The sequence below is a fragment of the Rattus norvegicus genome, chromosome 15, assembly GCF_036323735.1.
Source record: "Rattus norvegicus strain BN/NHsdMcwi chromosome 15, GRCr8, whole genome shotgun sequence".
Classification (NCBI taxonomy): Eukaryota; Metazoa; Chordata; class Mammalia; order Rodentia; family Muridae; genus Rattus; species Rattus norvegicus.
In genome coordinates, this window is record NC_086033.1 from 87,626,248 (window position 1) to 87,762,876 (window position 136,629).

The 136,629-nt window shown below is 42.8% G+C and overlaps 2 protein-coding genes and 1 pseudogene across 3 annotated transcripts; all 3 read right to left on the reverse strand.

Annotated features, from left to right (window-relative positions):
* Window positions 1-42,080: 42,080 nt before the first annotated feature.
* Window positions 42,081-48,396, reverse strand: Pou4f1 (POU class 4 homeobox 1). Its single transcript, NM_001419538.1, has 2 exons — window positions 47,973-48,396; window positions 42,081-47,290 (listed from the first exon to the last, which is right to left on the reverse strand). The coding sequence occupies exons 1-2, from the start codon at window positions 48,093-48,095 to the stop codon at window positions 46,148-46,150; spliced, it is 1,266 nt and encodes a 421-aa protein (NP_001406467.1). The 5' UTR covers window positions 48,096-48,396; the 3' UTR covers window positions 42,081-46,147.
* A 9,378-nt stretch (window positions 48,397-57,774) lies between these two features.
* Window positions 57,775-97,095, reverse strand: Obi1 (ORC ubiquitin ligase 1). Of its 2 annotated transcripts, none has more exons than XM_039093537.2 (6): window positions 96,712-96,904; window positions 84,859-84,994; window positions 82,553-82,644; window positions 80,549-80,797; window positions 77,188-77,276; window positions 57,775-60,527 (listed from the first exon to the last, which is right to left on the reverse strand). In XM_039093537.2, exons 3-6 carry the CDS (start codon window positions 82,619-82,621, stop codon window positions 58,991-58,993), a joined length of 1,944 nt encoding a protein of 647 aa, XP_038949465.1. In that variant the 5' UTR covers window positions 82,622-82,644; window positions 84,859-84,994; window positions 96,712-96,904; the 3' UTR covers window positions 57,775-58,990. The 2 variants fall into 2 exon arrangements, with proteins under 2 accessions (XP_038949465.1, NP_001101859.1); NM_001108389.1 differs by lacking the exon at window positions 96,712-96,904 and adding an exon at window positions 96,956-97,095 and having other exon boundaries at window positions 57,778-60,527.
* Window positions 97,096-118,759: 21,664 nt separating this feature from the next.
* Window positions 118,760-119,233, reverse strand: Rps18-ps8 (ribosomal protein S18, pseudogene 8; annotated as a pseudogene).
* Between the last annotated feature and the right edge of the window lie 17,396 nt (window positions 119,234-136,629).

Genomic DNA, 136,629 nt, shown 5'->3' on the forward strand with positions numbered 1-136,629 from the left:
ACATTCTGAACAGTTCTACTGCAGAGCTGCCCAAGATCCCACTGGCAGATGTCTATTTCACACACTTGTTCTTAGGTTCTCGATGGACGTGTTGGCATGCGTGAAACACGACTTCTTCCAACAAGCGGATGAGGAGAACATTTGTGCAACCTGCAGTTCAGTTTGTTACTCGCCCAAAATGCTCAATCTTAAAATAGTTACTTAATAGTTCAACATGGGCAATTCTTCGATTCCCACTGACTTTCTGTTCAAAACGCAAAGCTGCCCTTGGATTTCTAAGAACACTGAGTTATCTTATAAGAGCAAACAGCTACTGTGACAAGTCATTGTTCCTTCTCGTCACCCTGCAGTGAAAGTTGCCTTACAGTTCTTTTTTTTTTTCTTTTGAGAAGTAGTTTCGATCTAAAGAATTTAATCTGCTGATCACCAAAAAAACTTTGCTACACTCCTCTGCCCTGGGTCAGTCCTTATAAGCCTTGCCTGACCTTCTTCAGTGAGGGTGAGCTTCAGCAGGGTGGCCTCTTCTCAATTAAGTGTCACACTCAGTGAAATGTGCAAGCATTAGGAGAACAGAGACCAGAGAACTGGAGACCAAAGGAATCTCTCTCTCTCTCTCTCTCTCTCTCTCTCTCTCTCTCTCTCTCTCTATCTCTATCTCTATCTCTATCTCTATCTCTATCTCTCTCTTTCTCTCCACTTCTCATTTGCCTTGCACGGTGACTTAACCTCTGAAAGTTTTGTTCCAATTCCATAGCACTTTGCTGTCTTGTATCAGAGGCATATGGGATGAATTTATCCCACAAATGGTCTTTTTAATGTTTGTTACACTATCAGCAATAGAGAAGGCACTTATGTTGTAACATTTAAAAGAAACAAAATATGGAATTGCTGAAATTTTGGAACTTGCATCCTAGTAGAGACAAATAATTTAAAAATAAGATAAACGTCACGTGATAGCTAAAAATAAATTTAAAGAATAAGTTTAAAGCCAAGCAGAGTGGCACACAATTATAATTCTAGTTGGGAGAGGAAATGAGATTTGAGGAATCCAGGAGTTCAAGGCAAGTTTGAGGTAAGCCTGTGCTACCTGAGGTTAGCCTGTCTTAAAAGCAAAACAAAAAGTTAAGTAAGTAAATAATTAAATGGTGTTAAGATAGACTTTATTGGGAAGAAAGGGGGGTAATTTTAAGTATGATCAAAATGGGCTTTGCTGAGAATTGACATCTGAGTTAAGATCTGAGGGACGTCAGACAGGTAATCCTGAGAACAGTTAAAGAAGGGGGTCTCTACAGGAGAGAGATCAGCACTGTATAAAGTCCCGAGGAGAAAGCAGGCTGCAACATTCCAAGAACACCAGGGAGGAGAACGCAGGTGAAATCGGATGGCTCATGGGAAGAGTAGCAAAAGATAATTGATAACTTGTTGAGAAAGCAGACCACTGGAGTCTTGTGTGCTGGGTTTTATTCTGGGCAGACCAAAGCCATTGTTAACGGAGCAGTAACTTAATCTCTTCATACTTTAGCTATAGGTAGAAAATAGATGTGGCATAGAAGCAGAAAATGGAAGCCAGAAATTTCTGTACTGTAAGGAAGCAACTACAGTGACTTGGGGCCAGAGTCCTAGCAGAAAAGGTACTGGAAAATGACTGGCCTCTAAACATGTTTTAATGACATTGTTACTAGAATCTTCTGAGGTATTCAGTGTGAGACATGAGAAAAATAGGAGCATCTTTTCCCAATGTTTTTCTCTTCCCAATTAGAAAGCTGAAGTTCTTTTTGCTCTACATAAGGCATCCAGATGGAGAAATAATTTAGAAGTTTCATGCTTAATATATCTATTTAAAATATTCAAATGAACGTTAATAATGCATAGCTTGACTTTTGAGCCAACCACTTGGTGTAACCATTTGGGGAGAAATGACAACCGAAGTTCAAAACTGTGCAAGTGATTAGGTATAAGTCGTGCCGAAAACAATGCGAGTTGTAGAGACCAAGGAAGAGAGAAGAGTAGGAAAAGAGATAAGGTTTCCAAGAACTTCCCTCCGGGGTTCCCCTTTGAAAAGGTCAAGGGATTTATGAATAGCACTGAGAACTGGCACGGATTGAGAAGAAAACAGGAGGAAGAGTAGGGGAACCTGGAAAGCCGCGCGTTTTCGGGGAGAGAATCTTCAACCAGACGACATGCAATTGGCAGGCCAAGTAAGATGGGGTCTCACGTGTGAACTATTGGTCTGCTGATGAGGAGACCGTTATAAGCCTGTTTGCAGGCAAGCGTGTCACCGAGTTCAAGAATAAACAAGAGATCTTCTTTCTTAATTGCTGTGCTATAGCTACAGGAAATATTAACACTAGAAGAAACTAATTACAAGTTTTCTGAAAGTCTGACTGGACTAAAACATTAGAAAGCCTGCGTGAGCAGAGGGTAACTGAAGACGATAGTGTAGGCAGAGTGGAGTTTTCTTGGAAAGGTAGAGAAGACATGAGCTACGATAGCACTAGGAAACCGAGTCAGGAAAGTTTCCATTTGTTTGTTCTGGTTCTCTCGTTTATTTAAAGCTTGGAGAAACAACACCCCTTCTGTTGACCAGTGGGACTCAGCCAGGAGAAAGATAAAGGTCAGGGAGCAGACAGCTGGAGCAGGGTCCTCACTGGGGAGAGAACTACAACCGATGCCCCCTGTGGATGCATGGCTGCAAACAGGAAGGGCAGGCACATCTGTGCCCTCGATCGCTCTTTATTTCCCACCAAACCAGAAGCAGTTTCACAAACCAGAGCAAGTGTGCCTGAATGTCACGGGTGTTGGGATTTTAATGAGAGAGGATAGACTGAAATTGTGTCTTCCAGCGCGCGGGAGAGAATCAGCGAGAGTATGTGAGATGCTCAAAGGTAAACAGTAGGCGGGCAAAATACAAAAAGCAAGACCGGAAGCTGGGACAGAAAGAACTGGCTGATGTCCTCTTTTTGCCTTCGATCTCTATTAGTAACATTAACTTGAGTTGAGATAGGGTGCCGAGGAGAGCCCTGGAATCAAAAACAAAGAAACCATCTGACATAAGATGACAAAAATCTTCACGTGCACTGCTTAATCTTTTCAACGTCTATGAAACAAAAGTCAGATTATCTGGAATGCTCTCCTGTTAGGGAGGAGATTTTAGCTCAGTTAAGCATCTAACTCTATGCATTGATGTGTGTGTGTGTGTGTGTGTGTGTGTGTGTGTGTGTGTGTGTCGCGCCCACAGTGTCTTTTATCAGAAAGAAAAAATACAAGAAGAGTCTATAGCAAAGGAAGGGAGCTGGGTTTGACAGAGCAAGTGGTGTCCTGTGATGTTTAACTGTCCTGCTAATTTCAGAGGAAGGAAACGCTTCCCCACCTCCCAGGGCTCACTTCAGAAGTTGGGCTGGAAAACAGAAGAGTCCCAAGAGAACTGTCCCTCTACTGAGCAGTCCAGGGGGAGGCTCTTAAGTGACATTTCAACCAAGAGCAAAGGAGACTGTTACCACCTACCTAGTAAATGAAGATCCTTGTGCTTCAAGCTGATTCCTGACCCTCGAAGGGGGGAGGGGTGTTGGTCCTTGTGAGCTCTTTGGCCTACCAACCAAATTTGTCTCCTGCAGAAGAAAACGGACGAATAACTAAGACTAAAATGAACAGTAAGAGGTAGAGAAGCTAAATAATTATTTTTCATAACTTGGAATAGAGATATCAATTAATGAAGGTAAAGGGAGGTAGGTAGAGTTCAGTGGCACTCCCGAAAGAGGTCAGATCTCTAGATGTTGGAAACTGACCTCTTCACTGCCACGACAGCATGTTTCTATCCAGAAATTTCCCATGAGTCTCCCACCCTGGCACCCAACAGTGCGAAGGAGCCCAGAAGCTCTCTCTGCCCATAATGCAGAGCAAGTGAATCTCACAGATATGGTCACAGGCAGGCCAATTCCTTCTTAGGTGCTGAATTTCTGATTCCTGTCAAATTCTATCAGGCCTAATGGCAGGTTCTACTTGTTGGCATTTTGGGTTAGACCTGAGGATATTCCTAGGGTTTTAGTCCTCCAGCGTGACATGTTGCAGTTAAGTTTAAAAGACTGTGGGACTGTGATAAAGAAATTACTGAGCCGGAGTCTCAAGTACAATGCCAGGAGTTATAAAGAACAAACTGGCCAAGGAAGCCTTAATGCCTCTATTAATATAGCCATTAATTTTGAAGAGCTGTGACAGCTATAACATCTTTTTTCTTTAAAGAAAAAAAAACACTACTTTTCCTTTATCTACAAAATGCTCCCTTCTTTATACATAGCAGCTGCCTCAAGCCCCCTTCCACTGACTGTTTTAATTTGTCTTTAATATCAGATGTGCCTTATCGATTTCTTTCTGTGTATATTTTCATTCTGAATAATTCAGAGGCATGAATTTTTTCCCCATTATGGTCAATAGCAGGAGCGAATTTGGAGAGTAATCAATTGAGCCCTGACTGACAATTCCTGCTGTTGAGATCCCCAGAAGTGAGGGCGGGGGAGCAGCAGGGGATAATACGACCCAACAGTCAATCACAGCTATCAGCAAACGAGCCAGCACGGATGTGTGTGAGGAACGGAGATCCATACGGCGGGCCCGAAAGGCCAGCTAATAGTTGACTCTTTCTACTCTCCATCATACAGGGCCCCAGCTGTGCAGGGCCGACTTACGGCCTGTGCCCCATACATCTCCCTCTTTACTAATGTAGTTTTAAAATCACGACTTAAAGGTATCATCCTTCACAGGAATCTGGGCATTACCGAGGCGTCGGTCCTTAATGGTTCGTTCGTATTTTAGCTGCGCTTTTTACAAAATAGGAGACGGAAACTGGACGGCTTCCAGAAAGCCAGTTTGGGGAATAAATAATTGTCACATTTTAATTCAGATAATATGTTTGAAATTAATTATCCTGGAGCTGACAGAAACAATACGGGTTGGTCTAGTCTCCTCTCACCTGCAGGATGAGCGCATTTTTCTGCATCTCTCTTGGTGCTGGCATTCATCCAAGACTTTGACACACTCAATTTAGTACAAAATTGGCAGCCCTCTGTCTCATAAAGGAATCCAAGTGTAACGATAAATATTGGGCCCAATGCACAACGCGATTAGTACAATCAGAGGAGAAGTGACAAAAATCAGACATTGGGCTTCCACAGTTAGAGATTTTAGGATGTCCATCTCTTTCCTAAGACATTTTTACAAAATCCTGAGTTAGCAGGGTGCGTAAAGAGGCAGTGGGCATCGTCATCCTCCCAGAACTGTTGAGATGGGAACCGACAGAGCAAAAGGGAGTTGGGTTAACACAGCAATTCAATTTCAATGATGTAGAATAAATGATCTTTTTCAGGTCTGATGGTTTTGGAAAGCTATTTGAAGGTCTGGTGTCATACACACATGGTTCGTGCTGATCTGTAAAAATAATGGCCGTCACATTAATAAGATAAAAAAAAATAAACGAACAGAGTATAATTATGATGTCTGACAGTCACAGACAGATATTTCTAACGTAATGTCTAAGAAACAACCACGGTCCCTAACGAGTTGTTGATTGTAAAGAAAGGTCTTAGAATTCATAGTTTCCATAGTGGATATCGGCCTTTGGATAGCCTCAGCAGAGAGCCATAAAATTTAGAAAACATCTGTACTTAATTGTAAAGTAGCTTATAGTTAAATAATAACTCGATGTATGCAAAGAAAATGGGGAATTTAGAAGTCCTGCTTTCGTTTACTATAGATAACTTATTTATAAATCCTTGTAATTTATTATTAATGTCCTTATACAATAATCGCTCATGCATATAAACACAGTTAACCTTAAAATTTCATACCGATTCCCGTTTCTCTACAAAAGAGGTGTTTTTGCTTTAGAATTCATTAGCCTTAAAGGTTCTGGAGGACATTAAAGACATATGTTACCTTATATTTTATAGGGAAAAAGATAGTGATTCTTTGTCCACAATCTCCTCTTATTCATCAATAAACTTCACAGAACAGATTGCTCCCATTAAAAACTTTGTTTCCTTGGAATTAATTTTACTGTTATAGTTTACATGTCAAGAATAAAGGATTAACTATCTGAAAGGTAGAATTGAATTTCGAACACTGACAGAGTTTTCCTCTGGTACATGATATCCATGCTCATGTATTCCAATACTCCCTTCAGTAAAGCTTCTCTGATTTCTTCATGTTCTCTAGGGAAAAATAAGATTTTGGCATAACACATTCTTTAAGAACTATGCAGTATATCAATGTGATATGCTACAGGTAGAATAAATTGCACTGATGTGCTAATGTTAATACCAAAATACAGATCTCTTCTTGAAATAAACAAGGATTAGGTTAGTTGAGACAGAAGACCCGGGTACAATTACTCAGTTATTTGTATAATCTTAGCTAGATTAGTAAATACTACTACTACTAGCTACGATTTATAAGAGATTTTCTTTCAATCAGAAATTGTTTCTATCAAATCACACAAAGTTGTTCTGACACAAGCACCATTTTTATTTGCGTTTTGCAGATGTTGAGTTTAAGGACTATAGAGGTAATAATTGCTTGAAGTTACAATATTGTAAGTGACAGTGTGTCAAGAAGTCTAACCTCAGATCTGGTAGTCTCTTAACCGCCTAAATGTGTGTTGTCTGTACAAATACCAGGAATCGAAACAAATAATTGCCTTCAACTTCTGAAGACTGTTGCTCAAATTTATATGCACTCCCACAATCCCCCCTTTCTTCCTCCTGAATTGTTTCCTTATTTAAATGTATTGGTTTGTTTTGAATACCAAGTCTTTGGTTCTAAATGCTTCCACTAATGAGGCTCATAAGAAAGTGAAGGACCTCATGGTTGACTCACTGCCCTCTCTTCAAGATCCTCGGCAGATCGAGAAACAAGGTAAGGACAGTGGCTGGTGAAAATGATGCTGTCGCAGATACAGCATCCCCCCCCAGCATACAGGACCTCACTGGGTAGCTGAAGGACTGACAGGGGGCTGCAGAATCTCATAAATGTGTAGCCCCAGGGTGGGCTTCCTTTCTGCCAATGTTTTCAGTACCAGCTCTCTAGCTCAGTGACCATGCCATGGTGAAAAAAAAAATTCATTAGTGCCCTGCATAAAATGTCCCCTGTTCAAAGAAGTACCACAGTTTCAAAGGGTCAATGGAGAGAGATCAAGATATCTTAACTAATCTTGGATATAATTGGACTAGCAGTGTAAGTTCAGCTCAAACCCTTTCTGCCATGGTATATGTGGTCGTGAATGACTTACTCAACTTCTTTGAGCTCTGGTTTCTTCAGCTGGAAAGAAAAGTATAATGGGTTGATGTAGGTAGGTTTGTGTGCGGGATGGTTGTGGAGAATTAGCAATGCCATGAGCATTCAGCATCTGCCACAACGAAAAAGTTCAGATAGTGTCAGTCCCCATTCTTTAGAACAAAGAGATGTCTGTCTAAACATTACCTAGAAATTTACCACAACGTTGGACAATCCTTACGAGGAAGAAGCTAGTACCTAAGATTCTGAATAAAGATGTGCTCAAAAAAAAAAAAAAGGGAAGAAAAAATGAAACAAAACAAAACAAGGTCAATACTCCTTTCAGAAAACGAATTTCCTATCTGCTTGGTCAAGACAGTTCTGAAGCCTCAAACTCATTCCAAACTTCATCTCAGAAGCACATGGTGCCACGGTCATGTGCCTGCTCAAGTACCTTCAGGAGGGCTCTGCAGGATCCCCACATACCCAGCGGAACATGTGAGTGTCTACATATTTCACCTTAAATTTATTTAGTAGCAGGGAAATGCGTGGAAGCATTGTGGATAAGGTTTCAGCGAAGTAAATGATGGATTTGTTTATGTGTATTCAAGAAAGAAAAACATGTCTCCTTTTGCAGGCCATAATTGTGGAAGTATGCTAATGGAAATCACTCTAACGCTTTATTCATAAGGGTCATTTATAAATGATGTATGAATGTCCATAAATGTCTCTCTTATTTGCTATTAATAGTTAGGAATGCTATTATTCTTACATAAGCCAGCGTTATGCCTTTTGAATGGAAACAACAATAGGTATAATGTGTTGGAATGAGTCTACAGATAAAATAAGCATATTTTTGCTTGGTTATTAACTACAATAAAGTATTTCCACTTGGCTTATTTAAGGTTGTATTTAGATTTCATCTTTAATTTGAAAAAACCTCAGGGTGCTGTTTTCAATGAAATGTATCAATCATACACTTGGAGCCCAATTATTACACTTCAGCTAAATTACTTACTGTGATCTTACCACTTAAAGCGAGTTGTCACTTACCACAAGTGAGTTGTCATGAAAATATTTTCTTTTCTCAGAGTTAAAAAAAATTATACTAGTAATATTTTTTCAGTAGGGTTTGTTTCCATGAAAGGCTCCATCACACGCTGGCCTTGTTAGGCACAGTGAGAGGAGTGGGAAACCCAGCCATTTAGTCCTTTAGCTTGCCTTTGCTGACAGAAGGAAGGGTCCAATTACCGTCTCGCTCTTCTTCCCAACACAGGAAGCATGCTTCAAAAGTAGAGACAGAAGTTCAGAATGCTCTCTTGGGATTTGACAGATCTTATTAAATGTTCATTTCATGGGGTAGTTTGTTCCAGATGTAGAAAAAAAAGGTAAATGCTCCCCGGGGTCATTTACCTAAAGATTACTCCATCAGTGTTTTGTATGGAAGAACCATCCAGCAAGAGGCCGGGCAGTATTTAGTTTTATTTCCCTCATTCAGTATTACTTCCATCCACAAGGGTAGATGTGAGCTTTGGAAGGACACAGGCTTTGGAAGCCAGAGACTGCAGCTACCATGCCTAGAAGATGGTGGATATGTTCCTAAGGGAGGGAACGGTCACCTAAATCCTAACACAACTGTAATGTGCTACATGATACAGAATTGAGGAGAAGAATGGTAAGAAAGTGCCCCCTGCCCTACCAACATTCCCCGCCTCTTTTTCTCTAACTCTTTAGCCTTTCCATTTCATGCTAGGGTCTCAAATAAATCCAGATTAGAGGCAATACCAATATTGTAGGCCTTTTCCAGAATAGGGAAGGAGTGAAGAAAAAAATCAATGGTTGCTATGAGTTAACAGGGAGAGCAAATTTAGTAGGAAAAACACAGATTTTTAAAGCAATAAAACTGCCCTCTATGGTTAGGTAGGCTGTTATACATTTATCCAAGCCCACAGAAGTACAGCACGAAGACCGCATGTAAACTACATGCCTCAGTGTTTATTTACTACATGCCAGGATCATCAGCTGAAGTGAGCATGTTACTTTGGTGGGGAGCATTGATACTGAGGAGACCATGAACATGGAGGAAAAGTTTACCGGAGATCTCTGTTATTTTCTTTTAAGTGGTGTGGTCCTAAAGTCACTCTGAAAAGTATTGCTCTCAGTAAGAGCATGCTGCTGAGAAGGAAGGCACTGTTGGTCTCTTCTGGGTACCCCAAAGGATACTAAACAGCATGTTGTGAGAGCTGGGGAGGGGCAGAAAGTAAGAGGAAGAACTCCAGGCTCCCAGGCCAGTAGGTCGAAGACAATCTTAGTCATATTCACAGTTTTTGCCCTAGGCTAGATGTGCCTAAAAGCTTCAGGCCTTTGCACAGTGCCCCTCTCATGGGGCATCAATTCCCTCAAAAGTTGTGTACTTCCTTGCCCAGTTTTAATCCCAGGGAAAACGTCAGATCTGATGATGCTGCCATTCAATTTTACCTCTATTCTTCGACTAATTGAGAAGAGGTAGAGAACCTGTAATAATTCAAGTAAGTTTTGATTTTTATGAAACCTGCCCAAGGTTGGTATAATGGAACACATAGATGAAGATTATAGATAAAAATTTGTTTCTGATTTAGGGCTCCCCCAAAATTCATTTTTTAATAAATTCATGGAATTTAAGCATGCTAATGGAAAAGCAAGTCCAGGGGTGGTGAGTGGGAGTGGGAGGCAGTACTGTGAAACCTATTGTGATGCGCTTCAGGATGTCTTACATAATTTCTGACACATAAGAAGGCTCACAGAAATTCTGATCAAATAAATAGAAGATTTATTAGACCAGGTGAATAGATGAATAGATGGGTGGGTGCTGCCCCAGATTCACTTCCTCCTCCAGGCACCGGAGGGTTGCACGACAAGCTGGACTGGAGGGAAGGAAGCTTAGTAGGGGCAGGTGAGCACAGTTCAGGATCTCAGTAGGTGATCAGTGCACGGGCAATGAATACACTGGGGAATAGCTTCAGAGAACTGGTAAGGTTTATTTGGGGAGGGGAAGGAGAATGTATGCCTTTGGGAAGGTGGCCAGGGTCTCTGGGGCAAAGTTTGTGTGGCTGAGTACCATTGGCCAGGGCAGGGCTGTTAGAAGATGGTTTATCTGCATACTCAGGGGCTGTGGGGACCTTATAAGGTCAAACAAGGAGTGAAGTCTGATAACTGTTGGATGATGGGTGGGTGGGAGACTGGATAGATGGACAGACAGATGCCTAAACTAAATGTCTCAACATTGGTTCTGCTCTTACAGTCCTATGAAGCATGAGTTATTAGTGTACCTTTACTTTTCTTTTCCCCAAAATTGTCATTGATGAGCAGTGAAGAATGGATTTTCTTTTTAGGATAAGGAAATGGAAGAGAATGCACAGGAGTTAATTCACCTACCCCAGTGTCTCCTGCTCCAGTACCTGTCTTTTGATCACAAGGCTTTCTCCCCTGCCGTTTCCCACATATATGATTAGGCTATAATCTCAGAAAACAGGAAGAGGTAGAGACACATTATGATCCTTGTAGAGTTACCGATGTGAGGGTAGAAAGATATATTTAAAAAACGTTTTTCTCCTCTGATGAAGACAGGGCCTCACTATACCCAGCAATAGAGGGACCTGAGTACCATGGTCAGCTCCCTCCATCATCAAAGCATTGATAAATGCTGCACCACTAGACCGGATCAGGGAAGCACAATACCCGTCTGTGTTTACATCGTCCATATCTTAGTTTCCTCTCTAACTGTATATTTAAGATTCTAGTGTCTTTACCTGGAGAAGAGGTTTGCAGTGACAGGGGACAGCACAAATGAGAAATTAGAAATAGGATAGTTGAGAAATTGGATGATTTAATCTGAAGTTACTCTACGGATCCCATAAATCTGAGAAAGAAAATGTAAGCATTCTCTTTAGTTCTGGGCCAGCCACAACATGAGCATGAGAGTAGCCCATGGTGCAGAGAAGGGGTGAAACACATGTTTAACCCTTAGCAAGCCGGAAGTCAAGTTCCTGTTCTGCTAGGATGACGCACAAGTCAACATTTCTCTTAATGGCATCCCTTGACTATGGGAATGTGGGACACAATGGAAAGCACTCGGTAATTCCCCAAGTCTGACCCATAGAGAAGCATGGGCCCTAATCATAGAGGGCTACCATCAGATCTCAGTCATAGCCACCAGTTATGTAGCAGAGAATGGCCTTGTTGGGCATCAATGGAAGAATAGGCCCTTGGTCCTGTGAAGGCTTGCTCAATAATACCCCAGTGTAGGGGAATGTCAGTGCAGGGAGGTGGGAAGGAGTGGGTGGGTAGGTGAGGGAACGCCCTCATAGAAGAGGGGGTGGGGTGGGGAGTGTGGGGGATATCCGGTTTCTGGAGGGGAAATGGGATTAAATTTTAAAATGTAAATAAAAATGCAATTAACAAAAATACTTAGTTGAAAAGAATTTAATCTATAAGAAATACTCAAGTTAATAATAAAAAAAAGAAAAGAATTTAATCATTAAAATGGCAGTTACCATGGAGCCCCACTTAGCAGTAAGTCGGAGAATGTTCAACATCATTTGAATAAATACAAAAGAGAATTTCGTTAAAAAGAAGACTCGGAGGGCTAAAGAGATGACTCAGCTATTAAAGGCTAGGCTCACACCAAAGATAAAAAGACTCAGAGAGGTTAATGAACCTAAACTTATGCTGTATTAGGTGAGACCGTAATTGAAAAGAGACAATCGTGGAGCCTAGGGCGCATTACTGGATTAGCACAGGCAGCAGCACCTTGGACTCCATCACACCCAAAACATTAGCCACAAAAGAGGCTGTTGTGATTCCAGTTTCTAATCCTGATTTTTTTTTTTGAAGCTCATACTTACGGCTAAGTAACTAATGAGTCCATCAACATGGCTTTCCCCAGTCTTTGCTTACATTGTAAAGAGCAAACTAAATAATCAGATAACCAGGGTTTAACTTCTAAATCAAATGGCAGCAGATTTTGTGTGTGTCCTCAGAACAGGACAGAGGCCGCTTCACCTCCTCACTCATTTCGTTGGTGAATTACTCTGTGGGAATTTAAGGATTCATGTTTTGACTGAACGAACACCCTGAATGGACACATCTACTACACTTCCTATATTACATGCAACATTCATGTGCCTCATTGACCTACTATAACTATTATATTAGCCACAAATGGGAAAATTCTGCGAAATGTTAAATACAGTTATGTGAGCACATATCTTCTTCAAAGGTAAAAGTGTCTACATTTTCTACAGCTCAAATCAGTTAACCACTCCCTGAACATTATAGCTTATTGAGGCTGTACTGTATCGTTTCATGTATCCTTAGATGATTTGCTAGAAACAACCAGCTAATTACCAAGGAAACCAGTTATCTCTAAGGCCCTAATCATTAAAATCCAGTGAGACACAAATCAATACCAAAATGAAGAGGAAGAGAAGGTAGAGAGGAACATCCAAGGTGCCCCGAGATGACAGCTTCTCTCAGAATGATGGACAACTTCTTTCTCCTTACTTTCTAGCTAATTGAGAGTAGGGAGATGGTCAGGAGATAGAACTGGCTGGAGCCAGTCACACGACTTCCCAAAAGGGTTCAACCATCAGGCTGAGATAACCAAACCCTTCTTCAGGCCCACAGATAATTCCTGGAAATAGCAAAGCATATCTGATTTCACATTATCCAACAGCATAAGATGATATATTAACATTCACCCTGAATTCAAAACGCTTATTGATTCTTTTTAAACCTTAGATAATTTAACTAGGTTACATTTGCATTATGTAGTATAAAATAAACATTTTAAATTATTTCTGCTCACATCTCAGATTGAGTATTGAGTTCAAAACAGCTCCTCTTTGCCTGAATTGATGGAACAAGTGAACCAAAGGTGATCATCAAATATTTATGGATATTAAGTATTACATTTATTCATAATCAGAATTTAAAATAATTTTAATAGGGGGATGTATCCAATAGTGATATCAAATTGAAATTCATTAAGGATTGTGTGGTATCTAGCAGCTAAATATCAAGTCCAACATTACATAAAACAAAAACTGTACCACTTTAGGAAAAGAAAAAACTACAATTCATTTTGCTCATTTCAACTCCACTTCTATCAGTTTTTTGAAAGAATGAAAGGTTTGACCATTTATGAAAAACAAAATGACTTAAGTTATTCTTTTACGAAGGAACATTTAATATTGTGTCCATGATAGAGCAGAAGTACTCCAGATCTTAGAGACCCAACGTATCAAGGTCTTATACTACCTGGTGCCCACCATAATGTTGTAAATGCAGAGACAAAAGTGTATCTACTATGCTCAGTAGGGAGTGTAAGCAGGATGCCTTCTCTTCATGGGGATAAAACTTGCCCTGGCTCTTTCTATATCAAGTTAACACAAACCAAAGTCATCTGAGAAGAGGGAACCTCACTTGAGAAAATGTTTCCACAAATCAGGCTATAGGCAGTGGTATTTTCTCAATCAGTGATTGGTAGGAGTATGCAGAAACCCCTGGGCTAGTGGTCCTGGGTTCTTTAAAAAAAAAACAGGCTGAGCAAACCATGAGAAGCAAGGCAGTATGTATCACCCCTCCATGGACTCTCTCAGCTCCTGCCTTCACGTTGCCCCATCGCCTTGCTGTAAGAAAGAAAAAAGTTTGTGGTACTTTGTTTTAAACAACTAAGAATCTAAAGAGGAGATTGATTCTTGTTATCTGTCTACGCATGAGTGTATATGCACATGTATGTATGGGTATGTTCATGTGTGTAGTCAAAAAACCAGCACGAGATGTCCCCTGTCACCCTCCACTTTACTTTTCTGAGACAGGGCATCATTGAACCTTGAGCTCACCAGTTGGCTAGAAGGTCTGGCCAGCAAACCACAGGTGTCCTCCTGTCTCTGCCTCTCCAGCTCTGACCTCTCCAGTACCCAATTTTTCCACATGGGTTTGACCTCTAACCTTCTATACCCACACTTAAGGGTGGCAGGCACTTTTCTGACTTTGGGGTCTTTTCTCTACAGACCCCAAAATGCAAACTATAATAATGATGATCTGATCTCAAAGATTAAGCCTTGTGGGGGGGACTTCCTTGGAGATCTAGTCAAGAGTGACCTCAAAGACCTTGGAAAATAATCTTTATGAGTAGAATTTGGAAGCTCATCAAAGGCTGTAGGAGGGCTGTCCAAAATTCTCCCAACCAATAGTGATCTGCTTACCTAACATTTTCAAGAAATAGGGATATTTGAGCTTATATCATTCAAAGATGTCAAGCCTATATCAATACATGTATAGAAAACTCCAGGCAAGTAACTAACTCCCAGAACTCTGAGACCAGCTGGAGAGAGAAGACCACATCAAGAGTTCAGTCAAAGCTCCCTCCTTGGTGAGCCTGATGAATAATCATAAGTCACTTCCACTGCCTGGCCAGTTTCCTCATTTCTACACTGGGAACAAGATGCTGGCCTTCCCTCATGGCCCATGAAAGGGGAAACTCAGTAGAAACGGTGAGTACTCCTAACTGTAAGCTAAGGTTTCATTCTCACTGACAGTGACCCAGTGCCTTTCACTCTGTCACACCCAGGCAGGAGGGAACAGAGGCACTGCTGGTCTATGCACTCTGAGCTACAATCTCATTCCTTTCACAACATGTGTTGGGCCACACCAGGAACGCTGCCCCACTGTCTGCAGCAGTTGCCTTCTAACCGCAAACCAGAGAACACGAACCCAGAGCAGAACAATCAAGTCCGTGCTTCACAGAACCTAGGGAATCGCAATAAGGAAAATTAGCAGGCTCTTCCACAGTCATCCAAGAGCCATGCTTTCTCACATTGTGAGCGCTTTTGAGAAGAAACTGTGTATTCAGTGATTTTTGTAGCAAATATTTGCTGTTCGTCTAAAATGTTCATATGAGAATAAAATTCTTTATAACTCAGAATCCGATAGGATAACACCATGACAGAGACCTGGGAATTCTTGTTAGATGATGAGCCAGGAGCTCAGAGCCAGGCCAGCCATGTCACGGACAGCCAGTTCTGAATGGGGACCAGGTTACAGCACAACTGGGAGCCCACAAACTTAAAGTCATCTTTTTAGCAAGCTCTGTCTGCCCTTATATACTTCAGAGCAGTACAACTAAATATATTTTCACAGAAAGCAACTCTTCAATGCAGATTAAACCATCAATCAGAGCTTGGGTTGGATTTTAGTTAATCAGTAGGTATAACTTAGAATATTAAATATCCCTGTTCTTCTAGTGTTAGAATGCTTTGAGCTGGATCAAGAAGTGACTCATTATTATTGGAGAGAGTTAGGCCACAAGCCTAACTAGGAATGTGTGTCAGGAAAAGTCCCCAGTGGAATTTGCATTTTACTGTTCAATATTGCCACATAAGGTAAGACATGGGCACTTATGAGATCTCTAGGTTTTTTTCTTTTACCCTTAATTTGAGTTGTTTCAGTTTATCAAAGGGCATCTAAATGTGCGTAGTAAGTGGGACTAGTAAATACAACCAAAGTATTGTACACACATATGCAAAAATGTCATTGTAGAACCTACAGGGTTGTTCAATTGATATGCACTAATCAATAAAAGTTATTCCAATATTTACACATTTTACGTCAGCACAGCTGACGTACAAAGCACAGGTTTCATTATGGCATATTTGAATATACCTAGTTTTTGTTGTCTTCTCCCTGCTGTCCTTCCCCGATATGGCCCTGCCCTCCACCCACACCTTCCTCCCATAGTTTCCTGAGCTTCTACATTAAGGGCAAGTGTGGTCTTCTATCCATCTCTTCCTCTCCACTTAAGACTTTGTTTGTTCCTTTCTTAGCTCCTTTTCTAGTTTTATGACCCACAAACACATACATGCGCATAAAATTAAAATATAGAATTCATATGCACTGGAAGGTTTTGTTTTTTCAACTTGACACAAGCTGGAGTTATCTGGAAAGAGGAACAAAAACTGAGACAACATCTCTGTAGTATTGCCTATAGGCAAGTCTGTAGGGCATCTTCTTGATTAATGATTAATGTGGGAGGGCCCAGCCCACTAGGAGCAGTACCACCCTGGGGCAGGTTATCTTGAGTGGTAGAGGAAAGAGGGCTAGGGAAGTCACAGGAAGTAAGTGACCCAGCAAAGAGTGTTCTTCCATGGCCTCTCCTTCAGTTTCTGACTCAGGTTTCTGCCCCAACTTCCCTTCATGATGAACAGTAATAAAAACACAGGAGATAAATAAACCCCTTTCCTCTCTAAGCTGATTTTGGTCATGGTGCTTTATAACAGAAACTAATCCAGGGAAATCCATGTGCGAGAACATGTGACATATGTCTTTCTGATTCTAGCAACTTTGTTCAACATAATAATATCCAGTTCCACGCAATTACCTGCAAATACCATGATTTAGTTTTTCTTTTATAAAGAAGTTTTTAAATGTATGCATGCGCCTGCATGAGATTGTATACACCATACGCTTACCGGTGCCCACGGGTATGACAGGGCACTGGATCCCTTGATATGGGAGTTACAGGTAGTTGTGAACCATCGGACGTGGGTACTGGAAACTGAACTCAGGTCGTCTGCAAAAGCGCGAATCAGTAAGTGCTTTTAACTGCCGAGCCATCGCCCCAACCCTTTCTTTCATTTTTTTTCTCTATAGTGGAATAAAACTCCACAGTGTGTCTGTACCCTACTTACTTTGCCTTCTGTTCATTGATAGATACTTAGGCTGGTTCCAGGTCTCAGCAAAGGTAGATCGTATGGCAGTAGTCACGAATGTTGCAGTATCAAACAGTACATCTGCTCATCTGAATCATTCAGCATTGCACCACCCATTATTAGTAAAAAGGAGAAACACAGCACACTTATACCCATCTGTGATTTACAAAATAAAGCAGTGTGTGCGTGGAAACTGGGCAATGAGTCAGTAGATCCATCCAGGACTCAAGCAAACCACTTTCTGGGCCTGGATTTTCAGAGCCACTTGATTTAAACTGTTTGGATCTCTTCCTCTATAAGTGAAAATGCTAGATTTCATCCTCACTTTAAGCTTTAAGGATCATTATAAAATAAAAAGAAGAAGAAGAAGAAGAAGAAGAAGAAGAAGAAGAAGAAGAAGAAGAAGAAGAAGAAGAAGAAGAAGAAGAAGAAGAAGAAGAAGAGAAGAAGGAGGAGGAGGAGGAGGAGAAGGAGGAGGAGGAGGAGGAGGAGGAGGAGGAGGAGGAGGAGGAGGAGAAGAAGAAGAAGAAGAAGAAGAAGAAGAAGAAGAAGAAGAAGAAGAAGAAGAAGAAGAAGAAGAAGAAGAAGAAGAAGAAGAAGAAGAAGAAGAAAGAATGGATGGCACTTAGGAAAGCTTCTTGTAAAGTAAGCTGCACTTTGCAAGCTTAAGGGATGATGGTGATGATGGTGATGAGGTAATGGTAATGATGGTGGTGGCGGTGATGGTGATGATGGTCGTAGTAGTGATGTTGGTGGTGGTAGTGGTGCTGGTGGTGGTGGTGGTGGTAGTTGTGGTGGTGATGGTGGTGATGGTTATAGTGGTGATGATGGTTGTAGTGATTGTGTTGTGATGGTGGTGGTGGTTCCCAAATAAACTATCTTGGGAAAAGTGAATCTGGAGTCATCCCATTGAATAAATGCAGACATTAATGCTGTGCTGTGGGGAGAAGTAAATATACATGAGTTATCATAAGAGGGAAGATATGAAAAATAATTTCTTTGGATTGTGTATTTCATTAAAAAGACGTATCTGGCTCTAGTATGCTTTTCATAGCTGTCACACTTATGATCTTTGCAATTTCTCAAGCACTAAAATTTAAATAGAACTCTATAAAAATAATGAATCAGAAAATTACTATGTATGGCAAGACTAAAGGAAAGCAAAACATTTTCCTTCATCCCAAGAATTTTTCAGAAGGTTGAGAATCATAGATATTAAATGTTATGTGCTCTCAGACATAATACTCACAATTAATAAAATAATCATGTAGGAAGTCTTTCTGGGTATATAAATCACACATAAAGGGAGCACCCAGGCCCAACAGTAGATGGCTAGCACAGAAACAAACTCAATAGTATTTTTGTAGATTTTTTTTGTCTCATATTGTTTCGCTTGGGCATTCTTATCTTACTAGTTTTTGCTTGTATACTATGATTTTTAGGTGTTTTGTGGGTTTGTGCTTGTGTATGCATGCTTCTTATGGTTTTCTTTTCTTTTAAAACTACTAGTTTATTTGTTATTTTTATTTGTCTGGTTATTTTCTAAAGAGGGAGAGAAGGAAGACATCGAGTTAATTGGATGGAGAAATGGGAAAGATCCAGAAGGAGCCATGAAGGGAAAGAAACCATAATCAGAATACACTGTACAAAAAAAAATATTCAATAAGAATGTGGGGTGAAGAGGTATTCATTTTAAAGATAACATGTTGGAATTTAAAAATAAATACTAGAGCTGGAAAGATGGCTCGATGGTTAAAAGCACTTTCCGTTCCTCCAGATGGCCTGGCTTTAATTCACAGCACCCCCATGGTGGTTCACAGCCATTCATTATCTAAACCATCTTCTGGCCTCATTGGGCATTCCATATACATAGTGTGGACATACAAGGAGACAAAATACCCAAATGTATTAATTAAATAATAAATAAATGAAGCTTATCTAGGTGTCTGTCCAGTTAACAATTCACTAAGTGTAACTTCACAAACCTGCTTCTATATAATTCATTCTAATTTTGAAATCTCTTTGTCCTTTGATTTAACTATAACCATGAAAGACCTTGTGTCTTGCCACTCTAGGTGTGGACCTTAGCGTATCCTGATTTACATTCTTTTGTCTTGTCCTTAAGCATCTGACTAAGTCATCAAACAGTTGTTCTGCACTTGTGCTCCACACAAGACTGGGCTTTGCCACAAATACTGACCCCCACCTTCAAAGTCCTGTGTTAGATGAGCTTTTGCTCCTTGTGATTTAAGTACTTTAGATACTCTGTGTTCGTCTCTACTCTGGCTCCGTCTTCCTTAGTTGACCACATCCTACAAGGTTGTATTTCATTCATTTTTTTCTTTTGTTGGTTCTTTTTTTCGGAGCTGGGGTCCGAACCCAGGGCCTTGCGCTTCCTAGGCAAGCGCTCTACCACTGAGCTAAATCCCCAACCCTGTATTTCATTCATAAAGGACCTTGATCTTCACAGCTCCAATAGTTCGCACTAGAAATACCAACATCTAACTGGGAAGTGGGAGCTCACACCTTTAATCCCAGCACTCGGGAGGCAGAGGAAGGTGGAGCTCTGTGAGTTTGAGGCCATTCCGATCTACAGAGTTCCAGGATGGTCAGGGTTACACAGAAAAACCCTGTCTAGAAAAGTTTAAAATAATAATAATAATAATAATAATAATAATAATAATAATATTGCAAAATAAAGAAATTCCAGAGTCTCCACAGTTTGTTTCCTCTTTCTAAATTCAGATAAAGGGATGTGACTTAGACAAAGTTGACTGTCACCCACACAGTTAGGGATTCCTCATCAGAACTTGTTCTTAATCTAAATCTATTAAAGAAGGGCAATGATATGGTACGCTAAACATCCTTTTCACATAAAGGCGAATTCAGTTTTGTCTCTCACATTCAGCATGTCACGGTGAAGATTATTATAGACGGTTAAAGAGATAGTCTGTTCACGTTGCTTTGGGTTCAGAATTTCCGTGGAATGTAGAAAGTGCCATTCGGGGCGCATTGATGTGTTGGTCACCGCAGTTCTCCGCCTGTGGCGCTGTACGATTACGATTGAATCATAGGAATAAGGGGGCCCAGTGAACAGTAGGACACTCAGGGATCCGGAGCTCTAAAGAACTCAAAGAAGGAAACAGAAGATCTTTCTTTAAAAATCATAAAGCAGACAGCAAGCTAATTCACGATTCCACTGGATCCAGCAGTACCGCCACAGAGTCATTGTAAATGTGTGGGATGGGAGCAGCCGTAAGAGGCTAAGTCGCTGTCGCTGGCAATTAAAGCAACCTCGCACCCTAGGGAAAGCAAATGCGCTCATGGCTTCTACTGTGGTTAGTAACATACAATAAAGAGCAAAACTAGGCCTCCGGAGGGATTCTGCACAAGGTTGTAGACAGATGTTCTGAATCTTAGAGTCCAACTGGAGTGAATTTAGGTCAAGGAAGGGGCTGAACAAGGGAAAAAAAGGCAGAACATAAATGTGTTATGTTGTCTCTAGTAGAAGTTTCGATAGCAATTTTCCTGATTTGTTCTTTCGAAAGAGAAGTGGAATTCACACAGACCTATGGCTATTTTAAATTAGAAATTTGGATCTAATTGGGACTAAATAGAAATATAATATCAAAAAATTGGCTTTAAATAAAAGGAATCAAGTCATGGATGAGTCATGTGCTTTTTAGGTGAAAATTACTTTATGTTCTTAGCTCAGTTCATTTAAATTTCCTTAGACTAGTGATTTTATTTTACTTTTCAAGAGGGAGAGATTGTGTGTGTGTGTGTGTGTGTGTGTGTGTGTGTGTGTGTGTGTGTGTGTGTGTGTGTGAAATACAATGGTTCGCACTGGGTCTCTTCCTCAATGCCTTGTGTTTTGAGGCAGTGGCTCTCCCAGAAGCTGGAGCTTGCCAACTGCCTAGACTGGCAGGTGAGTGAGGTTCTGATATCCTCCATTCTCTGCCTCCCCAGGACTGGGTTTATATACCTCACCAGCATTATGTGGGTGCTGAGGAACTGAACTCAGGTCTTCATGCTAGAACAGCAAGCAATTCACTGGTCGAGCTCTCTCCCGTGGACTAAAAGTAATTTTAATTTTTCTACATAGTCTTCCTCTCAGCAACATCAGTTTGAGTTTTCAACAAAAACAAAAGTCCACACTGCCTTGTTTTTCCAAATATGTGATTCTTTAGTCACAATAGAAATGTAAGTGTAGACTGTACATCAGCTCATTTTATATCATGAATATAATGGTGACATTTATATAGAAGGAAACCATGTGACATTGTAATGTGCTCAGATAACAATACTTAAGCGGTTATGCTAGCAGCTATCTTAACAAGTTCCACCTCCCCCTTACAGAACCTTATCACCCCATTTTCACAATTACTTGCTCTGCCAACCACAGCTTACATACATCCACACTGTTCATTCCAGTCTGAATTACTGTCTTAGGCCACATGCAAACATATAATAATCCTTCAAGAACTGCGAGATTCTCTAGAGTCTACATGGCCTCTACTCTCCAAACCTCTCTACTCTTGCCACAAAGAAAATGAGAAAGTGTCACCAGTTGTACCCACGTAAGAATACATACATAAGAATTCATAAAGCTTCTTGGCAATATAAAAAAAGGAACAAGTGAATACATTCATCCATTTTTCCCTTCACTGTACTGGTAATGGCCTGGGTAGTTTCTCCCTAATGGACAACCAGAGGCTACAGTTATGGTCGAGGCAGTCCGAGCTTAGAGCATGGTTAACACGATTTGGTATATCATAAGACGTGGACAGGACAATATGAATGGTAACCAGCAGATCTGCTCGCACTCTATTGGCTGGAGATTCCAATTTGGTTTCCCTGTTTAAATTTTTTTAAATCAGTGAACACAAAAATACAACGTACACCCACCCTAAAGGTTTAAAGTATGACATTTGGTCTTATCACCACAACACTAAAGACCACACAGTCCTAAAATGTTTAAACAAAAAACTGAAAAGATAATCATCATTAAAATTGAGAAAGTTTTTTTCTATTTTTCTTTAATCCTCCCCTCTAGATGGCCCACCTAGTTTACTTTGTTTCTTTCTTTCTTTTACAAGAGCAAGAACTAAGCCAAAAAAACCTCGAGAACTGCATACCGTACCACGCCTCTGGTGCATGTCGTACAGACTGTACACAAAGGCTCTCCATCCCTTAAGTGAAGACTTGTGCAACTGTTCATTGTCTTTAATTTATGTCTGTGACAGGGAGGCTTCTAAAACTAGGGCTCACTTAAAGAGGTCCGTGCTCTTATTTTTCTATTGGCTGGTGAGGGTCTCTAGCCACTTAAAATATTATAAGAGATATTTTAATTGACACCATTAATCCATGAGCCAATGCTCAAATGTCTTCTCACAGAGAGTCGTCTCTTAACACTGTTGGAGATAAAGATAATAAGCCCCTCCCCCATTTCCAATGCTTAGCAGATTACAGGGAAAGCTACAAAACCATCAATTACGACAAACCCATGGCACTTATTCTGGTTGGGTATTATGGCCCGGCACTGTGTTAAATGGTTTGATATTAATCTATTCAATCCTTCATTTACCCAATGATATAGAATGTATTCTTACCTCTAGCTCACTGGAGAATTTGTGTAATTGGACACCAGTTACGCAGCTAATAAAAGTAGAATCGGGATGGAAACACAGGCATTCCGATTCCCTAACTTGTAGCAATGTTTAATAATAGTGTTCAAAAAAAGAATAGAGTTATTTGAATTTACAGTTCTCAGGGCAAGGGAATTTGTAATAGAATTCATAGAGAAACTCAAAGGAAATTGAAACAGAGCAAGTGAAATTTCACACCTGTCTCCAGGCTGAGGTCACCAAATTTGGGGAGGTTTCTTCCTATTTTTTTCAATCCTTTACAAGTTTTTTTTTCTTTTGCTGTACTAGCAAGAACCAAGGCAAAGGAGAAAATCTAGAGAAAGTGGGTACTGTACCAACCTTCTGGTACTTGTATTTTCTGTAGACAAAGGCTCTCCATCTCTGAGGGAAGCACTTGGCACAACTGCTCGCTTTCCCATTCATTTGTTTTCGACAGAGAGGCTTGCAACTCACGTGAAGGGTGAATCCCTCCAGAAGGAGCTGACCGGCAGGCAAGTCAGTAAACTCCCGACGCTTGGGAGGAGATTCTGAGGAAAGGGAACAAGAGGTCTAGACCTGCTTATTCTTCACAATGAGGCTTGTCTCAGAAAAGGAAAGACAGAACTGGGTTGAAGGAAATGGCTCAGGGAGGGGAGTACTTGGTTTGCAAACAGGACTTGAGTTTGAATGCCCAGCATCCGTGTAAAAAGCCTAGCATGGGTGTGAGTAGGGCCAGAGACAGACAGAGCCTGAGAACTCACTAGCCATAGCCAAAACACATGGCTTCTGGTTCAGTGTGAGCCCCCATCTTAAAGCAAAAAGGCAGGAAGTGACAGGAGAGGGGATCCCAAAATACTGTCCTGATGCCGGTGTACCTATACACTGAAGGCATGTTCCACACACATGCAACATAGGTCATACACACTAACATGGAGGAAGAGGAAAGGCTTGAAAGTGACAGAGAAGTGACATTTCATACGTCGTGATGTGCTCAGCAGAGTGAACAAGAGGGGGATATGTAGAAACTGAGTAGTCGGAAAATGAGAAACGCTGTGGTGAAAACTGAATTCCTAAGAGTTCTAGAGAATCTATAACTAGGTTGATAGCCAGTCTTAAAACTGTGTTCTGATACATGCCAAACAAAACAAAGCTTCTCTGGAGTTGTAGGGAATCTTTAAATGCCATTTCTCTGTCAGCAAAACATAACAAGAGAGAATCTGCAAAGATCAATAATCATTTACATTTAGGGAATCCCGGAGAATGGTATCCAGCAATCAAACTTTCAGTACCAAAGTCACTCCATTTTGATGTGCCCTCTGTCTTTGTGAATTTTGCCCATTAGAGCAAACATGCACATCCCCTGAAAGGTGGTTAGAGCCATATGGGCCACCTGAGGAAAAACAGGCTGAGACATTTCCCATCTTCTCTCTAAAGCTCATTACCAAAGGACGGCTATGAGACATAAGACGTTTGTTTTAGCTACAAAACAAAACAAAAGCAAAAACTCAAGAAAGGAAAACGAGGTGGGAGATATAAAAATAGATGTAACTCTATTTTTAAAAAGGTTGTGACAAGTATGGCCCGTCCAGAAATAAGCATCCAGTGCTTCCTAGGAAAGTTTAGGGAGGGAATGAAAGAGGGACGCCCAAGAGTATCACCAGGACGGCCAAGAAGGAGCCCTCTCAGAGCTTCTCCGTGGTTCCAGTTCCTCACCGTGTTCCAGAAGTGCTCTGGGATGAATGGTTCATTGAGTAATTATCTCTTCCCACCCTCAGTTCTCTGGAATTGGACGCCACAGAAGCCTGTGAATTGTATTTTCATAGTCTTCCAGAAGAGCGTCTCCTCAAGAATGCGTGAGACTCCAGCCAATCATGAAGCAGCATCAACAATGGAGCAGGGCTCTCTATTTAGTAAGGTCTGCTTGTCTGTGACTTCATTCTTTCCCTCAGCACCACCCATTGATATAAGACATTCTTCACACATATAAACTACGGTCTGGCCCAATAACTCCATGTTCCTTCTGCACGGTTCCCACCATCCAGCGGACTGATCTGGCGTATTGGGCTGTGTGCTCCCCACAGAAATCAGATCCCCCTCAACACAGGTCCGAGTTCCTTCCTCCTCCTCCAGTCATGTTCTTTTGGTTATCTGACACGTGTCTTACAAAAAGGAGATTTTCTGAGCTTTTCTCCCCTGGCATCTCTTTACAGCCCAGCACACTGAGTGCCACCTTCTTTTGTCCTGTTTTGTTTATTATGACTCCAGTTTGGCGAGCAAGAGAGGAAAGATTTGAGAGGAAATTGCGCTTTTGGTTCAGTGATTTATTATTTTTTTTACATTTGTCGTAAGTAATGTTCAGTGCCGGGAAGTCTATTTCAAATGAAGATAATTGTTCTACATGTTGAAATCATTGTATCTCGGTTTTCAATAACTGTTGTAGCTAGCTGGCACCTTCTGTGCATGGGTGACTTTGCATCTTGGCTAGGGTTTGACTGCTGTGAAGAGACACCATGACCATGGCAACTCTTATAAAGGAAAACATTTAATGGGGGTGGCTTACAGGCCCATTGGTTTAATCCATTATCATCATGGCGGGAAGCATGGTGGAACACAGGCAGACATGGTGCTAGAGAAGTAGCTGAGAGTTCTATATCTGGATCGGCATCCTAAGAGTGACACTGGCTTGAGCACTTGAAACCTCACATCCCAGTGACATACTTCTGCCAATGTGGCCACACCTACTCCAATAAGAACCCACTTCTTTTTTTTTTTTTCATGATATAAGCTAGCTCTGTAATTATTAGTATAATGTGGCAATCGTTTTTTGCTATCAACGTTTTCTTTTATTGGATTTTTTATTTACATTTCAAATGTTATTCCCTTTCCCGGTTTCCCAGACATAAGCCCCCTATGCCATCCCCCTCCCCTTCTTCTATAAGGGTGCTCCCCTCCTCATCCACCCCCACTGCCCATCCCCTCAATTCCCCTACACTGGGGGTTTCAGCCTTGGCAGGGCCAAGGGCTTCTCCTCCCATCCTCTGCTACATATGCAGCTGGAGCATGGATCTGTCCATGTGTAGTCTTTGGATGGTGGTTTAGTACCTGGGAGCTCTGGTTGATTGGTATTGTTGTTCTTATAGGGTTGCAAGCCCCTTCAGCTCCTGCAATCCTTCCTCTAATTCCTCCATTGGGGACCCCGTTTTCAGTTCAATGGTTTGCTGCTAGCATTCACCTATGGATTTGACATGCTCTGGCTGTGTCTCTCAGGAGACGGCTATATCCTATCCCGCAAGAACCCACTTTTTAATAGCGCCACTCCCGATGATCCTATGAGAGACGTTTCATTCAAACTCCTACCCTTCGTGAAGAATGTGACAGATTACAGACCATCTTAGTCAGGTCCCCGTAACAAGTCTCATTGCTTGGCTAGTTTTGGTGCTTGGTTGCTTCAGCAGTTTCTGCTCTACAACAGTGAAGGTAAAGCAACTTGGGGGATGAATATTTTCATTCATCTGTGACCTGGTAATGGCCACCAAATTCATCCGACTTAAGACTACAGATTAAACCCAAACTGTAGTTTATGAGGTATGTTCAAAGAAGCATGCCCTGGGGCTGGGATGGATGGCTGCACAGTTAAGAGCACTGGCTTGCTTTTCCAGGGGACCTGGGTTTTCCCCAGCACCCGCATGGTGGCTCTCAACCTTCTATTACTCCAGTCCTAGGGGATCTGATACCCTCTTCTGGTCTGTGAAGGTACAAGACATGCGTGTGGTACACAGTCACTCATGCGAGTAAAACACATAAAAAATTTTAAAGAAGAAAAGAAAATATTGAGAAAAATCATTTCTTACCTCTTTTAAATACCAGGGAGAGAAAGAACCTGGAAGTCACTCAGAAGCATCTAAAATAATTTAACGTGGTGGTTGAACTATTGCCACAGCGATCCTTAGCCCGTGGCCTGAAGTTGCACATTCACTAAGAACCCAGAACTATTCAGAGTTGACTTATCATGCAAGCCAAGTTCACATAGCTTACTTAGGGATGTGCTGAACATTTTTTCTGTTTTAAATTATTCACAAAGCACAAAAAATAATCCCTTAAATCCTTACTACTAGAAAATAAATTTATTTACTAGAAACTAAATAACAATTAATATGTAAGTCAAAAAAGAAAAAAAAAACACTGTTGTGAGCTTTAAATCTATGAAAAATGTGGAGAGATGTCAGAGCTATGATTATCTGAAATCCTCACAGAGTAATAAAACAATTCCAAAACACTGCCCTTAACTAGAAGTTAACTTTCTGGAATCTTCCTTGGGGTGAGCAGATAGCTAGCTACCTTATAAATGAGGTTAAGAGAAGGCAAATCGTAAGGATCCAAAAGTAAAGAAGCCACGGGAAGCTGAGTCACTGATTTCGCTCTGCATGTGCAATGAGACACCAAAATGGCCAAGAACAGGGGACAGAAGCAGTAATGGTGACTTATACTAAGATACTCTGAGACACCCGACAGAAGAAGTCTCAATACACCAAAAGGAAAATCTTGTTTGCTCAAATTATTTGTTTCTTCTGTCTGAGGAATGTAATTCTAATATACAAGCCGTAACACTGGCATTTCTTTGAAATGTTGATTCAGTTTAATTATGGAAATCACCGAGGTATTTCCTAGCTGCTGTATCACTCCCTGTCCTAAGATTAATCACATCAACATCATTCATTTAATCTTCAAAGAGGAAGCAGTTGTCCACAGAAGCCTTTAAATGGCTTTATTAGTGCAACTTTTCCATCTCACACACTATGATTAGGGGGAGGTCACTGTACTCTTCTATTTCCTAATCTAATTCTTTTTATGTTTCTGCATTTAAAGCAGAAATGTGCAAGGGTGGAGGTTTCCCTCACTCTTTGTTTGGTAAACAGCTCAAAACATGAAGAGAATATGGATTTTGATTAACAAGATGTTTGGCCACTATGGCTTCAAGTCATGAAATTTAATGTACAGGTCCACAGTCAGTTCTCTCTCCTTTTGGGCTCTGCTTGATGTGAAAGAAAGAAAGAAAGAAAGAAAGAAAGAAAGAAAGAAAGAAAGAAAGAGAGAGGCAAAGAAAGAAAGAAAGACAGAGAGAAAGAAAGAAAGAGAGAGGCAAAGAAAGAAAGAAAGAGAGAGAGAAAGACAGAAAGAAAGAAAGAAAGAAAGAAAGAAAGAAAGAAAGAAAGAAAGAAAGAAAGAAAAGAATTGGGTCTAAAATATTGCAGGCTTTTTTATTTCTGTTTTGTTTTGTTTTGTATAGACAAAGAAAAACTCAGAGCATGAGCGGCCTTTTCCCCAGTTTATGAAGGAGAAGGTCGTTACAAATAAAACTTCTTTGGGGTTTTAAAATGAAAATTGAATTTTATATTTAAAAACAAAAACACTCACTCATATCTCTGCCGCATGATCCATTGCGAGCACCATTTCTTGTCTTAAAGGCATTAATAGTTCTTTTCCCACACTGCAAACCAATGGTTATCAGAGTTCAAGAAAAAGAGCACTGTTCTATCTGATGCACAGATCTAGTTAAGGTGGCCATAAAGAGTTGCTCGGTTACAAGAAGGAGCTGAGGTCCAGCAACTATTGAGGTGTGGTGCTCTGTGGTCCCGAGATGACAGCAGCTACCCTGAGGCATTATAAAATTCACCAGAAAATAAAATTTGCTGAGCCCCATTACCAAGTAGCAAAACTTGCTAAATGGTGCTTTAAACTTTGCATCTGGTAAAGGAATGATTTATTTGACATTTGGCTGGCCCACTTGCAGCAATCATTACGTTGCTATATTCAGTGACGGTGCGAAGGGGAAAGTCAGAGTAAATCATCCAGAGACGCTCTCAAGTTAATATCTGGTGACCACATAATGCCAAATTTTTAACATAGGATCTGTCCGTGACAGCATAAATAATGGAGTGTACTCACCATTCGGGTCAAGAGAGTGGGGCTTTTGATCACAAGAACAACCTATAACTAATTGACAGGACATGACTGCGCAGAAATTGATGATACAATTTACATAGAGAAAATTATGACGTTTAAAATATTAACCCCATTTAAATGGCTCTCAAATAAAATGGTGGCATATTTGTGAAACCAAATTCAAATCAACATAATTTTAAGATAAAAATTTAAGAAAGGAAAGAATCCTAGCTGAAAAATGACCCCAGTTGCCATTTGCCAGGCTTGGTGAGAACACCAGAATACACTGGCACTATTAGAAAGGGAAGCAAGAAACTGGGTCATTTATGTGCATTCAGTATGATAGGAGGGGAAGCCTTCGTGTTCAGCTTGAGTACGTATGATGCTTTCCTGCCTGTTTTATATAATGTCGCGTTAGTCGTTCGAGGAAATACAGAGAAAAGACAAACAAGCCTTCCGGATGGGCATAGCTTAAAAGCCAGGGGCACAGCAAATGAATCCTTACTGTAGAACGCATTGTGAGAGAAGAGGCCGCAAGGAAGAAGAACATTCCCAAGGTGTCAGGTACACGAGAGCAGGGATGCCTTTGTGGCCTGGCAACCTTTGCACTGTGCAGGGTATGTGTGAAAAGACAAGGTAAGTTTTTAGAGAAAACACTAATTTTTATACACAAGAATGTTTCTCCAACTCCTTCCATCACTTAATGCATTTATATCTTCCGCAGAGAATAAAGTTCTCGAGTCCTTTTGTGCTATAAGCATCGGGGGAATTTTTATAGAAATAGACATCAATGCAAGAAGACTCACTATTCACTGCAGATGACAGTTTTAATAATTCACGTCAGATATTTGATGCACACAATCTAAAGTAAGACAAAAGCAGTTTTACAGCAACAGTCAACTCGAGCAAGTGTTTCTAGCCCTATGGAAAACAGGCAAATAACTAGCCCTATGGAAAACTTTTCAAATAACAAAATACACTTATTTCTAGTTACGTGAGGTCTAACAGAGGTGATCACCTTGTGCCTAGCATGGTGGTGCCCACCTCTGATAACAGCATTGCAGAGGCAGAGGCAGAGGCAGGCTGATGTCTGAGTTCAAGGCAGCCTGGTCTCCACAGCAAGCTCCAAGACAGCCAAGGTTACAGAGAGAAACCCTGTCTTGAAGAAACATGCAGAGAACATTTTGAGAAAATAGCGCTCTGAGAAAATGCTTACAACTATGAAGTATATAGTCCTTTGTCGTTTTTATTATCTATTTCTCTGTATGTGCACATATTTCAATACCTGTCTTGGGTTGGGAGCAGAAATCTAATGGTAGATAAAAGTTAATCTACCAAGACCTATATTAATGCAGATAATCAAATACTATTCTATATGAGGAAGAAAATAAATAAAGACGAACTTACCGGATTTATCTAATTGACAAACACTTTAATATGCTCTTGATAATTTCAGTAGTCATCTTTAAAAGTAAAAGCCTATCCTGAAGTACCAGAAAATACTGAGAAACCAACACAGAAAATTAGGGCCAGGAGAGTGCCGAATGTATATTACTGTATGCTACCATTTAAAAGATAAATCCTCCAGACTGAGATGCATAAAAAGTTCGGGAAACAAAAGCAATCTATACAAACTGCTCCCAGATATGTGTCCCTGCTGAACCTCTCAGATTCGTCTGGCTAATTTCAGCATATGCAATGGTTCTTTCAACTCTGTGCCTGGCTGCAACGCCTCCCTCTCTGAACTCTAAGGAGCTGAGATTCACCTTTCTGACCATCTTTCCTGTCTTCTATATATCCTCATAAAATATTTACTCTTCTCCTGAATGACCACTCTGATTATCCTTAGACTCCTTTCAGATTCCCTGATGATGTCATGGAAATGTTAAACCCATTATGCTAAGTTAGGACCTCCATCTGCAGTGACCTCTTGGCATAAGCTTCGAGGACAGCATGATATTTTTACATAAAAGTTAGTCTTCATTCAAATCCTAGAGGTCTGATCCTGAAAAAACACTGACAGCTCAATCAACCCTAATAAATACTTAACTAGGTCCATGGAAAAACGCAGAATACAGTTCCACCAAGAAAATCCATTACACCCTTACAATTGAGTCATAAAATATGTCTATAAAATGTACAATTATTTTACCATATTTTTTATTGGAAAATAAGCATTTATTGTAATTTACAGGTTTAACCCAAAGGTAGTGAGTCTATGACATTCTTTTTCATTAAGCTATTAGGGGAGTCAGGAGTGACAGCACCCAGCTCTAATTATCTTTAAAGTAGTGTTTCAAATTGATCATGCATAATGCAATTACAAATCATAATTAAATTAATTTATATTGATTTAAGATTTTATAAGTTTTTAATAACTACAGTGTAGAATATCTGTTTCCACAAGCTAACACTAGTATTTTCAGGCGGGCGGAGCCCTCTTCTGTCATTAAGAATTTAGTAATCTTGTAGCTACTTTAATGTAAGTGAAGGCTAAATTTTGGGCCTGTAAGTGGGGTCTGGTGTTGAAGCTCGAATGTTGGAACTCAGGTCTCCCGCAGGTGCTGGGTGTTAGTTCACCTTGCTACCACTGCAAAACAATATCCCATATCTAGAAGTGTTGAGCATTTAAATACAGTTTTGCCAACAGTTTCTATCCAATTTAAAATCACCAGTTTTGAAATATTCCCACACCAGCCGCACAAGGCTCTCCTCTTTCCAAGCGTGCCCCTGCCCTCAGCTGTCTTCACAAACAATAGCACAACCTATGCACAGGAAAAAGGAAACCTGTGCCTTCTCGATAGTGTTCTGACTGAGTCATTGACTCAAGCAGTAAGTGCAAAAGTCCCCCAAGTTTAATGGGAGTAAAGTTTGGAGGTGGAAGCCGACTCTATGCACACAGCGACCTGCCCTCCTCCCCAGCCTTGGTCTATTCCAGATACACCCCTGACTTTGTCAGCCACTGTTGTCAAGGACTACACTTCCCTCAGAATTCACATCCTAGAGACCCAACATCTCCCCTTGTTTTTCTCTCGAGCTGCAGGGAGCGCTAAGATAGATCCGGGAGATGGTGGTGATTCTGAAAAGATTCCCGTTTTTGTGGTAGAAACAAAATATCAGAAAAGTCTGTCACTTCAGTCTGGTTTTGTCAAGACTCAAGAACTACTCCCTTATGACCAAGTAGCGATTGTATCAGACCTGTAGAGGAATCCAGACACACTACCTTCCTTTTCAGATCTCCAGGGCCTGAGATCTGGGAGCTGTTTGTACCAGCCACTGCTCTCACCGGGAAGTTTGGGTAGAGATCTGAGGATTTCTATTTTATTTTGCTCTTTTATTCGGTGGTTTTCTCTGAATGTATTAAATGCTGCAAGTCCTATGAGAGGAAAACGAAAGCGAAGTCATCGGATTCAGGTGGGCCAGCTTGGAAACGGAAGTGATATAAGAAACGCTCAGATATGATCTCAGTAGCCCCTCAGAAGGCATCTTATCAACAAGCAACCACTAAGTTTTGGGGAGCAAGCTCCAAACAGGCTGGGGCAGGAACTACCTCTTGCCTGGACAACCTTTGCTGCTCACCAGCGCCCCCTTTAAGTAATGGGAGGAAATGAGTGGGATACAGGAGCACAGGAAGCTTTTAGGAGCTAGGATCCCAAGGACTTTTGGGGCAACACATACCCAAGGGAAAGGCTTCATCCTGGAGCTTCACAGGCCTTGCAGTTGGAAATTTCTCTCTTCCAGCTCTGCCCAGTGCAGAAACCTCACCAGAACCCCTCACTGGGGCCGCTAGGAACTCTGGGACAGAGGGAAACAGAGGGAAAGACCCCTTCCTCACCACTCTGGGAGGTCCATGGCGGCAGAGCTTCCAGCACGCAGTGTGCAAAGGAGAAAAGTCCCCAAACTCAGCTAGAGGTCATGCAGGGCTAAGATTCGGAGACAAAACATGGAGACAGTAGGAGTTCAGGAGGCCCTTCCGTACCACCTTTGACTTAAATCTGTGCGTTCCAACCACTACAATGATTCTCTGTTTAGCGAACAGCACACACACACAAGCAGGCAGTAACCCAGTCCCATGGCAAGAAAGTACAAGGGGTCCCCTAACTTGATTAGATACAAGCCTTGGTCCTCTCTCCACCAGAATCAGCTTGGTCTGTGCCCTTCCCTGATACAATTCGGGACTGAAAGCCTAAGACAAGCTACCTGATCCAGTTTCAAAGTCCCCTTCTCTTAGTCTCGGACTGTCAAAAACAGCCTTCTAGTCTGATTCAGATGTCTTTCGTTCTATTTCTACAGACAGGCAAAATGCTCGCACGGAACAGGGAAACTCTAGAAGAATGTGATGACTTAGCCAACGAATTTGGGAAGATTCTTAAGTTGTAAAATCGTCTTTACATGAAAACATTCTTCAGAGAGAGGGGATAGGGAAGGGACAGCTGAGTGTTTGCTAGCAATCCCTAAGCACATGGCTGGGAGAAAATAAAAGTAGTTCAACCAACTATAGCATATTACTTCCCTTAATTAATATTAACAGATGGTAATATGAATTTTCTTAAACTTCAGTTAGAGTTTAGGGGGAAAATGAAGCCTGTAGCCTTAGGACTGGAAATGCCAGCATGGTCAGTCCTGTGTGCCCTAGCTTTGAACTTGGCATAATAAAACCCTCCCTTCTCCTGCATAAATTACAGTATTCTCCCCTCCATGGGGAATGTGAGGAGATAATCAAAATGAACTAGTTTAGAAATTTTAAAAAAAAAGCTCAACAACCTCTGACTTTAATAAAGTCTTCCAATTAGGGGTCAATTTTAGTATTTATTGGACAATTTCGGTTGGGGTAGACGGACTTTTTTTTTCTTCTCGATTTTGGCATCGGTATGTATGACTAGCAGTCTAGGTTGTTAAGTTTCCAAGCAGGAATGAGTTTAAAATGCATGGATTCTATTATGTGTACAATTTAATCACAAGGTATTTAAAATAGACATTTCCATCTAAAATCCAATCAGAAATCAACACAGCTCCTCAGGCGTTAGATGATCATCTCGGTTTTTGCATTTGTAAACTGGGAGAAATAAATGTGACTTGTGGATACCAAGAGGTCAAGTACGGCTGCTCAAATATTTTTCTTACAAAATGACGGATTTATTAGACAAATAAGTAGCCCGGCTGATGCAAAACCCCCAGTGATTGAATTTTGACGTTAAGTCAACAACAACTCGAACTACATCAGTGCTTCAAGATTTAGTTATGATGGTAGAGATTACTGAGCAAATAAGAGACAGAAATGAATACAGATTTCTGAGGAGCTGCCCCTGGCACCCTCTTCTTGACATTCTCTTCCATATGCTCCCCTTGTTCACACTGTATTATAATTAAAGGACTTGCCTATGCCTCACAATTGGAAAGGAACTTTAAAATAATTAGGCGTATTTTTCTGTTTTAAAAAAAAAAAAAGGCAGGCTCAGAACGAAAGTCAATTGAGTTTCATAATAAATTCCTTCCTGGCCTGAAAGTCACCCGCAATTCCACAATTAGATTGGAGGGAGAATGCATTGAGTCTCTCTCTCTCTCTCTCTCTCTCTCTCTCTCTCTCTCTCTCTCTCTCTCTCTCTCTTTCATTTTTCTTTCTCTTTAAGTTCTTTTCTTCCTCTTTAATAGTTTTGGTCACAAACACTCTCTTCTGTGTATTACAAAACACATCATTCTGTGTAGTTTTGAGGACATGAGAAATGTCAGCATCCCATTCAAAGATGAGGGCCCTCCGATAAATGTATATCGAGAGTATGTAAGATTTCACCTCTCCAGTGTCAATAGCTGCGCATACGCTTGCGCTGGCCGTGGTGCTGAAATTTTGACTTTCATCTGAAGAAGGGCCTGCAACTCTCTAGGAAGCTTTAGAGGATTGTGTTTCTTCTGAGAGGAGCCTTAAATCATTGAGACTATATTTAAACATAAAGCAGTTTATTTCTGATATTCTCGCAGATAATAGGACTAATCTATTCCTGGGGGTGGAAATTTTGTCTTTTATTTATTTTATATATGCCATCTTTATTCCAGGGGAGAGTGACTCAGTTTCCCCTCGAGTGCTCTTGGTTCCATCAAGCATGCATTCTTTGTGCGATCTCTTTTTTTTTCTGATTTCTCCTCCCCTTATTGCACGATTCTCAGCTATCGCCCCTGGGTAGTGGAGCTTCTCGGTATATAGATGTATAGATACAAAACTCTATTTGATTTTAAGGCTTTGTCTTATTAAGGGCTTGAGATGATTTGATCTTGTAACTAGAACTTTATTTTCTGGGTTGCTGGACTCGGACCTCCAGAGGTAATGAACTTGAGCCAAATCTTTATTTAAGTACAATAATTCCACTCTATAAAATAAATCACTCATTCAACTTTCTCCCCCAGTTTGTCATATCTCTGCCATCTAAGCCTGCAGCCCTTACCTACACATATGTTTTCATTGTGCTGAGTTTTAAAAATGAACTGTACAAGGCGACTTCCTTGGAAAGTACACCTAGGAATTTTAAATTTAGCCCTGTACTAGCAATAGAATTCACTACAAAGAAGCAATCCGTGATAGTTTTTACCCCTTGTTGCTCCCAGGATTAGATGATAACTTGTAACAAATAAAGCCTTTCTATTAGTTAGGAGAATATGCTCTTCTAAAAAAAAAGAAACTGAATGGCATCTTTTTCCAACATGTACTTCTGTTTACAGTTGCCTAAACTCATCTCCAGATTTATATTTCAATATGCTATTTAGGATGCAAAATTCCTGTCACATTAAAGAGTGCTCATGTCTTGCCCGCTTCCAGCAAATCACAGCAGCACCTAATAAATCCAGCTGGGGTTCGCTCCTCAGCCCGATGCTGCTGCAGTCATTATTGTCCTGCCTTGTTTCATGTCAGAGGCCTCTTTGCCTCATCTGTCATGAAACCAATTTCACTTTATTTACATCCATTCGCTAGTTTAATTACTGTGCTGATGAACAGCCTGGAGGAATTAAGTTACGAGTCTTTGGAAACCAAAAGAGACAGATATATGGGCTACCTTTTAACTACAGGGAAGGAAAGAAAGGCTAGTGGCTTGCACCAAAATTTGAAGATAAAAAGTATTTCTCCCTATCACGCTGCTCTTGAAATTCAGGATCATCCATCTTCATGCGTTCCTGGATGGAAGTGTGCTTTAAAATTCTTCATATTTACAGATGGACCAGTTCTGCACAATAGCATTCTCCAGTTTTAAATGCACTAACTTCCCCCTTAAAACTAAGATTCACATGTGATTTCTTAGCCAAACCAAACAATCAAAAGTAGTGGACTCTTTATTAAAAGCAGATAATGAATGTTAACCTTTCCCTGTATCTAAGATAGAAAAATGCTTTTGTGAGAACCGTAAAACTTAATACCTCTAGTCTAATACATAGTACAAAGTGCTCGACCTGTATTTTTTACATACTGTAATAGCACTCAGATAATTTTTATTTTATACCATTAAGCACTATTTCAGGCGTGCCTTTAATGTATTGTTAAATCTTGAGTAAGAGCATCCTGTTACTTTCTTCTTTACATGGCCCAACATAACAGAATGTTATAGGTGTGTGCTGATGGGGTCTTATGATCTAAGTGAAAGATGCATTCTCCATATGCAATCCAGTATTTACTCACACGCACTGGAAATATAAGATCAAAAAACTTTTAGTCATTCCATATATTACAAATTAACTTCTGCAATATAAGCTTATTAATCATGACAGTATTTTAAAAAGACATAGTCAATGGTATGTATTCCCAATTATATCACTCATTACAGCCTTTATAACAAAAATTTAGTAACTTCTCATATTATTTATCATCATCCATATCATTTTTCACATCATCGTCTGTTGTGAAGACAACACATACACCCAAATTGACTTTTGATAATTTTATCATAGTCTGTTATCTCAGTTAAGACTGCACATGGAGATAAGTAAGTTTTAAATTTAACTTGATTACTTTTTTCTTCCATTCATCTGTTTCTGGTATAGTTTCTAATCTTTTAAAATTAATATACCCATTGGGTTTACTTAAGAAATGTGTGTATATGGCAAATATATTCATCACATAATACAATTTTAATTTTTTTTCTTCTTGAGTACCATCTGCAGAGTCTCCATGTGTGGATACAAAGTTACTTTGAAGGTTGCACAAAGTTTCTAAACTAAACGTCTAGTTGAAACTTACTTCAAACATTGGAAGACAAGGGATATTTCAACACAGAAACAAGAGAGGTGAGTTTCATTTGTTTGGTTTTTTATATTTTGTCATTTAATTTTTTTTACCTGGATATTCTGCATTTTAATTTATCAAAAACTCAGCTTAGAGTTTAGAGGAAGGGGCTAAAATGTAAATGTGTTAAACTTCCTCTCTGTGTGGATGACTAGAAGTGGAGGGAACCCTATTGCCTGTGTGTAGATGTATATTAATGTATTACATATTCATTGTAAGTCCCCAGAGAATGACCTCTGTGCCTTGCTTGTGTCCCTATAATAAGCGTTTCCCCTACTCCTTCCTCTGTTTTTAATAAAATTCATCGAGAAAACAATACACATCACAAAAAAAATTTTTTTTTGTTGCCCAGTGAGTCTTGCTTATAAAGGCTGTTAAATAAAGAAACCCTAGATGGGACCCCTTGAGGTAAAACTTCCTTCTACGCAGCACACACACAAATACTACGATAATTCCTTGGTAGACAGACATTTGTGAGCAGTCTTCCACTTAATGCAAAGAAGAGCCCTGTTGATTTTTCAATATATAGTTTATTCCTTTTAGTAAATAAAAGTAACTGGAAGGGATTTTAAATGTTTTCTCTCTCCCTCTCCCCTCCCCCAGCTCCCTCATTCTCCCTCTATCCAAGACCTTCCCCTCCTTCTCCAGCTCCTTTTGATTAATAGATCCATGTGGCTAACGGCCTGACATATGGTGTGCGAAGCAGCTTGAGATAGTACCTTAGGCATCCCCTACGGCCATTAACATATTAGGGGCTTATGTGCACTCAGACAGCCAGACCTCATTGAGAGCCAGCATTTGCAGAAAGGCTGCACCCCAGAGCTGTTTGATAGAGAGTTTCAATAATGTACCACTCTTCCACTTTAGGGGACTAGCTTCTGGTGCTGAAACGCTGAGACGGAATTGGATGAAATTTAGAAATAAGATTCAGTTACATTCAGCAACAATCAAAAAAACAACAAAAAACAAAAAACCCACCGTGCTTACATCTGTTTGTATATGGATATGCACGTGGAGGCTCAGCTTCAAGCCCACAAACAGCCACAGCTCCTAAGGATCACATCAGCAAACAGCTAACGTCAGCTGCTTGGATTTATTTTGTTTAAAGATTTATTTTGCTTAAAATCTCCTTGATACCCAGAATCTAGCAGTGATGTACCAGTACAGTTACTGATAGATATCTTCAAAAGCAAGACCCAAACAGCATAATTTAAAGGGATACTTTATTCTGAATCTTGTGGCTTGACTTTTTTTTTCTAGTAGAAGAAATCACATGCAGTTTACATCTGTAGCGTTTAAAAAGAAAATCAGGAAGAAAAATTATGAAAATTTAACTTTAAAGGGTGTGTTTGTATTTTAAAACACATTGGCAAATCAAATCCTTAGAGAGATGACTCATCTTCCTAAACAAAATATCAAAGTTTTACTAACAAACCAAAACTCTTGGCAATAACTCAGGAAGGTGAAACAAAACCTGATAGCAAATGTCCGAATATATAAATGTTGGGCGCGGGAGATAATGTAAAAAAAAAATCAAAAGATACATCTCATTCGGAGCTTATTTGATTCACTTTAACCTCAGAACTGAAGCTTGAAATTCGCTTTGCCCACGTTCTCGCCCTTCCAGCCTCCTGCTGAGAAGCCACTGCACCCCTTTTGAACTATATTCTGGCTGTTTGCTTGGCAAATAAATACTGTTCCGCCCTATTAAACCTTTTAGGCAGTTTTCATCTCTGGATTTCTCAAATACAGAGCTAATAAGGCGATGCTTTGAAGCTGTTTTACTTTCAAACTATAGCCCTGAGGCGTTAAAACCCACAAAAGGTAGAAGTGAGAAGCACACCGCCAGGAGCGAGGCTGCGCCCTTCCTTTCAAAATTGCTGGGACTCCAGCCGAAAATGGTCCTTTTCAGTTTAGAACCTGGATTCTATTGGAAGCCCCCCGGGGGTTTTTATTCGGGTGCCACTTCACCAAGGGAGTCAAGAGAGAAGAGACAGGTTTAAGTTTGAAAGTCTGAGAATTTCTTGGAGGGAGGTAGAGATGGGTGGTAAAGGCTGAGTTGGTTTCCCTAAATTGAGGTTGGCAAACAAGTGTCAGCTAGAAGGCAAAGATTAGGAGTCAGAGGCAGTGAACTCAAGGAACCCGGAATAGAACTTCTGCAAGAGGCGGGGCAGCGTGCGCCAAGAGATTGCTAGCCTAGATTAAACTCACTTTGAGCCAGGACGTTAAGATTACCCTTTAGGAAGACTCTATTAAGGTACACTTGCTCCCTGCTTTCCCAATCCCAAGATAGCTCCCGCCCCCGCCCGCCCTTCGGCACCCAACGTGAGATTTATTTATTTGTTTGTTTATTTATTTATTTTAACATAGGGAAAAAAAGCAACCGAAGCTAATTCGGTTTTAGTAAAAACGGATGAAAAGCGCTTGCCGCTGGAAGGCCACACATTTTAAGTAGATTTCCCCATGTCAAAGGCACCCTACCCACCTGCCTTTTCAAATACCCACATTTCCGTTGCTAACACAGAATGCATTTTAAGATTCTGCAGAGCCCAGGACGCGAGCTCCCAAACCAGTGAGCCTCAGAGCCCTCTTCACATTTAGCTTCTCTTTCTTTTTCTTCCTTTCATCGCAACGATTTGGTAAAGTCGCATAGATGATCAAAATTAACATAAATCATTATTAGTTATTAGGATTTGCTCTAAATTACACTGTGAATATCGCACCAGCCCCATCTGCCGCCCCTGCTCTCTCAGCAATAGATTGCAGATAAAATAAATGTCCTTACCCCATTAGAAGGTTCCTGTCTCTGTAGCCAAAAGCCAAACAAAAGCAATAAATACCAGGCTTTTTCTCCCACTATTCAGCTGCGACTCTTCTCATCGCCCTTCCTCTGGAAAAGCTCAATAGCTGCCTGAAAATATTGCATTTTATATCACCAAAGGGCGATTAATATTGCATTAACTGTATTTAACATTTTTAAGCGCGAGTAATCTACAATGAGTTACTTTCTGTTAGTAAGTACAGGGGCATCAGAACTCCTGCAGACCACTTAAGATAGCCTTGTGAACGTATTATTTATCTCACACGTTGTATTTTTTTTTTTAATAATGTAAGGGTGCCGCGCGATGTTTGAAGTAGAAGAAGCCGTGCTAATGGTCTGCTGAAAGTATTCTGACACTGTCTGGAGACGGCCAGGTCTCTGCCTTCATTAAATGTTTATTGTCAACACTTGGCAGGGGCGGGAGAGAGAGAAGAGACCTGTGCAAGTGATTTTCCGCGGCTGGAAATTGTCAACGTTTTGTTTTATTCTGATTCTCGTCTACAGAAGTTTGTATACATTGTGCTGTGCTGAGGGTAGGCGTCGGAGTTATTAAACAAAGTTACGCTTGCAATTCGTTTTCCTCGATAAATGCGCGGTCTCTTTCCTTTCCTTCCACCCCTTTAGCCAAGTCTTCTTCAAGCTCTCTGACAGTCCCTTCGGTCTCCCTCCACCCCTTCAGTTTGTTAGTAGCCACCTCCCTCAGAGCAGACTGGGGCGTGCTTCCCCATTCCACCCCGGGATCTGAGGGGGAACGCGAGGATTTTGCAACACCCCAATCCTTTCACCCAAATATAAATCCTCTCTAGTCGGATCCATTTGCAACCATAGCAAGGCATTAGTTAACTTGCATCTTAACAACGAAACAAAAACCTAGGTCGTAGTCATCCAATTCTTTAAAAAAGAAACAAAAAACAAAAAATAAAAATAAAACGTGCAAAACCAAATTTGAAACTTCTGCATCCTTTAACTGACTTTTGACTCAGGCAAGTTGGGATGTAGAAAGAGAATTTTTAACTAATATGAGATTTGAGTCTTCTTCCCTTTTCACTCAGACTGATCTCAAAGGCACTTAGGAGAGGGACTCAACCTCTGACAGCGCCTAATTTTTGAAACCCGGAACTGCAGCTGACTCCCCCACGGGTCCTAGGCGCCTTCAGTGCGCATGCGCGGGCTCTGCCCCCCACCCCCCCACCCCGCCACGCTCCACGCACTGGGAGTCCGCCCGGACTCGCCCCCACCACAGACTGCGCTCGGCCGGCTACCTGTGCGCAGGCGCGCGGGATGCCTCGCCTAGGGCTCTTAACCCGCTCGCACCCTCCCTTCCTTGCCTGACTGAATGCTGTCCCTGCCCGGGAAAATGCTGCTTGTTTGGCGACTAGGAACCTAGGGGTCAGGGGTCCCCAGCAAGAAGCTTGAGCTTGTGGGGTGGGGGGTGGGGGTGGGGGTACAACCCTGATAGCTGAAAATACGACCCAGTTGCTCTGGTTTGAAGCCTCACATGCCAACCTCCCTCACTGTGGTGAAAGGTAGGTAGGTGGGCTGTAAAGGGCCGCAGCCGGGAGCAGGGAGCCTGCGAGCTGCTCCCGCAGTCACCCGGAGTCCGAGGAGTGCCGGGACGGACAGCCAGCGCCACCCTCTGCAGCCTGCGGTTTTCAGGGATGGAGTCACCCAGGGCTGTTTCCCATCAAGCTGACTTGACAACAATTAAGAAAGTTTTTAATTAGCTTCTTGTTATCATTCATTTTATTAATTTCCAGAACTCTCAAGCCATGAATTATTCAGAGGGCCAGGCAACCCGAGTGGGGTGGCCGCGCGTCCGCGTCGCACGTGCCCGGCTGGACCGCGGCCGCGTTGCGCACTTGAAGTCGCAGAGGCGCGAAGGTTTGATCAAATATTAAATAACGTAATTATTGCGACAAGACTTATCTCGCAGGTGAAAGAGAGGGCCCCCGTGAGAACTTGATTTCGGCTGCTTTTTTTTTTTTAATCAATTAAGCTGGTGGCCTCCTTTAAAACAGCCCACGAGGATTGTGAGGCTCCTCTGGTGTGGCTAAGACTGTTGTAGCAATGACAGCGGCGGCAGAACATTATCCAGTATAATTGTGGTTGTCACTTCCCCTCTGGCCATCCAGACACTTAGAAATAAGGTTGGAAACACTAATTTTAGCCAGTCAGAGTCTCCTATTTAAACTAGAAGCACTAAATAAGGAAAGCCCACCCACTTGCAAGATAGAATGGGGGTGTTAGCCCAGGTAACATTCAAGTCCAGAGGCCCAGAAAACAAAGATGAGTCTGACCCTGGGGCAGGGACTTACCAACAGTCTTGATCTGGGTCCTCTTTCTGAGAGGCTAACTGTAAGAACTGGACCCAAGTAACCTTAGTATCACAAGAAAGTAAAAACTGATACAATCACTGCGGTGGGTGCCTACTGTTTATTTAACAGTTTATAACTGAAGTTCAGAATAATTTAAGAACACGCATTAGACAAAAATCTATCCAGAAGCTAGCTGACGGATGCTGGGGACATCCTTTCTTAAGAACTACAGAAAAAGCAGAATCCCGTGAAGAGTTCAGAAAGCAGTTTTAAGAGAAAGGTAGCATTTCGGTGGCAAGGCATATATTTTTCTTTTTCCGCTTTCCTATTTTGCTCCTGTGTGTCTTAAGAGACTAAAACAGAATCGGACCCTAGTTCCCCTACCTTTTGAAACGTGTGTTATTTAGAGGACTTCAGACTCACACATTTTCCCCCCACCGATTAGTAGATATGGGAGGCAGTCCATTCCGCGTGTTTTCCCGACTTTTGGAACCAGAGAACTTGGAAAGGCTAAACTACCACAGAGCAGCAAACCATTGCCTTCTCTTCAGGGCTTTCCTTTTAAAATTTGCCATCGGCTGCCGGCTAAAGGAGTCTTAAAAGAGCTCTACCATTCCTTCCTGTTCTGTACACATCCAACTTACTAGAAAGCAAAACTTTTTTTTTTAAGTTTTGCACAGTTTCCTACTACATAAAATAGGAAACCCTGCAAAGCAATGCATTTTCATGATGTTTTATTAGCATAATACTCTTTTTTAAGTACTGGGCAAGGATTTACTTAATACAAAACAAATGCTTAAATTCTTAATACATACATTATCCATTATTATATAATACAAATGTATTTGCCTGCAACATTTCTGTTTGAGCAGATTATTAGAAAAACAACCTTCGTTAATCTTTTTATTTGTTCATTCCTGGATCTCCAACAATGAAATCTGGTCATACTTTTCTATAAAATAATGTGTTTTTACAAATGTATTTTATTAGAAACTCTGATGATATTTCAAGTCAATAACAGAAACAAACCAATTTTGATGGAAGAGATCTATTTTTAAAAATACCTCTAGTGCTTTTTAAAATATTAACAACTGTTTTAAAATCACACCTTTTTAAAATGTACTATTCTTTTCTGAACATCACTTTTCTTTCACAGATATGCCGGTGAAGTTAAAAAGATTTAGCTAAAATAAGATGACTTCAGAGGATATAGTCCCAACTATTAAGAAAGTTTGTACATTTGGCATTTGATCTAGTTCCAGGTCACAAAAAAAGAAAAAAGAAAGAAAAGAAAAAAGAAAAGAAGAAAGGAAGGAAGGAAGGAAGGAAAGAAAAGGAAGGAAGAAAGAAAATCTCTTGTCAATCTGAAGCAATAGGTGGTATGCAAAATGTTCTAAATAAAGAGAAGCATTTGATAAGTTATTGGGGCAGATCAAAGAATACTTTTAAAATGTATTAACTGCTAAGGAAAAGTCGTTTAGTTACAACAGTTTTTAGAAGTGTTTTTAGAGTAGAACAGCACATTCAAACCTTAGATGCCTGTGTCCCTGACCATGACTTAAATGTCTTTCAGGTGCCTGATTATTTACAGCTTTCCCTCACCGCTCTGAACAGGGTGCAGTGGCTTAAGAGCTTCTGGAATTAAGATTAAAAGTTTGAGGAAATGGACAAGCAATTCATCTTACAGGAGTTATCTGAAACTGAACTCTCATGTAGAAAAAAATAAATAAATCTCACCCTTTCATTCCTGCTGACTCCCCCTTTCCCCTTCTTCTTTGATTTTAATGTTTGTTTGCGGCTGTCTGTTTGATGTGGGTTTTGTTTTTTTTTTTTTTTTTTGCTTTGTTTTGTTTTTTGGTTTGTTTTGGTTTGTTTTGGTTGTCTCATTTGTTGACCGGCTCTACCAGGACTTGGCTCAATGTAAACACAAAAATGCACCCAGATCATAAAATTGTTCTTCTTTCAGTCACGTTTTATTTGGAAGTGTGCTGGGACACACCTCCCTGTTGTATGTTGGCGCACAGAAATGGTTCTGATGGGGTGGGGTGGGGTGGGGGGGGCAATAGAGCAAAGACATAACCAAGGAGAAAGCTCTGCAGACACAACATGGACAGGAGGAGGACCAGTCGGTGAGACATTTCAGGATTAACACTGGCAGTTTGTAACCACTGTGTGAGCCTGTGCATGAAAGAAAATATTTACAATAATGTTGTGTTTTCAGTGGAAACAGGCAGTAAGTAGACTGTGAGATCACACTATCCACAAAACGGTCTATCAGAAAGCTAGCCCAGTTTAGTGCTCAGTTTCAAATGCATAGAATGTTTTGTGCTGCAAACAATGACATACGACATAATTAAATAAACAACAACGCCTACCCAGAGTGAGACCTAATCGTACTTCCTTCTGCACCTTTCAGACCATGCATGATTTCAGTCTTCCTAGACAGTGCTCCCCCCCTCATCTCTTCCATTTTCCTCTTCGGTTGTGGTTACATGATAGTAAGAAACCATCTCCACATGAGATCCAAACAGTATCGTATACACAACAAAGCAGGCATTTCACTAGACCACATTTCTTGTTTTTTTTTTTTTCCTTTCTCAAACTGTCTTTCTCATTTAAAAAAAATCTATCAGCAGTTTGGATTATTAGTATGAGATACCATACATGATTTTCTATTTTGGAAACTCATAGTGCAAATTGAAGTTTCTGCAACTCAGCGTTTATCCCTGGTAATAAATGATCCTTGAACAACACAAGAACAACAGGGAAACACTTCTGCTTTCCCGGATAAGTGCAGACCTATTTGAAACGAACAGGGTGGGAGGGGCTTTAAATCTTTAAATCTCTTCCTTTCTTCTGGGATTTTAGGTGATTTTTCTTACATGGGACTCCTGCCCCCAAATGAAAGCAGAAACTTCTCAGCTTTTCAACAACTTCATGTTCTCCAAGGGAGGGAGACAGGGACCTAGAAAAGTGAGATTGTATTCAGTGGAGAAAAGTGGAACTGGAAGGAAGTTTCCTCCCTATGATCTCCCACCCTATCATTCAATCTAAATTAATAAGTGTCAGTAGAGTTTGAATCCGGAAAACAGGGCAGGCACATGAAGGTAAAGTTCTGTAAGTAGGGTGGAAGGAAAAAAAACGTTTCAGATTTGTTCATGGATGCATGAACAAATATATAAAAGTAAAACCCTACTGTAGGTGTTAAGATCGTTTAATTATCCCAGAACAAATATTTTTTTCAGAGAACCTAATTTCTGTCTTTTGGGCTCTCATGGCCTAAAGACCCTCACCTGACCAAGACCAGGCCACAAGGCTGTGGCCATTGGCTCCTGGAAAGTGAAGATTCGGTGTGAATGACCAGGCAGCTTCCCAAAGCGCATGTAAGCTAAGGTCCAGCTGCTGGGCTGAAGCCTTGGAGTCTCTTTGGAAAAGAGGAAATGAATCAAAGAGCGCACATACGGTGTAGGATTTTAGAAGGGAGAGTTAAACACAGAACAACTACCTTCCTCCCCAGAAGCTCAAGGTCCGGGTTGTTTGGTTTTCCTGTAGGACTCACTTGTGCTTGGGAAGTTGGAGTGGTGGTAGTAATGGTATTGCTGTTTTCTCTTCCTTGGGGATAAACGAAGCTGCAGAATACTGCTCCCAGGAGTTAAATTCCTAAAGCCTCCTTCTTTGTCTCCCACCCCCCTCTTTATTTGTCTAGGGTTTTATGCTTTGTTTTTTGGTGATGGTTGGTAGTTTTGTCTTTGTACATAGTTCCTTGGTCCCCAGATGATTTTTGTAAGTGTCTCTGGTCAAGATATCTGTCTATCCCCAGTTCTTCCCCCATCTTCCCGTCCCACCCTAGTCCCCAGAACCATCCTGCTTCTCAAAACCCCCAGCTCTAGTCTTTGCTTTTCTTCACCCCCACGCCCTGCTCACCTAAACGCCCCCCATTCTCTCCTTCTGCCGTCGCAAACTTTCTCCACACCCACACCCTTCTCTAGGCTGGGGGACAGTAAGGGCAGGGTGCAGTGTGGGGCTGAGGGAAAGGCAAGTAAAGGAACTCCCCAAATGCAGGCAGGATAACAGACACTCTAAATGAGGGGAAGTAGGCCAGAGAGAACCCCAGAAACGCACCCCTCAGCTCCCCAGTGTGCCCCACCCGGCGTCTCACACCCTCCTCAGTAAGTGGCAGAGAATTTCATCCGCTTCTGCTTCTGTCTCTGGTTGCAAAACCACACCCGCACCACGTTCTTTTTGAGGTCCAGTTTCTCGGCGATGGCGGCGATCTTCTCCGAGGAGGGCCGGGGTTGTACGGCAAAATAGGCCTCGAGGGAGCGCTTCTCGGGCGCGGCGATGGAAGTCCGCTTGCGCTTCTTCTCGCCGCCGTTGAAGAGCTCCGGCTTGTTCATTTTCTCACGCTGCGCGCCCTCGGCCTCCTCCAGCCACGCCTGCAGGATGGGCTTGAGCGCGATCATGTTGTTGTGCGACAACGTGAGCGACTCGAACCTGCAGATGGTGCTCTGGCTGAGCGAGCCCACGCCCGGGATCTTGAGGTTGGCCAGCGCCGAGCCCACGTCGGCCTGCGTCACGCCCAGCTTGATGCGCCGCTGCTTGAAGCGCTCGGCGAACGCCTCGAGCTCGCGCGGGTCCGTGTCCGAGTCGCAGATGGACGCCAGGCCCGCCGCGCCCACCACCGCAGCCGCCGCCGACGCCGCTGCCACCTGCCCGGCCGCCGCCGCCGCCGCTGCCGCCGCCGCGCCGTGGTGCGCCGCCGCGGCCACGAGCCCGGGATGCGGCAGCCCGGACGGCATGTTCATGGCGGCCGCGGCCGCGGGGTGCGACAGGTGGCCCAGGCCGTGCATGTGCGGGTGCGGATGCGCCGAGCCGCCCAAGAGCCCGCCGCCCGGGCCGCCGCCGCCGCCGCCCGGGCCACCGCCGCCGCCGCCACCCCCGGGGCCGCCGCCGCCCGGGCCACCGCCGCCCCCCGGGCCGCCTGCGCCCCCGGGGCCGTCGTGGGCGCCGCCGCCGCCGCCCGCCGCGCCCGCACCCCCCGCGCCGGCCATGAGCGCGAGCGACGGCGACGAGATGTGGTCCAGCAGGTCACCGGGCTCGAGCGCCTGGTGGTGATGGTGGTGGTGGTGGTGGTGCGCCAGCGGCACAGTGGACGTGGACGTGCAGGGCACGCTATTCATCGTGTGGTACGTGGCGTCCGGCTTGAAAGGGTGGCTCTTGCCCTGGGACACCGCGATGTCCACGGCCGCCAGCGCCTCGGCCCGCGCCAGGAGCGTCTCGTCCAGGCTAGCGAAGAGGTTGCTCTGCAGCTGCAGGCGACACAAACCAAACCAAAAAAAAAAAGGAAAGGAAAAAAAAGGAGGGGGGACAAACACCAAAGAAACCACAAAACAAACACACAAGCCGGAAAGCACGGGCAAAAGGCAAAACACAAAGCGACCATGATAACAACGGAGGGGTGGGAAGATCCGGGTAAACGGAGGACCGGGGGACGATTGGAGACCATGCCGGGGTGGGGGAGACAGAAGGGAAGAAGAGAGACGGGAGCAGCGAAGGGCGGAGAAAGGGGACACGGGAACACATTCCGGGAGAGGGAGTGGGAGACGACAAAAAGGGCGAAAAGAAGAAGAAAAAGAAGAAATGGAGATGTCACTCGAAGCTAAGGACCCGTGCCACACACCCGAGCGAGCGAGCACACAGATCGCCTTGTGCAGGCGTGAAATTAACAGAGAAAGTGGAGCCAAGTGGAGAGCCGCAGCCCCAGGGCTCCCCGCGGATGACAGGCGCTGGACAGAGGCACAAGAGGACAGGACCACTGCCTCCCGCGGTCCCGGGCCACACGTGCCTCACAGCGGGGTCCCCCTATGAACAGTCCCGCCCGCCCGCAGGAGCGGGGCCCGGAGCCGCGCCGGGCAGCAGCCGCCATGCAGCACCGCCGAGCGGGGGAGGGGGCGAGCGCGCGGGCCAGGGCCGCGGGCGTGGGGCGCTTACCGGCGGCGTGGGCAGGCAGGCCCGCCGGATGGCCTCGGAGCTGGAGTGCAGCGACGGGTACTTGTGCTCAGGGAGGGTGGGATGCATGGCAAAGTGAGGCTGCTTGCTGTTCATGGACATCATCTTGGCGGCTTGGCATGTAAAAATCCACAAAACACTCGCAAAGTCCGCGGCAAAGTACGCTCGCCCGCTCGCCCGCTCGCCCGGCCTCTGTCCCGAGGCTACGCTCGGCTCGGCGGCTCGCCTCGGTCTCGCCGCGGGCGGGGGCTGCTGCTGCTGCTACTGCTGCTGCTACTGCTGCTGCTGCGCCGGGGAGCGCGGCCCGCTGCCTCGGACCGCGCAGAGCGCCCGCCCGCGCGCAGGTCCCGCGATCCCGCTTCTCCGAGAGCTCTAGCCCGGCGCGCCGACGGGCTGCGCTCCTCTTACACCTGAGCCCCACTTCTCGCGGCCGGCCCGGGCAGCTCTCGCGAGAGCTCGAGGGCCCCGCCGCGCTGACAGACAGCAGCTGTCTCCGTCTGTCTGGCGCGCGCCCTCCCCTGCCGCGGTGCCGTGCTTGGGCGAGCGCGCGCGCGCTCGTCGAGTCCCGACCGGCGGCGGCGCGTGGGAGCCGCTCTTATAGTGACCACCAGCAAGGACAAGGCAGGTGATGCACCTGTAGCTGGCCAGGCATGCGCACTGCACGTCCCACCGTCCCTCCGCGGGTCTGCAGAGATCAAAAGGGCCAGCTATTGTTGAAGGGTAGGCACCTTTTGGAAGAAGAAAGACGGGATGCAAGCACTCTTCTCGGGGTGTTTTCCTCCCAGAATATATGCGCATTATTTAGGCACACCTCCACTATCCGGTGCCTAACGAGAGGTTATATAATGTATACAGAGAGGCATTTGTATGTTAAATTATGCCCGTGCGTTCCTCTGTATATGGAGAAAAAATAACAACACAGAAACGCGCTGTGGAAGACGCTGTCTTTATGCTGCAAGAACCTGTTTCTTTCATGGTTTATAAATAGGCTCCGGGAGAATAATAGCCATGACAGACAGTTGTTTGAAGCAGTCAGACGCTATTGATTTCCACGTAATTTAATTTCTCTGCATACTTTGTTGTTGCGAATATAACTGTGTCAGGCACCACCAGTGACAGTCACTTAGGAGCCGCAAGGAGGATGTGCTTTCTACTCGGGGAAAGGCTGTTGAAATGAAATTGTGCATTTCTCTTATTGTTTGTCTCCTTTAACCGTGTACAAACTCGCATTTCAAAGGAGCTCTAGGTGATCTGACGCTTCTAGTCATCAAAAGGGGAAAATAGTAAACAGGGTGTAGCGGGGATCTTTATCTTTTCCTTTCCTGACACACACACACACACACACACACACACACACACACACACACACACACTTTTTTTCCCCCTAGAAACTCCGGGAAAAGAAATCCACTTCAGAGAAAAGGGAATAAGATGTTGAAAAGAGAACTTTCTTTTGCTTCGTTTTGGACCCTTGCTTTTTATATCTGCCTGCTTATAGAATCTTTCTTGCCTGGGGTACAGAATGGAGCTAACCTACAGGAGATTGTGATTCAAAATATAAATTCAAATCCGATAGGAGGAACTGGCATGCTGTCTGGTCCAGCCTTCAGTAGTATTAATAGTAATAGTAATAACAACAACTGTGAAATCAAGACCTAAGAAGAAATAATTTTGCGAATCTGTTATATTATCCTCATGTAGCAGAAGATCATGGGGCTTTCTCTCTGGGGAGCCTCAGCTCGGGTGCCTAAGTCCCTAAGGATGCAGCCCTTGCCAAGGGCGATAATAACTGCCCAGATGTTATCACATCTGCTAGCTAGAGAGCCTGAGAGAGAAACTGCTTATGGGAAGCAGAGATCAGATACATAATCTTTCAGGTCACTCCAACACAAGGAAGTCTGCATTTTCACTAAAGGGAAGATCTCTCTCTCTCTCTCTCTCTCTCTCTCTCTCTCTCTCTCTCTCTCTCTCTCTCTCTCTCCAAATCCAAATCTTTGGATCAGCAGATTTTATTTTTCCTTTCCTTTAGAGCATGTGCACCTTCAGGATACCCACTAGTTTAATCCAGATTCCAAGAAGAGCCTATTGAAGTCATTGGCTTTTTCTTTCTTTTCTTTCCTTTCTGTCCTCCCAACCCCTCCCTTCCTTCTAGCCTGAGAGGGAAGTGAGAAGGATGTTCATTTGCTGGTTCAAGAAGGAGCCACTTCTTCATCCATTATGGGCTTCCCCTGGGAGCGCTAAATGCAACTTTATCTCAGCGGGAAATGGACGATGAGCGGGACAGCGCTGGAGGGAAAGAGTGAGTCCTATGGTCTCGGCCCCACTGGGTGTCCAGGCTTAACCTAATCCTTCCTGACACCCACTGCAGTGGCTCCTTGCCTTCTCTTGCAGGTGTAAGACAGAATGCCTTGCCTTCTTAGTAGCAAGCTCCAGCGGTCCTAGCGCCAACTCCTGAAGGAAATGCTTGCCTCTAGGGACCTTAGATGGCCTGGGACACAAAGACAAATAGAGTAGCTCTGTGGCCAGATGGATCCACTGCGTGGGGACTGGAGGACAAATGTTCTTAGCTCCTCTGAGTTAATCTCAGTTCACCCTCTAACCACAGAAGACTTAGGACTCAGCTTGGAGAGGCAAGGGCCCAAGACTCCCTTACTAACTTGCCTCTCTTTGGCAACAGGGGTACTTTTTCCTGTTTTCTTTCTCTGAGTAAGGCCAGACTTCTACCCTGGGAAAATGTCTCCCTCCGCCTCCTCCTACCCCACACTCCCCCAACCCTGGAACTAGAAACATAGGGACTGTGGCCCCAGTCCAGAGGTCACCCATAGCTCCTTTGTTTTCTACCAGGACACTTGTAACGTATAGAGCACTATTTGTAATTAGAAAAGAGGAGGGCCTGTTGGCCGGGGACAAGGGATAAGGGTAGAAAGTTTCAAGGATCCAAGGCTGACTGAGAGTTGCAAGACCTGTGAATGGCTCTCCTTAAGACTGAGCCTGGCATGGGGTGGGGGTGGGGTGGGGAAGGGGGGGGAGTATACCCTAGGGGAATGCCCCTGCATGTTTTCTTTTCACAACCTCCTGAACAACTTCTTTATCTCCTCCCTTAAATGTTTGCTCAGACCTGGTCTGGGCCAGTACAAGACCCTGGAGATAAAAGGAGCTATAATGTGTAAGTGTCTGATTTCTAGGGGTTTATGGTCTATGGGCATTGGGAAGCCACGGGAAAAGGGTGTGTGCACATACCGTAGGTGTAGTATTTGTGATGAGAGCTTGTCACAGGAAAATACAGCGGGACACTTGGAGAGCCATCCTGCCCAAGACTGCACACCCTCAGCTACACACTGTCCCCGGGAAACTTCCTTATGAAAGGTAAAAGGACAGAGTGGCAGGCCTAGGGCCTATCCCCAACCCCATGTCACCGCTTTGCTTTCCTGGTGGCAGCTGCTGTAACCAGTTGGCCACTGCCTGGGCTAGTCGTCCCCAGATGGGATCTGCACGTGGGTATGGATTCTGGGGCAATTTCCCCCACCTTCTTGTTTAATGACCAACCTGGAGTATCCCTCGCCCCATCTCATAGCTTTGCATTTTATCAAGAGAGGGGTAATGAGTGCACAGTTATTGATTTCCAAGGAATTTCTGCCCCCAGGGAGGGCGAGCCTATCATCTGCATCAGAGACACATTTCTTTCCCTCGTTAATTAATTTTCCTCCTCCTCCTTTGGCAGTCCTGGTTTTCTGTTTCCTTGGGTAGCACTTCTCTACAGAACCAGAGAGCATTCGGGTTAGTTGGAGTGAGGACATTTGAGAAGGACCCTGAGCACGGATCTTCTCGGTCCGGGAGAGAACTTTTTTGGTTCTACTCTTTACACAGGAGGATGTGAATGACTTCTGCTGCCCATCTGGATACTAGCTTTCTCTTTTCAAAACCGATGCCGGAAACTGAGTTTCTGCTATGGCTTCTGCCTCCATGGCTGCTCTCCAGGAGGTGACAGTCTGTGAATAGGGGGAAGTCAGGAGAAGAGGGTACTTGTGGTACAGGTGTGAAAGGACACCAGACAGGGTACCAGGTCATACAGGATGCACCTGCAGGTGCTCCCCAGCCCTTGGTGGTGAAGGAGGCTGTTCACAGGCTCTGGGAGTCAAGTGTCTGCTGGCACTGTCTAGGTTAAAATGAGTCATTTTTCCAGGCTCAGGAGGAACCGGTTCATAACTCAAAGGTCAAGAAAGCTGCTGCTAACTTCAAAGGTCGAGCAGCACAGTGTGAAGGTCCAGGCACATGAGATGTAGGCTGAAGGTAGGGTTTGAGGTGTTCTAGTAGAGACAGTCCCAGTCTGTGCTTCCACACTCCTTCACTGCAACCGGGGAGGATTGGCACAGTCCCAGGACCGCCTCCCAAGGGCGGTATCTGACTTCTTAAAGCTTCCTTCCCTGAGTATCCCAGCAGCTTCAGTGTTTATGCCTTGCCCAGGACCTCCCCTGGTGTCCTGGGGCTCTGGACACCGAAGCACCAGTCCTTCCTAGTGATGGGCAGTAACCATGTACTGCATGGTCCACAGAGTCTAGTGCACCCTGAGCTAGACCCGGTGAACCCGTCCTCTATCAGTAGGACTCCAGGATTTCGGGAAAGCCGCTGTCCTGCTCTCTACTCCCGCTGCCTCACAGCAGCAGCCCCGCTACCCTCCCTTGGTCTGTCAGGTAAAGGCCTGCTGGGCAGTGGGGTATTGGGGACCACCCGACTGGTTTCTCAGACTCCTCGCTCTGCACTCAGTGATGTAGCTGCGGTCAAAGAGAGAGTTCCAAGAAAAACAGGGGAAAGGCCATGGCTGTCGTCGTCGTCGTCATCATCTTCCTCTTCTTCTTCTTCTTCTTCTTCTTCTTCTTCTTCTTCTTCTTCTTCTTCTTCTTCTTCTTCTTCTTCTTCTTCTTCTTCTTCTTCTTCTTCTTCTTCTCCTTCTTCTTCTTCTTCTTCTTCTTCTTCTTCTTCTTCTTCTTCTTCTTCTTCTTCTTCTTCTTCTTCTTCTTCTTCTTCCTCTTCTTCTTCTTCTTCTTCTCTCTCTCTCTCTCTCTCTCCTTTTTTCTTGGCTCTTTAATTAAAATGCAACTTCTGTTGAGGGGGCATCTTACTGGATGTGACCACCCCACCCAAAAATAACCTTGTGACCTGCGTTGGGTGTCGCAAGTAAATTCATTGCAGGTCACTCTGCTCTTAGCGTTGGATACCTTATATACAGATTTCTGTATTTCTTTAATGTCTCATCAAACCCACCTACCTGACGAAACCCTCCTGGAGAGACAGGACAAGAGAACATCCCTCCCAAGCGCTGGGCCTCCCTGCCTGGTCAGTGGACAGTGTTACTTTTGCAAGTCAAATGATCACTCCGATCCGGTTAACAAGGCCACCGCTCCCCTGTCATTTAGGGAACGACCAGAGGTTCCACTGCTCCGTCTGTGCCCTGAGCGCGTGCTCAGGGAAGGAGCGTCCCGTCCCTGGGTTAAAATAATGACAAACAAACTTGTCCACAGGTACGCCAGCCCCTGACCTCACGGGACACGAATCAAGTTCTGTCACCTTCCTGTGTCAGACAGCCTTTGGCCGGCCGCTGGGTCCGGGACACAAACTCGCCCTTCCGGTGAGGACCAGCAGTCCCGCCCAAGGGACATTTCGTGGATGCAGAAGGGCGCGCCTGCCGACCTCTCTCGGCCTCCAGGAGCTGGATCCCTCGCGGGGTCTGGAAGCGGTGAAGAAAATCGCGAGGCAGCCAAGCCAGTCCGAGCTCGGGAGTGCAGAGCTGGGTCCTGCCGCCCCGGCTCTACCGCTCGCCAGCGCCGCAGCCAGCAGCCCCTCCTTTCCGCCGCCCGCACAAATCAAAGCCCCTTGCGAGGGACTGGGAAATAGTTGCCTTGTCATGTAACACATTGCCCTGATTTATTATAAAATTTTAACGAAATCATGCATATTTTAACAGCCTTTAATCACTGCATGAAAATTTAATTCATGGACTGTAGCGCGTTTAAATAAATGAAGTGTTAATTCATTAGGATTAATTAATTTGTTAAAGGATTGTGTGCAAGGTTAAGGTGGGAAGAAAACTCTTTGTTGGTTTCGCGTCTTAATCGCCAGGTTTCGAGAGTGATAATAAAAGGAAAGGAAACCACAGAACCAACCGGCTGTTGGAACGCGGCCTGGGAAGAACCAGACCAGAGCGCCCTCGAGAGCGCGGGAAAGTTGGGCAGGAGGGATGCGACCGGTGGGCCTTCCCTAGGGATCAGGAATGGGAGGGCTTGGGCAGAGGGGAAACTGGCAGAATCCCAAATGGCTGAGCACCTGCGGATCCCAGTTGGGTAAGGGACTGAGCTGCTTCTGGTGGGCCGGACCGCACACCCTCACCCTAAACACTAGGAAGACCTCCAAGCCCTCGGATGGGCCAAGCCTTGGCTTAATGGGCAGCAGATAGCCCGCCCCGCCATCCCAGAAGCCTTCCAGTGCCTAGGGAGTCGCTGTCTCGCCACCAGGCCGCCTGTTCCGGCGGCCAGAGCAAGTCTCAGGGGATTGTGAAAAGAGGCGGAGCAAAGCTCCACTTGAGAGCTGTGGCTGGAGCACTACCGGGAAACTCTGTAGTTAGGAGCTTAGACTTGGGTACCTCTTCCAAGAAGCCTGCTTAAAAAAAAAAAAAAAAAAAAAAAAAAAAACCCAAAAAACCAAAAACGGGTTCCTTCCAGGGCACCCAGACATGCAGAAGAGGGGCCCTCTTCAGCGACCAACTCCCTTCAAGACTCTAAGGAGAAAACTCTGCGAAGACTTCCTTACTGTTCACCCATGTTGTAAGAAATCAAATAGAACCAAAATAATTCTATCCTCTCCTCACACTGCTTTGGTGAATGCCCTAGACAAATCTTTGCCTTTTGGAGAATGGGTCTTCGTACCCTAAGGAATACAAAAAGCCCTCAGGTTTAATCCATACAACTGTCTTAGGGCCTGCTGCTTGCCCTCCACCAGATCCAAAGATCTTATCTGAAAAACAGGAACTGCAGCTCAAGGTGTTCTAGACTGCCTCTGTCAAGTCTGACTGAGTTCACCCTAGCTGTGCTCCAGATGGATTCTTAAATCTGCACCTTAATAGATGCTTCCTCGCTGTGAGTAGAGTTCCGAGAATTAGGCAATAAACGTTCACTCTGCACTCTGAGATCATTGCTTAAAAGGTTTTCTCTCTGCCAAGTATTATTAAGGGGATCGGGTTACATTGTGATAGGCAACGGCTGCTTCACAGGACTCCCACACACAGGAATGAAAAGACCTTCTGCGGAGGCTCTGGAAAACTCTTCTAGTCTAACAGCCTGTACACTATGAACTGTTAATTTCAATTTGGTACTCACTACCCATACTATTCCACAGGTACAGAAGGAGGAAGAGAAATCTGCTGTGTATGTTACATTTTTAATAACTAGAAACCAATCAGGTCTGTGGTAACAAATGGGGTCCTGAAACATGACCTAGCCTAAGACCAAGATCTTCTCTTGGTCAATGGTACCTTTGTTTCAAGCCAGCCGAGGTACCAGAGAGGGGAGGCAATGAACATTTGAAACCAGGGGACTGTAAAGTCTATTTTCAGGAGTCTTGTGTGTATTGGCTATCTCAATAAAACGGAAGAGTTAACTTTTAGATGGGATGGATATGTAATCAAGGGGTCTGCATTGTGAGGATAGGAAGCCTCTACCATTTTTAGAGAGCAATGTAGACATAACTTTTTAGAGATTAACTATTAAAAGCTGCCCCGATTTAAAAAAAAAAAAAAAAAAAAAAAAAAAAGAACCTGTCCTGAATCAAGTGTATCTGAACAAGGGTATCTTTTCCCAACCTGGCTTTAGTGAAATGAACCAATATGGAAGACCTAGTTCATACAATGCCAGTTACTGTGAACCTTTTTAAAACTCTGTGGGCTAAACTGTGCAGTCTGACATTCTAACTTAAACCCTGGAACTTAACAGGGTAAACACATGCTGCATTCAGTGTTAGTGTGAATTAGACTCAGGAAAATAGGCAGGAATTGAATGTTATTTACACACAAACAGTTCCGAGATTTCAAAAGAATCTGCAAGGAATTCCAAACATACTCACCCCTTCTTGTACAAACATGGGCAAGGAAGATAACCACCTTTGCAGCTAGACACCCAGCTGTAAGCTATGGTTCTATACTATTCCAGCAGTGTGGTTGCTAGTTGTGCTTGGCTTTTGACAGATTGGAAATCTAGAAAGTGGATTTATACGAAATAGAAGCTAGAAAAACACTTAGCTTCAAGTGTGTGGGTTTGAGTTAAGGTCTTGTGTATAGTTGAGAATGAATCAATAAAAACTTTTAGATGGGATGGATTTTTTTAAGATCAGTTACCACTTTTCATTTGTAGGGTTGCTTTGCCTGTGTTTATCTGCGTACTGCTTGCATACTTGGTATCTACAGAGGCCAGAAGAGGGTGTCTGGTTCCTTGGGACTGGAGAGTTTTGAGTTGACACATAGGTGCCGGCAATGGACTAAAGATCTTTTGGAAGAGCAGCTAGAAGAAGAGACTGAACCATGTCTCCTGCCTTTGAGCTTATGATCATCTAGTTTTTCCTCTCAAAGCTGCTGGGATCAACAAGTGTGCTCCAGCACATAGGGTACATGCAGTGCTGGGGACAGAACACAGGCCACTGGGCCTGCCAGTGAAGGACCTTATCAACCAAGCTACACCCCCAGCCATCAAGCATTTTGTTCAGGTTAGAAATCGTATGTATATTTAAATCTATGAAGCTGCCTGTTTATCATGACATCAGATACCAAGAGTGAGGAAGAATGAGGTTGTGACTACAGTCAAATCTTCTAGAATGATCATCTACAGCGGAAGAATAAAATGGGCTTTCCAGCTATGTCTACAAGACTCAAGCAAGTGCCCACTCATTTATGACAACATCGCTTCTAAAGGATACCGCCTCTTAATAACATTACCTGGGGGTTAGATTTCAATATATCTAATTTGGAGATATTTAGGCCATAGCACTTATACTTACGACAAAAAATAACCCCCTTGATTTCTATATGGATTCTAAATGTATAGCCATTTCATCCAAAGACGCATCACCACTGGCTCTGAAACTATCCCATTAGTTTTACCATGGCAGAGAAATGAATTATTGGGAAATATGTATGATAAAACAAATACTACCGTTAGCCCCACCCCCACCCCATTATTATTACTTCTGAAAGTGGAGAGCACGATCTTCTAGATCATAAAAGTGATTTGTTGTATTTTTATGGTTTCATTGACTCCTCAGAGTCTGTTATAACAAGGGTCAGCAAATTCTTAACTAAAAGGGCAGACAGTACATATTTTAGGTTTCATGAGCTACAGTTGCTGTTCTAAGTATTCAGCTCTCTTGCTCTTGTCTAACGCACACACAAATACTTAAGAGTGTAGCTGTGTTCTAATAAGACTTTATTTAGAAACACAATTTGAATTTCATGCCTTTTTTTTTTTTGGTGTGGGGAGAAGTACCTTTTTACTAAAAAAAAAAATAGTGAGAGTATTACAAATATTTTCCTCAAAGACCTTTCAGAAATAGCTGCAGGGAGGCGGGCGGCTGCGGCACTGCCTCTCGCCCACAGGCCCTGCGCCCCAGCCTGTGCACCACAAACAAAACGTGTGTGGCTCACCTCACACCCATAGCTGCCCAGCTGCTGCATTAGAACATGAAATGAAAATAGTATTTGGGGTCTTTAGAGGCTAATTCATTATCCATGATCACGTCCAAAGCATGTAGTGCATGTGGCATCCTTTATTTAATTACATAAAAAAGCATGCAGTGTTAAGGTAAGACAATACATGTAAAATGTTCATCGCACATCAGATAACACGTTACTAGAATGCAGCAGACATTTTTATCGTCTATGTTGGCATACGGAACACATTAAAATAACATACTTTTAAAGCCTACACTAACGGCTGTGCTTCGCTCTCACTGTCCCACTCACACTTGTTACTTTTCATTTAAAAAAAATCTTCTACATAATAGATAGTCACTAGCCAGTCAGAGGCTGTTTGTTCTCTGGTTGGAGAGTGGAGCAAGTGGAAAGGCCCCCATGCTTACAGCTGCCCCAGTGAGCAGTGACATGCAAACAGAACTTTACTACACAAAGGCTCACCGTGACAGGACAGATCAGACACGGAACAGACTGCATTTCTACCTACACATTTGGGGAAAAGCTAGATGTTTAAGTTCCTCCAGACCCAGCTGCTCTGTGCCTTCCAATACAGAATGATTCTAACTTACACCCACACGCATATGCATACGCTCAAAGGTAAGCAGATACAAACGACTTGAAGTAGTATTTTCATACAATGTGCTCATTCACACTAGTATGTGTGCGTGCACGTGTGCATACACACATACACACGCACACGCACGCACACACACACGCACACAGGCACACCAAGTGGACAGAACAGAATGCAACAAATTGTAAACGACTATATAAAACCTAAAAAAGTCAGTGAGTCCTCTAAGAAGGGAGTGCCATTTTTCCAGCATGGCCTTGGTAATAGTTAGGCCATCACTAAACATAAATAAAAAGAGGCATAAAATGTCCATTCTAGGAAAAGCTTTAAAGAGCAGAACAGACAATACCAAATGTTCTAAGAAGCACGAGTCCTGAAGGCAGTTGAGTCATAACAAGTCACCATATCTAACAAGTCAGATCTGAGAAAACATGGATCCAATCCAGATACATAGGACATTCATTGAAAAAGCAGAACACATGACACTGAGACAGGTCAGACCTTCTCCCTAAGCTCTCTGGCTAAAAAGATGACCAAACAAAAGCAACAGAGCAACATCCCTGGAGCCAGGTAGACCCACAGTTCTGACTTGACCCTTGGCTGAAGGTCGTCAGTTCAGGACTGTAAAGAAGCTTCGTGAAGTGACTCAGGTGACACTGCAAACACCCCACCCTACAAGGCTATGTCCCTGGTGAGTCAGCTTTTGGTGGCCTTGGATGGGCTGGCGTTGGAGAGGCTGCTCTGTATCTTTCGCTTTGCGGACTGGTTCCCATTCTTGCTCCTCTTCTCAGACACGAAGGCGGCAGACCACGGAGACTGAAGGGGGCCGGGAAGACTCTGCATATCTGAGGACATCTTAAATAAAGACGACCCAAACCTCTGATCCTCGAATAATCCTTGGGAACTGCTTAACAGCTGAACACCCTGGGAAAACTCTGTCTGAAACAAACAGTTTTGTGATTTGACTTCACTAGCTCCCGAATGAGAAGTAGTGTGGAGAGAAAAATCTTCACTCATTTCATGGTCAGATGGAGAGAGGAGAAAGAAAGAGGAGGGTTTCCACTCACTCCCACCTTCTAACCCATCAGCTTCGAGGGCATTTTTGGGAAGACTCAGTTTAGCTCCTTCTTGTAACTTGTCAGGTTCCTCAAGAAACTCCCTGCCTTGAGGTGACTTTGAGGACCCCTCTGACTCCACTGATTTGAAACCGTTATTGCAAGGGCTCTTGCTGTTGTCAGACTCTGACATCATGGAATCCAGCTCAGAGATTTTGTCAAGATAAGCAGCATCCATGGAGGCCTCGCTGGAGGTCCTTGTCCGGTTCATTTCCAGGGAGCGAATACAACTCAGTCTCTTGGACAAGCAGAATCCTGACTTCTCACTCAACTTTGAAGGTACTTCCCCAACAGGATTTGCAATTGTATTCCCCTCTGAACCATCAAACTCTAAGCTCTGGGCATAGCTTGTGGAGCAACAATCCCAAAACTCTGTCTTTGAGGAAGCAAAGCAGTCTGATTTCTTCTCATTTCCACTTCTATCGTCCTCTGAAGAATTGTTATTACAGGTGTTTGGAGAATCACAGAAATCATCAAATACCAGTTTTCTGAGATGGTTTGCATGCTTTTTGGAACCACCTGCTTTGATCACAGGGTTCTCCCTGTTTTCTGGAGTGTTGAGCTGAAGGCAGCTGAGCGACAAGGGAGTGCAGGAAGCCTGGAGACCATAAAGCTCTTCCTCCTTGTAAGGAGCGCAGTCGCTTGGCTTGCTGCCCCACTGTCGCTCCAAATAAGTGTCCATCGGTGTCTCTCTCGCACCCAGCTGTGCTTCTGTGGGCTTGGGGTATCTGTCTTTGTTTTGGAGACAGTTTGGTTCAGTCCTGCTGGTGCTCTCCTGTCTGGCAGAACTGGTGTCAGCTAGTCTGCTGCTCGAGGGTGTGGCCAGGTGAGAGGCTGAATTGGCTGAGCCAGCCTGCTTTCCAGCACCTTCACTCGGATTCTTGGATGCTGCAACGTCATCGCTGCCTTTGGGCCCCTTGCCATCTGCAGAGGGCGCCCTCTGGCACAGGGCACCCATGCCTTCCTCTGTCTCCTCCGAGTGCCTCAGCTGTGCTACCTGAGACTCCAGTTCCTCTATGTATTTATCGCTTCGTTCTAGAGCTTTCTTGAGGCGATTGGTTTCACGTTCATACTGTTCTACTTTGGACTGAAGAGCAGCAACTGTAAACCTTCCAAACCTGGAAAGAATGGAGGGAGGTTAATGATATAGCTCAGGCTGTCCCCCTCCCACATAACAGTGACCCCCACCCACATAATAGTGACGGTTTCAGTAATGTACGTGAGATTTCAGAACACTTACTGAGTAGGACAAAGGCAAGTCCAGTGTAGTACCTTCAAAAATTGACTATCCTAATAAGAAGTAATAATAAGCACACAATAGAGACAAACTAGTCAGACGTTTTAGTAGTGAAATCAGACCAATGTCTGAGACAAAGGCAGAAACCCGCTGATGATTTCCCCTCCAAGAGCTAGCTATCAATCCAGCTCACATATGCATGAAGAGTTATCCCCTAAAACAATGGCGAAGATTTATGATAACATTTGAACAGTGGTCCACATCTTGAAATATTTACATTCAATCATTTTCCTATCGTACAGCAGTGTTTTACAATACATTTCTTATACAATGTCACCTTGTCAAACATAAAATGTCAATTTGAAATTCAGAAATCCAGACGTCTCAGGAGGGGAGGTTTTAAATACTTATTTGGAGCCTTTCAATTACAGTCGCTGCTGATATGAAGCTTTCTCTTGGCCTTTCTCAACACTGGGCTCTAATTCACTCCAGCTCTCCTATTTTCGGTATTTTACAACTGTGTGGGACATCAATCTCATTTCTTCCAACTTTGAAATACGAAGTCAGTGCTTGTGGTTCCAACATACTACGCATAAAAACATTTTTTATACTTTCTGAAGGGGTAGATTTGAGAGTAACGAGAAAGAACATCAAAAATGCACTTGTTACCTGGGACTATCCCTTTCCCATTCTTCTGTCAAGTGTGGGTGCTGGGTTCAGTTGAGAAAACAATTTTTGAGCGGCTAGTACAGGTGGGGAATGCATCTGGGGCTGGAGGCACAGACTTACTAAGACTATCCCAGTTCATTAATTCTATGATGAGTGAGAATTCTCATAGGAAACTATTTTCATAGGACACCATGAAAAATCCCTTTACTTCTTCAAACTCCCTCAGAGCCCTAGTTATTTTCTTGGTAACTTCCATACTAACTGATTGAGAAGAATTGGAGAGCTGTCTGTGTGCAGAAAGCTATTTGAGAAGGAAAGCTTTTTTAAAAACTATTCTTTTTCTTCCCTTTCTTAATTACAAAAATAATTAAAACTAAGAAAATGTATCAGCAGTAAATTGTGTGAAGGAGTACAAGAAGTTGTCAGGAACAGTACCCTGTACAGTCAACTGTGGGTCCTAGAGAGCCACTCAGTGCGCCACCTCCTCAACCCCTAGCCCAACTTCTCCCCAGCATAGCACTCGTATGATCTCTTGCTCCCGACAGAAGCAGACAAGAGCAAAGGTAAATACAGAATCATCACATCTCAGGGTAGGAAGGGCTCTAAAAGATACAACTGCTGAATATTGACCCCCTCACTGCAATTAACTCAAGTCCCAAAGCACACTGCCTTCAGCTCCCGCACTGCAGGACAAAAGCCACAGGGACAAACCTCGTCATCGTAAGACAAAGTTTGCTACTACAAGAATTTGGTTAAGCAATGTCAGAGTTTTTCTTGGTTAAAAAAAAAATGTTTGGCTTCTAAATATAGTTGGTAGCAAAGCCATAGTTCTTCAAGAGAACTTTAGAAATGTGGACAAAGATGGGAGGGCATTCTGCAAACGTATTTGTGAGTTCCTGATTGGAACCACTCTGGTATAATCAAGTAACCTGCATGTTTTAAATGGGAAAACTGTGTAGCATATTTATTTAATGCAAAGAGCAAAAGTGACAGCCTTACATTTACTTTACAGACTTTATAACACAGGTATCTTCACATGAAAAAAAAGACTAAATGGTTTAAAATCAAATACTGCTTCCAGACAGCACATCAGAGGCTACCAAATTTGTGTGTGTGTGTGTGTGTGTGTGTGTGGTATAGACATGTATGTATGCTGTGCATAAGCCAAAGAATGACAATTGGGTGTCCTCTCTCACTTTCTGTCTTATTGCTTGAGAAAGGGTCTCTCAACTGAAACTCAAGCAGAGCATGTGGATAGACTGAGGGCCCCATGGTCCTCCTATCTTCCGAGATCAGCGTCTGTGCCCAGGCAGAGATGTCATGTGTGTCAGAAGTCCTTCCTTCCTCGGACCCTCACACTTAGGCAGAGAGCTCTTGCTCACTGAGCCATCTCCCCGGGTCCCACTTAATGGTATTTTTTAAATGTAGCAAAGGTTCTACTGATATTCCTAGTCATGTTTTTCTATCACTTCAGAGAAAATCAGAAGTGCCATGGGAACTAACAGACATCAGTGTTAGACAATATATTAAGTAGGATAAGCAAAGCACACCTCGTTGATACAGTTGGGCTGCTTTCCGATGGCTCAGTGATTTGAGAACCCCACCGCTCCATTTTAACATTCACACAGACTTACAATACTGAGTGATGGGACTTGTTTTTAACCATGCTAATGAGTACACTGACAGAAACAGTCAAATCCATGGGAACCCATTTGTCTTCTGACTCTTCTACTGGAGTCGATGTGCCAGGAGGAGAGAGGGCCTTGGGGTCTTCATTCACTGCTAGACTGTTAGAATCATTCCTGCTCCACAGCAGCCCCTAGTTAATAGTCCATGTAAGTATAAGCCTCCCACTTTAACTACGTTAGTCCATTCACTAAGGTAGAGCTAACACTACAGGACGAACAAGCTAAGTCTGTCCTTTATGTGTAAGTATGGTCACCGCTACAGCTAAGTCTGTCCTTTTATGTGTAAGTATGGTCGAGGCTACATCATTAAACCAAACACATTCCACACACGTGATTTCTTTTTTGATTTACAACAAGGAAAGTGATGGAGTAGCATATAGCTTTTACTGTAGACTTTATACAGCATGGCCATTTAATTACAGGCTTGATGTCCATATGGCTCCATCTAGAAAACTTTCCTTTTCACCTGAGTAAAAGACTGAATTTTTGACATGCGTCAGGTAAGTTTTAGTGATTCCAAGGCACTTCTATTAAATTTGGCAAAAGGTAAGTAAATTACAACACAGAAAAACAACCCAGCATACACATATCATGGCGGACTTTCAAGAAATAATACAATGAACACAACAGCTTATTTGTCTTTTGATTTTAATACTCTCCTATTCCTAATTCCAGATATTTCCAGAGTACATAACATTAAAGAAGCAATGCCAAGGCAAGCCAGAGGGATTTCTAAGTATCATTTAACATTACTTCCTTTTCCTGAGCAAATTTCAAAATGGTGCATTTTTATAAACATTCCATTAGAGACCAAAAAGCTTTGATTTTCAAAGTAGCAGTGATGGCCAAAGGCTTCACTATGCTAGCAATACACTGTGAGCAGTTTGGGAGCTGACACTGGAAATGCATTTGCCAGAGTCTAGAGATGCTCACAGGATTTTCGAGCCTGCCAATGTTAACTGAAGTACACATTCTGGATGAGAGAAAAGGACACAGAGGCAAAGGCCTGTTCCTGGCCGTACTAAAATACAAACAAATGAAAGACAAAGAAATGAAGGTCTTATTAATTTGACCTTTTTTGAACACTTATTGAGAATATCATACGTAAGTATTTACATCATTCACCCCTCCCTTACCCCCTCCACTTCCGCCCATGTACTCCCAATCCCCAAATCAACAGCCTCTAACCCTTGAATCGCTGTTTATATGTGTGTACATTCATGAATACAACCTTCTGAAATCACTCAGCATCTTAGTGTTTAGGGCTGACCTCTTGGGATTAGTTAATGTAGCAGGGCTTGTCCCTGGGGAGGACTCATTCTCCCTCTCCCAGCAGCCTCAGTTGGCTCAGTTCTTCTCTTCTGGAGGTCAAACCCTGAAGGATCCCTCCTTCCATGTTGGCATGTTGATTGGTGCTGTCCATCTTGTAAGTCTTGTTTAGGCAACCATACTGTTGAGACTGTGTCTTTCCTGTTACGTGTATGAGGCACTATCTTAGGCAGACATGGCAACTACAGTAAGAACGGCTCTAAGGACACACAGTCCGTAAGACCACTTTCCCCCACAGATGTTCATGAAAAGGAACAAAATGTGTTTCAAAGAGGCCAGAGGAAAAAAAGGAGGGCAAGAATCATTAGAACCTAGTATTTGAGGAACTAATTTTCAGTGTCTCACTGTCAACTACAATTAAAGGACTAAATGCCACAAGCACAGGGGATTGGCTACCAAAATACTGCATTCTTCCTAAAGATTTCTAAAATCACATTCTTGTTTATTTTGTGTGAGTGTCTGTGTACTCCCACCACAGCAGACATATGGGAGCCAGAGGATGAAGGTCAGAGTATGTTCTCTCCTTCCATGTGGTTTCTGGGGCCTCAGACTCAGGTCGTGAGGCTTGGGCAGATGTCTTTACCTGCTGAGCTAACATGAGCATGCCATTCCTGAGAAACAAGGCATCCCATTTGCATTCTCAAAGGAATAGGTGAATTAGTCCTCAGACTGGGGTCATAGGCTGGGCAGCGTCTCAGGCTTGCTGAGGAGTCTCTGACTTCCGGTTTTTCCTTACCTACTAACTGAGGTAATGTGAGGGAAACAAAGTGAAAGCACTCTGAGTCTCCACTGGCTTTTGTGGTCTGGCCCATCTGACAAATCTCAGTGCTATTAAGCCATAAGACAAGCACATCAAAGTCTATTTCAGGATGCCCTTTTTTTTTTTTTAAATCCACATGACTCTGGAGAAAGGGTCCAAATAATAGAGAGCCCAAAGTTAGTGCCCAAACAAATCCAAATAGATCAAGAAGAGTGCACAGGTTGCCCTGCCAGTGGGCGGCAAGTTCTGACTCCCTTCGAGGTCTTTACAACTTGACAATGAAATGCCCATCCTTCTAGATAGCTCCACTATGTTGTTAAATGTCTTTGTAAAGCTCTGAGAAGTCCTTTTAACTCTGGTAAAATGTTGCCTTACCATCTACTTAGTAAGAAGCACAACAGTAAGCATAACAGGAACCTAAGCGTCTGTGACCTGGAGTCTCGGCGTATGGAGGAACCCATGCCTTTGGAGTTGAACCATCCATAGGATGGTGCTAAAGTGGAGGCCAACCCACGCCAGCAGAGCGAAAGGAAGGCCTGAGAGTGTTTGCAGAAAGTGTCTTCAGGTTAAAGCTCCTGGAGTCCAACAGCCCGTTCCCTGCTGGGACTCCTTTTGGCAACTTGTAGAGAAAGACTTTAAAGCCTTGCCATATTAAGGACTTTTACCTTCAGTTCCAAGTCGGTTAGAGAAACATCTCCTGGGCTGGCAGGAGGTTCTGTAGGTACAAGTGCTTGATGCTGTGCCCAATGATGACCGAGTTCAACCTTAAAAACTCATGGTGGATGGAGAGGCCTGGTGCCAGTACGTTTTCCTCTGACTGTCACACATGGAGCACACGGAACGCAAGCACTACACCCTCAGACCACAATACGCACTCGGACAAAACACACAGGTAAGATGAAAAAAAGGAAAGAAAAAGAAAGAAATCAAACAATCCTGAGATAGGAGGGAAGCTACAAAGCACTGGCTATGTCTTTGCAGCCAGTTGGTTCTGACTTTGAGGTTATGACCATGTGTTTACTGCAACCCCCGCCCCCTTTAGTGTTGCTTTTCCTGTTTTAGTATTTCCTTCACCATTCTTATATGTACTGGATTCCTGGCAGTGCATCATGGCTGTTGAACACTGGAGTTCATTATGCTAACACTGAGCCCTGTTCCTAGGTAGCATGTACATGAGTGATGGATTTCCCCATTATTTTAGGATTGCTATATCACTGGGTACAGCTTACTCCATATAAATAGGACAAATATATAGTGTTTTTACTTTTAACACTTTGAAATCCACAAGCCATAAAAGATGACACATTAAAATCTACAAAATTCATTGCTTTTCTATTGCTAGAAATGTGTCCTAAATAAAATCAGATATTAAAAAAAGTTTTCAGACATGGCTGACTGTTAGAATGTCACAGTGCTTGTCTGTTCAACTGACTCTGCATATGCCAGAGAGCTTACCAGAAGCAAACTGATCACAGACATGAGGACAGTACTGAGGAGAAAGGGATGGAGAGACCTAGAAGAAATGACAAGTGGGGAGAGAAAACCCTTGACATTAGAGCCTGTGGACATCATCGTTACACTGAGAGCAGAGAGGGGAGAATGGTGGAACCTGCAGACACAGAAGTGTGCTAATGTCTCAAAGAATCGAAAGGAGGCTCACAGTCCCAGCTTGCTTTGTATTGCTGCATACAGAGTGAGCCCAAAAGCAGCATAGAAAGGACTGACTTGGTTCACCCTACAGTGTTCATGAAATGAGCAGGCCACCTGTCTCAGTAATCACGGGGGTTCACAACTGTCCTATGGATTTTAACTTCTTGTCAAAACCTTCCACCACACTATCAGCATACATGTATACGGACATAAAATGCAAGAGATACTCAGTAACCAATATTTACTTAGCCCAGTTTGAAACACCTCGCATCACCTTCCATCACTGAGGGAAGTCACGGCAGGAACTGAAGCAGAGGCCAAGGAGGAGCACTACTTAAGGGGCTGACTACCATGCCTCGTCAGCCTGCTCTCTTATATAACCTACAACAAGTTACCTGGGGTGGTACTGCTCACAGTGGGCTAGACCCTTCACACCAAGCATTAGCTAAGAAAATGCCCCACACACAGCCAAGAGGCAAATCTCATAGCAGCATTTTCTCAATGGCGTTTTCTTCTTTCCTGATGACCCTAGTTTGTGTCAACTAGCATATTCACATACATAAAGAGAAGAGAAGCATAATTCAAAACCTCTCGTATGGCTTGTGTTTTTAACAAAAGCATAATACTTAAATGTCTCAAAATTTCAAGTGCTTCAAATTGTGCTTATAAAAATATACTATTAGTTTTATCATCTCATGCCTACATACATTTATGCTGATAGTAACATAATGTTTTGACAAAATATTAACTTCTATAAGGCAATGGTGAATTTTCCCAAGCGATTAAGACAGTTTGTCTACTCATTTTATGAACCACTATGCAGAATAAGGACTACGCAAATTAAAACAGTTGATACATGACTCAGAAACTTATAGTTAAGAACTACAATCACCCTAACAAAGATTGACCCAGGCACTGCAGAGATGAGTCAGACTAGGGCACTTGCTGCTCTTGCATAGGACTAGAGTTTGGCTACAAACGCTCACATTTGCTGGCCCATAACCACTTGTTGCTCTAGTCCCAGGGGATCCTACTCTTGCTTCAGGCCTCTGAGGACACTACTTGTATGCGGTACACAGACATTCATGCAAGCAAAACATCCAAACACATAAAATAATAATAGCATTTTAAAAAGAATACTCTATTCTTGGAGTATATTTTACCACAGCATTGCCTGTGCATGTAGCAATGCATGCAGGGTTTGTTTTGTTTTTGAGACAGGCGCTTCCTTATGTTGGTGAGACTGACCTAAACTCGGGATTCCTCTACCCCTTTCAGCCTCTCAAATGCTGGAGTTAGAGACATGCTGGCATAAGTATTTCCTTTGTTTAATTTTTCTTCCCTTGTCTTCTGTATATACAATCTACCCGTTAGTTAGGAAGTCCCCTGCCTTTTAGCTAGTGCGACGAGCATGACATCAGGGAGTAGCCCACAATATGAACCTGCTGTCAGGAATCTGATTCTGACAGGAATGGGAGCACAGGGAGGCTTAGCTTGGGATCCTGCTTTGTGCGTGTGTACAGAGGGTCCAAAGCCCATGGCGTTTCAGATACAGAGAAAGGGAAGACCAGAGCTGAAGAAACTCAAAATCGTATTGGGGGTAGGGCTGAAGACTCAGCTGTCTCCGTGATTTCTTCTCTCGACACCTGCCTCCTGTGGGCTTGACTGTACATTTCCCATGTCTACTTCATCACGAGATGTGTTCTGGCAGGAAGCAGAGGATGAGCATCCCAGGCACCACAGGCAAAGTATCACCGAGCTACATTTCCGTTCCCCGCTGGCCACCTGTTGCTGAGACATTTCTAAAAATGCTTCCCCCAAAGCTTTCTTTTTAAAATTAAGCACTTAGGTACATAGATTCATAGAGAATTTATAATCAAAAGAGGATTGTCAATGGCAATCTTTAGCACACCTTATTTCCATAGAAAACGTCGTATACTGAGGTATAGTGAGGGGAAAAAGAAGCACATCCTCTAAAAACCCAAGACAATCAACTTCTCTTCCTTAGCACATCACTCACCACTCAAAGAATAAAACATAAAAAAGGGAAGTATGTTTTTGTCTATAACTTGCCAAGACTAGTTAGAACAAACATTTAATGTCTATAATGTCACCACTGATGGTGGGCACAGCACCGTGGTTTACTGGATATTTGTTGGCAGGGGACTTAGAGCTTTCTCCTTTTAGTCTCCCAAAGTAACATTTCAAAATCAAGGCAGAAGCTGGGCATGGTGGCTGCATGTAACACCTACACAGAAGTTAGCCCAGGAGAATTCCAGGGGTTTGGCCCTCTGGGAGACACAAAGAGACCCTGTCTCAAAACAATAGCAAAGTAGACTCTTTTAGATAGAGAACAGGGTTTAAAAACAACAGCAGCACCATCATTTTAAAGAAAGTACTTTAGTGTTTACTAAATTAACCATGCACTTGTAGTTAAGGATTAGACTGTTGGAACCTGACATTCTCAATAGAAATGTCCTGTGTATTGGGCAACATGCACAAACAGGGACATGTTAATCCCTTCAAGACAAGTCTCTAATGAGGCCTGAGCCCACACAGGGTCACTCAGGGTCATAAGGAGAAACACATACTGTGTTCTTGATAGCTTGTCTCCTTCCCTGTATTACTGCTGACAGGCACTTGGTGTCTAGCCTTTGAAAGTTATAACAAGTGAATCACCTTTTCCCATCCCCAGTCCCATCCCTGAGCAAGCACGATTCTCTCTGTTCTATCACTGACGTAAGATTCATTTCAGCGTGAGATGGATCTCATTGGGAGAAGTTTACTAAAGGACTGATGTTGAAGTCTGCATGACACTGATCGCAATCATCTATGGGATGTTATTTTATCCTTTCACATTTCTAAAAGTACATTTCCATAGTAACCATAACACAAATCCAGGAGGAGAAAACACTAGGGCTGAGTGAGAAGCCATTCTAAAACTCCCCAGACAAGTGTCTGTATACATTTTCTACTTTAGCTAAACCCTTCCTTTCTTTGTCTCTCCTCTGTGCATAAGGAGCTATGATCCGGCTGCTCTGTAATTATTACTCAGATGGATTACTGAGGACTAACGTGCTCAGGGGGCTGTGAGGAAGGTCTACAAGGTAAGTAGAAGCCATTGTTCCTACTCTCAAATATTCATTCATAATCTCTGACAACCATACTGCTTGGTTAACAACAAGCATTGTAAGCACCTAAAATATCCTATCAACACAATAAAGACAAGTTGACAGAAAACTGCAATAATTGTCTATCACCAATTAGCTGTATATCCAGAGACGGCCCCTCAGGCACCCAGCCCAGGGGCTAGAGCACAAGTGGCTGTCACAGTCTGGCCCCAGGGTATCATCAGGCTTCCCCTGACAGCCTACAAGTTCCCCTTCTGGGAAAACTAAAGGGCAGAACAGAATCAGTCACCAGATCAGGCAGAGGTCAAATACCAGGAATCACTGTGTTTGTCAGAGCAGAATCTGGAGAAACAAAGGAAGCTGGACTAGGTCAAGAGGAGAGAGCAGCCCAAGCCAGCCAGACGGAGGTGCTGATAAGAAAGGAGAGGGTACTGGCATGTGCGTGCCTTTAGGAAAAGCAGACTCATGAACTACAACTGAGCCGTAGCTTAGAGCCAGGACAGAGAAAGATAATCCAGTTTATGTAGAGACTCAGAAGAAACCTAGGACTGAGGAAAAGTAATCTCTAATACATCTTCTCTGGTCCCCTTTGGAAGGCCAATTTCTGACATACCTTAGAGAAAAAGGCTTCAGAAACTTTCCTGATCTCTTCATTTGCAGAGAATGCCAATCTCTGATATCCTGCTCTCTTAAACCCCTCCCAAACTCTTAGGCACATAAAGAAGCTATCTTACAATTCTGGTTCGTTTACTTTGTAAGTAGTAGTACATCTGGAAATACACTGAAGTGCCTCTTGGCTGGCAGAGTAAGTCAGCACCACAGTCATAGTGCTGATCAGTCAGCATGACCACTAGAGAGATGACTACTAGAATAATCAGAAGGACATTGTGTTCCTCTGCCTAGGGAAATTGTGAAGGTTCTCAAAGAGAGCTTGGGTTGGATTTCAAACAATGGGGAACCACCACCCACAACAACACAACAAATGATAATGATGGTGGTGATGATGGTGGTGGTGACGATGGTGGTGATGATGATGAACTACTAGGCAAAACTAGGGAGGATGAAGGAGAAGTAGGAGCCAAAGCATGCAAGTGAGCCCAGGGAGAAACCTCACATGACTAGAGCAGAAACAATGAGAAGGCAAGGGAAAAGTCAAGAAAGTTTAAAGGTCAAGCACTCAGGACCTCACAGACTGAAATAAGGAATTTGAGCTTCACTGTGAAGGTAACTGGGAGCCACCACATGTCATCAAATAGAAGAGCAAACTGACCAGATTTATAGTCTAGGTTTGGGGGAACAATGAATAGATAGATCCTCAAGGACCAAGAGACACTCATGGGAGAAGAAGCAATAGTGAAGTTAAACAAGAACTTACGTGCATCTAGGCTACTGGGCATGAGATGACAGCTTACAGATGCAGTTCTGAGAGGTATGTTCAAGAGAACATCTGGATAACCAGGTGTGGAATGTGGAGGAATAGTCAACAACAATAACAACAACAAGAAAAACCCAGCAACCCAGTGAGTAATAAAGTCCCTGAGAAGAACACAGATGAACCAAGCTGCACATGACGGAGTATACTGGATATGACTACCACTCACACACATAGAAACAATGCCCTCCTTCCTTCTTTCTTAGGAGCTATGGTGGTTTGAATGAGAATGCCCCCCCCCCATAGGTTCATACATTTGAAGGTTTTGGTCCCAGTCACTGTGGTCTTGTTGGAGAAGGGATGTCACTGGGGGCAGGCTCTGGGGTTTAAAAAGTCCACACCAGCCCCAGTTTTCTCTGCTTTGCCTGCTGTCTGCAGACAGGGTGTGAGCGCTCAGTTACTGCTATGCCTGCCTCCTGCCATGTTTTTCATGAAGCCAAGGACTAAACCTCATGAGCAAGTCCCCGATTAAATGCTTTCTTTTGTAACCTATCTTTGTCCTGGTGTCTCTTTGCAGCCATAGAACTAAGATACATGTTACACCAATCCTCTAGTTCTTTCAATCCTCTCAATGATATATTATCTATAGAAACTGAGAGTGTCAATAAGCTAACTGATGTGTCATCTTCTTGTTGATTTGTTTATATAACCAAGACTTACAAGGTGCTTTCTGGTGTGAGAGACTGAAAGAGATAGGCTGCAAGGCTCCTACTCTTGAGTTCAGAACAAAAGAAACAGACAAGACATAAACAGCTAAACAACACAGTAAGTGCAGGGACTGAAAAGACTATAGTGACCATACTGTAAGACTGGCTGAATATTAACTATGGACTCTGTTCTAAGTACATGTAAAAGTTTAATTTGCTTAACCCTGAGTGTAACTTTTATGGTAGGTAAGTTCCACTGGCCCCATTTTACAGAGGCCCCAAACTAAGATGGAGAAAACCCAAGAGGTTGTAAAAACAGTCAGTGTTCAGTCTAAGGAACCTAGCACTAGAGACCTGTTCCTAATTGTCATACTGGAACCGGTCCCCGTGTGATGCTCTTACCCCAGCCTTCCCTTTGACCACTCCAGAAACGGTAAGGAAGCAGGAGGCAATGAAGGCAGGGCTGCTCTCAACAATACCATCAGGAAAAGTGACTGTGGTGATCGACAGGCAGTTCCATCAATGTCAGAAAGGAGAGCACTCTACACAGACCATGGCAGCCTTACATGCCCTATAAACAGGTGAGCAAAGCTGTAAAGAGTGAGCTACAGAGCATGGAGAAGGAAGACAGGTACACAGAACTTATGCAGACTCTGGGTTTATTTATTTTATTTTTTTAAAGATACTGGCCAGTTTAAGGCAAGACATTTAAGCAACTTGATTTATACTCTACAATTTCTGAGTATAGCAGAAAGTGAATTATGCAGAGAACACAGGGACAGAGTAGTAGCACAGAAATTTGAAATTAGGTAGCCTGTCTTTGGACCTAAGCTGATAACCACTATACTCTGTGCCTCAACCTCCAAAACGTTGTACATCTGTCTTCATATTCTAATAAGTGAGGTGACTCAACAGCTCAGGACAACAGCAGCTTCTTGGCCGTAACTGATGACAGGAAAAATGTCTGCCTATTATGGTCTGACTGTGAATGTCCCATTAGGGACATTTTCAGTGAGTTCCCCATGGAAGGTGGAGGGGCATCTGGCTGGAAGCAGATGCTAGGACTTTAAAGGTGATAACCGTTGCTGGTTCTTCACTGGTCTAGCCATTTCCTGGGCTATGCCACCTGAACAGTGGTTGCTTCAAGGTCTGATACCTCAAATCAACTTCTCCCATGTCTTCCAGATTTGAATGGTTGAAAGTTTTCTGAAACAGTAAGCTAAAAAAAAAAGCCTTTCTTCATTTTAATTATTTCTGTTGGGTACTGTGAGCACAGCATATGAAAAGAATATGGAAAATCATTACCAAGATCGGGCCACGGCTACAATCACATAAGCCAGATCATTTTGTTCTTAGCTCTTTGGAAGTGGTTTGTGGGGAAAGGTAGACCGGTTTGGAGGGAGACGTGGCTTAAGGAGTCTTCAAAGCCTCTTAAGTAGAGCATAATTGGAGACTCCAGAGGGAATTCTGAAGACCAGAATGCTGATAGAAATACTGATAGTAAAGACTGCATGTGAAGTTTCAGAAGGAAACAAAGATTAGAAGCGATTAAACTGGGGCCCAGCCGTATAATGTTCTGACACAGAATTTATCTACATTTTGACTATGTCCTGAAACGTAGTGAGACTTAATAGTCTAATTTTCTTGTCATAGAAAGTTTCTAAGTAGCACAGTATTCAGGCTGTGAAATGGCTACTGCATGTGCTGGAGAGATGGCTCAGTGTTTAAGAACATGAGCTCTTGGAGAGTACTGGAGTTCAGTTCTTAACGTCTACACTGGGTAGCTCACAGCTGCCTCTAACTCCTCTGGACTCTGTGAGCACCCACACTTACAAGTACAGATACCTACAGATACCTACACACGCGCGCACACACACACACACGTTTTATAGTGAGAACCAAGAGCAAAAATGGAGGGTATTAAAACCATGCAGGTTGGCAAGGAAAGATACAAGATCTGAGTTACTGCTCTAGACAATAACTGAGCTTAGTAGCACACTTAGTCGCACACTTTGCATTGGGACAACAGGAGAGATGAGCTGTTACCCTTCCTATTCAGAGTCCCAGGGTGTAAAACTGCAAAACCATTTAGAATTCATTTACAACGAGCAAGCTGAAGGGGCCTCTTGATAGATGAAGGCCACCTAGTGAAATGCTTTTCCGTGTTTAGCCATACAGGCAGAGACAACTGCATATGTGAAGAGGCCACACTACTTAACTTGGCAACGGCTTGGTGTTGTTCATATGATACTATTTTACAGTCATATAGAGTACGAGAGTTACAGAGCTGAAGGCTTGTACCCAGATGTCATAGAAACCATACTTGAGGCTTGGTAGTGTATAGTGTTGGGTTCTGTACAGGGAGACCCTGAGCATACTGTGAGTCAAGCTTTCAGGTGAAGTCCAAGTTGCAGTGGAGATCCAGGATTTTAGAGATGTAGAAAAATTGTGGAATGGGTATGAGAAAGCTTTAGTGGAGCTAGGCCAAGACAGGCCACAAGTGGCAGGGCCATAGCCCAATGGGGCTCAGATGATGCCACCATATCTTGGAGCTACTGGACTGAATGCTTGTACAGCTTCCATCTAATCTTCCTTTGCTACTCTACAGTTCCTCCCATTTGGGAAGAAAATGTTTATTCATTTTATGTTGGAGTATGGAACTTTTATTTTGATTTTACAAGAGCTCACAACTAAGAGATCTTGTTTCAGAACTCTGAATTAAAGTGAAGGATGGAGAAATGTATACTTTAAGATTAGATATTATTAGATGAGATTAGATAAGATTAGACAGAGGCCCAAAGATAGAGCAGAAAGATAAACGATTACTTAGACTTCCATTATAAAAGATAAAGCCATGTCACTTGAAACCAATATAAAAGCTCCAGTTCTCCTTGATTTCAACAGGGGGACTCAGCCTCAGATTATTATGAGAACTCTGTCTCAGTGTGCTTATATCTGGACACAAGGTATTCAGGGGGTAATTACAGTTAAACTAGGTCACAACGGTGAGACCAAGCCTGCAGACTAGTATTTTTAGGAGAAGAGAGAAACCCTTTCATTCTTCTCTCATTACCATTTGAAGCTATAATAAGAAAAGTTGCTGTGGGTGTGTCAGAAGTGAGCACGTGTCAGAAGAGAGCACGTGTCAGAAGAGAGCACGTGTCAGAAGTGAGCACGTGTCAGAAGTGAGCACGTGTCAGAAAGAGAGCATGTGTCAGAAGAGAGCACGTGTCAGAAGTGAGCATGCCAGACCTTGTTCTCAGCTTCTGCACTTGTGAAAAATAAACCTATTATTTAAGACGTAAGTCAAACTGTAAATGTATTTTGTTATGGAAGCCTGAGATGACTAAAACACCTTCTAATTCTTTTTTACTTTAGAATCTAATTTAAAGTGCAGTCTTAACAGTCTGCTCAGGTCGTGGGATATATCAGAGAACACCACCTTACGTATAAGAGTAAGAAGTATTCCTTTACACTTAACCAACTAAATAGGGAAAAAAATTAAATGGTTAAGGCACTTCTTATGCAGAGAAGGAAATGAATGGCTGATTTCTGTATTTTGCATTTATTTTTAAATTCTTAAAATTTTATATTTGTTTCTGCACAGACAGAAGTACTCTGCAGTGCACTGGATTTTAAGTATTTTCAGCTGGGATCAGCTTCTCTCTGAATTCCACCAGGATTTACCGATACAGAGTAAACAAGGCTATAAATCACATGCAATGCATTTAATACTCAATGCTTTGCAAATTGATCTGGAATAGGGGTCAGCTCAAATCCCTGTTCAAGTGAGAATGTTCCCCTCCCATGAACAGGAGAAGGACAGAAGTTGAAGATGCGAATGCCGCAGTGATACTGGACTCAGATGTGTGGCTGCTTCTTTGCAAGTAGACGGGAGGCCAGATTTCCTCAGGTGAGTCTCCAGTTAGTTATCTGGTGGAAGTCATGGATATTTAAAAGCACACATTTTGTGGCTGGCACTGAATTTGAAATCTGGTGGGCAACTTTTCAAGAAATAAAAGCTACAAACAAAATAGCTTTCGTTCCATTCAGCATGCTGTGGGAAAGGGCTAATGGAAGAGCATTACTGTGACTGGCAGGGCAAGCTGCCAATAACAAGGATTCAAGCCCACATAAAAGCAACAATTTCTTAGTTTATTTCACTAATTTGTCAAAGCAGGACATTATTTGGCAGGAAAGAAAAACAGGGCTGGAGAGGGCGGGAGAAGGGAGCACTTAAGAGTAAAACTTAGACTTTTTAAACTACTGGTTTGTAACCTCCCTTTGTGTAAGCAGGGTTTTCTTTTACCATTTTCTAAACCACACTACTTCCCACACGGGCTGCTGCTTTTCTGGTTGTCTACACTTCATGATTTGCTTTTGTCGTCTTACAATGGAACAGTGTCTACGGGTCAGCCGTGAGGAAATGATGACATTCTGATGCACAGCCTTCAAAGAGACTGCACACTTTACAGCCATACTGTCCCTCATCTGCCTATTTCCTCTGGGTGGTGGAGTGGGGTGAAGGCTCCAAAGATGCTCTCCCCTCTTTTCTGTCTTCACCCCTTAACTCCTAACTCCTCCTTACCTAGATAAACAAATTAAATGCTAACTAGGTCAAAGCTTACAACTTTGTATCTTCTGAAACAGAGTGAAGACTCTATGTCATAAAAGAATTCGCTTCACTGCAGTTTCAAATAATCAGCCCAAGATTTGGTGACAAAACCTCATTCTATTTCGGGGCAAGGCTTTTCCTACGGTTGCTAAGCACTCAGAGTCTGGGGCAGTAGCCTGAGGTCCGAAGCTCCTTGACCACTCACTCCTGGGCAACTGAGTCCAGTGAACCTCTCTCTGCGCCTCCAGCCTCTCACTTCTCAGGGGTAACCGGTTACATCCTCCAGTCCCAGGCATAGAACACAGCACACGACCAAGATGTTACCCAACAGCTCAGGGGCCCTGCGCTGTCTCAGTATTCATCGGTTCTATTAAATAGTTACGTAAAGCCAAGCGAAGACGCACTTGTCTTAGGAAACATAGAGCAGGATTTCTATACAGGAGAGGCAGAAAAGAGCAAGGAATGAGCTCCTTGCTACTCAGTTAGCCCCAGCTGAATCTGAGACTTGCACTTGATGCTCAGAAACATTCAGTTTTCCTAAGTGGAGGGTCGAATGGGTCCGCTCCAGAGTCAGTTTAGAGGCACTGACGAGCCATGGCCTCCCTCTGTGAGATACATACTTTTGGGGAGATCTGTTGTCAACTTCAGCCTTCAGCCGCAAATTCTCCCTCAGCAGGCCACCATTTTCCAACTTCAATTTTTTATTTGCCTGAAAAAAAATTAAAAAGAATCAAGGCCAAATTAACACAAAAGTATCTTGTAAAAATTATGACATGAGCTGTGTGTGTTCTTATAGGAGTAACAGAAAACCAAATATTAAACACAGCCCTCAGAAATGTAAAATCACCAGTGCATAGTGTGAAACTACAAGTGCCACAGGTATTTAAAACCAACACTCCCCAGGCTGTCTAAGTCCTGTGCCCAGGGAGATAAAGCTCTATTAGTCAGCTAGATCAAAGTCTAGCTAACTGCTAATGGCAAATATATGTGATTCTTTTTTCTATTTGACTGTAACTGAATACTCTAAACAAGGCAAGATTATACCATAAGCAAGTATTTACAAACTAATGCTAAAGAGTTAACTCTTAGTTAAAAACATGTCTGTAGTAATAAATCTAACATGAGTAAGCTAATGATGTTCTTTTAGAAGATCTTTCTTATTCTCGGTCTTCCAAGTTCTGATACACTTAAAATTTAGGCAATATATTCTGGTTGGTTAGTTCCACCAATTGTCCCTTGACATACATATGTAAGAAAAAAATCCTTCCAGCATGGCTTTTTCTCCCTTGATTTTTATAGTATCTAAAAATTACTAGAACACACTCAGGATCTCACCTGGAATATAAAACTGTCACAAAAAGAAGGGAGGGAAGTTAGAAGCTCAGGATCACAGGTACAGCCTGAAATAGGTAATACTCTCAGTTTTTAAAATTTTCTTAAAAGCTCCTTTATTTAAAATCCTATTACTATGTTGGTATATTACTAACAAAAGTTAAACTCTATATATTAATCACTAAACTAACTTACCCAGCAAGAAAAATAGCTAGAACATTATGTTTACAGTTAATGAGTTGTAGAATTACTATTAGGAAAAAAGAAAGAGTAACTAGAAGTTTTAAAAGTACATGTTTTAAAAACTTTGACCAGTGCTTTTGGTTAACTTCCATAATGTATTAGGTTCCTACTTACATACAATTGTGCCTCAACAGTCACAAGACAAGGAGTGTGGAAAACACTCACTTGCAGCCTATACCCTTCCTTAAACTGACCAGGTTACTTTTGAGCTGGTTAATTAGACTCATACAGGTTCACTGTGGGCTCTGAGCACTTGTTCACCTTCACAGATGCACACAAACCAGGATGGTGGAGGGTTAATTCCTTAAGTGACTGACAGACACCATTACTGCCCCCTGAAGATACAAGGAAAGCCATTGACTTCCTCATATGTACAGTGAATTACGCTTTCAGGCACAGCACCATAACAGGAGGCACTTAGTGAATGGTTTCTGATCATAACAACAAGCTTAAATTAGAACCCACTTGATTTCCTCCCTGCCCCACGTCTCCAAGACAGGTATTCAGGCCTCTCACTCGTCCCACGCTTTTTAGTATTTCTCATTATAGGTTGGGTAGCTTCTAACTATTAGAAGTAAATGATGGCTACAGAAAGTAGAGTCTTGCCTGCTGACAGCACCTGGAAATATCCAAGACTTTCATTCTTGTGCATGCTTAGCCCTGACTGGTAATGATGGCTCATGGCTCCCAACGCGCCTGAGTCCAAGAAGCATCAGAAGCCGATTTGTTCACACCAAGTCGCACTTCACTGAGTTGCTTGTATTCCTGCATCTGACTTATTATAATTACCTGTAATTCATATCTGATCTTGTCTCTGTAGACCGTGCTTTTCTATTCATTTATAGTCTATTGTCTAATCTACTCCAAGGGATTCTGATGTCTTAGCATGGCTGTAACTATTGGATGTAAAATGACTGTATTTCTACATAATCTTCTTTTCATATATTCTATATAGTAACACTAGAAGGCCAGAGTGGACTTGCATACAGCTTCATAAGCAGTGTCTCTGCCAAAACTGTGGTATCTACGGCAGACCACACACAACTTGCTGGTGGCTCAAGGAAAGGCATGGCCGCCACAGGAGAAACGACAGGTTGATAATAGCGCAGCTCCTTTGAGTCCCTCTAGTTTGTCTTACCTTTTAACAAAGATAACAGGCTTACACTGAGGCTGGCTGCCAATACACAAACGAACCACACACTTCATCATAAAGATGCAGTGAAGTATGTACGTAGTTTCTTTTTGTTGTTGTTGTTCCTGAAAGCAGTTTCCCTCTTACTTTCATACTGGCCTTTTATGACCCACACAGCATTTGTTCTGTATATGGAAGATGGTTTACACTGAGTTGAGGATGTTTCTTTCCTACTTAACCTCATGGCAGATATGAGAGCTAATACTCAGTGGTTCTTCTGTAAAATATCATATGGAGTCCATTAACGACTTCATGGCTCAGGCTGCAGTAATTCAGAACAAGAATAGCATCTTAAGGCAATACAGATAGGTTAAAAGGGCAGCTGCAGAAATGAGTGCCGTAAAACTGTATGCAGTTAGCACTACTGTACTGCAGGGCAGATAATCCTGACGTCAAGCCAAATGCTGGTCTTTGTCCAGAAAGCAATGCCTGCCACTACTCTAGTACTAACAGCATGCATCTCCCTCCTTGCTAGATTTAAAGCAATCCTAAGAGTACTCTTTTCCCTAACTAATGCTCTCTTTATCTTGTGGGATGGGTAGACAAACAGGAAAACGAGTCAGCCTCATCTAGCACGTGACTCTTCTGTGTAAGTGGTCTAAAGTAGGTCCTCACAGTTTTCTCAGTAGTCAGTAAATGTTTAATATGTACTCAGTCAGCTTTCAAAATAAGACAGTGCTAGTGCTAGAAAAGATCTGGTTAAAACCTTTTGTCAGCAGAGTACAGTGGGCCACACCAGTAATCCTAACACTGAGGCAGGAGGGTGGCTAGTTTGAGGCCAGCTTGGGCTCCATATCTAGGTCCAGACAAGCCTGGGCTATATAGTAAGAACTTGCCTCAAAACTCAAGCAAACACGTGTTTCTTTGCTAAGTAGTAATGGATCATGATTGTTAATGCACATAAGGCAGAGAGCACAGAGAAGGGGAGCTCCCTGTCCTTTCGACAGACACAGCTCCTCCACTTTGGTGTGGAGGCAACTACTGTATCTGCAGTTATAGTCACAGATGCATCCACCCCATGCTTCCTGGCCGCTAATGACAGCTAACGAGAATCCGTCCTCCTGCTGCATACCAATAATTACCCACGGCTCAGTCCTGCTCTCGCAAACTAGCTAATGGTGAGTCAGGCGGCTATTTATACTTGTGAAAGTGCTTAAAATATTATAGAACTAAAAATAATCACAATTGATTCCCCTCCCCAGACTACAACTTACCTCTTTTAACTTATCCACATCATCTTTAACTTTTTCATATATTTCATTGGCTGTTCTGAGTTTTTTCTTCCATTCTACTACTGATTCTGGGTCAATTTTACTTGGATTATCGGCCATTGGATGTTTGTCTTCGTTTTGACTGCCCTGCATCAAGGCTAAAGGATCCAGAATGGTCTTGATCTGTGACTCCAAGCTGAGATTTTTACTTTTAAGTTCTTCTACCTCTTTCTGCAAACAATCTATTTCATCCTAAAAAAGTGCAGAAGTCAATAATCAGATACAGATGAATGGCTTGTACATGCTAAGCCAGACTCGATTTGTTCTTGACTATTACACTCAAATTTTTATAAATACATGGGGATTTATATATAGTAAAAGTTTTGTTCAATTTAGATTTTTTTAAAGATTTATTCATTTATTATATATAAGTACACTGTAGCTGTCTTCAGACACACCAGAAGAGGGCATCCGATCCCATTACAGATGGTTGTGAGCCACCATGTGGTTGCTGGGAATTGAACTCAGGACCTCTGGAAGAGCAGTCGGGGCTCTTAACTACTGAGCCATCTCTCCAGCCCCCTCAATTTAGATTCTTAAAATGTATGTTGACCCTCACAAACATTGGCACAACACTTACTTAAAATGCTTACATTTTAATTCACAGACAGCTCTGGTTTAAAAAAAAAAGTTACAATCCTTTAATTTTGTGTAAGGTTTCATCAAGAAACTATGAAAAAACATGAATTTCAATAAAAAGTAGATTCCAATTCATAAGGAACATTTCAAGCATGTTAATTACTTTATAGAGAGAAATTTTAAAGTGTTGGTCAAAAGAGTCAATCAGAATTTTGTTTGATATTTTTCTTTTTGCTTCTATATCTGAAGTAGAAATAAAATCCTTCCTCTTTTCATCCCAGATTAATACCAACAGTGGGTCTTCAACCACTAGTCAGAGCTATTCCAAAATCTGCTATTCTACTCTGGAGCTGCTGTTCTTGAATGCAATTGCAAATATTTGGGATAGATTCTTCTGTGTAATACCATTTATGCATCTATAATGAACACAGCACCTTAATCTGAGACTTAAAGAGTCTATCAGAAAATAAAATCTAAGTTACTCCAAATGTCAGGGCTTGTCTGAATGCCCGCCCCATCTCCTGCTGAAATGCAGCTGCCATTGTGCCATTAAAGGGGGCGTACAACTAGAGCGCCGTGTTCTCTGTAGTCCTGTCTGTCCTTGAACTCAGTAGGTAGACCTGGGATTCCCAGAGACCTGCCTGCGCCTTCCTCCCAAGCACTGGAGTTGAGGGTGTGTGCCACTCCACCCAGCATAAGCAGCTGTGCTCTTTAAACTGATACAGTGGTGAATAAACACGCATGCATTTACACACTCGTCACTGTGGAAAGCACATGCAGGGAAGAACATTTACTCCATCACTTATACTCCAGCAGAAAAAAAAGCTGTCTGAGGCAACTGAGGTAGCTCACAACAAGCTGTAACTCCAGTTCCAGGGGACACAACCCCCTCTCCTGGCCTTGAGCACCTGGTACTCAACTGGTGCATAGGCACACATGCAAACAAAACATACGCAAAGACAAGAAGCATAAATTAAAAATTAATTCTAAAGAAAAGAAAGAAAAAAGTTTTCCATTCCTTTCTTTTCTCTGAAATCCTAGTCTCTCATTCTTTACTTAAATAAAATCATTCCTCTATTTAAAAGAGAAAAGGGAGAATTAATCAAATCTGTGTAGACTGGCACTGCAGGCTTCAGACCGGGCATGGTGGTGAACGTGTGTAATCTGAGCACTTAGAGAGCAGAGGCAGGAGAATCACAAGGCCCTCAAAAACCAAACAATCCCTGATGCCAACCCAGTCCCCCAAGAAAGGACCTGAGGGGACCCACACAGTTTCCTAGTTCTTGGCTCTCGCTGTGCAGACACTTAGAGCAGCCCTACCTCCAGCTCCTGAGGGGACCTCGAGCAAGGCGGCGCGGGCACACTCACCTCATACTCCCTGTGGAGCAACTCCAGCCGGGTCCTGCGCAGGTGCCTTCTCACAGTGTGGCTCAGCATGGGCTCGCTCTCACTGGTTCCTCCTGCACAGGAAAATCTCACTGTGGCTTTGTTTGGGCACAATGGACATCAGCCCTTTTCTTTTCTCATACTGTGTTACAAAGCTTCCCCGATAACCCCAGAAATAAAGTTTACACGAGTGAGGTTGGAGCGCTGGTCCAGTTAAAGATAATGTGGAGCCAATTAAGGTTTAAAAACATTAATGCCAAATTAGGCCGTGAGAGGAGTTTCAAACAGGAGCGGAAGCAGCACATTCAGACTCGGGGTGTTCTGCTTTTACTTCAGGGGCTACACTTCTGTTTTTCCTTAGTAAACATTAAACAGGAGTCTGTAAGTAGCCATAGGTGGACAATATGTTTCAGAAAACTTCATAAGTAGTTGTAGTGATCTAAAATTAGGGGGAATTGTCTGTCTGTGATAGAAATGGAAAGAAAGATTCCTGATTGAGTGCAAAAGACAGGGACTTTGGGGTCATTTGGGCCTTTCCCTTCCTTAACCCTGAGGAGACTCCATTAGCCAGCAGTCTAAGAAATACCTTCAGGAAAACATATTGCACTTGCATCACAGCATAACAAAGTCAATGGAAGAAAGGGCTACGTAGGGCTAAGTTACCAATCTTGAATATAGCAAACCTAAAAACAACTGTTAAACAAGAAAGCCAATCACTATATTTATATTTAAACAGACTATACAAGATTGGTGTGTGTGTGTACACACACACACACCAACCAGGAAATTAAAACAAGAACAAGTCTGGGTACTGGTGACACAACTGTCACAGGTTTTGATGACCAGTTACAATGGACTGACTCTCAGCATTAGCTTTGTACCCTGACTTGTAAGAAACACATTCAATATGAATTATTTCAGAGAGTTCTGAACTAATCCTGGGCTTACTGCCTTTGTAGTTAGCAGGATTATAGCAAACAAACAAACAAACAAACCAAAATAAAACAAACCAAAAAAACCAAAAAAACAAACAAAACAAAAAACAAAAAACCCAAACCACCAAAATAAACCAATGGCTTTAAAGCTATTCTTTTTCAGGATGGACTTTGCAAATACAAGGATGATGGACTACATCAGAGATGGTTACTTCAGAGTTCATTAATATTATTTAGATAGAAATGAATGGAGCAGGAAGAGCTGTGGTGAAAGGCCAAGAGAAAACACTAAGTCACTTAATCGTCAATTTTACACAAAGGCCTGACTCCTTAAGTAGATCTGCACGGAGAGAGTTTAGCCCCATTGGCAGCAACATAGCAGAGAACGAGCCTCCTGCCCGACTTCACCACTGTGGCCTGACAGAAGCTTTGGAGCCAACTTTGATCCCAAAGCCCTGCTCAGTCCTTTGCTCTTGCTCTTGGTCATGTATCTTTCTATTTTCATCACAAACAGTTATTTAAGAAAATCTCCCCTATTTTTAAATTACTACAACTCATTCTTAAAATTTCTGTAAGATGGGCTGGAGAGATGGCTCAGCCATTAAATGCTACACTCAGAACCAAAACTATGATTTTATTGAAAAATGTTGTGTATCTACAGCTAATTAAACTCACTTTTAATATTTGCTAAAGAACAACAAAATGGTAGCTCCTGAAGTATAAAGAAAACACCCAGAGTCTCTCTGACTGTGCTGTTTCTAGCTCTTGTTTCAAGCTCCTCTCATCTATCCTAACATGGCACTAAGCTCCTTTTTAAAACCTTAAGTAGCTTCACATTGTCCTTCACTGGACCTGACTCTCCAATCTGACTATCCCAATTTTGTGTCTCCCTTACAGCACAGCCCACACACCACCCCCCAAGCAGCATTCATGGAGTATACATTGGGGTACACCACTCGTACACTCAAAACCTAAAGGTCACCCACTTCACCAAGTGGCTCTCAGAGTCCCTCATCTTCTTTCCTACACCCCCTGAGCTTCTACTTTCCCTCTCCCCTCCTCAGCTTCTGGGACTTTAAACCATTAATATTTCTGTTCTCATGCAGTCTCTAATATAAGCTGCATGTTACCTAAGGGTTATTTCAGAAGCCTTCACAGTCTACTGCACTAGATACGCTCTCTCTTTCATATATTCACATATTCACATATATATGTATAAATGAACTCACTATATACAATCACTAATAAACCCAATATGATATAATATTGATCTGTAAAAATGAGAATTTCTATCAGCCTTCTCCCAAACCTATCTTAAATCTATTCTTATGCACATATAAAATAGTTGCATACCAATAATCTCTTTGCATGGGTTTTCAGTAGTGATGGGGACTCTGCAGGCTGGACATTGGCTGTTGTTCTTCAACCACAGGTCGATACAAATGGAACAAAACACATGGTTGTTGGTGCACACAACAGGCTGACGTACCTTTGAAAAAGGAAACATCACTTTTAGTAGAAGACAACTGTAATAACTGGATTCCCAATGTGTGTGTGTGTGTGTGTGTGTGTGTGTGTGTGTGTGTGTGTGTGTATGAGAAGGGAACACTTAGGATTAAAAAAGATGCTTCTCCTGATGACACTGTTTCTCTATACCAGAGAAGCTTGCAGACAGAGCTGGTCATGGAGAATGCAACCTTGACCTGACGTGCTTACTATGTATTTAACATTTATAATCAAGATAGAAAATGCTTTCTATTCACTGAGTCTGGGACGATTTCTTTTTAGCCTATTTCTGTTTAGGATGGCAGGATCATTACTGATCCCGTCTGATGCCTGAATTCTTCAGTGCATCCCCCTACATCATGAAGCACCAACCTAAGAAGCATTACACACAACTGCTCTGATTTCAGTGTGCGTGGTCATCACTTAATTCACAATATAATGAAATTGGGGTATTAGGACCTGTGTTGGGAGAAGCAGGTAGTGAGTGAGACGAGTCTTTGTAAGAACTTAGTAGTTTCCACATGAGCTGGCTGATATGAAAGACCAAATCTGGCCCTCTCCCTAGTTTCTTGTCTCCTACTTTACCATATAACTTCTTTTCTTTCTCCCCTACCCCCTTTCTCTCTTCTCTTTACATGACTGGAAATTCAGGTCTACTGTGTTTATGGATGTTCTAATTTTATCTTCTGTTCATAAAATGTACTAAGAGCACTACGCTTCCACATACCAGGAAGACATTAGCTTATTTATTCTATAGTCCCTTCTTCCAGTAGTGAAAAGTTATTTCCTTGGACACTAGTGATTTTCCTGGTGCTGTGAAGAAGAATGGCCCCCAGAGGCTCATATATTTTAATTCTTTGTTACCAGGGAGTGAAACTGTCTAAAGGGATTTGGAGGTGTGGCTTTGTTGGAAGAGGTATGCCACTGGACTTTGGGGTGTCAAGCCAGGCCTAGTCTGTCTCTGTCTGTCTGGATCAGAAGGTAGTTCTCAATCACTCCTCCAGAACCATGCCTGCCATGCCTCTATAGAAGTCAATATTGAAGACAGAAAACCTTAACATTATATAATGGGATCAAGATGCCTCACTTTATAAGAAACGATATAAATGCAACCCGTGAAACAATTAAAAGCAGTAAGAATTTTCTGTGTTTGGTTATGCACAAAAGGTTAAAGAGAGCCCCAATCTAGAGGTTGGTTTACATCAAACAGACACTGGTTGGCATATTATTTACTAAAGTGTCAATGTCAGGAGAAACAAGTTTTATATGTGGTGAAAATACAAGTAATGTTTTGGTCATGGGATGTTTCTTACATCATTGAAGTGTAAGCCTAGCATTAGGAGGATTTGAGCTTCACTGGCATAAAAGACAACAGCATCTTAAAACACAGGACTAGAACAGATTCCCGGGACAGGCAAAATGGTTAGAGGAAAAGAGCACTTAGAAAGTACAAAAGGGGCATCTAGAAAAGGAAGCTGAGAACAGGGCCTGTTGTATCAGGAAGGAGGACAGGGTGGCTGTCAGAGGAATCAAAACAAAGAAGTTTCTCGGTAGGAGGCAGCTCAGAAGATGCTGGTGAGATGATTGAGGCAAGGGATACAAAGTTACAGTTTGGATCCTGAGTATTCCCCAAAGGTCCGAATGCTGAAGGCTTTATCCTCCCCTGTGGACCCTAAGAAGTCACTTGTGGTGTGCCCTTGGTGGTTACTGGGACCCGCCTTCCCTTCCTACTCTTAGCCTCCTAGCCGAAGAGCAGGTTCCTCTACCATGAATGCCTCTTAGGATGTTCCATGTTTGCCAGAAGTAGGAAGTAAAATGAATAGCTGCTGCATATAACATTCACAGTGCAGGAAGGGCTACATCTTTGCCAACTACATACTCTTTTTTCTTTTAATGCTCATTTTGTATCTTGCTTAGAAAATTCATTATTTTCACTTTCCCCATTAGACTTAGTCTTTGTATCTAATTACAGCACCTGGTACATTGCTTTGAAAGATGGTAGGATTAATAAAAGTAAATTTTGATATGGCAAATTAAAAAGTGAGATAATGCTGCCAAACCTGTCTTCTTAAGCAGAAGATCTATGGTCAAACAGTAAGGAAAAAGTTTTACCTTTCTACTCATTGTACCTAAATGATACATAAAAACAACTGCAGGTAGACCACTTCCTCTGGCTGCTTGGGGCCATCAACAATGCAGAATCATTTGTGGTGTTGGAACCTGCTATTATTGTCTCTGTGTAGGAGGTTTAGAAGCTAACCAGTCCACTTCCCTGGGCAGACTGCTTATCAGGTGATGCTTTGCAGAGGGCAGTGTGATGTTAGCTTTGAGACCCTCCGAATAAGAAGGTATTAAGGAGAAAAATCAGTGCAAGAATAGACTATCCCAATGCAAAAGAGGAGCTTCAGAAGTGTACAAACTGGTGATATAATGGCACAGGGTGCTAAGAAAAAGATGGGCAATGCATGGAAAATGCAGCTTCACCATGGGAAGCCCCAGCAAGCTAAGAGCCCCAGAGGAAAGAAACCGTCAGCTGTGGTAAAGAGAGCTAAGCGTGGCAGGCAGGCCCACTTAGCTTCATAGGCCATCAGGTGGGCAGGTTCTCCCACTTCCCCCAAACGCCCCAGGTTATAAGTCCTTCTCTGGGGCATCGAGGTTCAATCTGAAAGGTGCATCCCAAATGCAATGGGAGGGGAGCTGGAAGGATGTGGACGCTTGGTTCTTGGCTGGAGCAGCAGAGCTTTCCGAATCTACAACAGGGAAAGGCAAACAGGAGAGCCCGGGCTGGGAGCTACTAACTGAGGGAGTATCCTCAGTGGGAAGAAAGTGCTGCACAGCAAAAGGGAATAACCAGTCAAGAAGATATAGTGCGCGCGCGCGCATGTGTGTACATATATATACACATATACATATATATGCAGATTGTATTGAACAAATGCTTCAGAGAGTTACACTAAGTCATCAACCAAGTAGAATGAATACCTAAGAATATTTCATCCAATAGAAACAGAATACATAGTCTTCTTAGCTCATGTAACCACCATTAAAATACAAGACATTCTAGATCACAGAGAAAAATTTAAATGCGAAACTATAGAAATGATCTTTTGAATTTCGTCAGCTAAGAGTGAAATAAAACTAGACATCATAGACAACAGAAGCTAAAACTACACAAATACTTGGGAGACTGAAATACACATTTTTGATAACCAGTTGGTCACTAAGGAGTAAGTGTGGATATTTAAAATTTTATGGAAGCAAATTAAAATTAAAAACACAACTTCCCAGAACTTTTGTTATATAATCAATGATAAAACTTCCTAAGACCAAAGTTTACAGCAATGAGTGCTCACACTGGAAAAGAGATCTTAAGTAAATAACATAATGATGTACATTGAACCATAAAATTAAGAACAAGGCAACCAGAAATAATAAAGACTATGGCAAAAATGAATGAAATGGAGACTAAAGAACAATAAGTGAAATCAGACAAAAGGTGGTTCTTGAGAACCACCTCTAAGACAACCTCTTAGCCAAATTAGAAAATTACAAAAGCAAATTTCAAATTATAAAGTAGCAAAAGATTATTTTACAGTTGGGGATCACCACAACACAAGGAACTGTATTAAAGGGCCACAGCCATAGAGGTTTGATGGATCACATGTGTCTGTAAGTCCAGTTCCAGAGAACCAGACCTCTGTAGGCACGGCTATACACACGGTGCACACAACAAGCAAAACATCCATACATATAAATTTAGAAAAAAATCTAAAAACACATTAAGAAGATCATATATCATGACCAAGTTGATTTCAGCTTAGGGAGGCAAAGCTGGATCAATATATACAATAAATAAGAAATTAAGTTAAAGATTAAAAAAAAAAAACACATAACATCAAAAAAAAAAAACATGAAAAAAAACCTTGACAAAGTTCACTATCCTTTCACAATAAAAGTGACAAACTAGGAATAAAAAAAAAACATATTTCAAGATCATAAACCTATTCATAGGGCTGGAGAGACAGCTCAGTGATTAAGAGCCCCGACTGCTCTTCCAGAGGTCCTGAGTTCAATTCCCAGCAACCACATGGTGGCTCACAACCATCTGTAATGGGATCTGATGCCCTCTTCTGGTGTATCTGAAGACAGCTACAGTGTACTTGTATATGAAAAATAAATAAATCTTAAAAAAAAAAGCCTATTCATAGATTTATAGGCAATACATTTGAGGAAAAGCTGAAAACATTTCCTCCAAAATCACAAAGGAGACAAAAGTGCTCACTCTGTCCTCTCTTACTATACTGCTTACAGGCCTCAGCTAGAGCAGTGAGATGATCCTCAAGAAGAGCACAGCTCAGAGCATCCCTGTGTGCACATCATGTGGTCCCAGATTTAAAAGACCTTATAGACTCCACCAGAAGATTCTTAGCTCTGATAAACAGCCTCATCTCAGCAATAGGACGAAAAATCAACACCTGCTAATCAGTAGCACTCCTGTATACTAACAATGAACTCTGACTGGAAAGAAATCAGGAGAAATCCTCTTCTTCACAGTAGCTTCAAAAAGAAAATACTTCAGGGTAAATCTAACCATGAAGGTGAAAGGTCACAGTAAGAACTTGAAGACACAAATGAAATAAATTGCACAAGTTACTAGATGATGGGATCGCCCATGTTAATGGTCAGGAAAAACATTGAAAATGGCTAAATTATAGAAAGGAATCTAAAAATCCAATGCAATCCCCATCAAAATATCAACATCAACATTTTTCACAGAACTAAGAATTAACACTCTGGAGCTACAGAGATGGTTCAGCAGTTGAGCAAACAGAGATCTTGCAAAGGATCATGGTTCAGTTTCTAACACCCACATCAAGTAGCTCACAGCTCTAACTCCACCTCGGGGGGATTTAATACCTTCTTCTGGACTCCCTGGGCATCAGGCCACACCTATCTACAGCCCTCACAAATGTTCTCATAATTTTAAATCTTAAAATTCACTTGAAACCACAAAAGACCTTCAGTACTTAAGCAATCCTAAACAGAAAGAACAGAGTATCATAATATCTGACGTTTCAAATTGGACTACAGAGCTATAGTAACAATAACTATATGGTACTGGCACAAACACACAGGGAAACCACTGGCATAGAATAGAGGACCCAGACAGTTGTACCCACCTAATTTTCTTTTACTTTCTTAATATGTGACATAACCTTATTTGTAATTATTCTCTAGGACAACATAATTTTAATGATTAAAAACGCATGTTCTTACTCTACTACTACTACTACTACTACTTCTGTTACTATAAAAGTTACTACTATATTATCGCTCAGATGAAACACCACAACCAAGGCAACCGAAAGTATGTAATTGAGGGCTTCCTTAGAGTTTCAGAGGGTTACTCCACAAACATCATGGTGAAGAACACAAGGGATTTTGAAACTTCCAAGTTCACCCCCACTGACAAGGCCACATCTTCTAATCAGCCATCTAATCTCAACAATGGTGTCAAAAGCACCCCTGGTGCTGGGAAAACTGGATATCCACATGTAGATGAATCATACTAAACCCATGCTCTACTCTAGTAAACAACATCAATTCAAAGTCAATCAGGGACATGAGAATTTGAAAATGCTGGAGAAAAATATAAGAAATATATTTAAAAATAGGCACAAATGCAAATAAGTCTGAACAGCAAAGGAAAGAATCAGAGAGTGAAGAGTGAAGAGATGTTACAGACAGGAAAAATATCTTTGCTAATTATCATCAGACCAGGCTTTAAGAGCCAGAATACATAAAGAATTGGGAAAACTACACAGCAAAAAAGCCAACTCATCCAATCAGTCAATGGGCCAATGAACTGACACGATAGTTCTTAAAACTAAAAACGAGACCTACCTGTGATTCAGATAGACCACCGGTGTACATAGCAGGAGTCTAAGTACACACTACAGAGATACCTGTGATTCAGATAGACCACCGGTGTACATAGCAGGATTCTAAGTACACACTACAGAGATACCTGTGATTCAGATAGACCACCGGTGTACACAGCAGGAGTCTAAGTACACACTACAGAGATACCTGTGATTCAGATAGACCATCGGTGTACACAGCAGGAGTCTAAGTACACACTACAGAGATACCTGTGATTCAGATAGACCACCGGTGTACACAGCAGGATTCTAAGTACACACTACAGAGATACCTGTGATTCAGATAGACCACCGGTGTACATAGCAGGATTCTAAGTACACACTACAGAGATACCTGTGATTCAGATAGACCACCGGTGTACATAGCAGGATTCTAAGTACACACTACAGAGATACCTGCGATTCAGATAGACCACCGGTGTACATAGCAGGATTCTAAGTACACACTACAGAGATACCTGCGATTCAGATAGACCACCGGTGTACATAGCAGGATTCTAAGTACACACTACAGAGATACCTGTGATTCAGATAGACCACCGGTGTACACAGCAGGAGTCTAAGTACACACTACAGAGATACCTGTGATTCAGATAGACCATCGGTGTACACAGCAGGAGTCTAAGTACACACTACAGAGATACCTGTGATTCAGATAGACCACCGGTGTACACAGCAGGATTCTAAGTACACACTACAGAGATACCTGTGATTCAGATAGACCACCGGTGTACATAGCAGGATTCTAAGTACACACTACAGAGATACCTGTGATTCAGATAGACCACCGGTGTACATAGCAGGATTCTAAGTACACACTACAGAGATACCTGCGATTCAGATAGACCACCGGTGTACATAGCAGGATTCTAAGTACACACTACAGAGATACCTGCGATTCAGATAGACCACCGGTGTACATAGCAGGATTCTAAGTACACACTACAGAGATACCTGCGATTCAGATAGACCACCGGTGTACATAGCAGGATTCTAAGTACACACTACAGAGATACCTGCGATTCAGATAGACCACCGGTGTACATAGCAGGAGTCTAAGTACACACTACAGAGACACTTGCACTTCCATATTCACTGCTGCAATATTCATAATGGCTAAGGTATGGGACCAACTCAGATGTCCATTAACAAGAAAATGGATAAAGAGGATACTTATACAAAACAGCATCTTACTCAGCTATAATTAAAAAAAAAATGAAGTCGCATCTTGCAGCAAAATAGATGGAACTGGACATCATTTTGCTAGGAGAAAGAAGCAAGAATCAAATACCAATTGTGTTCTTTCATATGTGTAATCTAGACAAATTTATGTCTGTATAGGTAATAAAAATAGAAAGGAGACAAAGAAAAGTGGGGGAAAGACCTTAATAGGGAGGGGAGCTTATAGAATACACACATGGCACAAAAGCAGGAGGGACTATGTGGGGAGAAGAGAGTCAGTGGGAAATGAAGAAATACATACGAAATCTATTACTTTGGATATTATGGTGGTTTGAAAGGTTTGTAGGTTCACATAATTAAACACTTTGTCCCTGGTTACTGGCACTGTGTTTGGGGAACTTTTGTGTTAGAAATTATGGAACCTTTTAAGAAGTAGAGCCTCGCTAAAGGAAATATGACTGGAGGCTGACTCTTTGCTTCCTGTTTATGGTTGAGTATGGGATCTCTCAGCTTCCTGATCTGGCCATCTGCTGCCACGATGGTCTCTCCCTCTAGAACCATAAGCCAAAATAAACTTGTCCATCCCATGGTCACTTTTGGTCATGGTGTTTTAGCACAGCAGCAAAAAGTAGCTAATACACAAATTGGTACCAGGAGACATGGGGTGTCTATAAGCAGACATTAAAAGACCTTCCTAAGGCTAGAAGACATCACTGACAAGGGTAATGTGGACTGTGGAGGGCTGGCTCGAGAGATTTCAGAGAACAAGGCCACTATCAGAAGCTAGACTAGAGAGCATCACTGTGATGTTCTGACAAAACTAGACCTGCCTTCTTCCTATGCCCTAAGAACTTGCCTAGAGTTAAATAAAAAGGAGATCTCCTTGGCAGAGGAAATTTCAAGATGGCATAATAGTAGGTCTATGGTATAGTTATTACTAATAATTCATAATTTTACAATAAAAAGAACACGTGGGCACAAAGAAATTCTAAAAACGGATAGTTTACAGGGAAAAGTTACAGCCAAGGCTTGTGCTGAAAATGAGGCAGCAACTGTTAAAGTATCAGTAAGAAGTTGCCTCCCACTCTGCACTGAACAGTAAGAACAGAGCTCTGAAGGCAGGACTCCACTAGCTAGGCTTCCAACATAAAAAGGGAGAAAGCCTAAGGGGTGGCTTGCTCCTAGAAAGCAACTGCTTCAACAGACAAAAGCTGCTGCTAATGTGGTTAAGGGGGTTGAACATCTATCCCAAGTTGGCAGCCAAACTCGGTGGTATCTTCTATGTGGTACTTACTGCCTCTGGAGGCACAGAGAGATGTAAGAGTAAGGGAGCTCTTCCTCTATGGTTTCCGTGAACACTGAGGCCAGACAACACACAGTAGGGAAGCTGAGAGGGCTAAAGGCTGAGAGATCATTGTGTAGGAAGAACCCACGATATTGAAGATATCCAAACCACAAGACATCTGACAAGGAGAGCTGCAACAGGGACCAGCCCAAGAGAGATTTATGTTGCAGGCAGCAAAGCTGGAGAGGGGAGCCATCTAAGCCCCTTGGTACTAAACTCTCAGACACTGTACACAGAGCTACAAGACTTTGTGTACTGCTGGGTGTTGGTCCAGTGTTTCCTCACTATGCCCCATTCCTCTCTTTTGAGATGGGAATGTATAGTCTATTTCACCTTACATTGGAAACATGTATTTTTTTTAAATATTATTTTACAGAGGAGTCTGTAAAGAGACTACATAGTTAAGAGATTACCTTGAGTCTCAGAAGAGACTTTAGATATATTTTTGAAACACTATTGAGATAGCAAAAGGCCATTAGGACTTTAAAAGTTGCTGTAAACTCATTTGTGTCCAGGCACGGCCATGAGTCTATTGAAAACAAGGAGCGGAATGTGGTTTGAATGAGAAATGTCCCCATAAACTTGGGTATGTGGCTACTTGGACCAGGATAGCCACAGTATACTGGGAAGATGAAGAAAACTTTAAGAAGGCAGCCTTACTGGAGGAGGTACATCACCAGGAGGCTTTGAGAATGTCTCACCTCACCTCCAGTTCACTTTCTCTCTCTGCCTTCGCTGCAGTCTCTGCTATCACGCCTTTTCCACCATTATGAACTTTCCTTCTAGAACCATAAAGCAACATAGTCTCTCTCTCTCTCTCTCTCTCTCTCTCTCTCTCTCTCCTCTTCTTCCTCCTCCTCCTCTTCCTCCTCCTCCTCCTCCTCCTCCTCCTCCTCCTCCTCCTCCTCCTCCTCCTCTCTGCCAGTCAAACAGCAACAAAAAGTAACTAATATAAACACTAACTTAAAAGTAAGTTCGATTGGACTGGAGAGATGGCTCAGCAGTTAAGAGCACTGACTACCTTTCCAGAAATCCTGAGTTCAAATCCCCTCAACCACATGGTGGCTCATAACCATCTGTAATGGGATCCAATGGCTTCCTCTGGTGTGTCTGAAGAGAGTGCGACAGTGTTCTCACATAGGATAAATAAATCTTTATATTAAAAAAAACAACAACCCCACCCCATGGCCTCCCCTTCTCTCTTAAAAAGTCCTTTTATTTGACTATACTCAAGGTAGTAAAATACATCGAATTCAGTACTCCTTCAGTTCTCGTCTACCCATGCTCCTTTACCCAGATTCCATCATATCAAATACCCGAACATGCAGAGGATTTAAAGTCTAAGACAAAAAAAAATCATAATTTGCAGATTATTAGTCTTTACGATGAAATTTCTCTCAAATGAGATCTCTAGCAATAAGACGGTTCTCTTAAAAACTAAAAAGGCAGGATCACAACAGCAAAGTTAAGTGCCATTTTACACAGCAGACTCCTCAGGGATGCATGTTGAAGTATGAGGCACCATAAGATAATGTTTCCAAGATGCTGAGGAGGAGGAAGAGAACAACAAGCAAAGAGCACTGCGCTCTTCACACTGAATGCAGAGGACGAGCGGTCTTTGGTACAAAGATCAACTCTACAGTCTCTTTCTTTCCATCCCTTTTAACACAGGGGACTTTTGTGTAGCCCTGGCTGTCCTGGAACTAGCTCTGCAGACCAGGCTGGCATTGAACTCAGGGACCTGCTCATCTCTGCCTTCTGAGTCTGGGATTAAAGGCTTGTGCCAGCACACTCGGCTTCAGTTTTCCTATTATGTCATTTTATCTCTTGTATGACCAAACCCTCTTCTTCAAACTGCAAATGTACTTGAGAGGAGTTGTGTTTAAAGTTCTGCTTCACCGCACTTGAAGCACTGCTAGCTTGGCTCACCAATAGGGATTATATACTGGTTACGGTGGTGGCTCTTCATGGGGTTTTCAGAACTGAAGAATTTTGGGCTGTATATGGTAGGAGATTTAACTAGCAGCAGCTCTGGAATCCACCAATCAGATGCTCTTGGCTTACCCCTGGAGAGCAATCAAAGAAACTCCCTACACATTCCCAAATGTTGCTGGGGAATCAAAAATCTATCTCCACCCCACTGAGGACCACACAGATCCTTCTAACAAGGTAATGGGGGGTGATAAAATTAAACACATTTTCAGCTGTGGAAACCGAGAAGCAAGGAAACAATTACAGATTATAATTGAGAAAGCCTGAACTGTATTCAATTTTTAAAAAAGTTCTATCCTGGAGCAAGGTTAATAAACAATAAGCTAGGAGTCATTTTTTTAAAAGTATGTTTAGAGACGGCACTAATGGAATCTATGAGTGTGAAAGAAAATATAGATCGGATCCACCAACAGCCCAGCTCAAGTAGTGCTTCTGTGGAAGCTGTTCTTCTGCCTGCCATGGAGATCAAGCAAGTCATTCTTTGTCACAGTACAGTGCTATTTCACTGGCCTTTCACTCTGACGCTGTCGCTGTCGCTGTAAGGCTAGAAGTTGCTTCCAATCCTAACTTGCTTTTATTTATTGAATGGGGAAATCTATGCTGAACCTCCAACATCTAAAATCCGGGATCTCATTGGCTGGCGCCCCCCCCCCCCACCCCCGTCTGATAAGCCTTGGGCTGTAAATTGCAGCCTACATTCTCGGACACACTCCATACAAAAAGCAATCCCGGGTGGGAAAGACTTGCATCAGTTCTTTTCCGTTCTTGAACCACGCGGTAAAGGCACGCTCTTTTTTTTTTTTTTTTTTAAATCGGAGGCACAAACGGAAATGAAAGGGGAAAATGAATGCGTGAGAACATTCAAAACTCCGCTTCTGATACCAAACTACTTTCTCCACGTAGTTTCACAAACCCATGAGCACCTCTTGCCTCTAGTGACCGATCCTACCTCCGAGTTAAGACCACGCTTTCTCATTCTAAACAGCAAGAAGGGAGAGGGGGCAAGTATCCCCATCACTGACTTTTCAAATCGGAACACATGGCAAAAGCCATCCTCCAGTCGAGGATGAGAAAAGGGAAGGACTTTAAAAATGGATCGTGGTCCCCCTAGTCCCCGAACAACCACACTGGGGGGTTCAGGAGACCAGGGAACTCGGACAAGGCTCCTGGGAACCCGCCTCAGGCGCTGCACGCCGCACCGGCTGCAGAGGATGGAGGCTGCGGCGCCCACACACTGACCGCTCTTCGCAGGCCGGCTGAAGCCGCCGCAGGCCGCCCAGCCCCGGGGCAGAGGCGCCAGAGGAGCCCACCGATCCCGGTCGCCCCCACGCCCTCCAGGACCGGCCTCCCGCCGCGGAGGAGCTCGCAGGTCAGCCTTCCCTGGCACCCGGCGCCTCACGCCCCATCCCCGCCCAGCACCGGGCCTCGCTCCGCTCCCGCGGGCAATTGGTCCTCAACCCCGTCTCCTAGCCGTACCCATTACCTTCCCCAAGCAAATGTGGCACGTGATGGGCAGAGTGAGGGACAATGTAACGTTCTGCACGGTCTGAGCCATGGCAGCGTTCAGAATCCCGCCAACACGGAAGTCCCGCCGACAGCAGCTCTTCGCCACGCTGGGAATGCGCGAGGCCGGCTACGGCGGCCTGGCAGGGCCACAGTGAGCCGGGGCGAGGGGGACGGAAGCGCGCTTCGGAGACGCGCGGTCACCCCGGAATTTTCCCTTTCGTTATTAAATAGTAACTATTATTAATAACACATCTCAAGTAGGTCTCTGGTTAGGCGCTGAAAATTTGCTGAGAATGGGAAGGAAGATGGTTTGCTAGTGGTTTTGAGACTTCAAAATTTAAGAAAAGTGTATTTAGTTCAGGAAGGAGAGAAAGCTATGGTGTTTCAAACTCATATCTTTCCCAAAAGAGGTGAAATGGGGATTGGGAGGTGGGCCCCAGGTCTTGAGATAATGGAGCTGTCAAACATTTAAAAAATGTCAAAACGACGGCTCCTTTCCTATTCCTAAAGCACTTAATTGATTTAAAAGCAATGGTTTTCTTCATACAGAATCATCCAGAGATATCTGGGGGAAATTTTATCTCCTTTCTTCTGGAAGACAGACTTTCACTAGTCCTTCCAGGAGGTTTAAGGATTCGCTCCAGGACTTCGATTCACCCCAAGAGAGGAAACTGCGATCAGTGCAAGGCATACATAGACTTGCACAATGCATTTTAACGACTTCATTTCAGTTACAAGAAGGATGTGCAAGGTGTTGTTGAACTCCAGGAGATAATTGATGAAGTTACAAATTAGCGTTTTCCGACCACGACAAAGAAAAAGAAAAGGCTCTAAATGTTTCTAAATGAATCTAAACCTGTCAGATTTGGGATTTAACTGCAACATGGTATAAACAAGAAAGAGCTGAAGTGAGAAGTGATACAAAGTAAGGTAGTGTGTGAGATGGGATATTTAGAAACCAGAGCAATGCCTTTCGCTAATACTCTCTGTGAAAGAGGCAACTTTAAGAAAAGTTCCTGACTGATGGAGAAGACATCCCTGCCTCAAACTTCCTAGGTCATGACCTCAGGTATCATCTGACTCAATACCTTTCCTGTATGCATACATGTGGTGTGTGTCTGTGTCTGTATGTTGTGTGAAGTGAATGTGAAGGCTAACCATCTTGGCTCTAAAATAACCAGGCAATAATGCAGTTGGAGAAGCTGGTAACTGGTCTGATGAAGGCCAAATCCAATTCAAAACTGGCTCACCAGTGGCCGTGAGAATTATCCCAAATAGTTCACTATCCCTGTATCTGAGAATCAGAGGCTATTCTCAGCTTGGAATAGAAGAACCAGGCAAGACAGTCACACTGACTCCCTGTATAGTGGACACTATAGATACCTGGCACGAGAGCAATCTGCTTCTACAACCCTGTGCTTACTTGAAAGCAAGGCCATAAATCCCGGGTCCAGAATTCACAAGTTTAGCAAATGTATCGTTCACATCCCCAGCCTTGAAGCCCAGGATTGGAATGAGGAAGCCAGATGGTGTTTTGGGGCCTCCACCTTCAGCCTCTGAGTGGGACAGAGGCTGAATGATCTTAGGTGACCTCCATCCCTGAGACTATAATGGCAGGGAATAGAGAAGTAGAAGACACCTCTCTTCAAGAGTTCTTCTTACCTGTCATGTTTACAGTTATAGTTACCCGTGTTGTAGTGACCCCCAAGGATAAAATTACTTTTGTTGCTACTTCATAACTATAATTTGGCTACTGTTATGAATCCTAATGTAAATATCTGTGTTTTTGGATGGTCTTGGGTGATCCCTGTGAAAGGGTGGATTGACCCCCAAAGGGTTGAGATCCTTGGTTGAGAATTTTCCTTAGTTATCTTTAATCTTTCTTTATAGTCCAGTCGTTATCCCCCTCCTGGTCGGACTCTGACAGCAACAATTTCTTATCCCATTCCTCCCCCCACCCATCCTGCCAGGCCTCCCCACTCCCTGGGGCCTTAAGTCTCTCAAGGGTTAGGTGCCTCTTCACTCACTGAGGTCAGATCGGGCAGTCCTCGGCTCTTATGTGTGAGGGACTGGTGGCAGGTGGGAGACACAGGCTTCAGACCAACTACTGTAGGCTGCCTGGTTGGTGGCTCAGGGTCTGAGAGATCTCATAGGTGGAGAATTTTGAGGATTCTCTTTTTTTGTATGTTTGTTTGCCTGTTGTTTTGCTTTGTTTGAGGCAGGGTTTCTCTGTGTAGCCTTGGATGTCCTGGAACTCACTTTGGAGAGTAGGATGACCTTGAAATCAGAGATCTGTCTGCCTCTTCCTCCCGAGTTCGAGTTCTGTTATTCTGAGATTGCACCACCACTGCCCAGCAAGAGAACTCCAGATTTTGATGACTTATGTCAATACCTAGTCTCAAAGATAAATAAAGTAAAAAAGTAAAGTCCATTTTAATTAGAATGATAAGATCTAGATATTTCCAACAGCTCTTCCTACTTTTGCTCTTCTGGGCACAGGTTCCCAATGCTCTGCCCATGTGTCTGGAATCTTATCTGTATACCAGACCGACCTGAAACTTGCAGAAATCCCCCTACCTCTACCTTGAGAGAAGAATACAGAGCCATTTCCAGGCTCAGACTGTTTCTTGAGTTTAGGAACTGCATTTAATGTTTTAGTGTATGGTACTAAGTGATTATTTTGCAAATTGTAATGTATATTTTACACATACCCTACCTTTTTATAAGTCCACGCTATTTTATTTATTTAAACTATGTCTTTCTTTTGGGTGCGTGTAAAAGGTAGACTATATTGTTTTGGGAGAATTATAAAAAAAGAGTACGATCCATTTTAAGAAAAATAAACTATTTAAAGTGCAAAGTATAGTAAGTGAGACTTCATTTACATTTTCAACACGACTCTCTGTCACTCCTAACACTCTAGGACATACCCTCACAAACATACTAATTTGTATATTTGAATAAGCACAGATTGGATCATGTAACAGGCCTGATTTGCTCACTTAATGCTTTGTCCTGTGCATATAAGGTCTGAGGGTGTTCATTTGTGTGTGTGTGTGTGTGTGTGTGTGTGTGTGTGTGTCTACACAGACATCCATGGGACATTGCTATGAATATGGGTTGATTAGGACTTTCTAACAAGAGTTCCAGACTAGCTTTCAGGCTTTTCTTTAGATAAAACAGCAGGTCAAGGGCAAGAACTCCTGTGCTCTGTGAAGAGCATTTCCCGTTTGGAACATACTATGTTTTTAATAGATAACTGTTGACACAGATGTTAAGAGATTCTGTCATTACTCTGAAAGGCCAAAATTCCGTGGCTCACTGGCTACTTGTTTTCAATTTTGTCTTCTTTGTTTCTTTTTTGTTTCTGTTCTTTTTTGTTTGTTTGTTTGTTTGTTTCATTTCTTTGTTATTGAGATAGGTTTCTCTGTGTAGCCCTGGCTGTCATGGAACTCACTCTGTAGATCATAGTGGCTATGAACTCAGAGATGTAGCACCTGCCTCTGCTCTGCTGAAATTGAAGGGGAGCTCCGCCACCATCTGACTCTTTCTTTATTCTTAATTGAGATAGATTTTTATCTTTAAAAAATATATTGATTTGTACGTGCTCAAGTGAGTATGAAGAAGGTCAGAGAACAACTTGCAGGAGTCATTTTCTCTCCTTAGGTCATATGAGTTCTAGGGCTGTCACTCAGGTCATCAGGCTTGATGAGGACCACCTTTGCCTGCTGAACCATTTGGCCCCCTAGTGCTGGAATCAAACGTATGCGCCACCATGCCTGGGTACAATATATTCTTTTCCTTTTGCCTCCATCTTTATTAAATTGGATATTTCTTATTTACATTTCAATTGTTATTCCCTTTCCCAGTTTCTGGGCCAACATCCCCCTAACCCCTTCCCCTCCCCTACTATATGGGTGTTCCCCTCCTCATCCTCCTCCCATTACTGCCCTTCCCCCAAGAATCCCGTTCACTCTTGTCAGGGGGTTCAGTCTTGTCAGGACCAAGGGCTTCTCCTTCTACTGGTGCCCTTACTAGGCTATTCATTGCTAACTATGAGGTTGGAGCCCAGAGTCAGTCCATGTATAGTCTTTGGGTAGTGGCTTAGTCCCCGGAAGCTAGTCTGGTTGGTTGGCATTGTTGTTCATATGGGGTCTCAAGCCCCTTCAAGCTCTTTCAGTCCTTTCTCTGATAATGGCCTTAAAATGGATGCTATGAACTGAGGGCTTCAGTTACAAAGGGTACCTGGAGTAGGTAAATCAAGACCCCCGAGTCCTTAGAATTACAAGGCAGTAACATCCAGAAGGCCTTAGGGGTAGTTATGAAGGCCTCGTCTTTCATAGATAATCTGAGGCTTGGCTATGGTAACACAGCAGATAACAGTAGGATTGGAGCTAACTTCCAACTCATTCTTGAGGCTCTCTGTGGCTGTTGGCTCAATGCCTTTGTGTAAGCCCAAGATGTATTATTATTAGTAAAGTAGTTCAGTAATAAAAAGTCAGTCATAATTGAATTTCTTTGCTACGAAAACCATCAAATAGCCCTGGAACACCTTTTACCCCTTGTTTAAATCAGATTCATTTTAATGATAAATTATTTAAAAGCAAGTTTTAAAAAAATAAAATCTTAAGTGCTATTAAAAATTGATTAGAAATGCATTATTCTCTCATTGACCCAGTTTAGATTGTTTTTTAAGTTTGTTTTTGGTCAAAGCTAATAAATTTGAGTAGATGTCTCAGATAGATGGGTTGTAATCATTGGATCACTAGTCAATTAATCACAACTTCATAAATATTGATTTCATATTAAAGTTAGTTTCCATTCCTGAAAGACCATTTTTCGCTTATTTTAAATTTATACACCCTACCTAGATTGTGGTTAAAGCCATGAAAACTCGTAAAAATTATATTGAAAATTAATCAGAGGCACTAGCCCAGTTCCTTGGGTTCATATGAGAGATATCATCCTCTCAAAGGCTGGGGATTATGAGCAAAAACATCCCAAAATGATGGCAGAAGAACATGTTTCTTATTGTAGCAGAGAAATTAGGATGCTCTATGGTGTCTTTGTGTTTTACTTATGAGTATGTATTGTCCACTTTCATTTCAAAGATCCATTCATGCCTCTGTTCATTCAGTGCCTGTTCCTTAGAAGAATGAGGGAAAGATCACTAAGAAAAAGTTCTCTCACGGAACTTACAGTCTGTCCCAAATACTGTCTGCATTAGCTTGAAGCAAAAACTGGCTCCTTGGGTAGCAATAGAAATTGTGCATCAATTTTAGATGTAAACACAGCATAATGGCTGCAGAATAAATAAGCATAAGGAGTTATTAATTTCTTCACCAATATTTAAGTACTTTTATGTGCCAGGCACTTGTCTAATGGCTGGGTGTAAAACTGTGAATCAAACAAACAAGATCACGGGCTTCATTTATCCACTGAACAAATACTTATTGATTACCAATAACGTGCCAGTCACCAGACTGGAAATAAAGCCTTTTATGAATCTGACAACCGAGTCTAGCATGGGTATTACATCCTAAAGTAGCTAAATCCTCAGTAATTTCTCTCTTGGATAATCTTATTGCTGGTTTGCTCCTGGCCATTGTGACATAGCAGGTTATAATATTAAATATTTTAAAATGTTGCAAATTGGGCGATTGTTTTACATTATGTCATTTTAAGAGGATATTTTATTTCCACCTGAGGCTAAATGTTGCTTCACAAATGTTTTTGAGTGGTAGGAGATAAATGAAGGAAATATCATTTCCGGGCGGTATTGTAACAGGAATCACTAAGGCTGGAGAGTTTGTAGGGTTTTCCAGAAAACTCTGGGGAATGGGAAACCAACTTCCACCTAGCTGTTTTCAACATTAGTTGAGCATGTGAGCACATTTACTTCCTTTTTGCTTTCATTTTGTGTGTGAACAAAAGTTCTAAGGCGATGCTCCCCCATAGGAACCCCAAAGCCAGACTACCCTAAACAAAGCGAATGGTTTTAACTCCAGTCTCCTGAAAACCCACAATTGATTGACATCTATTCAAGGACAGCTTTCACAAAAGGGCATCCTGTACTTGACCGTGGCTGGCATCTTTAGCAGCTGGCTCTAGTCTGGTTAAGTTGCTTTTCCTAGAAGCCAGAGCTCCATGCTTTGTTTTTTATTCCACGAATTAGTTACATTTATTATATGTTTGCTGATTCATCAGTCACTGATTAACCAGCGGACTGTAACTGTCCTTTAAGGTACGGCCTCTATCACAAGTTCGAGATCCTCATTAGCCCTCTTACTTCCTTCCACTCCACACCAACATTCCGATACTCACATAGACATCTGATACACAGCTAAGAAACTGCTGTGCAGAACGGAAGAGGTCATAGGCGGCTCCATCAGTGCCTGTGGCGGTAGACGGTAGAGGTCACCTTTCTTCCGTAGGCTGCAGACATTACTTATTTAGGCTGCATGTCAGAGAACTGGGCAAAGTCACCTCAAGGCAATACCTTAGGTTTAAAACAAAACCATAGAAGGCACTAGACCTTGTTGTTAAATCAAATTGTATCACAAAACAGCTATCAAGCCCAGAAATTTATCATATGGTTATAAGGCAAGAGTGGCTTCTCAGAGCTGAGGGGTCACCCAGGAGACCTTTTAAAAAAGTCAATAGCACCAGGGAAGTGCTATGAAAAGCACTACATGAAGCACAAGAGGTAACATTGTTTCAGCTTTGAAAGGCCAGAAATGGAGCCAGGTGTGGGGGCCCATGCCCTTCATCCCAACACTCAGGGGCAAAGGCAGGGGCATCTGTGACTTCAAGGCCAGCCTGACATACAAAGCAAGTTCCAGGATGGCCAGGGCTACACAGCGAGACCCTGACTCTGAAAACCCAAACCCAAACCAAAACCAAAACAACAGCAAAAACCCAGCCAGAAACTGGAATATAGGAATTCAGCCAACATTTAACTACTCAACAAACTGACATAGAGACGCATAAAGAAGAGCGAAGATTAATGAATCTATAAAGAAATCAGTTTCCAGCGACCTGTGTCTTTCATTAGTGTGTTAGATTTGGTTGCTGTGACCGAGGAAACATATACAAAAAAGAAAGATTCAGCCTTCTTTCTTGTACAAATAGGGCCCCCTGTTCAGGGGTAGAACCCGCAGTGGCCTGGGTCCTCCCGTATCAATGAGTAATCAAGAAAGTTTCTTGATTACAAGCCTTCTTACAGGCCAATCTATTAGAGACATTTTCTCAATTGAGAATCCTTCTTCCCAGATGACCCTGGTGTGGTAGTTTCAGTGAAATAGCCCTCATATTTCTGATGGTAGTTAGTTCCTGTTGGAAGCCAGGCCAATCAAGGCTTCCTCAGAGTCTCCAGTTAAGGACAAAGGAAATGCTAGTTTCTGTGTGCTTTCTAAGGGATGACTTACCAAGGTGCGGTCTCCAAGAAGTTAAGGTTTTAGTTTTTGAGAACCTGATTTTCCCCCTCTGAACAGAATGGAGTTATCAGTCCCACGCTTGCTGTATGCTCGATCTGTGGTGCACTTGAGACATCCTGTCGCCCTCAGTGGGACATTGGTTAGTTTTCTGCCGGCTTTGTCGCATCGTATGATAGCTGTCGGCTGACTCTGTTTCACCCCCCCCCCCACCCAACCGTATATAAAACGCTGTACTTCTTTTAAGCATGCTTGGCATGAGACCAGCCAGTACAACATCTCCTAACCCATCATCTAGCCTCTTTATTTTCTCATCCCTTGGTCCTCTCTCCCAGAAAACACTCACTGAAGAAGAACCAGCTGGCCCTCATCAAGGTCCCAGTAGGTGGCTGTTTGGGGAGTCTTAGAGGTTTGGTTTTGCTGAAAGAGGCATGTGTGTCAATGGTGGTGGGCTTTGAGGTTTCAGAAGACCAGCACCATTTTGGATTCTCCCTCTGTTCTTCTTCTATCTGGGGATGTGGATGTGTCACCTCACCTTCTCCTCTGAGGTGGGAAGACCCTGTTCCCTGGGTCACCAACCCACCCTGGCACATCAAGGCACTGAAGGACTAGGCATATCACCTCCCACTGAGGTCAGACAAGGCAGCTCAGTTAGGGGAACAGGATCCACGGGCAGGCAACAGAACCAGGAACCACCAGGGCTACAGTTACTGGGGGACCTACATGAAGACCAAGCTGCACATCTGCTACATATGTGCTGGGGGTATAGGTCCAGTCCATATATGCTCTTTGGTTGGTAGTCTCTGGGAGCACCCAAGGGCCTACGAGAAGTATAAAGACAAAGACAGAGCAGAGACTGAGGGAATGGCCATCTTCTACAAGCAGGCAAGTCTCCCAGCAACAGAAATGGGACAACCCAGCACAAAGCCTAACTCTTGAGTAACTGTACTTCAGAGTGAAAGGAGGTAAAGAGAATAGCTATAGGTAAACATGTGGGAAACAGAGGAGTTCTGTTCTTAGGCACGTAACTCCAGCAGAGCTTCAGAGTAACAATCAAGGATAACAAGGGCGTATTATGTGTTTCTTTCAACAACTCTGGAAGACTAACTGCCAAGGTCCCTGTTTTAGGGCTCAGAAAACTGAGGTTCAGAGGAGTGGCGATACTACAAAGACATTGATGCTGCTGCTAAGGGACATTCCAATTTGTGTTCCTGTAGCTGCTTATTCAAAGATCAGTTGTCAAGATGACATGGTATTTGTCTTCAAGGATATTGAATCCGTTGTTGATTTAAAATCTGATTGACGTTTATGGATATAGCTCCATGGTAGGATACTTGACCAGCATTTGTCAAACCCTGAACTCAATACCCTGGAAAAAAAATAAATTTATCAAATGGAATAAAATAATAAGATACTGTAGCCATGACTGAATCTTCACTTGGGCCTACATGATGCTATAGGACCCTGAGAAGATCCATTTCAGGCCAGAGACTGTCAGAATATACTGTAACAAACAAGGAAATGGGACTCTCCAAGGGGACTACATGTGCAGAGAAACTGGCTTAGCAAGAGGGTGCCTTCTGCCATTAGAATGCATGTAATGGGAGACAGAATTGGGATTGTTGTAAGGAATGGGGCAAGAGTGGGAGTGGGGCAAGAACACAGGCGATTAGTAATTATGGCTTCACTGAACATGCTGTAGTGTGTTGCATGATCTCATTTACATGGGAAACCTCTCAAACACACTGATTACAAGGGCTGGAGGTGTGGAGAAATCAGGAAATATGTTGGCCAAAGAGAGCAAATTTTCACATACCTAGGAAAGACAAGTTTTTGACTGGTGATTTTTTTTAATAGAGTGATAACTATGATAATAATAAAATAATATGTGTTTGAAAATTGCTAAGACTGAATTTAAAATGTTCATACTGCAAATATATATTATAGAGTATACATATGTTAAGTTTGCTTGATTTAATCTTTCTAAAATAAAAATATACCATTGTTCCCCACAAGAATATGATCAATTTAAATAATTATAAGGATGATGATGATGATGATAAAGATTTAGTATCCCGGCTTCAGTGTGATTCCTTATTTATTGAAGAATTAATACTTCGTAGCCTGTTTGTTAGTTTTGTAACAAGTAGATAATTTCCCTGAATAACTAAGCTGTGGTAAAACTGAATAAATTAGAATCTTCTCCTATATCACTAATTTATTTTTTGGAAAGACCAACATATATCGTGGTGTGTGTCATCACAAAGTGGCTAAATGTTAAAGGATAAATATAATTTATTTTTATTTTATTTCATTTTATTTTATTACACTCCAGATTTTATTCCCTTCCAGGTCCACCCTCCGACTGTTCTACACTGCACACCTCCTCCCTGCGACCCCCAGACCTCTAAACTCCCTGGGGCCTCCAGTCTCTTCAGGGTTAGGTACATCTTCTCTGACTGAACCCAGACCCGGGAGTTCTCTGCTGTATATGTGTTAGAGGCCTCATCTCAGCTGGTGTGTGCTGCCTGGTTGGTGGCCCAGTGTCTAAGAGATCTCGGGGGTCCAGGTTAACTGAGACTGCTGGTCCTCCTACAGGGCTGCCCTCCTCCTCAGCTTCCTCCAGCTTTTCCCTAATTCTACCACAGGGATCAGCAGCTTCTGTCCATTGGTTGACTGCAAGTATCTGCATCTGACTCTTTCAGTTGTCTGTTGGGTCTTTCAGTCATGGTAGGTTTCTTTTGTGAGTGCCCATAGCCTCAGAAATAGTGTCAGGCCTTGGGGCCTCCCCTTGAGCTGGATCCCACTTTGGGCCTGTTCTGGGCCTCCTTTTCCTCAGACTCTTCTCCATTTCCATCCCTGCAGTTCTTTCAGACAGGAACAATTTTTAAAGGTGTAAAAGTGAAAATCTCTTAAGATTCAAAACCTGTGCTAGGGGCTGGAGAGATGCTCAGTGTTTAAGCACACTTGTTACTCATGAAGAGTTCCTGAATTCGGTTCCCAGCATGCACATGGTGGCACAGAGCCATCTATAACTACAGTTCTGGGGATCTGACACCCTCTTCTGGCCACTGTGGACATTGCATGCATGTACATGGTGCACATGCACCGGTGCAGGCAAAACATGCTTACATATCTTAAAAACAAAACAAAACCTAAATGGAAGTAATTAAAATTTCAACTGCCTATAGTCTGTCTCAGAAACGTGGAAAGTCTTTATTTAGAACGTCTTACACCTTTTAGGGAAATGAAGAAAGTCATGCTTTAAAAAAAGAAACACAAGGGCGACATTTGTACATTTAACCCTAATTGTTTAGTTGTGTAGAAACTAATGGATCTGCAGGTGTGTGAGGGTGCCAACTTTGCTGCGTAGCAGACTGTGGTTTTGAGAGCACTTTCAAGACACTGTCCAATTAGCTCATCATCACGGCCCAGTAAGCAGATTGGAAAGACGGAAAAAGTGTTCTTCAAGTTCTGCATTTAAGGACTCTAAGGCTAAGTGACTTGCCCTGGAAGGCAGAACTAACAAACATTAGGATGATTACTCAAAAGGTTCCCTTCATTCAAATTCTGCCATAGCTACGTCTGTTTACATGCAGACATTGACCTCGAAAGATCTTTATTAAGTTTTTAATGCATTCTAGACCGTATAAAGAAAGATACACTGAGTATGGCCCAAACTTACTCTTACGATATTTATAGTCCAGCAGGGCCAAGGAATAATATATACATCTAACTCTTAAAAAAAAATAACACTAGCTGAGAGTCTTAAGAGATATTAAAAGATGTGGCAATGGGAAATGAGAAGGTCATTTTAAGTGTGAATAAAACATGAAAAAAAATCATTGGGACTGATCATGTGTAGACATACACCAGAGGGCATGCTCCTCTAGGTGGAGGTGATAGCTTATGCTAAATTATGAAAATAATAAAGCATTAAGAAACACCGTATGGTTCGCTTTAATTGGAGCACACACTGGGTGAAGGTCAGAAGTAGAGAAACTGGGGAGGTTGGCCAAGGCCAGCCACGAAGGTTCTTCACTTTGGACTTTGCTTCATAAGCCTTAGGGAACCAATGGCAGTTTCCGAGTGAGCGAGTATCAGTATTCAAAGATGCACCTTATAGATACCACTAAACAAAGCCATAGGACGAGAAGCAGGCTGTTGTGTGCCGTGTATGAAGTGAACGGATCGAAAGTAGTAAGCAGCAAGCATGGTGACATGTGAACACAGAGAGATAGTTCTCCACAGCCCAGGGCAGTGACGGATTTCCTGGCACAAGGATGACCTGGTCAAGGGTTAGAGGAATAGCCAGAGGGAGGTCGTAGTCGAAAGAAATGAGGGTAAAGGTAAGTGGGGCTACGTCACTCATTCTCACGAGGCCTCCATCATTTTAGGAATAAAAAGAGAGATAGATGCTCCTTGGGTTGCAAAGTGCAGAGACAGGAGTCTATGTCTGCAGCACCGAAACGTGAGCAATCGTTGTTAGAGCAGCAGAGGATAAAGGAAAGCAGCCGGTGTGGCTGGACAAAACACCTGGGCTCAGCCTGGAGCAATGCACATCCCTTGTAAACAGCTGGGCAACAGCTGTAGCTGACAGCCCCTGCTGCTCGCACTGTCAGTCACGGACATGCTTGATGCCTGGAAAGTGCTAGTCAATGTTCAAGGCTAAGCACAGGGGTACTGGGGCTTGCATGCTGGGCCCAAGATAGACTTAAATAGGCAGCTAATCCCCCCAACCCCACCCCCTCGCTTACAAACATCATAAATGACTCTCTCAGCAAGGGCAAAATGCAAGCAGATTCTCTGCTCAGTTCCAAGAGATGAGGAGGCCCAGGCTTAGTGGTTAAGATTCCACCCTGCTATTACAGAGGACCTTAGTCTGGTTCCCAGCACCCATGTTGAGCATCTCTCTCAGCTGTCATTTCTGATGGCCTTTCCTCATCTGCCTTGGCGCTTCACTCCCATGCATGCAACCCCCACAGACATTCATACACATGGGTAACTAACAACAAAAGACTAAGGGGCTCCACTTTTAGTTTCTTGGGTCTTAGATGTTATTGTAACCCACACAGCATCCCTTCTCCAATTGGAAGCTTTCATTTTATGTTTGTGTTTCCCCCCCTCCATCTTTATTAACTTGGGTATTTCTTATTTACATTTCAATTGTTATTCCCTTTCCCGGTTTCCAGGCCAACATCCCCCCTAACCCCTCCCCCTCCCTTTCTATATGGGTGTTCCCCTCCCCATCCTTCCCCCCAACAATCACCCCAACAATCACGTTCACTGGGGGTTCAGTCTTAGCAGGACCCAGGGCTTCCCCTTCCACTGGTGCTCTTACTAGGATATTCATTGCTACCTATGAGGTCAGAGTCCACGGTCAGTCCATGTATAGTCTTTAGGTAGTGGCTTAGTCCCTGGAAGCTCTGGTTGCTTGGCATTGTTGTTCATAAGGGGTCTTGAGCCCCTTCAAGCTCTTCCAGTTCTTTCTCTGATTCCTTCAACGGGGGTCCTGTTCTCAGTTCAGTGGTTTGCTGCTGGCATTCGCCTATGTATTTGCTGTATTCTGGCTGTGTCTCTCAGGAGAGATCTACATCCGGTTCCTGTCAGCCTGCACTTCTTTGCTTCATCCATCTTATCTAGTTTGGTGGCTGTATATGTATGGGCCGCATGTGGGGCAGGCTCTGAGTAGAGTTCAGAGGTGGTGCCCTAGGTGGTGTATCCCATGGGAGTCGAGATTTGAACTCCCTTCCTTGTGCCTGCTCAGCACTTTACTCACTGAGCCACCCCTCCACCCCCAGCTTCAGTGAGGATCCCCTCTATCCCTTGTAAAACTGAGGAATTGACGAAGTCAGGGCAGACTCAAATCTGTCCTGTTTTGGAATATGGCTGCTGGCTCCTGGTTTGTAGCCAACAAGTCATAGAAAAGCAGAGTTTGTATTTAACCTCTAATGCCTTTCATAACCAGGTTTATGTGTTTGTGTTGAAACTGTCAGGGAAATATAGCCTCAGACCTTTGGGAAAGAAGGAGTTAACTGGCAGGATGCTAACTAGCTGGGCTGGATTCCTACCTGCTCCAGGCAGGAGTGCACCTAAGTCTGTTGGCTGCAGGCGATGGAGTCCCTGAGGGGGGTGGGGCGAAGTCATCTGTGGTCAGAGGCATTGTTTGCCGCCTGTTCGGTGGGACTGGGAAGAGTGAATGGCGTTTTATTGAAGTCAGGAGTGGGAGCCGAGTGTCAGAAGGCGTCTCCCAGAGGTTTGAAATGATGGCCTAGCTGGAAGAGATGGACAGTGGTTTCCTAACCAAACCATCAAGATGTCTCAGTGATTGTTTCCGGTAACCAGACACAATGCTTAATGAATAATTATACTTCTCATGAATGAAATAAGAAAAGACAGGCAAGCAACACATCTTCACCTACCACGCAAGGCTAACAGAACTTCCCAGCCCTATCAGACACACATGAACACCTTCTCACCACTGTCCTGCTTCCCTCTCAACCCTATCACTCTATCATTGCCCTTTCAAAGACAGAGTTAAGCACCAAGCACTGCCTAACTGCACCCTCCTCCACTGTCACTACTGTCCCTTTCTGCTGTCATATTCTTTCAGGGATGCCTTGCTTTGTCCCGGTTTGGCGTGCTTCCTCTCTCCATAATGCTAAGCATGGTCTCTCACTTGTTTCTATTGATCTCTGAATGTTGCACAGAGGCCGGTCTTATCATAGGTATTCAATACATGTGATTCTTAACTGGGTAGCTTTGTTCCTCAGCAGTTAATTGGCAGCGCCTAGAGACACTTTGGGAGGTTACAGGCCAGAGGGGTAGGGGTTGCTACTGGGGAATAGAGGTCAGAGATGTTACTAAACAGTCTCCTTTCCGTCTCGGGAGGAACGAGTAATTATACAGTCCGAGCGAGATAGCATAATGTAAAAGCTGAAAAAGCTTAGCTTAAGTTGGGGGTATGACTAAGTGTTTGTTGCAAACAACTTGGTCATGTTGCCAGTGTGCCCTTGTCTCTGTACTGTTTCTCAGAGAAACTTTTACGTATGCAGTAACAATCGAGAGTGGACTTGTAGCAGCAATGACTTCCGGTGTGCTGGTGAAGCCGTTTGGTTTCTAAGTGTGATCAATGTCGGGAATTAGAAAGGAAAAGCTTTTGCTCATGCAGAGCTCCTCTGAACCACTCTGTGATTCACCTTCAGGTGAATTTCAGAAGAGCAGCTCTTTATATAAGGAACATCAATCCCACGGGGTTGTAGAATGGCTTCTCCTGGTCATTCATAAACAGAACCAAGGAACTTTGAGAATTTTATGTACTAAATGTAGCCACGCTCCCCCATAAAACTGCAGGGGGAACTGTACTTACGCAGGAGAAACTCAGGTCTGTAACTGCATGGAAACACAGCTTTGAAATGACTTCAACGCACCTACTTAGACCAAAGAGGCTGTCAGTTAATTTAACAAACTATCTCTGTTCCCTGATCTTTGGGCCATAAAAATTGTTCATCTGCTCAGTCACAGGGCCATTTAATTTTGGATGCATCGTTGCCAGTTGGTTACAGTAATTAGCATTCCCTGTATTGAAGCGGCTTCCCCGAAGCTATGCTAAGTAGGGCTGCACTTTTGTGCGGAAACATAAGCCGGGTTGTGCAAATGAGCCGGGCCACCCATCTCAGAGACAGAAGCCCTAACTACCGTCTTCTTGGCTCGGGGTGCCTTCCAGGCCCACCTGCAGATCTTATTTACTGATTATTAATGACAAAAACCGTAGGCAGCTGTGAAAGGCGCAGCACGAGACGACTCAAAGCTGCGACTCAAAACTATCCTCCGCGGGACTGTAATTTCCTTGAATGACACCTGACTTCATTTTAATTTCTTTCTTTGCTCCAAATGCACTTGTGCGGGAGAAATGCACTAGAAAGTCAATGAGTTCCAGGTTCCACAGGCAGACTTGCAACATTTGTGGGTGCATCTGTTAGCTTCCTGGCAGAAAGGGATGCATTTGGAGAGGAAATATATGTTTGTGTTTGTTCCAGAGCTGGCGCGCAGCCTGCAAGACGATGATTCAGCAGAACCCCCGGAGAGAGGCTGGAGAACAATGTTACCTGGCGGTTTGCGGGTTGCCAGTCTGTGGAGATCACATATTATAGAGATTTAAATATCTAATTTGATTAAATAAGAGTTAATCTTCAAACGGCGCCCGGGGTTTATGCTTGGGAGATCCAGATTTTCAGCTCAATTTAGAGGAGCACAGCATTCTGCATAAAAGTCTGAAAATGAATGGCCTCGTTAGGCATGAAAACTAGCTTTAGTTATCTGAAATACCCACATCTGTATTTCAGTTTGTACATCTGTAGTTTCGGTTTCCTGGGAAATCACCATGCAAGCATTTGTAAGATGGGTTCGGGTTCGTCATGTCTTGCTTTATATCCCTGTAGTTTTATTTCTTTTTACCGCCCACAGCCCCCAACCCCAGCCCACAGAAGGTAGTATTTCACCAGTGGAATTCATTTTGCATGGTTAATTTCCAGATTAATAGGGTGAACGCCTTGAATGTAATTAAAGGTAAGTTAGGTCGCATCCTCTTACCTGCCTGATGCTACGGCAAAGGCAGGGCCACAAGTCTCAACTGTTCTAGTGAGTAAGAGCATCTGAGGTTGAAACTTCTTGAGGTGAGGAACTTATAAATTTTATGATAGATTAGCTCTTTGCTGTCCTATTTAAATCACGATATTCTCTAAGCACGGGGAACTCTTGTTAATTAAAGGATGATCTACATAGACTAGATAAAATGAATCTTTATTTGCATATGCTTCGAAGTAAAATGGAGTAAACATTACAAATAAGGAGAAGGGCCACTTTCTGCCTTTGTCGATTGTGCATGTGCTCGTAGGGTCATTTTCATAACTGAGAAGGAACCAAATACGAACAATGAGTGGCAGAAATCAGAGAGGAAAAGAAAACAGCTGGGTCCAGTTCCAGTCATTTCTTGTGTCATTTGTTATTAAAAAACAATGAACAGAAAGAAAGACAAGAAAAGGAAGGAAGGAAGTGAAAAAATAAAGGAAAGGAAAACAGTCACAGGACCTGCTACAGAACAGCAGGACAATCAGTGAGGAAAGAAAACACACTTCAGGACCCCGTTTTAGGAACTGCTTTAAAAATATATTGCAAGATCCAAAGCAGAGGGAAGGAGTGAGGCAACTTCTCATTGTCCTTGGTGTGTTTTGTTATGGGGTAGAAAGGCTAAGTTTGCCTCCAGTTGCAGGCTACAACTATATTTTTCTGGTAACAAAATAGTCTTTCTTTTGATGGAGGGGAGAAAGAATGTAAATACTTGTGTGAGAGTATTGTCGAGAATGGCCTTTGGAAAGCTTTATTGACAAGCTCCACCTCAATTATGAATGAAGGGAAAGGCAAAGTGTTTGTCACGGTGTCTTTTTATTGGGGTCTCGCAGCAGGTTACTCTGGTCAATGTCCAGAATGAATCAAGGAAGAGAGGAATTCAGGCCACTAAAATTCTGTACTGTATTTTTTCTTTCTCAGTGGAGAAGGAAGGTGAGGGATAACATTCTCTGGAGAGAAAGAGAGAGACAGAGAAAGACGGAAACACCCAGAGAAAGACACACACACACATAGAGATAGAGAGACTCACAGAGAAATAGAGTCAAAGAGAGACACACACTGAAAGACATAGATACACACAGAGAGACAGACAGAAAAACAGAGAAATAGAGAGACAAAGAATGACAGGCACACAGAAAGAAATACACACACACACACACACACATACACGCATATACACACATACAAACACACACATACATACACACATACACATACACACGTACAAATACACACAAATACACACACACATACAAATACATGTACATACAAATACACACACACACAAATACACACACACACATACAAATACACACACACAGATTTCTTAGCCGATTGCAAGGAACTTTTGTTTTGGCTAAGTTTTTTTTTTTTTTTTTTTTTGATTCTTTTTTTCGGAGCTGGGGACCGAACCCAGGGCCTTGCGCTTCCTAGGCAAGCGCTCTACCACTGAGCTAAATCCCCAACCCCAAGGCTAAGAGTTCTTTTAGGGGAGTCAGTGAGATACAGAAAAGGAAAACTCTGTTTTAAACAGAGTTTTGTTTATCGTATGAGATAAATATGCATATTTAACTCAGGCTTATGTGTTATAACAATTCACACCTCTGAATGATATCATAACAAATTATACTAAAAGTCATAAAATCAAATGTTCTGAGTCTAAGAAAGAGACTGATAGGTGGGTGAGGAGGTTGATAGAGATGGAAGGGAGGTCAAAGGAAGGGAGAGGAGGCAGCTCACAGTGCACTGCACACATGGATAAAATGGTCAAGCAACACTTAACTAAAAAAAAAAAATGGTGGAGGATTGGCTGGAGAGTTAAGAGCACTGGTTGCTTTTCCAGAGAACGTGGGCTCAATTCTCAGCACCTACCTGTCTTTTTCCTCCCTTCCAGGAGCTGTGGCACCCTCTTCTGGCTTCTGTGGTGTAGAGACCTACATGAACGCAAAACACCTGATGTTCACATGAAATAAATATGCTTATTTAAAAACCTAAAGGGTGGGGGACAGAAGAGGTGATGGTAACAGTGACTACATCCAAGGTATGGAGGGGAGGTTCTTCACTGTTCTCCGAGCATGGAGAAGAAATTAGCCAGAAAATAGTTTGTCCCCTCAGGATATACACAACCCGATGGCTGGTACGCATCTTAATTCTTTGTACACTGATTATGAAGCATTGCTGTTGACAGCAAGGAGGTGAAGGGAAGCTGTGAGAGTGTTGGCTCCTACTTTCAAAATTTCCCTGAGTCAATGCTGAAGTCTGCAGTCGGGGCGGGGTCTGAATCTCTGCCAGCTCTCCATGCCAGTGACTGTCAATTCCGGAAGTTATCCTGGGAAGCCAGTCGATTTCCCATCACCCTGGATGTAAAAGACCCCTTGATTCGAAGTTTTTCTTCCTGTTGTTTTATTTACCTCAATTTGTCGTCAACCTCAGCTGGGAAACATTAGTGTTTATTTTGACTCAAGAGAGATCTCGTTAACACAACTTTTATTATATTGTTAGTTCTTTTACCATTGTTGCTTTTAATCTCTTACTGAGACTAATTTGTAAATTGAACTTTTTCAGGGGCATGTGTGTGTACAGAAAAGAATATAATTGTTACTATCCATATCTTTAAACATTCACTAGGAGCTTTAGGATACTTTCTGAACAGAAGGAGTGAGTGCTATATTTATGTCTAGTACCAAGGTGGCTTGGAGTCCGGTAGAAGGCATCATTCATACACAAGCACACTAATGAAAATTTTTTATATGCAAATTTAAAGGTATGGTCAGTCCACACCAAATGTCTAAAGGATCTGTTTTGCTGCCAGGATTAAGAAATAGCCAGAGTTTTTCTTGATCAGGTGTGGTGACACCGTGAGGAAGTTTTCACTCGCAGTTCCTTAGAAGCAGGAGACAGTACACACAGGGCTGCTGGTAAGCATTGGGTTTAGTTAGGAGGCAGGAAAAGGGAGAAAGGCAGGAGCCAGGACTCTAATTACGGTTTCTGTGTTACCCAACCTGCTAGGCAGGGCAGGGCAAACCGGTTAGGATTCCTGCTTTGGATACTGTGAGTGGTCATACAGGCTGATCTGTTCGGTACCTGGCCTTGAGGCAGTGAGAAACAAGAGATGTATCGGTTAGTGCGAGGATTAGCTAAAGGAGATGCCTTAGAATTTGCTCTTTGGACTAGTTGACCCTGAAAGGTGTGCAGTTAAGAAAACTGTTTGTTCATTCTTTGCAGAAATAGCTGACTGTTAGAAGGCCGGTCTCACTCCTGATTTTCAAGGATGTCAAGATGAGAAAGCAGTGTGAAATTAAAAACAAAAAACAAAAAAGAAAGAAAAGAAGAAAAAGAAGAAAACCACACCCTCTAGGACTTTCCTTCATACTTTCAAATGCTAGCACTTAACTGTAAAGGTAAAATGTAAACATTGACTGGACATTGGTGCTACACTCAGAAGCAGGACACTGGTTAGCACATGAGTACTTATTTTAAATGTTTGGCCAGATATAATAATAATCGTGGCTATTTACTGATTCACTGCTCTCTCTCAGGCACTGTGTTGGACTCTCAGTCTATACTCTGGGACAACTTCACAGTGGGGTACTGTAGCTCTACTGACATAGGGATGGGCAGAGCTTGCAAACCTTTAGAGACCTGACTGGTTAACTCACCAGAGACCAGCAGCAGTGCTGAGCATAGAGACCAACCTCTATTCTTTCAACATTCACACCTAGACGCTGAGATTTCACAGAGAAATATAAATGAGGGAATCAAGACATAAATGGAGTTTAGATGAAGATACCAACTGAGGGCTGCTAACACTGCAAAGGAAGAACTAGTTCAGGAAAAGGAAATATTTATTTACCAATAACAGAAGAGGTATTCGGAAGCAAAGTAAGAAAGCTATCTTAGAATCTAAGCGACTTGCTTCCATGGAAACACACACAGTGTTATGAAATCTATCACTATGTCCCCATGTTTTTACCTTTCACTAAAGGTGGCCCCTGTTGGGAGTGGGCTTAAGTGTGGTGCCAGGCAGTAGAACAGTCTTGAATGGTGAAAGGGAGGACCTCAATACCCAATGACATAGGTCAGAACCCAGTACCAAGCTCTATGGGGCCTGTCTGTCTGTGTTATGAAGTCATACAGGAGGTTGAGAGGCAAATGAGGCCTATCCAGCTATTTCTAGCAAGGTCATTTTCAGATGGACAGGAAAAAGAAATCTCAATAAGGGAATAGAAAGAGTGTGGGGGAAAATGTGAAGAGAAGGAGATGGATTTTCATTCCTATTTGAGCAACAGGCAACAAGAAAAATGGTTTGTTCATGAGACAAAATTTAGCAAAACCGTCAGGGAGAAAAGGTGAGAGGAGAAAGAATGAGGGCAAGGGAGAGAACATGACCGACTGGCAGCCGAATGTTCCACATCCTCATTAAAGACAGAAGGGGACCTTGGCTAGAATAGCAGCAGCAAGGTAATCCGTCAGAGAAGAAAGAGCACACAGTGGTGAGAAGGCTTCTGAAATAGTGGAACTAAGAGGAAGAAGCCACATTTGACTTCTTGTCTTCACCAGTTCTTTGCTGTTGACCAATATGGATGATGGAATTCATTCTTCTCCAGCTCTCTCACTGCTATTTAGAGCTGAAGCCAAGTGGTAGCTCAGGTCCCCTCTTTGGGTCACTCTGAAGTTTTCACTCTGATAAACTACTTTTTAGAATTTCTTTTCCCAATCAATCTAGGAGATTGAAACACCCAACTCCCTTCTCTGGAATTTTGAGGTTATAAGTACAGTATATTGGAGAAGGGGGTGTCGTACCTAGTTCTCAATATGGCCTTTAGAAATGGTAGTATTACTGAATCTATGGACATTCAGACTAATACCCATCTGCTTATGACTGTTATATATGTTTCAACAATGTGGGAAATGGCTCCGTGTTGGAGATGACTGTGACCTCTGTGAGAAGAACCCCTAAGACAAACTCAGTGTATGGTACTGATACTTAGGAGATGTGAGCCCCTGTTTTCGTGTTTGCCCAAGCTAGTTAAAGGGGTTTAGCTTTCTCACTGTAACTGTATACTTCCTTGATACAACTTGCAAATGATGCCGTTATAAAGATAGTATGTATGTCTTTGGCTTGTTGGAAAAACAGTACTAACATCAGCACATTTTGGCTGGCAACATGATCTCACCAGGTACTTAATCCTAATGGCAACCTGCTAGGGAGATAGAATGTTCTTCAGTTTACAGAGGAGGAACATGAGACTCAAAGAGATTATATGACCAGACGGAATCCATAGTGTGGGGAGATTAGCCTGCAACCAACCCAAAGTCATCTACTTCCGAATCGTGTTCTATGTTTTTCACATGGACTTTTAAAAAGTGGAATAATGTTGGGACCTGGGACCTTGTTAAACCATAGCTACTGATTCATTGGCTGTAGGGTACAGTGTGCACTTCTACACTTGTAACATAATTCTAGGTCTGCTGCTGTCCTTGGTTCCTGTGCCCGCAAATTCTCCTTCTCTTGTTGGCAAATACAGTAAGATCCTAAGTGTTTCCTTATTGAACTTTCGGGCCTCAAGTATGCTTTTGAAAACTTCTTTTATCTGTTAAATATATTTCCATTACTTATAGCTCCATAACAATTCTGATGATAATGAGATGTTGAATTTTGTCAAGTATTTTTTCTTCATGAGTTGATATAAAGATGCCCCCTCCATATAAACTATTTACTAACAGCAAAGGTGCAAAGACTCATTTCTTCTTAGATATACCACAGTCCAGCCCCTGCGGCCAATGGTCTCGGTGTGCTGACCGTGGACCCGAAGGTCCCAAAAGTGGTGTAGCCCCCTCTGGGCTTGAATTTTATTCAGCTGCTCCAGGTCCTCATGAAACTTGTTGTCTGGATCGTTGGCTAGAACCTGGTCGTACTTCCTGTCCTTCACATCCATCTGTCTGTTCAAGAACCAGGTGGGGATCTTGTCCTGGATTCTGCATGATGGTGACCACATGCTCCACCTCATCGTCCGTGAGTTCTCCAGCCCTCTTGGTGACGTCAATGTCTGCTTTCCTCAACACCACATGAGCGTATCTCCACCCCACACCCTTAATGGCTGCGATGGTGAAGGTTGTTTCCACCACCCATCAATGTTGGTGTTGAGTACTTGTAAAATGTGCTGGAACTTCTCAGGGATCACTAGAGACATGGCGGCAGCACAAGCAGTGGCGTGTAGGCCTCCTGTGGAAGAGAGCTAACTGCTTTTAATATGGAATTTAATGTGGAATCGTTTGGTTTTTTTCCAGACATTGAATTGATGTTGAGTGACAGCCATTGAAAATAGTACTATTTTGTCTTTCTATTCTAGATGTGATAAAGATATTTTGTAAAACATTCAGAAGATAAAACATGAAAATGTATGTTGAGGTTTGGTCTGTTGCTACGTGTTGTGCTGCAATGCTAAATTCTATACCAGAAGGTCTGGGCCTGCAGGTGACTTCTCACATTTAGGAGTTGTTGTTGTGCAAACCTTATTCCTTGGTTTAAAACTATTGGTTAAATGAAATTGGCTACAGCCAATTCTGGAGGAATTTGCGGTAGGTGGGTTTGGAGTGACCTGGAAGAGGAGGAAGAAGAAGGAGAAGGAGAAAAGGAGGAGAGGAGGAGGAGGAGGAGAAAAAGGAGAGGAAGCCACCAGGAGGAGAAATGGACCGTGAGCACATGGCCAGGAAAAACGGCAAGTATCTGGGCTACGCCGCTGGGGAGGTAGCCAGGCCAGCAGTTAGAAGAGTGGATAAGGGATGACCCACCCCAGTAATTGTCAAAGCCAAATAAAATAATCATAGTCTGAGCCTCATTTATTTATAAACTAGTCAGGTATAAGCTTACATTGGTCGCACCACAAACATAAACAAAAATAACCACATTCTCATTGCTCGGTGGTATTGTTAGTATACTGTTGGGTTTCTATTGAGTCTTCAAAAGGGCGACTGTGAACAGCTATAAAGGGGTAAGATGGAAACCACACACATGACACACACACACACACACACACACACACACACACACACAAAATAAACATCTTTTCTTTTCTTTTTTGTTTTATTTTTGTTTAATTTTTAATTTTTCATTTTTACACTTCAGATTTTATTCCCCACCCGGTCCACCCTCTGACTGTTCCACATCCCATACCTCCTCCCCATCCCCCACCCTGTCTCCATGAGATTTTATTCTCTTGAGCACTTAAAATTACTAGGAACAGGCACACTGTGCTTTATATGGTGTTGCGATTCCTTTTGTCTAGAATGTCACCGACAAGCTTTGCTCTCCTTTTGTGTCTGTTGTTTATATGCCATTAGAAAGCAGTAGCCAGTTCTTCAGACATCCTCCGCCTACATTTTAGACATTTATTTGAGAACCATTATTAGAAAAAAATTACAGGTTCTTAGTATATCACTATCATAACACATTTATTTCATCGTGTGTGTGTGTGGTGTGTGTGTGCGTGTGTGTGTGCGCGCACCCACATGTGTGCAGGCATGTGCACACATTCTGGGGTGAGGGGGACAAGTCTTAGAAGCTGGTTCTCTCCTGCCGGCTTGTGGGATCCAGAGATGAAACTCAGGTCATCAGGCCTGGGTGCAAGCTCCTCTACCCACTGGGCCACACTGCCAGCTCACATTTACAAATTTTTGGTGTCAAATTACTTATGCATAGCATCATATGTTTGTTTCTGTCGTTTGTAAGAACAGTTTTTGGAAAGTTTGCAGTGGTTGGGGATGGGCACGTAAGAACCAGGAAGTGCATGTGGTGGTGCGGAAGTCCATCGACAACCATAGGGAGCCAGCTTTCCTCCATTACCCACGTGGGTGGACTTGGAATCAAGCTCAGAGGGTCAGGTTCCTGTGACAGCGAGTGCCTCACCTTCTGAGACACCTCAAAGGTCCCGTTTTTGTCATTTTTGAAATCAACATCATTTTTAGAACCGTGAGGGTCACAGTAAGATTGAGTGGAACATCAAGCAGGTCCACATATCCCCACCGTCTCTGTACCTCTCTCTGCTGTAGATATCCCACACTAATGGGCGCACATTTGCTCTAAGTATGAAGTTCTCTTGATGAATTACTGATAGTCCATAGTTTATATAAAAGCTCATGCTTGCTATTGCTATTCTAGGAATTTTGACAGATCTTCCAAAATATGTTTAAAAAATGCTTATTTTATGCATAGCAATTAACTTTATATATTAACATAATAACAGAATGATTCAATATGGTTTAAGACACAAGAAAAAAGGAAGCATTTTATATTATAAAATATCTCTATTTCCTGGCAGCAGGGAACCAGGTGACCAATGGCATGCAGAACAGCATAACTGAGGTTTTTTGTTTGTTTGTTTGTTTGTTTTTGTTTTTGTTTTTTAGCATAGAATAGAGTTTATTTAAGGCATGGGGAGGGGACTTGAGAGGGTAGTAGAGACAGAGAAAGGCAGAGAGAGATAGAGATACAGAGAGAAGATGATGATGAAGAAGAAGAAGAGGAGGAGGAGGAGGAGGAAGAAGAAGAAGAAAGAAGAAGAAAGAAGAAGAAGAAGAAGAAGAAGAAGAAGAAGAAGAAGAAGAAGAAGAAGAAGAAGAAGAAAAGGAGGAGGAAGAGGAGGAAGAAGAAGAGGAGGAGGAGGAAGAAAAGAAGAGGAGGAGGAGGAAGAAAAGAAGAGGAGGAGGAGGAAGAAAAGAAGAGGAGGAGGAAGAAAAAGAAGAGGAGGAGGAAGAAGAAAAAGAAGAGGAGGAAGAGGAGGAGGAGGAGGAGAAGGAGGAGGAGGAGGAGGAGGAGGAGGAGGAGGAGGAGGAGGAGGAGGAGGAGGACTTGAGAAATAGAGGCCCACTATGGGCATGTGAAGAGAGAGGGGGAAAGGGAATGGGGAGAGAGAGGGGGAAGGGATGAGAGGACAGAGGGAGAGTAAGAAGGCAAGAGAGGAAGAGTCATACCTGAGTTTTATTGTGACTACTGTGGTATGCATCTTACCCACGATTTCAACATTCATTTGTTTGTTTGCTTACTCATGTTTTCAGCTGAATACTACTTCATTTGGTTGTGTTCTGCATGCTGACTACCCACTAATCTACCGATGGGCCTGTCCTCCAGCATTATTTCCTTACTATTGTGAATCAGCAGCAAGAGAAATGAATGCACAAACATCTGTGTGCTAAGATATGACGTTCTTTAGGTATATGCCCAAGAACACCATAGTCTCGTCCCATAGTAGCTCAAACTAATTTCCATAATGACTAATTGTTTTCACTCCCACCAGCACTGAATAAATGTTCCTTTTCTCCTATGCCATTAACAAATTTGTTGTAAAATATTTACTGACTCAGAGGTCTTATGTTTTAAATTTTATGTTCCCCTTCTATTTAAGAAACAGCAACTCAGGCTGGAGAGATGGCTCAGCAGCTAAGAGCACTGACTGTTCTTCCAGAGGTCCTGAGTTCAAATCCCAGTAACCACATGGTGGCTCACAACCATCTGTAAAGAGATCTGATGCCCTCTTCTGGTGTGTCTGAAGACAGCTACAGTGTACGTATATATAATAAATAAATACATTAAAAAAAAAAAGAAACAGCAACTCTTGAAGAAGACCTCAGAAGATGGAAAGATCTCCCATGCTCATGGATTGGCAGGATTAATATAGTAAAAATGGCCATTTTACCAAAAGTGATCTACAGATTCAATGCAATCCCCATCAAAATACCAATCCAATTTTTCAAAGAGTTAGACAGAACAATTTGCAAATTCACCTGGAATAACAAAAAACCCAGGATAGCTAAAACTATCCTCAACAATAAAAGGACTTCAGGGGGAATCATTATCCCTGAACTCAAGCAATATTACAGCTCAATAGTGATAAAAACTGTATGGTATTGGTACAGAGACAGACAGATAGACCAATGGAATAGAATTGAAGACACAGAATGAACCCACAAACCTATGGTCACTTGATTTTTGACAAAGGAGCCAAAACCATCAAATGGAAAAAAGATAGCATTTTCAGCAAATGGTGCTGGTTCAACTGTACGTCAACATGTAGAAGAATGCAGATCGATCCATGCTTATCACCCTGTACAACGCTTAAGTCCAAGTAAATCAAGGACCTCCACATCAAACCAGATACACTCAAACTAACAGAAGAAAGAGTCGGGAAGCATCCTGAACACATGGGCACTGGAGAAAATTTCCTGAACAAAACACCAATGGCTTATGCTCTAAGATCAAGAATCGACAAATGGGACCTCATAAAACTGCAAAGCTTCTGTAAGGCAAAAGACACTGTGGTTAGGACAAAATGACAACCAACAGATTGGGAAAAGATCTTTACCAATCCTACAACAGACAGAGGGCTTATATCCAAAATATACAAAGAACTCAAGAAGTTAGACCGCAGGGAGACAAATAACCCTATTAAAAAATGGGGTTCAGAGCTAAACAAAGAATTTACAGCTGAGGAATGCTGAATGGCTGAGAAACACCTAAAGAAATGTTCAACATATTTAGTCATAAGGGAAATGCAAATCAAAACAACCCTGAGATTTCACCTCACATCAGTGAGAATGGCTAAGATCCAAAACTCAGGTGACAGCAAATGCTGGCGAGGATGTGGAGAAAGAGGAACACTCCTCCATTGTTGGTGGGATTGCAGACTGGTACAACCATTCTGGAAATCAGTCTAGAGGTTCCTCAGAAAATTGGACATTGAATTACCTGAGGACTCAGCTATACCTCTCTTGACCATATACCGAAGAGATGCCCCAACACATAACAAAGACACGTGCTCCACTATGTTCATCGCAGCCTTATTTATAATAGCCAGAAGCTGGAAAGAACCCAGATGCTCTTCAACAGAGGAATGGATACAGAAAATGTGGTACATCTATACAATGGAATATTACCCAGCTATCAAAAACAATGACTTTATGAAATTCATAGGCAAATGGAGGGAACTAGAAAATATCATCCTGAGTGAGGTAACCCAATCACAGAAAAACACGCATGGTATGCACTCATTGATAAGTGGCTATTAGTCCAAATGCTTGAATTGTCCTAGATACACAGAACACATGAAACTCAAGAAGGAGACCAAAATTGGAATGCTTCACTCCTTCTTTAAAAGGGGAACAAGAATACCCTTGGCAGGGAATAGGGAGGCAAAGTTTAGAACAGAGGCAGAAGGAACACCCATTCAGAGCCTGCCCCACATGTGGCCCACACATATACAGCCACCCAATTAGACAAGATGGATGAAGCAAAGAAGTGCAGGCCTACAGGAACCGGATGTAGATCTCTCCTGAGAGACACACCCAGAATACAGCAAATACAGAGGTGAATGCCAGCAGCAAACCATTGAATTGAGAACGGGACCCCCGTTGAAGGAATCAGAGAAAGAACTGGAAGAGCTTGAAGGGCTTCAAGACCCCATATGTACAACAATGCCAAGCAACCAGAGCTTCCAGGGACTAAGTCACTACCTAAAGACTATACGTGGACTGACCCTGGACTCTGACCTCATAGGTAGCAATGAATATCCTAGTAAGAGCACCAGTGGAAGGGGAAGCCCTGGGTCCTGCTAAGACTGAAGCCCCAGTGAACGTGATTGTTGTGGGGAGAGTGGTAATGGGTGGAGGATGAGGAGGGGAACACCCATAAAGAAGGGGAGGGGGAGGGATTAGGGCGATGTTGGCCCTGAAACCGGGAAAGGGAGTAACAATCGAAATGTAAATAAGAAATACTCAAGTTAATAATGAAAAAAAAAAAAGAAAAGAAAGAAGCAACAACTCTTCCTCTTCCTTGTCTGCTGGAACAAGGTATTATTTTGTAGCCCAGGGTTGCCTCAACCTTGAGCCTCTTCTTACCTCAGTATACTGGGTGCTGATTACAGGAGTATGAACCATGCTCAGCTAGGACAGTCTTCAATCCTCCATTGTGGTGTGTATGGGTGTGTGTGTGTGTGTGTGTGTGTGTGTGTGTGTGTATGTATATATATATATATACACATATATATATATGGGTGTATACATGTATAAATGTGTATATAGTATGTGTGTATGTATATATATATGTGTATATATGTGTATACACACACACACACACACACACACACGCACACACACACACATCTGCATTTCTTTAAATTTCCCATTTTTCCAAGATGCTTCTGTTTGTGGTACTGGGTACATCCTTTAATGTAATTTTTTTATTTGGAAATTGTTGTGCAGGTAGCAGTATACATATTCGTTAAATTTTCATTCGGCTACATACTACTCTCCAGGCATGCCTTCATTGGTCAACAGTTTTCCTATTGCTTTCAGAAGATTTTCTGAATGGCCGGTTCCTGATTTCAGTGAGAATCCTCCTGACAGTTTTACTCGGCACCTGAACTCCGTGGTGGAATTTCAAGCCATTTACCTGTGTTTTCCAAGTATGGCAGAGGATGATTCTTTGGGGTCCCTTAGCAGCAGACATAGACCTCAGAAATTAATCTAGACCAGCCGTGGAGGGCTCTAGATTTAGCTGAACGTCTTTGTACTCATCTGCAGCATCAGAGAACACAAAGTCTCCCCAGGAGCAGACGTGTCTGCTGCTTCAAGTGGCAGAAGTCAGATCTCTCCCGGAATCAGAGGCACCTCAGGATGTACTCTCTGTTCTCTTCCTTCCCAGGGTCTTCACAACACCGCTTGTCTCTCTGGGATGCTGAAACAAAGTGTTTTGTATCTCTTGTGGCCATATATGTCCTCCTGATTTCTTACCACTTGGAACTGAGGATGTCCAAAAGCAGTAGATGACTGGAGATAGAAAACAAGTGAGCCAGCCTGGCAACCTGAGAAAGCACCCCTGGGTCTAAAGGCTGAGACAGGATTGCTTTTCTAAGAACTGAGTAGAGAGTGGCGGAGGGGATCATGTGCCTCCCAGTCTGCCTTTAGGTAAAAGGGCTTGGCCCTTTCTTGAAAGGCAGTTGTGACAAAGCGAGCTAATGCAATGACCTGGATCCTGAAAATAAGCTTTGAATTCTGGTCCTGTCACCTTTTAACTCTTTGATCCGGTATATATTACTTATTCTTTTATATCTCAATTTCTCAGATATAAATGGTGGTAGTCAGGACACCTTTCTAATGGGGTTATTTAGTGCCTTAAGCAGGCAAATAAATGTTACAATAATGTATACATAGTATACCATAGGTACCATCTATTAATGTGTATTATATTCACGTATATAATACATAAACAAGTGCATGGGACCGGTCAAGCTATCATTATTGAAGCCCCCTCTTCATTGTCTCTAAGTTAATTTCTTTGATCGTTAAGTAAGCAGGAAAAATCTCCCCAGTTACCAGCCTAAGTTCTCACTTTTGACCGGAATACTTATGTGAACTCCCCATTAAAATGATCTATATGTTTTAATCCACCTAAAGCTATCCATGCATCTAGGATTAAGGTAGAAGTTGCTCTCACACTCTGAGAGGCAAATGCCATTTTAAAATCAGCTTCTATTCTTGTAATTTGGAAGAAAGCAGTATACAGGAGCTGGGCTGGGTGGCACATGCTCCTGACCTCAGTACTCAGGAGGCTGAGTCAGAAGGATCTCAGGTGTGACAGCATCCTGAGGTACAGACAGGACCCACCTTCAGGGAAAGAGTGACTAGATTACCATATTGTAGAATGTGTCCTGTGTTTCTCACTGGTATTTTTCACTTACAGTGATGGTGGCCGTCAAGATGGGATAGCATAAAATGTGTACTGGGGTAGACCCAGTTTTGTAATCAATCCGGACCCTTTGGCTTAGTGCCTAGGTGCTAGGGCTTCATCCCAAAGGGTATCAGTGGAGCTGCTTTGAGAAAGACACAAGTCCATGCTCACACAGTCCCCCAAGTTAATTTTGTTTATAACTGCTGAAGAACTTCTCCTCTCATTTGCATTAACTCTCAGTGACCTACCTTCAGGCAAGCCCTGACCTACAGTCAGAGGTGTGGATTAAAATAGAACTGCGCATTTGAATGCATAACAGTTTTTACCTATGGGATTTTGTGGTGCTTCAGCTAGCAGCACTATAAATGGTGTCCCCGGATCAACCAGGTTAGGAGGCAGAAGGGGTGTTGCCCGTGCTAATAGGGCCCCTACTCCAGCTTTGTAGACTTTTCTGGTGATAAACTTCCAGGGTTCGTTTCCCTAATGGGATGACGGCCTTTCCAGGTTTTCTTCTGTACTCCTGGTGACTCGGATCATTAGCAGTGCCCTTTGCAGTAGGGGAAGCTGAGGAGGCGACAGGGAAGCAGCAGGAGAACACGAACTTGCAAAGATCCAGCTTCTGTGTCATCCTTGCAGCTTGGAAAGACAGAAAAATGATAGCGAGAATAGAGACAATATCACAAAAGACCAGAGCCGTCGTTAATTCTGGGTGTTTTTGTTCCTTTCATATAATTGCCTAGGTATAGGCAATTCTAATTACAGAAAAGTGCCCTTTGAGGTTCCTGAAGTAAAAGAGAGGTTGAGTTTAGGAAAAACGACCATTTAACAGGTATAGGGACTACTTGTCTTGCTATGTTTCATATGCAAATGTAGTTCTATTGTAACAATTTTATGTCAGGTTCAAATGGTGTCTGTATGGATGGCATTTTGATTCTTCTCTTCCTCCTCTACTACTTCCTCTTCCTACGTTTCCCCCTCTTTTCCTCCTGTTCTTCCTCCTTCCTGGAGACAGGGTCTTACTATGTAACACTGGCTGACCTGAAACTGGCTATGTAGATCAGGCTAGCCTTGAACTCACAGAGATCCTCCTACCAATGCTTCCTAATTGCTGGGACTAAACATACACCATCACACCCATCTTGATGTTCTGTGGATTTGAAGTTATGGGTAGAATAATGCAAGAGTATCATATAGACAAAGAGGCAGCAAGAGAATATTGGTTTTCTTACACTCATTTTAAAATGGAAAAAAAGCTTTATACTCTAAATGATATGACTAGATAAGTTATTACAATCATAGAGTTCTCTATAAGATTTGCTTTTGATAAAGTCTTTCAGACAAGCAAATCAGTACTGCGTTTCATTGTTGTAACAACAGACATAAAGAGGAGAGGTTTTGATCTTATGTCTGTCCCATTAAAAGATACTTTCTTCTAGACCTAGTAACATTTATTTCAGACAAAGTCACAAATACATGTTTCTCCTTGCTGCCATAGTAGTCATTTAGAATTGAGTATCCATGATGTGTAAATTTTTAGGTTGTTGCGGGGGTGGATCATGAAGGTCTAGAACTCTTGATCCCAAACCTAAAGAGAAAGAGGAAATAGTCATTTTCAGGGTAGCTCTCACCCCAACAAGCTCTCAGTAACTTCCATGTTCCAAGCTATAAGCCCAAAAGCCGATGTCACTGCCATTGTCTACAAGTGGGAAAACAGCTTTAAAAACTGTGAAATAGTCCATACTGTGCCATTCATTAGAGATCAAGTCAGGATTTCCTTATATCTTGACTTTTTCAATTAGAAGCAAAGCAATTATTTAGCCATTCTATGTTATTTCAGTTTGTCATGGTTTGGACATAAAATTCCCCTTCAAGTGGTTCATCTAACGAAGTTGTGGTTTCCAAAGACAAGCATTGTTAGAAGGGGGTCTTTGGTGGAGGTGATTGGATGATGAGACATCTATTGTAATCAATAAGCCGATCCATCGATAGACAGAAAATTCCAGTAGACAGTGGAGATACGGTAGAATTGTGACAAGTGGGTCACTGGCGTACTCAGGTGCAAATGGGTCACTGGTGTTATATACCCTAGAAGATGCACCTTGTCCTGTGCCCCATCCTGTCACTTTCAGTGTTCCCTGCTGCTTGTACATGATCCTTGATGAACCGCTTCCTGCACCCCACCTCCTTATGGCATCCAAGATTAACATGGTCCCAGAGGCATCGGAGCCAGCAGCTTGAGAGTGAAATCCCCACACCCAGGAGCAGCCCCACACTCAGGAGGACCTGAAGGCATATTTCTTTTAAGCTGCTTATGCCAAAAATTTTGTCACCATGACAAGTAATGACCACACAGTCCTGTAGACTGAGATACACATAGAGACCAGGTGCTAGGAAAGTCAAGCTAGTGCTGACATGGGGGTATTTTCTGAAGAATGAGCTTTAAGGAATGCCCTGGCAATGAGAACCTTGTTGGTGACGACGGATGGCAGTCCTCTGTTCATCCTGGCTTGATGCTTGGCTTGGTGGTCAAAATGGTTTATTCCTAGAACTCATAATAATCAAATCCAATCCAATCTAGGCAGCACCATGGGGAAAGAGGAAGATAGACATAGCTCTTTGGACCACCATGCCACCCTCAGATCTTTCCTTCAGTGCAGGAGCGCCATAGACACCTGCTTGCCTCAACACCATGAAGCATGGATGGGGGATGTCACCCAGGGGCCTGCCAGCCATGTGGCCAGGCTGCAGTAGGAGCCACCACAGTGTGCAAGTCTGTGGTGAACAGATGGACGACAAAGAGAGGTGGAGCACCTTGAGCGTTATGAAGAGAGATGGAACTGAGGCTGAGGGTGGAGAGGGGTAGCCTGCTGTGAGTGGCCAGCCCAAACACCTGGGGCTGTGCTGAGTCCCAGCTAGGGCTGTCAGTGAGGGCCATGTCTAACTCTATGACTGCAACAGCGGGGGTAAGTGCCAACATCAGTGGCTCATGTTACTACTAGAGAACATGGGAACATCCCTGGTCAGGGCAACCACTGGGGACCACATGGATATCCAGGGGCTATGCAGAACTAGCCTAACCCTTCACTGGCTGCAGTGCTCTGGAGAGATGACTCCATTTCTCACTGGCAGCACTCAAGACAGTGCGTTCTGTGCTTTGGCCAGGCAAAGCTGTGGAACTGGCCCTGGTGGCAGGGGTCTGGGTGAGCTGGCCCTGTGGGAGAGCAGATTGCACCACCTATTTCCCTGGGGACGGGAGATCTGCACAGGCACAGAGGTGATACGAACCGCGCCCCCACCTCGGGCAGTTGGAAAAGCTGCCCAGTAAGGCCATGAGCTTGCAAGAGCTAGCCTTGCCCGTTACCAGCAGCTGCACTTGGGAGAGTGGACCCTGTACCTCTTCTGCGCAGCACAGCGTAGCTGACACTGGTGATGGCAACATACGTCAGCCCCGAGGGCAAGAGCATGGGAGAGCTTGCCGTGACTCTTTTCTCTAGGAGGTGGTGCGCGCGTGCGTGCGTGAATGTGTGTGTGTGTGAGTGTGTGTGTGTGTGTGTGTGTGTGTGAGAGAGAGAGAGAGAGAGAGAGAGAGAGAGAGAGAGAGAGAGAGAGCGCATGTGTTATGCCTTCCCTCCACTCACCACATGTAGCTGTCGGGAGAGCCAACCGAAGGCATGAAAGCAGGAGAGCTAGCTAGCCCTGTCACCTCATTGACTGGCTGTAGCACTTGGGAGAGCAGGCCTGTACCTTGCTGTTGGAGCTGGTCTGATGGCAGAGGCACAAATGAACCCGGCCTTGGCAGTCTACAGCACTTGGGAGAGTGGGCCCCGTGCCTTGGCTTGGCTGCACAATGGAGCTGGCTCTGGCAGCACGGGTTTTACTGAGCCAGCCCTGAGAGCTTCAGAAAAGGAGAGCTGACCCTGCCTCTGCCATCGCGGTAACGAGTGACCTAGGCAGAGCTCTCCCTGGTAACAGATACGGGAGAGCTGGTACATTGACCAGCTCGGCTACCACCCAGGCCCAGAATCAGGGCTCTGAGTTGGCCCACCCTAAAAATCTTTATCATCTGTAAATGGTTGGGACATGTGAAACGGTCAGTCCTGCTGTTCCAAAGCTCCACGATCTTCATGACACAGGGCAACAACGGGATAACCAGGAGACTTCCTGATGTGGATCCAATATCAATGGCGTCACAGAAGCCAGACATCTTGAACCGGACTCAGTGACTCATTGCCACGAACACCTGCCAGTGAAGGTGTGTGGACAGAGGAATGTACTACGGGGCACACCGTGACACACTGCAGCTTTCACGATGGGACGTTTTCCACCCTTTGGGGTCTTGTTGTTTATTTGTTTTGCGGGTGGCTTGGGGAGGGAAGGTTGCAAGGGTAAAAGGTGGATATGAGAGGGTGGGGAGATGAGAGGGACTGGAGTACACGATGTGAAACTCACAAAGAATCCATTAAAAAGAAGTCTTAATAACTGAATCTCATGAGTTACCGTCTACTACTGCTGTCTTTTGCCTGGTAGAATCTTATGGTGCTTGAATGAGTACGACTCCATAGGCTCGGGCCACAGAGTGGGCTTGGTAGAACTGCTTGTGGATTAGGAAGTGTGACCTTGTTGGAGGGAAAGCATCATTGGGGGTGGGCTTCGAAGTTTCTTGTCTTCCTCTTTTTTTAAAAAAAGGTAACTATTTTATTCATATGAATGTCTTGCCTGTTAATGTAGATATGTGTGTACCACCAGTGCTTTCAAAAGACAGCATTGTAGGCAAGCTGATAAAATCTCTCTGTTGTGTAAGTTGCCCTAGATGTAGTGCAACAGAAAAGTAACCACGACACGACAGATCTTCATGGTACTTTACTAACAGAGGTCAGGCACAGCCGTTCCCTGAAGTTATATGAAAAAGCAGCTGGTGTTTCTGGCAGTCCCCATGTAGCCACATTTTATTACAACTAAAAAAGTGTGGATCATCAGAGCAGACAATCATTAATAAGAGATAGATTACTCTCTCTGAAGGGACGATGGGTTAGCATTATACTAATTTATATCTAACCCTACCGATACCTGTGTGTTATTATAGTTTATATAATCTCTTCCTAGATTACCTTGAACTTAATGGGTTTATATACTTTGCTGATATTGTATGGATTTCTAAAAAATTGTTCACACATGCTAATGTTTGGATGATACTTTTAAAATAGTGACTCTATTTCTGGCCAAAAAAAAAAAAAAAGACCCTTTAGGGAATATTGAAATTCATTTGGATGAGATCTCCCAGGCCAGCGGTTTCAAAATGATGCCATTGCTGTTTCTGGCTGGCCCTGTTTACTGTGGCGTAGGGTTCTGTTAGTCCTGTGAGCGACAATACCACCAGCATAGAAGCCACTTCATATTCGTGTGATAGTTGTGTCCTGCCAAATTAAGTAACCCTGTCTTTGGCTTACATGAAATATTGAGTTTATTAAGGCAAGCTTTCTGTCCTATTTAGGGCATGGCGGCCTGCTGGGCAGGAACCAGTTGATTCTAAAGAAAGCGACAGTTTGCCCCCTGCAGAATGATCTTAGGGTCTCTAAGCTCTTTGGCTGATTATCTGCAACGACTAATCCATAAACCAATACTGATATTATGGCATTAGAGTGGCTTTATTGTATTTTACGTATTGTAAGCCAAGCTTCTGATTTCCTTTTCTTCGACAAAGATTCATCCCTCTGAATTCGTGGCATGGATCTAAGAGCGCACGATTGCACTGCATGACCATCTTTGAGTGGAATGAGAGACAAGCCACACAGACAGAGCATCTGGTGTTTAGAAGGGATGCTAGACAGACGTGATACCGGTGAACTGTGGTATGTAAGCTGCTGTCGTAAAAAAATGGCCTAGGAGATATTCTAGAGAACTCTCGAGTGCCAATGTATGTTCCTTTGATCTAGAGCCAGGCCACACCAATCCAGGAACTGGGAGATTTAGATTTCATCCATGAACCACTGGCTATGGAACCATCAAAGTGAGTTATGACCTCAAGGCACGGGCCCACCATGGGAATGCTTAGCAGATCCCTAAGCCAAGTAGTAAGTAACAACTGCTTTTAGAGATGTCCTGGAAGGTTTCATTTCCTGAAACTTTAATTAAAACAGATTTCACATCTACCCTTCACACAGGGATAATATTACTCTATAATTTTCATTGGCACTTTTTGTCACTGCTATTAACTAGTACTGCTACTTTTCAAGCAGCTTTTGCCACACTGGGGGCGCGTCGTTTTATACAGTGTGACTCACGGTTTGCAATGTCATTAGTTGTCCCATTCCTTTTTGCCCTACCAAAAAAGTTTATAACTCAAATGCATTTTATTTTATGTTATTTAAAATACATTGGATATAAAGACAAGAAATGAGAAACTTGGAGTATATTTGCTTCAGAAAGGATAAGAGGAGAAAAGAAGTCAAGTGAAAATGATAGAAAGGAAACAGGGAAAGGGCAGAAAAGGACAAGGAAGCTTCTCAGAGGTTTGCCCGTCTTTCCACGGCTGGGCTACCATTTCTAACATCCTTCTCCAGGTTGGGTGAAACAGGCGGCCACGTCACTGGAGTTTTGTAGCAGCCCACACGCAATGTTCCAGAAGGTGGCGAGTATTTAATGACTTGTGTCAAACAGTATACCTCGTTCTCTCTGGCCCCCGTTTCTATCCCTTTTACACCGCATCCTTCCTTTCTAGGTCTGGGATGGTTCTGTGGTCAAGACAGGAGGGACACTACGTGTGCTGGTTGGATTACTCTTTTCTTTTTAGTCAACTAGACACAAGCTAGAGTCACCTGAGAAGAGTAACTTCAATCAGAAAATGCCTCTAAGATTGGCTTCTGAGCCAGGTCTGTGGGGAATCTTCTTGATTCATGTTGGAGGAGGGTGGGTGGTCCTGGGTTGTAAAGGCAAAATAGATGAGGAAGGCAGGGGCAGTGAGCCAGTAAGAAGTGTCCCTCCGTGGACACTGCTTGAGTGCCTGCCTCCAAGTTTCTGCTTTGCATTCCTGCCTCCCTCGGTGACAGGCTGTGATCTGGAAGTGTAGGCAAGGAAGCCCTTTCCTCCCTGAGCGAGAGCACTTTTTTTGGCCATAGTGTTCATGACAGCAATAAAAAGCAAACTAGGGCACTGTGTCTGAACTGCTTTCACTTCTAGGTTCTACAAATCTTGAAATATCAAGGAGGAAAGCTATGTGCCTTGGAAAGTGCTGGAAGACAGAACTGAAGCATGGAGGGACACTGCTCAGTCACCTGCTTTTTTTATGGAACCCAGGACAGCCTTCCATCGGTGGCGCCCTCACAATGGCTGCTTCCTTCCACGAGTCCTGTCAATCTGTAAAGTGATCTGCAGGCACCCCTGTAGGCTAGTCCTAGGAAAGCCTGGTTTCAATTTGAAGACCGATTCTCCCAGCTGATCCTAGCTCTTGTCAAGTTGACAAAACCAAAACAAACAGCCTAATGTAAACAAGTCATTTTGTTCATGCATTCTCCTGTTTGGTGAAAATTTTGAGTTGCATATTTTTAGATTTGGGATATTATGAACAGAGCTGCTATAAATATGAGCAGCATTCTTTTACCCTAACCTCTGGGAGTACCCCATTTCTGCTTCGTTCATCCCTAGAGTGTTTTAGAGGTTGAATCACAAATTCCATAATTTATTGGGGTAGTCCATTTTCTCTTACCATAACTTTCAGGAAATTTATGCAAGTCTTTGTACACATCGGTTACCATCCTTTTACTTGTTGAGTAATATTTTATGGTATGGATGGTCTATAATTTGTTTAGCTATTCAGTAGTCCTAAGACATCTGGGTCAGTGCCAACGTAGGCCATAATAAAAAAGGATTCTGTGAACAATTATGCACAGGTTTAGTGCACACACAGGTTCTTATTAATTGTGGACAAATGCTCGAGAGGAAAATTTCCACGTTATGAGGTAATTGCATCAGTGTTTAGTTTCATAGGAAACGATGCAGCTGTCTCCCCGCCTGCCTCTACCTTGTTCCACTCCTGTCGGTGACATGGGGATGATCCAGACCCCTTTACACCTTCATCAGCATTTAACCTGGTCGACTTGGCTTCTCCATTCCAGTAGTCAGAATCCCTACGGATCCATTGCCATTGAACCTCCTGCGTTTGTTTGTAGTCCATGTGGTATCTCCCTTAGACATTTTCTTAGAATGTTTGTCCATATCTTTTGTGCATATTTAACTGGGTTGCCTGTAATGTTGCTGTTGGATTATGGGAGTTTTCCATGTGTTCTAGATACTAGTTGTTTTTTTTTTTTTTAAGAGTGTGTGTTTTGCAAGGACATCCTCATCCTTGTTTTTATCCTTTTATGAATCAAAGTATTTTTCACGGAGCAAAGCATTAAAGTTTTTGATTTCCTTACAGTTTACTTTTTAAAATGGTCTGACTTTGCAGCCAAAGCTGACTTAGGCCTTCTTGGTTCAGCTTGTTGGTTAAGCTGCTCACGTGCTGGAATCACAGGAAGGGAGCCCTCGGTTGGCTACTTGTTTGATGAAATGTTATAAACCTGTAAAACGGAGGTATTCCGACTCAAGAGCAAGACAAATGCTTGAGATCCGGAACTAGTGTGCCACCATGGGATAAAGAGGGGACCTCTTCCAGATGAGGACCTTTATACTATGTCATATGTGGGCCATATTTCAGCATATGAATTTGGGGAGGACACAAATGTCTAAATTATCACTTTTTTTTTCTTTTTTTTTCGGAGCTGGGGACCGAACCCAGGGCCTTGAGCTTGCTAGGCAAGCGCTCTACCACTGAGCTAAATCCCCAACCCCAAATTATCACATTTTTATGGGCTACTTATATTGCTCAACCATTTTTTCTCCCATAAGTGGCTACTCAATTATATTAGTACACTTAACTTATATTTTTAAAAGTATAACTATGGAGAAGACAAATATAACTGTCCTCTCCCCTTCTACTTAAAATTAAAGTTAATTAAAATGATTAACTGGTTTTTTCTTTTTTTTTTGGTTCTTTTTTTCGGAGCTGGGGACCGAACCCAGGGCCTTGCGCTTCCTAGGTAAGCGCTCTACCACTGAGCTAAATCCCCAGCCCCGATTAACTGTTTTTTAAAAAGATTTCTTTACGTATGTGAGTACAGTGTTGCTCTCTTCAGACACACCAGAAGAAGTCTTTGGATCCCATGACAGATGGTTGTGAGCCACCATGTGGTTGCTGGGATTTGAACTCAGAACCTCTGTAAGAGCAGTCAGTGCTCTTAACCACTGAGCCATCTCTTCGGCTCCCAAATGATTAACTTTTATATAGGTGTATTGGTACAAAATAGTTTTAGTGATTTTTTTTCTACACTACTTTAATTGTCATAATATTTCCTGAAAGTTCCACTTATTTATTTGTCCTTTAAGTTAACCTTAAAATCATTTTATTATGTTCTTATAAGAATTAGTGGAAAAATTTTTTATTAGGTTATAAAATAATTTGCAAAGAACTGATGTTTTCAACTAGAAAACACATTTTATTAATTCTTCCTTATATTTCTCAACAGTCCTTCAGTTTTCACTTATAAATACGTCAAATATTTTGCCTTGCATTATATCTTGGAACTTCTTGATGATTTAAAATTCTGACTTCTTTCCTCATTGCATTAAAGCGACTAGTGCTGATGGATTCTTTTTTTTTTTTTAACTTTGTACATTGGATTTGTTCTGGGGTCTTCTGATACTTTTGTCCAAACTAAATGATGAGATAGAAATAGATTTGCACCCAGTAGTTTTCTTTATTATACATACAGTGTGTACATGAGTTCATGATTGTTTGTATATGTATATCTGAGTATACATGGGCATATGGAT

Coding starts and splice junctions, on each gene's coding strand:
- Pou4f1 (NM_001419538.1), bottom strand. CDS start 48,095: ATGATGTCCATGAACAGCAAGCAGCCTCACTTTGCCATGCATCCCACC. Junction 47,291..47,972: donor CCTGCCTGCCCACGCCGCCG/GTAAGCGCCCCA, acceptor TGTCGCCTGCAG/CTGCAGAGCAACCTCTTCGC.
- Obi1 (NM_001108389.1), bottom strand. CDS start 97,027: ATGGCTCAGACCGTGCAGAACGTTACATTGTCCCTCACTCTGCCCATC. Junction 82,645..84,858: donor CCCATGCAAAGAGATTATTG/GTATGCAACTAT, acceptor TTTCCTGTGCAG/GAGGAACCAGTGAGAGCGAG. Junction 80,798..82,552: donor TGCTCCACAGGGAGTATGAG/GTGAGTGTGCCC, acceptor GCACTTTTTTAG/GATGAAATAGATTGTTTGCA.